General features: G+C 41.3%; 1 protein-coding gene and 1 non-coding gene across 3 annotated transcripts; both read left to right on the forward strand.

Annotated features, from left to right (window-relative positions):
• The first annotated feature begins 23,905 nt into the window (after nucleotides 1–23,905).
• On the forward strand, nucleotides 23,906–69,364 carry LOC117454963 (complement C3-like). Of its 2 annotated transcripts, XM_034094271.2 has the most exons (42): nucleotides 23,906–24,045; nucleotides 26,385–26,580; nucleotides 26,699–26,861; nucleotides 29,193–29,281; nucleotides 30,357–30,445; nucleotides 33,681–33,763; nucleotides 34,029–34,116; nucleotides 34,273–34,375; nucleotides 34,697–34,817; nucleotides 35,050–35,165; nucleotides 40,549–40,689; nucleotides 40,982–41,081; nucleotides 42,981–43,075; nucleotides 43,204–43,395; nucleotides 43,530–43,685; nucleotides 43,840–43,969; nucleotides 44,746–44,799; nucleotides 45,516–45,615; nucleotides 45,725–45,813; nucleotides 45,901–46,040; nucleotides 46,773–46,985; nucleotides 51,147–51,210; nucleotides 51,326–51,415; nucleotides 51,605–51,811; nucleotides 52,222–52,297; nucleotides 52,386–52,545; nucleotides 52,864–52,959; nucleotides 53,623–53,773; nucleotides 54,180–54,265; nucleotides 54,544–54,621; nucleotides 54,730–54,879; nucleotides 55,291–55,353; nucleotides 55,501–55,582; nucleotides 55,674–55,722; nucleotides 55,897–55,987; nucleotides 56,101–56,190; nucleotides 56,277–56,379; nucleotides 56,537–56,626; nucleotides 60,077–60,169; nucleotides 60,311–60,394; nucleotides 68,712–68,856; nucleotides 69,083–69,364. In XM_034094271.2, exons 1-42 carry the CDS (start codon nucleotides 23,924–23,926, stop codon nucleotides 69,222–69,224), a joined length of 4,770 nt encoding a protein of 1,589 aa, XP_033950162.1. In that variant the 5' UTR covers nucleotides 23,906–23,923; the 3' UTR covers nucleotides 69,225–69,364. The 2 variants fall into 2 exon arrangements, with proteins under 2 accessions (XP_033950162.1, XP_033950163.1); XM_034094272.2 differs by lacking the exons at nucleotides 23,906–24,045; nucleotides 29,193–29,281 and having other exon boundaries at nucleotides 26,489–26,580.
• Nucleotides 69,365–91,239: 21,875 nt separating this feature from the next.
• trnak-uuu (transfer RNA lysine (anticodon UUU)) lies at nucleotides 91,240–91,312 on the forward strand. The gene has a single exon. It is a non-coding gene; the product is annotated as a tRNA-Lys (tRNA).
• Nucleotides 91,313–144,179: the final 52,867 nt, after the last annotated feature.

Raw genomic sequence — 144,179 nt, forward strand, 5'->3', positions numbered from 1 at the left:
ATACCTTTATATGATCATTATAGTTATTAAAGAATAAGAGAATAAATTAAAAACGGGTATGAAATACTATAGGACAGTAACACAAGAATACAGTTTAAAAGGTGAGTGATTAGTAAAATATCCATAAAGAAAAAGTACATTTGTGTACAGTTCTGTTTCATATGGATGCTGAGAGATGGAGGCTATCCATAGATCTCTTCATTTAGCTCTCAAAGTGCACCAGATTGATGCTTTTAACTTCAATATTTAAAAAATAATCTTCCCGGGAGAGCATGCCCCAGACCCTCCTAGAGGAGGTTAGGTCCACCCCCACCTAAAACATGTTTACATGGATAGGATACTAAATACATTTGCACACTTTTTTTGTATGGTGGCCTATGTCCATATGTTTCTGTTTTGGTGGGCGTGCCACAACCGTGCATGCATGCATGCACGGTCATAGGTGTCACGATTCTCAGGTTATGTCACGTTTGTAGTTTTGTCTGTGTTGGTGTTTTTGTTGTCTTTGGGTTTCCTGTTTTATTGTGTAAAGTGTTCACCCCCGTTTCCTGCCTGTCTGCTTTCTGTCTGTTTCCCTCCCTGATTACCCGATTGTGTTCACCTGTTGTCCTTGTGTTTCTCCTCCCCTGCCCAGCTGTGTCTTGTTCGGTGATTACCCTTCTGTGTATTTAGTCTAGTGTTCCATGTCGGTTCATTGTTTCCCCTCCATGTTATTCCACGGTCTGTGTTCCTTGTGCTGCCTTGTTTTTGCCACAGCTTTATTGGATATTTTGGATTCTGCCTTGTTTTTGCCACAGCTTTATTATTTAATAAAGCTCGCTTTTCGTTATACTGCATTTGAGTCCTACCTGCTTCACCCATTCGTAACAATAGGTGCGCTATAAAATAGCACTACACCATGCAATGTGTGTGAAAGACAATAGACTTTTTTTTTGAAGTTGCGTTGGTGTTTGTGTGTTGGTTGTTGACGGCAGTGTGTGCCCCCCCTTGGTAAATGATTTTCCCCCCATTCCATTTGTTCTAGAGCCGACCCTGCCCCCCCCCCACACACACACACACACACAAGACAAAACTGCTTTGCTAAACTGCTTTTCATTTGAATAATGTCAGCGTACCTGCATAATTACCCGCATCACATCCTGGGGATAATTATTTTTGCAAACATGGTTCAAAACACAAATTCTTCTTGCATCTCTTCCTCTTTTGAATATATGAGCGAATCCAATTTGAGGGGAGGTGCGACAATCGGAGCGCAGGCAGAAACTACAGGCGGGGGTCACCGTGGTGACGAACAGAGATCCCTGCTACCAGGTAACACACAACAAGAAAAAAACATGGGAACAGCAGCAGCATTCACACGGTGGACGATGGGTACAGGATTAGTTAATGTCATGACTGATTGGCAATGAATGAATGTGATTCACGTGCACACACACACACACACACACACACACACACACACACACACACACACACACACACACACACACACACACACACACACACACACACACACACACACACACACACACACACACACACACACACACACACACACACACAGAGACAGACAGACATATACCATGTATACATCACTTCAGGGGACATTACATTGACTTACATACATTTCCTGGAGACTTATCCTAACCTTAACCATAACAACACATGCCTAACCCTAACTCAAACCCTAACCAAGTCTTCAACCTAAAATGAATGATTCCCCTCATGGGGACCTCCATTTTGTCCCCGTAAGGGAGGCGAGTCCCCACACGTGACTGTGTAAACAGATTTAGGTCCCCACAAGTATAGTAATGCTATGCCACACACACGTGCGTACGCACACGCACACAAACGTAAAGTAAAAGTCCTGCATTCAAAATGTTACTCAAGTAAAAGTACAAAAGTATGAGAATTCAAATATACTGTAAGTACCAAAAGTAAAAGTAGTCATTGTGCAGATTGGTCCATTTCAGAATAATATCTATGATGTGTTTTATAATGATTGATCATTAAAGTGTTCTCAAAGCTGGTAAAGGTGCAGCTAGTTTGAATTACTTTGTATACTGCAGGGTAAAGATGGAGTACTCGAGTGCTGATTTAATAATAATAATATTAATATTAGTAATAAGCTTTATATTTGTATAGCACCTTTTATACAAGAATTGTAGCCAAACTCGCTTCACAGCAGTTCAATGGACAGATTAGTATAAAATGACAGGATAAAAGCAATGTAGAGGAGCAGCTACATTTCAACACATATATCCACGAAGGTTAATACATGAAGACTTGTGACTCGGACTTGGACTCTTCTTGGGTGACTCGGACTTGGACTCGGACTCGAAAAGTGGGGACTCGAGAGTGACTTGGACTCGTGAATTGGTGACTTGACTACAACACTGCTGCAGGGTAGCTTATGAATTTACTCCAGGTGTAACTAAAGTCTGATTTAAGACTTGATTATATTTCACATCATTCATCCACATCTGTAACTAAATGTATTCAATAAAAGTAGTGGAGTAAAAGTAAACTGTTTACCTCGAAGTGGAAATACTGAAGTACAAGTATCTCAAAAGTGTAGGTGTCGATATCATTGAGAGAAACATCATCAGCTCCAGTCAGGATCTCAGAGTTGTAAATGTACTTGCGTACCATGCTGCGAATGGATCTGGCCCTTCCTACATCCAGGACATGGTTAAACCGTACACCCCAGCGCGTGCACTCCGCTCTGCATCAGCCAAACGACTCGCTGCACCCTCGCTGCGAAGGGGACCCAAGTTCCCATCACCTGGCTCCAAAATGGTGGAATGAGCTCCCCATTGACATCAGGACGGCAGAAAGCTTACACACCTTCCGGCACAGACTGAAAACTCATCTCTTTCGACTCCACTTCGAGCGATAGAATGACTAACAAAGAACTGCTAACAGAGCACTTATATACTAATAAAGGACTGGCTTATCTATAGCCAGTTGAGCAGCACTTGAAATGCTTGGCTCTATGAAACCTGATGTACTTATATGATTCTGTTTTCCTCAAGGTTGTGTCTTCCTGGTCGAATGTACTTATTGTAAGTCGCTTTGGATAAAAGCGTCAGCTAAATGCAATGTAATGTCTCCATTGAGCTGCTGAGATGTTGGGCTCCCTTCAGAGTGTCTTTAACACAAAGATAACTGACTGACTGAGGACGCAGTAATGAAGCTGCTGGATTTGCCTCGCCGCATTTTGGACATGCAGGCAGTTCAGTTTGTCAGCTCAAGGGTGAGCATTATCACGCAGGATTTTGGAGTTTTTTTACGTCTCGTCCTGGGAGCGATTTGTTCCAGGAAGCTGAGGGAAGAAGCGGCTGCCGCCTCTCTGTTTGTTTTTTAGCAATTGGCCTCTTTCATCTCTCAGGCAGAGCTCTGTTCACCTTGATCTCTGTCGACATGGAGATCAGTCACTGCTGTCGGATGAGGGGAATCTCTCTGAGGGGCGGGAGGAGGAGGAACAAGAGAGGCTCCTTTTACTTCACATCCATCCTTATCTCCTTCTCTATCCTCTACTGTTCCCCAAATGTTTAGTAAGTTAGAGATGCTGTTGTGGAATGCCACAGGTGTCATAAATACAAACATACAACAAAAAACTAAAAAAGCTTTGAGAAGTTGAAAGATTATGAGTCCCTCAAATGTTCCCAGGAGAATTCAAATATCTAATACTACACACGTGCTCAAGACAGGAAGTCTCCAGCAATGCTAGAGGATCTGGGACGTTGTACTTAGCTCTGGTAGCTTTTAAACAAGTAGCAACTAATGCTAGCAAGTTATTAGCATTTATCCTGAACAAAACGTCATGGCAATCTATAGATTAGTTTTCTTGATATTTGATTTATGGTGGCACTAGATCAAAAGTAGGGTGATCACCAAAACATAAGGTTTCATTCTTTAGGATCCATTCTCTGGGGGCAATGAGTATCAGTTCCACATTTTGGCCAGTCCATATAGTAGAAGTTTGTTTTGTAAAAGGTCCAAAGCGACACTACCGTGCTTCCTAGATAGAATAGAAAACAATAGAATAGAGTTCCATGACCAGAGGATTGCTGTGCACCTCTTGGAAATAGTACATCGGGGTGGTTTTGGCGCAGTGGTTAGAGCGTTGATCATCAGATCGAGGGGCGTTGGTGAACTCCAGTTTGAAACCCGCCTCGGCCGCCACTGCGTCACGCCGTTGTGTCCTCGGGCAAGACACTCTACCCGCATCTGCTCCTGTGGGTAATGTCCACAGTAATGACTCTTACATGTCTAATATGTGTAATATGTAATTGTAAAGCGCTTTGAGTACCTGTAAAAGCGCTCTAATTAAAAAATGTAATCCATTATTATTCCAAAAATTCATATCAATACAAAATAAGTTGTATATATAATAAAGTAATGAGTGGTATCTCTGGTTACATTCCCTTATGTATATATCAACTCAGCACCATGGATATCTGCACTAATTTAAATGGAAATATTTAAGTAACAGCCGAAGGAACCTGAGGGAAAGTCAGGGGTCAACCATATGTCTCCTCAATCCATCCTACAGTATATTTCTTGGGATATTTCAGGTTGAACCAAAGTTTTCTGACCAAGAGAAAAGCATTGCTGTGCCTATCCAAGCCAAGAATACATCTCAAAGCACAAGCTAAGATACCCCAGTGATGAAGCTTACAAACATCAATAGACTTCCGAAAAACAAAAACAACTGTTTTAATGAATGATAAATTCAGCTCCTTCTTGAGTGAGTTGACCTTGATGAGTACACTTAGTGACATACTCCTTTAATCCCAATGAGAATCAACAGATGAATGGCTGCAGCAGTAATCCTCAGTGACTGGCTGTTGGGCACAAATTGTTCTCCTATTTATTTACTTTCCTCAATTCCTCTGAATTCCCTGGAGGTGAAAGTGAAGAAGATAATATTTGGTTTTTCTCCTTTAATTTCAGCCTCAGTCTTCTCCCCACCTCTCCTCCAGTGAAGTGTCACTCATGACGCTGCAGAACTCGCTCTCACTTGAATTGCAAATCCGCCTGGAGTTTGGGCGTTAGATATGTTAAATACATCCTCCCTGCAAAGCTTCTCCTCTCGTATCAGTAAAGTGACGCTGCCGGGGGAAGGTGCTTTCGTAAAGTGGTTTTAGAAACAGTTGCACAACATACAGGTCCTTCTTTAATTTTAATATATTTACAGTTACCGCCTACAGTGAGGCAGCTTCAAAGAGACTTTACCTAAATGTCCCCCTCAGAAGCATCTCTGAAAATATAAAAGTCTAAAAATACATTGAAAAACTTCAAATGTTGCTGTAAGTGTGCTTTATGAATATAGAAAGATAATATCTTCTTTAATCTTGTTCTTTGCTGCCTCCTTATGCATTTCCCTCAATACATCCTATGTCATCTGCACACTTTGATCAGCATCAGGTGTTTGAATATGGCTGTCAGCTGGAGTCTAATTTGGTGTTTTTTTTTTTAGATTGCATTACAGTCCCACACATGCTGCTCAGCGTCCGACATCACGGAGAACGGCTTTCTGGGTATTTCAATCAGAGGATGCCAAGACCTATTAAGATAAGACGCAGATGAAAGATAATATGAAACTTAAATGATCCACGTCGGGGAAATTAGGTCAGATACCAGAACGCATCGTGAGGAGATAAAAGATTGCAAAGCATGTGTCAATGGCAGCGTAATGAAAGTGTGTGAAATTAGGTTTATATGCAGTTAAGACAAAGTAAAAGAGTGCAAACAAACTCCAATAAAAGTAAAGAATAAGTCATATAAGGATAACTCATGTGGATCCTATACTGAAGCCTGTCCCTGCTTTCAATGTGATTGTGATTGAAACACTTTCTTATTATTTATTTAAATATTTTCAAGACATTCTTTTTGTTTGACATCAGCCATTATAAATAATATGGCCATCTGAGTGTGTGTGTGTGTGTGTGTGTGTGTGTGTGTGTGTGTGTGTGTGTGTGTGTGTGTGTGTGTGTGTGTGTGTGTGTGTGTGTGTGTGTGTGTGTGTGTGTGTGTGTGTGTGTGTGACTTCTGTGAACCGTTACACCCCTAATGTCCACTACTCTAAAGAGGCCATATTCTCCTTTTGGGGTTCTCCCCTTTCCTGTAGCGTGTTCTTTAGGTTTGTGTGCATGTAAATGCTCTGAGGTTAAAATACCCTTGTGGTACTAGTACTTTTACACAAGTAAGGGATCTCATAACTTTCTCCACCAATGATTTAAAGGTCCCCTATTATACTGTTTTTCATCAATATATTATAGGTCTCAGATATATACAGAACATGTCTCTGAAGTGTTTGGCTCCAAATACCAAACAGATCATTGCAGCATTACCCATAATCCCCTCTGTTTCCAAAGTGCTGATTCTCTGTCTGTAACGGCCCGTCCACACTACAGCGTCGACAGCGTCGACAACTCCAATCTGCCCATTCACTTAGAATGGGGTGACGTCACGTTGCCTCGCTTTTTCGCCGAACTGAATTGTGGGTAGCAGAGCGGTCCGTCTCCGCCGTCAGAAGTTGAACAGACGCCGGAGACGCCAGAGTAACCAGCGCCAGCCAATCAAATCCCGTTTCGGAAAATCTGACAGCTCAAGCCGTAGCCAATCAAACCGCGTCTAAACTGGGAGAGATATCCCGCCGTTCATTTCTATATTTCAAAAAAAGTCGGAGGAGAAACTAACTATCGCCGTAGCAAATCACCCGGTTTTGTATGACCAGACCCTCTTCACCTACCGGCATACAAACCGGAGGAACCAGGCATGGAGGGAGGTGGCAGAGACAGTGGGGGAAACTGGTAGGTTTTCGCCTGTTTGGGGAGTTTATATATATATATATATTGCTCGCATTAAAAGCCCCGGGGGTTTTTGCTTTGTATGTCGGGGGCGGGAGATTCATGTGATTGGTTGTTGGTCGCTTGCTTGAATAAAATCCCCAAGCTCCAGACACGCCCAGCTCCAAGCTTTTTTTTAAGCTGTAGTGTGGACGCTCCGTTACTTTTAGTGATGGGAATTCCGATTCCCTTCGGGGACACAAATCTTTTGATTCAGTTCACTTGAAAGATTCGTTCACTGATTCGTTCACCGGTTCGCGAACGACTTCTGGTGATTTGCACGTTCGCGAACGATTCGTCTTTGTACTTAATTCGTTCAGTGAGTCTTCACTACTGCCGAAGTCCGTACAAGAAGTTTGCTGGCGTAACATTTATGATATTAAAACACATTTTACACCTCACCTTGTTGCCCCATGAATTATGCTCTGGGAATAGGCTACATATTATTTAAGAAATATAATTGGCCATTGTTAAATCTCTCATACATTTGTGCCTGACTATACGATGTATTACAGCAGGCTAGCACGTTATACTTTCAAACCCATGCATGGACTATGTGCTTAAATCCCAAAGCATTAAACTCCATTTGGCCGAGTTCAAAGTGAATACAAAAATATATCCTCTACATCGGTGACGATTTATTCATATTCTATAGTATGTACCCATCTATGTTTACCTTTAGCTAGCGGCTAAGCTAGTGGGACGCTACGGAGCCCAGCTATCCGCCCTCTGAAGCTTTTAGTGCCGACAGGGGGAGGAGAATGTCCCGCTAACGCTGTGTGTGTGTGTTTCACATTAGCGGGACGCTATGGAGCTCAGGTATCCACCATCTGAAGCTTTTAGGGCTAGAGAATACAACGATGTGTGTATTTATCGCTAAGCTAGCTGGACGCTACGGTTCAGGTATCCGTCCTCTTTATTGCGGACAGGTTGAGGAGGATGTCCCGCTCCTGTGTGTGTGTGTGTGTGTGTGTGTGTGTGTGTGTGTGTGTGTGTGTGTGTGTGTGTGTGTGTGTGTGTGTGTGTGTGTGTGTGGTGTGTGTGTGTGTGTGTGTGTGTGTGTGTGCGTGCGTGCGTGCGTGCGTGCGTGTGTGTGTGTGTGTGTCGGAGCTCAGGCTCTGATTACAGTAGCTACACTGTAGGAAACAGTTCTGAACTGTTTCCGCCAGTTCTTTAAGTTCGTCGTTCGCGAACAGCTTCTCTTTAGCGGCGACTTAAACAAACGAATCGTTTTGTGGGAGGAATCAGTTCATCTCGTTCACTTCAAAGATTCGTTCTAAAAGAACGAATCGTTCGCGAACGACCCATCACTAGTTACTTTAGATCAGGGCTCCTCCAACACGTCGAACACGTCGAAAAGCTGCCCGCGAGCTACCGGTAGCTCGCGGGCAGCTTTTCAGTAGCTCGCCGCTCGATTATCGATTATAGCGTAGTAAGGTTGCTTCTTGATTTTTCGGCCAAGGCTGGACAATAACGTTTTTTGATTTTAGAATTGTTTCTGTCACACGAATATAAAATTGGTCAGTGACGCAGTGAGGAACAGACGTGACAGCGGCACAGCGACACCTCACACGGATCACTCTGCTTTCTCCACCAACACCAGTCCAGAACTAACATCAGAATGACCCGCTCTGAATCAGGCCGCGTCGCTGCTCAGAGACACACAGGGAGGGATTTGTGTTTTTTGAAAAACACTCGTTATCATCATGTCCGGTTTTTGGATTGCAGAGTATGAATGTCCTCTTGCTATTTTCAGTTGATAAATATTGTGTAAAGTTTGTGAAGGCAGGAGGAAAGCTTCCGCGATCACCGTCTCCTCTCTGTTCCACCAAGCCCCGCCCCCTCCCTGAAAATAATGAGTGACAGGCTGATAGTGACCCGAAAGAAACGTTATTATTCACTTAATCACTGATTGCGATGATGAAGATAACTTAATCTCATACATTCATTGGATTTATGTAACAGTAAGACAGAGAATACGTGTGTTTTTTATAATGCTGTTGTAAATACTCCCTTTTTTAACAGAAGACCGTTGCTCGAAGCTGCAGCTAGACTGCAGGAGTATTAGTTTTTTGTTTTTGAGGATGGAGAAATGTCACACACAGATATAGGGAGGCTAGACCTATACAATTGATTTATTATGGTTTATAAATTAGAAGAAGAAGAAGAAGAAGAAGAAGAAGAAGAAGAAGAAGAAGAAGAAGAAGAAGAAGAAGAAGAAGAAGAAGAAGAAGAAGAAGAAGAAGAAGAAGAAGAAGAAGAAGAAGAAGAAGAAGATGGCTGAACTGTCCAGTGTCAATCCTGTGGAGATGTAGGTTATAAATCTCCAAAATCATGTTCAGCTGAAGTCTCAGCAAAACTCACGATATTTCTGGAGCCTTGTAGACCCAGAAAACTATAAGAACATTCACCAAGCAGCACTGAACACCTCTGCTTTATTTGGTTCTGTTCTACAGACCTTTTTGAAGCAGCTTTTTCTGACATGAATGTCATGAAATCTAAATACAGAACAAGACTGACTGATGAACATTTAAATGACTATTAGAGTGAACCTAGGTAGGTACACTTCAGCATACACCTATGGTGGACTCCATGCAGCGCCATTCATCTCACTGACTGTAAAAAAGAGTGAATGCACTTATTTTATACATGTGCCATAAGATGCTTGTCAGGTGGTGATTAAGGACATTTATGTGAATTCTCAGTGAAGTACTCACTATGTGGGCCATAATAATATGTGAGAAATTTTCGTTTTCTTGGACCTTGATGTGAAGTTAAGATTTGTGATAAGCTTTAGGTATTGCAATTTCACACGTGTACAAAAGTATAGCTTAATTCAACTGATGAGGGCTCTGTGAATAAATGTAAGCGATGTGATGCAAGTAGCTCTTGGCCACTTTCATTTTTTCAAAGTAGCCAAAATCTGTTAATAACGCGTTAACGCAAAAAAAATTAACGCCACTAATTATTTCAACACGATTAACGCATGTGTATTTTTTTTCCTCGGCCGCCTCGTAGTTTCAGAGCGCATCGAGTTTAAAATACCATCTACAAGCTGATGTTGACAGCCCCGCTCCTGCCGCCCGCTTGTGGCAGACCACACTTCCACGCTCACCGGCAGGCACCGACTGGCTATTGGGAGGATATGTGTGTGTATGTGTGGCCCGAGCGAGCGAGAGAGAGACCTTACATGTATTGTTGTTGTTAGCATCTGGTGCTAGCGAGCTGCGCTAACGGATAGAAGGAGCTGTTTAAATGAAAACAGAGGAGCGACATTTCGCCACAACTGCGCCGAGCACTTGACTTTATGCAGGAAGCCAGACAGTGGGACATTGTACGAGAAGTCAGCACACTCAGCACGGATAGTGCGCAACATGATTGCAGCGTCCAGGCAGCTCCCGTTCGAGCATATGCCTTGAGTTGCACATAGCTCCAACGATCCATCACACACACACACACACACACACACACACACACACACACACACACACACACACACACACACACACACACACACACACACACACACACACACACACACACACACACACACACACACACATACACACACACACACACACACACACACACACACACACACACACACACACACACACACACACACACACACACACCATTTGTATTGTATGAGAGGTTCCAGGTTGAATTGAGGCGAATATTTGTAATGTCCAGAGGTTGTTGTGTTTAATATTCATGAGAATATTTGTCATTGTTCAAATGATAATAAACATTAGCATAAAGCATATTTGTCCACTCATATGTTGATAAGAGTATTACAAACTTGAAAAATATTCCTCTAAGGTACATTTAGAACAGATCAAAAATGTGCGATTAATTTGCGATTAATCGCGATTAACTATTTTAATCGACTGACAGCCCTAGTTTTTATATAAATGGATCAGGACAAAAAGAGAGAGAATCTTTCTTCCTGAAACTTTCAGAGTCTCTTTCCACAGAGGGGACACATGTTGATGTAGAAGAGACATGGAAAAGTGGATTTTGCATAATAGGTGACCTTTACTGAGCAGTTGATCAAAGAAAACAAAGTCTGCAGTAAGTTTCTCTCGTGGTGTTGGTCAAATTACTTTTAAGTCCAAAAAAGGCTACATTTGGCAAACCTGGTCGCCTGACTGGTGCCAGGATCCTGATAAATGACCTGCCAAAATTCTACAGCCCAAATCCGGCCCAGGTGCTCCTAACTGGAGCTGAAACTTGGGCCAACTCAGAACCTGTCAGCAGCTGGCTCACATTCAAAAAGAAAGAAACCTGACACCTAAAAACACCTGTCTTTCACACCTGGGTTTATTTATAGATTGACAGTATTTGTTTAATTTGAAAACAGGAGGAAAACTAATTTTTGTACAGGAATATTTTGTTTTGTTGTTGTAATACTCATTTTGGCCACAAGAGGCTGTCAGATAAATCAGAAACGGGTTTATTACACGGTAGGTTGACACGTACGAGGAATTTTACTAGGTGAATACATAAAAGTTAGATAAAAAAACACAGATAGAGAACTATTATAAGAAAACTATAATAACATTAAAAAATAGTAAAAGATATAGTAAAATAAAATATGGCAGTATTTACAATGTCATAGAATGGAGTAAAATATGTGCAGTAATAATACAAAAAAACTGATATTTGTGTACATTGTGTGCATTAATGTAATGCGGCTGAGGTAAAGTTTCAATGGGGGGGGCCGGGTCTTGTTGATAACCAGAATATTGTGTATCTCTTCTCTCAAGGCTTCCATATGAGGATGATCTTTTTTAGCTTGATTTTCTTCTATAAGGAGATATTTATGTTATCTCGGAAAACTGGCTATTAATTAAAGAAAACAGCTAAGTATTACAACTGCAAACAAGCAAATTATCAGAAAATTGTCCTCTTTGGAAAATAACAAACAAAAGCCACACTTTTTTGTTCCACATAACAATACAGGAAGTTATTAGTTGATACCGGGCAAAGTTTTATTGGTATTTAAGTCGTAAAAAAAGGTGTGAAAAATATTTAAATCTTAACACTTCCTTCTGTGGTTATTGTATACATTAAGGAATATATCTTTAAATTACTGTAAGTGTTGATATAGAAAAAGCTAAATTAAAAAAATTAAGTATTTCTTTCTTTCTGGCGTCTCAGGGCTTCCATACTATAAGATCCTTGTTTTGCTTCTTAAAGGAAGTTATTTTGAACTGCAAACTGGTAAAATATTTATAACAGCTTTTCTTTAATATATCACGATTTTATGCATCCTTGGATATGATTTTTCTAAACAAATTACATGAAATACATCCTCTAATCCTGTTTCTTGTCTTCAAGGTTACTCTGCTCGCTCTTCATGATCATAAAACATTTCTTATTGACCGTGTCGCTCACAACGTGGAAATGAGAGCGCCTCAAACTTCAGACTGGAGTTGTGAATTGAGGGCGCGCTCTATACTCGCTCTTCGTCTCCATCTCCTCTCTTGCTGGTAATTTAGTCAGGAAATTGTTTTTGTGTTTGTTTATGAAGCATGCAGTCCCAGGTGAGATTAAAAGGAGACGCTCGGCTGAAGGTCATACACTACGCTGATGACTGTTGTCTCTCCGTTTCCACTTTAGGAAACTCAGACATGGCATACTAATCACCTGACCTGCTGAGGATAACACTGATCCCTCTCTCACCTTTAAAAACCTCAGTTTGAATACAATCGGTTTTATAATGTGACAAAGCTACAGTTGAGAGATACGTATGGTATGAGAGATATAGTCCGATAAAGTCAGTTTCGTAAACTTTCATGTTTATGAAATGCATCTTATTGATATATAAATATCTTATTTAAATTCGGACTATACTTGACTTACAAAGACTACTCAAAAAGTTATGCAAATGATTGTGATTTCTAATGTTTGTCCTAACTGTTGTTTTTCCAGCCTGAAGGTGTACTAGTAAAATATCCTAAGATTGCAATTCTAGACCACACTAATAAAGGTGTAGGTGAGTTACCTTGAAGAATGACATGGCTGCATTATACAGTATAGTGGTTTATCAACATTATGTTTCTCCCTTTAGATGGTGAACAAGAAGACATTCTCAACAGTGGAATTGCCAAGAAAGATTTGGCTCCAAACACAACAACAAGCAGGTCTCTGTGACAAGTGGGACTTAATGCCATGTCAGTGCATTTACAATAGCCGCTTTCCGGTGGCGAGCCGTGACTTTTAGGCCCCCACTGTGAAGCACTTGATGGCGGGTCATGCAGCTGATCCTTTGCCACTCCAGTTTATCATTGCAACTCAATCTTGAAAATGACTCGGTTAATAATTTCGCAACGATGTCATCACTATCACTGAAGTGAGCCATCATGAACGAACTTATGCTAATCATAAATCTATCGATCATAAATCTATCGATTCGATTTATGATTCGATAAAAGTAGGGTAGACATGTGGATATTATCCGGCTGAACAAAACGTGCATTTATCCAACAGGTTAGTTTTCTAGTGATGGCAGTTTGACACTGAAGCTTCGAACGGAGCTTCAACCCTGGACTTCCTATTCCAACCTGATCTCACCAGAATGCGTGACTCCACCACGAACTGAACAAATGTTTGTTTCTCCGAATCGAAGGTGAACATTTCAAAAGCATTGTGCACAATTTAAACCAATCAATGTTGTGTAATCAACAAGGATAATCTGGTGTTTTTGAGTTGATGAGTAATGCAGATATCACTATAAAATCAATCGACAGTAAAGAGAATACTTACTTCCGGGTGTAAAATCCTGCGTTATCCAATGGGAATGGACGCTCACATTGCTCTCCGTAATACAATAAAGGGGACATGATCAAATCGGAATATAATGTTCTTTTAAAAAACGTTAACTAAAGGGAACAATCTATTTGACACAGCTGAAGCTCTGGCCTTCCTTAAAAACAAACTAATGTAATAAAAATCACAGTTGTATTACACACAATGCACTGTTTTTTGAGAACAAAAATTCGTAACTAATGCACCATAACACATTCTGACGAAAAATAAAAATTATTATGAATACAAATAAAATAAAAGAAGCCTCCCGTGAGTTACTACAAGCTATAAAGTAGATTTTAAAAACGTTTTAAAGAATAAAAGCTCACTGCAGGACGTTGTAGAAATGCGTGTGTGCACCACGACAAAGGAGCCTCATTCACTTTACATTGGGGTTGTTTGCGTGGTGCAGACACGTAAATGTAACAAAGTTTGTGAGTCCACCACGCAATGCGGTGTTAAGGAGTCGTGGTGGAGTCACGCATTCTGGTGAGATCAGGTTGTCCTATTCCATGGCAGTGCTTCGAAGCTTGCTTCAAATCACGTGACATGTGACGTCCGAACCAGGCAGCAACAGCTTCATTTCCTGAATGAATCAACTAACTAGAGGTTTCTCATTACTCAAATGTCCCCTCCTCGACTCCTCGGTCCTCCGGTAGAGACCCGGAAATGAATTTCAGCGTGCCATGTTGAAGGACATCTAATTTCTCTAAATGCACTTCGAGGACCGAGCATCGAGCGTCGAGGAGGCTCTCTGGAGGAGCTCTAACCGAGGAGACACTGAAGCCTCATCCCAATACCCCTCCTCGACTCCTCCTTTCCCTCACTCGCGTCTCTTCCTTGCATCTTAGCTCCGCCTCCGTAAGATGCGAGGGAGAGACACAAGGAGGTGACGCGAGGACAGAGGAGTCCTCAGATATTAATTGGGATGTCTTCGTTCACTCAAACGTCAGCTCTTAAACAACGTCTGTTAATGATGACATGTGCACAGCTGTATCCCCTCTTATCGGGCTTAACTGAATAACCCTTTAGAACCGGCCCATTTGTTGTTAAATATTTATTTAAATGAATGAATTTTTCTCTTGATAGTCAAGGAATTCAATGTATGATGGTTGGTCCTGCTTTTGTGTTCCGTTTTGGTGTAAAAGCTAGCCTACATTTAAATACAAATATAATTATAGTAATGTGAAAGCCTTTTAGAAATGAATTGCACATAATAATTCCCACGGAGCTGTGAGCACTTATACATTTATGTGACGCTTTTCCACTCATCTTCCAGTTGTCGGTTTTCCTCTGTTGAAATCGACCAGCTGTGAAGGTGGGGGCGGGGCTTTTATACGCGAGTAGTGAAAACACTTCCGGGTAGTCTGCTCGCGTGTATCCTCCCTTTCGTCTCCTCCTGCACCCCTCCTCCCTCACCCCTCCTCGACTCCTCCGTGTGCATTTCAGCTATTGGGATGTCCTTCAAAATGGCGTGTCTTGATCGATTTCCGGTTCAAGTCCCGGAGGAGGAGAAGAGAGGAGTCGAGGAGGGGTATTGGGATGAGGCTTGATAGTTCCTCCACAGCTCCTCCGCGGATGCATTTCCGGGAACGGTGGAGGCGTTACGCACGGCCGGAGTTATCTCAGCCAATGACAGCTCTGCCTGCATCCCTTGGATATTATTTTAGCAACTCCTTGAAGGCAAGGCGATGTTTACAGTGAGAACAGCTGTGAGGTCCGTGCAGAAAGCAGAGCAGTGTGTAAAATATATTCAGTCAGTCATTAAGTGACTTACTGACAAAATGTCATCTGTGGAAGCCATAGTACTGTAAAAAGCACGACCAATTCTTTCACACACAGTGACGTCACGAGCTACCCACGATGCAACGCGCGCCATATATATATATATCAGTGGCGAGCCGTGACTTTTATACCTAGGAAATATTATTTAAATACAATTAAATCAAGTTATTTTGGTAAAACTAATGAAAAATGTAACAAAAAAAAATATATATTTTTTTAATGTTTTCAAATATTATTTTTTAGAATATTTTAGGTCCTCACAGAGGGCCTAGAGGGCCCTGACGGCTCGCCACTGATATATATAAATACACCATTTTCCTGGAGGTGCAAATATCCTGGAGGTGCAAATATAAACAGCTAGCTAACGTAGCCAGACAGAGCGCACTTGTCACGGTCGAGTGAAGGAAGCAGGACCCAAATGCAGATAACTTTAGAGAAACCCTTTATTATAAGGATAATGCCAAGATACGGAACACTCACCGGTGAACTCCGTCACCAACAAACAATGACCCAACACTGAACACAGAAAGAGACAAGACTAAATACAAGAAGGGGTAATCATGACAACGAGAAACAGCCGGGCAGGGGAGGAGAAACACAAGGACAACAGGTGAACACAATCGGGTAATCAGGGAGGGAAACAGACAGGCAGGAAACGGGGGTGAACACTTAACACAATAAGACAGGAAACCCAAAGACAAGAAAAACACCAACACAGACAAAACTACAAACGTGACATAACATGTGAATTGTGACAGAACCCCCCCCCTCAAGGGACGGATTCCAGACGTCCCTAAAAAAAAAAAAACACAAAAGTCCAAAACCCCAAGCAGGGTGGGCGGAGGGGCTCCGGAGGACGGGTCTTGGGCTGACAGCCCAGGAACACAGCGGAGGACCAGGAAGGGGTCTCGGGCGGACGGCCCGGGGGGCAAGGTACAGTCCAAAAAGGGGGATTCGGGCGGACTGCCCGGGGACAAGGCAGAGAACCAGGAAGGGGTCTCGGGCGGACGGCCCGGGGTCAAAACAGAGTCCAAGGTGGGGACCATGGAGGACCGAAGGCAGCGGCAGGAAGAGTCAGGGGGCCGGGTCCGAGGGCGAAGGCAACGGCAGGAAGAGTCAGGGGGCCGGGCCCGAGGGCGAAGACCGCAGCTCTCCGGGGGCCGGGCTCGAGGGCGAAGACCGCGGCTCTCAGGGGGCCGGGCTCGAGGGTGAAGACCGCGGCTCTCAGGGGGTCGGGCTCGAGCCGGTGTCGACCGGACAGGATCAGGAGGCCGGGCAGGAAAGCGCTGATGGGACAGCTCCGGAGATCGGGCAGGACCCGGTGTCGGCCGGACAGAAACCGGCGCCGGTCGGACAGGCTTCGGCAGGATCCCCCACGGAAAAGGACCAGGAGTTGGCAGGAACCCCGGCGAGACCGGTGATGGACATGGGGCTGGCAGGGCCCCCAGTAGAACCTCCAACGGCACGGGATATAGGGTTGGCAGGACCCCCGGCAGGAGAGTATTCTGCGGGACCTCCAACGGCACAGGACACAGGGCTGGCAGGACCCCCGGCAGAAGAGTATTCTGCGGGACCTCCAACGGGACAGGACATAGGGTTGGCAGGACCCCCGGCAGGGGAGTAGACGGCGGGACCTCCAACGGCACAGGACACAGGGTTGGCAGGACCCCCGGCAGGAGAGTATTCTGCGGGACCTCCAACGGCACAGGACACAGGGTTGGCAGGACCCCCGGCAGGGGAGTAGACGGCGGGACCTCCAACGGCACAGGACACAGAGCTGGCAGGACCCCCGGCAGGGGAGCAGACGGCGGCACCTCCAACGGCACAGGACACAGGGTTGGCAGGACCCCCGGCAGGGGAGTAGACGGCGGCACCTCCAACGGCACAGGACACAGGGTTGGCAGGACCCCCGGCAGGAGAGTATTCTGCGGGACCTCCAACGGCACAGGACACAGGATTGGCAGGACCCCCAGCGGAACCTCCAACAACACTTGCGTAGGGGCTTGAATAGGGAATGGAGAGGGAACTCGAGCGGAGACTTGAGAGGGGACTCGAGAGGAGACTGGAGAGGGGACTCCAGAGGGGACTAGAGAAGGGAACACGAGAGGGGACTTGAGAGGGGAACTAGAGAGGGGACTCGAGGAGGGACCAGAGGAGGGACCAGAGGAGGGAACTCGAGAGGGAACTCGAGAGGGGACTCGAGGGGGAACTGGAGAGAGGACTCGAGATGGAAACAGAGAGGGAACTCGAGAAGGGACTACAGAGGGGACTAGAGGAGAGACTAGAGGAGGGACTAGAGGAGTAACTAGAGAAGGGAACTCGAGAGGGGAACTAGAGAGGGGACTCGAGGAGGGACTAGAGGAGGGCCTAAAGGAGGGACTAAAGGAGGGAACTCGAGAGGGGACTCGAGGGGGAACTGGAGAGGGAACTTGAGATGGAAACAGAGAGGGGACTCGAACAGAGACTAAAGAGGGGACTAGAGGAGAGACTAGAGGAGGGACTAGATGAGTAACTAGAGAAGGGAACTCGAGAGGTAAACTAGAGAGGGGACTCGAGGAGGGACTAGAGGAGAGACTAGAGGAGGGACTAGAGGAGTAACTTGAGAAGGGAACTCGAGAGGGGAACTAGAGAGGGGACTCGAGGAGGGACTAGAGGAGGGCCTAAAGGAGGGACTAAAGGAGGGAACTCGAGAGGGGACTCGAGGGGGAACTGGAGAGGGAACTTGAGATGGAAACAGAGAGGGGACTCGAACAGAGACTAAAGAGGGGACTAGATGAGAGAGGAGGGACTAGATGAGTAACTAGAGAAGGGAACTCGAGAGGGAACTCGAGAGGGAAACCAAAGAGGGGACTCGAGGAGGAACCAGAGGAGGGAACCCGAGATGGGACTGTGGCAGCTGGGACCAGCTCTGGGTCTGGAACCAAGGCCACTGGGGTCGGGACCATGGCTGCTGGGGCCAGAACTGGGGCTGAAACCATGGCTGCAGGAACTGGAATTGAAGCCAGAATCATGGCTGTTGAAGCCAGAATCCTGTCTATAAGATCCAGCTCTGAAGTCGGAAACATGACTGTATAGGGCGCTCTTGGAGCCGGGACCATGGCCGCTGGGGCCGGCCCTGGAGCTGGAAACATGGCTGTATGATACAGTTCTGGAGCCTGGATCATGACTGTGTGGGGCGGTCTTGGAGCCGGAAACATGGCTGCGGGAGCCCGTACTGGGACTGGAACCATGGCTGCTGGGGCCCGTACTGGGGCTGGAACCATGGCTGCTGGGGCCTGTACTGGGACTGGAACCATGGCTGCTGGGGCCCGTACTGGGACTGGAACCATGGCTGCTGGGGCCCGTGCTCCTTGTCTGGCCTTGCGACGACTCCTCTTAGCAGCCGCCTGAATACTCCGTGGGCCTCCATAAGCCTGACGAGTTCCAGCACATGACTCCAGAACAGGAGCCGGAACTGGGACAGAAGCATGGGTTGACCCCAGACGGACCACTCCGAGACGTCTGCAATCAGCAGGCCGGAAATCACACCTCCAGAGGAAGTCCAACATCCAGTCAGGCAAGTATTTCACCAAGTCGGGCTTCTCCATCGCCAACCGGTGCGCCTCTACCAGAGCGGCCTCCTTCAGCCGAACACTGGACGCTTCCTTCCACCAATCGTGGCAACATCTCAAAGGAAAAGAAAAATGTTGCAGCTCCACCTCAAAAGGATCGTCTGCTGGGTCCATTTCTGGTTGGGTCATTCTGTCACGGTCGAGTGAAGGAAGCAGGACCCAAATGCAGATAACTTTAGAGAAACCCTTTATTATAAGGATAATGCCAAGATACGGAACACTCACCGGTGAACTCCGTCACCAACAAACAATGACCCAACACTGAACACAGAAAGAGACAAGACTAAATACAAGAAGGGGTAATCATGACAACGAGAAACAGCCGGGCAGGGGAGGAGAAACACAAGGACAACAGGTGAACACAATCGGGTAATCAGGGAGGGAAACAGACAGAAAGCAGACAGGCAGGAAACGGGGGTGAACACTTAACACAATAAGACAGGAAACCCAAAGACAAGAAAAACACCAACACAGACAAAACTACAAACGTGACATAACATGTGAATTGTGACAGCACGAGGTTTTTTTTCTGAATTAACGACCGAAGAAATCGCTGCATGTCTTCGGATCACATCTCTGGACTTGAGGGGTGTGCTCTAGGTTGTTACCAGCGTAAACTAGAGCTGTGTGGGTTGTCCGATTGCCCTTACAGACTGCCTGCAGATGTATGGAAAAACGACCCTCGAAAGTGGCCTTCGTCGATTGTGGCAGTCTAATTTCTGGAAACACCAGGTGAATACCCCACTTGTCTCAATAATATTATCATGCCATTGCATATATGTGGTATTTTAGAGTTGACTAGATATTGATTAAGGCAATAGACTATGATATTCAGTACAGGAAGCTTAGCAACACCTAGAAGGTGTACGGCTAAACCCTTGGCCTGCTTGCACCTCGCGTAAAATGGCAGATACCGGAAGTACGGTGTCGCCCTCGGCCCAATACCCGTATGTGTGTGTGAAAGAATCATCTGACCCGGCCGCGTCTATCGTTTTTCCCAGCGCCATATAGACTGAGAGTTACGTCATCTCCGTTCACTCCAATGGACCACTTTTTTACAGCAATGGCGGATGGTGGAGCCTCTCAATCGTTCCCCGGAAGTTAGCGCCAAGGCTAGCAGAGCTGTAGAGTTGCAGCATAATAGACCGTTCGTGACGGACTTTTAAAGGTAAGAAGAAGTTTAACATGTGCATTAAAGGATGTCAGTGGATTATCCCTAAATTAGTAGATTTAGGGAACGTTTACAGATAACAGATTAAGCTAGCATACCGAAGCAAGTTAGCAACACACGTTGAACAGCCTTTTAATTGTAAATTCCGTTCTCTTAATGTCATTTCGTCCAACATGTTGAATTAGAGAAGAGGGGCTTCTAAACGGGATTGTATGCGGGGGGGTGGAGGGAGTTAAATATTAGATAAATATAACTTTGGTGCGTGTAAGAGTGAGTGTTTTTATCAGAGCCATATTGTGTCCTTGTGATTCTGTTGATTATTACCCGTCTGTATAATGTTGCAGCTCAGCTGATTTGGGATTGATGGCAAAGGGAGAGGCACTTAAGTGAGAGTGAAAACACAAGGTAAGTTTAATACTACTGTTTTATATAAGTAAACACCTTATCTCCCCAAGGCAATTTCCCATCCAATAGGTGCTATATAGGTGTGTATAACCCTTTCTCCTGTCTGTTACTCCCTCTTTCAGCACAAGAACCAGAGGGGGATTCAATGGAGCCTGAATACCTGCACTGAGACCCTCACCCTGCACCCTGAGTCTCAACTCTCAGTGTTTTTCAAGCCTTTCCCTGTTTTTTTTATTAAACAAAACATTAAGCTTTCCCAATGGTGTGGTTTTCGTTTTGTGAAAAAGTGCAAATGCAGTGTTTGTATATAATTACATCACATATTTTTTTGCTGTTGGTCGTGAAATTGCTCCTGCTGACTTGAGCCAGCCATTTTTTCCTCCGCTCTGTGTCAGTGGGGAAGCCGTACATTCGTACTCCTTTCTCTGAGCGATTTGAGCATCCCCAGGCAGCACAGCAAACCATGGTGGCGACTAGGAGGCAGCACAGCAAACCAGGACAACACGGAGGAAAAGGCACCGACAAATTGCATGATATGCTATTCAATGTTTATTGAATTCCATATATTTGCAATGGATGTTCCTAAAGCAACACATTTAACATAATCATCATCATCATCATCATCATCATCATCATCATCATCATCATCATCCTGCTGCTGCTGCTAGTCCTTTGATAGCCACCTGTCGGTCTCCTGTCCTTTCTGAAAGCCATAAAGATGACATTAGTCATTGAGATAGCTTGTGTCCTCAATTACCAGGGGATTACTGAAACTACCATGAATTTAAGAAAATGGTAGAAATTAATCCAATCTGAATTTTAAAGCATTACTTTAGATCCCCTCCCTCTAAATGTATCAATAAACATTAGAAAGTGATGCTCCTGACTACCATACAAGTTTAAGATGATAATATTGGTTTTAAAGAATTCAAAGCTATAAATAAACAGCAACAGGCTCTTTAACCAAGGCACTGTTAGTAACATGTAAACTAGTTGTTCACACTAATCCTAATATTATCACTTAATATTAGCAAATTCTATTTTATTTTTTAAAACATATTGATGTAAATACATACACATATCGATTTGTTTGTTGTATAAATATTGCAAATCAAAACCTTTATTCACTAATAATTACCAAACATCGTAGTTCTATCTCCTGTTATCAATGCATTCACATTGCCCGCCATGAACTTCCGGGGAACGATCCTCGTCTACATGAGCCACGTGACGATAACCGTTTTTGGACTTCCGTTGTCGTAACTCTTCTATCTATATGGCGCTGGTTTTTCCAACCCAGTTTAGATTTAACCACGCCCACTTCCGCATTATGCAAGGATCGACGTAGCTCTACGCGATAGCGTCATAGACGCGGCACACCCGCGAAATCTGAATCTGACAAGCGAAATACCGTCCTTTTAAACGCCGCATAATATACAATATAATAGTGCTTCTTTGTCAATATGACTGACGACCACACTTATGCAGTGCTGAGGTAATGTTAATTCATCATTTAATATTAATTCCTGATGGATATAAGAGGGATACATTAGCAAACATCTGTATATAGCCTATATATAATGTTTCGTTTTTTTGTTTGTCATGTAACATATTAACGTTTTGACCTTCTGTTTAGGATGTAAAGGTATCTATTTAATATTTTATTTAAAGATAGACATTTATAATATGTTATAAATGTCTATTTTGTTATATAATACAACATATAACATTTTACATTAATAACAGGCATGATTATTACCCTTATTCAGAGTGCCTAATAAATGTATATATTTTTATATTTTTATAGTTCCTGTGAGCCCATCGTGTCAGATAGTTCTACAATGTTACATTTATAGACTGAATACTTTAAAATATATAGCCTTTTAAATCTAAATCTTGGATTATTTATAGTGCCGGGTAATTGATAAAATAAAAGGTGTTTAGCTTCAGAATCAGAATACCTTTATTCGTACAAAGTCTTTTAAATGTAATAGGGTAATGAGTAAGATTTGAATCTACTACATCGATAATACACATTTATAATATTGCTAATTGATAAATACATGATAAAGTTTGCTTGGATTAAATGATTTGTGTTATTGTATTCCTGTCTTATTTCATGTATGTTAATTGTTATACTTTTACTCCAAACACTATGGAATATATTTTTGTAGGATTGTGATTGACTGTTTCAATCTGAAATGTTTTATTAATATGTTTGTTTTCAAATGAGTGGAATGCCAACACCCTTTCTGAAGAATCTAATGTATTAGTGATTTGAAAAATGTCATTATTGTGGTATGTTTTGTTTATCAAAATTGATAAAAAGGTTTAGAACTGTTGGGGAAATATTTTTCCTAGGCCCATAACGTTGAGCCAGTTTATCAGTTTGTACAATGATCTCCTGCAACCTTGGGCTGCTGTGCTCTCAGCGTTGTGTCTCCCTATTCTGCCTGTTGGCGTCAGCTGATAGAGGTGTTATATTGCTTTATCTTGTTCTCCAAATAAACCGTCAGTGTTTGGCATCAAAGTCCTGTCTCCATTGCTTCAGAAGTTTTGATCACAGTGTGAGGCTTATCAAGAATGAATGGAAACATGAAGACTTAATGTCAAATTGTAGAGAGATAAGCTTACTCTACTATAGCAGTTGTAGACAGAATCATTTTCTTTTCTTACTTTCCTGTTAGGTGTAAACTCATAAGAGATGTGAGACCAAACAATGGTGTCTAACAATTGAAACCAACTTTGAACTTTTGATAGACTGTAAATCTGGCCAACTGATACATGTCAAATGAAAAATGTGCCATTTTAAACGTGATTTAAAATGTGTATAAGTCCTTTTGGATTGAATCCAATAAGCATCAATATCAACATGTGCACAAACCCTCTCCCTCCAACATGATGGACAAACCCTCTGGCCGCTTTCTTTCTTTTTCCTCTAACATTGACTGTAGGAAGACTGAATGCTACAGTACTGTATCATAATTAAACATTAGTAACATTTCCCAAACAAGAAAAGAAGAACAAATTTAAAAAGAAAACATAAATGCAGAAGTTATTTGATAGCAATTTTGAACTGGTCATTCAACTTTATGCTCCAAAGTTAGTCAAACATGTTAACCCCGTATTGATTTTCTACTGTTTATCTTTTTCCTCAAAGTGGACCTCATGTTTATCAGTTTCTCAACTGCTGCTGGGAAATGGTGTGTATGTGGTTGTGTTCGTACACATGTACAGAAAGACTACATGAGGTGAGGTGGCAGTGAGAGGATAAAAGGAGGATGCTGCACCACTTCACTGACAGCGGATCAGGATCAGGTAGGAGGATGAGGAAGACTCTGCTATGGCTGCTGGCCTCTCTGGCCTTCGTCTTCCTGACTTCTCGTGCTGATGGAGCTCCATTGTAAGTCGACATGTCGTACCTTTACTAACTTCAGCTCTGCTGGAATAATTTCTCAGAAAACAACGATATATTTTGTTTTGTTTTTGCTCATCTTCCTGGTATACACATTGTTATTGGTTAAACTGTAATGGGAGCAACTATTGGTGGTCGCTACATTCATATTATTCAAAAAGCTTTTGGATTTACCTTAACTTGTATCTTTCATAATGAGGAGCTACAGTCCACTCTGTGTTACAAAATGCAAGGTCATGTGGTGTTTCAAATGATGCCAATAAGTTGGCCTCATTTTTTGTTTAGAGTTTGCAAAACGATGCAAAATGCCACAGAGCAAGGGTCTAGAGCAGGGGTCGGCAAACTTTTTGATATGAAGTGACATTCAAAAATGTTTATGTTTTGATCAGCGTGCCGACAATCGTGAATTGACAACGCTCGTGAACTGTAAACACGAGGGCGGGAAGCAGTGTGTGGACCTCTTTCTTTCAGCGCAACTTACATGATGCCGTTTAAACAAATTAAAATAATTGGTTCAAACGGCATAATAATAAGGCCAGATGCCACAGATGGCCAGTCCGCCCCTTTGTAGCATATTATTTTGTTGAGAGATGAGCAAATCGCAGCCACGCAAAAAATTGCGGCATTTGTACAGCTCCTTATGGGTACTGCAATTTGTTAAATGCCGGCGCAGCAGCTTTCCTCCATGGTGGAACGATCAGCACTGCACCACGGAGGAAAGCGGCAGAAAGTCGCCTGGAGTTAGAGAGCGGGGCTGCGTTGCGTGCATGGCTTCCTTCTGCAACGGGGAGACGCGCTCTGGCGGCGGTCTCGTTCAGGATCCGAAAATACAATTTAGATATTTTGCACACTTATTTCACTTATTAATAATACCTTACATTTATTATAGCGCCTTTCCAGATGCTCAAAGCGCTTTACAAATACACATTACACATATTTTTTTATACATGCATTGCATCACTGTGGACAATACCCACAGGAGCAAGTTCATGTGAAGTGTCTTGCCCAAGGACACACCGGCTTTACAGACGCAGCAGCGGCAGGTTTCACCCCTTGATCTGATGATCATTGCACAGCGCACTGCGCCACACCGTCCATCTTCACGCCTCGAAGTCATCGAGGCGCTTTTACAAGTACACATTGATATTATACATGTACTGTGGACATTACCCACAAGAGCAAATCTGGGTGAAGTATCTCGCCCAAGGACACAACGGCCTGACGCAGTGGCGGCAGGAGCGGGTTTCGAACTGGAGTTCCCCAGCACCCCCCCTTGATCTGATGATGAGATGCACAGACCACTGCGCCACCCATCCCAGAATTCCTAGTGTGCTACTGGTTACGGTGCCGCGTGCCAATTGTGGCATACGTGCCAGGAGGTGCCGACCCCTGGTCTAGAGATATGATGAAATATTGTGTTGATCCAGTGCTGGATCTTTGTCAATGTAATCAATAGATTACTCATTGTGTGTGCAATCTATGCTGGACATTCACTTTAAGCACATACACAAAACTCATGAACCTCTGGACCGTAGAGGAGCAGAATTACAAAGAAGCAAAAGTGGAAATACTTAAGTACCTCAAAATAAGTACAGTACTTGAGTAAATCTACGTTGTTACTATCACCACTGCAGGTATATGTTATGTGTGCTAGCAGCCCATAATCCACACTATACAGCAAATGAATAAATGTGAATTCTGTTTCTAATTTGTTTAGTTTGTCCACTAAAAAAGAACAAAAATAACCTATAAAAATACTGTTAAAGAACCGGATCGATAAGCAGTATTTGTAATTGTTTCAATTAGGCCTCATTATTTCACAGTGGCACAGGATCATCTGCCAATACAAGCACTTTCGTTCATGTTCAATCCATAATAAAATATAAAATTATAGTTGGATCTTTTTGTCTCGTTATTAATAGCAGAGAAAATGTAATGTTTTTACAACTATATACAATTAATTCTGGGAACCGGATAAGGGGGGGCTCGAAAATATTTCCAATTACACAAGGGGGGCCTGACTGAAAAAGGTCGGGAACCACTGCAGTATCCCATATATTTATTTGTATGCTCACTATTTCCAAAACACATGAATATTCTTTTAAACGTTACTATTTGAAACACTTCAAACCCGTCCTGTGAATGGAAATAAATGGAGGCATTATTAATTCAAGGTGAGTAATTCATTTAAAAAAGGTTGTTTTGTGTGTGAACTGAAGTAATATTGTTGAACTCTTTTTTTTCAGTACATCCAAAACAGCATGTGGTTCTTTCTGCTCAGTGACATCACATTAATATATATCTTCTTTTCCGCCCCCGCTTTGCAGGGAGGTGATGTCTGCCCCCAACTTGTTGAGAGTAAACACAGCAGAAAATATTTTTGTGGAGTGTCAGGACTGCACAGGTGCAGACAAAAGGGTGGACATCTGTGTGTGGAACCATCCAACCAAAAACAAGAGGCTGGCAACTGCATCTGTGACGCTTACCAGTACAGATAACTTCCAGGCGCTGGTACAGATAATGGTAAATGATGCGCTATAACTCGGTTGCATTTTCTAAGATGATCTATTAATTAAAAAATGCACATCATGTACACACCCTGCTCCTAATGCACTGTTTGTATTTCTTCATAATGATTCAGATCCCTACTGGAGAATTCAGTCAGGATCCCAGCATTAAGCAGTATGTGTATCTGCACGCTCAGTTCCCTGACCGATTGCTTGAGAAGGTTGTCCTGGTCTCCTTTCAGTCTGGGTATATCTTCATCCAAACTGACAAGACCCTCTACACCCCCAATAGCAGAGGTGAGTTTATTCATTAATCAACAAATCAAGTAATATTTATCCATAAAGCCCTATATCACAAATTACAAATGTTCCAACAGGGACTGATTAGGATAATAACTCACAATTAATCAGTGAAAAAATAAAACGATATGACTTTAAGGTCACCTATTGTGCAAAATCCACTTTTATATGTATTTTATATATACATATGTGTCCCCTTCGGAGAGTTTCAGTAATAAATATTTGCTCTCTTTTTGTCCTGATCCAGCATAAAAAACATTTTTTTAAGGGCACTTTTTGACGTCATAATGTATTTGTATGCTTGTGTAACCATTAGCCAATCACCAACCAAGGTAACCCCCCCCCCCCCCCCCCCTTATCACCTGAATCTCCTCCTAGAGCACCATTGTGTTCTTTTTAACCAAATATCTCTCAGAGGGGCGTGGGGAGGGGCTCCTTATTTTCATCTAAAGTAACAGACAGAGAATCAGCACTTTTGAAACAGGGCTGAAACAGAGGGGATTATGGGATGCTGCAATGATCTGTTTGGTGTTTTGAGCCAAACACTTCAGAGACATATTTTATATACCCAGTGGCGAGTCGTCAGGGCCTAAGATGTTCTACAAAATAATATTTAAAAATATATATATTTTTAGTTATATTTGTCATTAGTTTTACCAAAATAACTTGATTTAATTGTATTTAAAATAACATTTCCAAATAAATAAATCCTTTGAATCTGCCTATTCAGTTTCTGTTTGAATGTGAAGGGTTAAATGAAAGAAGCTCCTCTAGGTGGTCCTGCTGTAAATGGGCCCGCTACAGTAACTGAACGAGAGAGTAATGTCAAATGACAGTAGGCTACAATTGACCAATCATATCTTCCCTCTAAATGGGCTGTGAAGCTTTTCTTGTTTCCATAGCAACAGCAAATTCCTGTCAACAGCGTAAATTCGCCTTCAAAATAAAAGCATGCCAAATTACACTTAAGACATACAACTGCAACGAAAGTAACACACACAATGCAATATCCTTTTCAATTTCAAAGAACACAAATTGGGTTATTTACAGGTGTCGTTTTGTGTGGTAGAGGGTCGCTTTCATTGATGCGTTTTGCACCCCGTGCCGTTGTTTTGATATTCCGCTGAAGTATACGCTGTGACTTAATAACTTTTCAAGCGAAGGGTTGGGGGTCAGAGGGCCTAGGTATAAAAGTCACGGCTCGCCACAGCTGAGACCTATAATGTATTGTTGGAAAAGAGTATAATAGGGGACCTTTAAAACATAGTAGCAGCGGACTTCAATTAGGACAACTGCAACAGGTTCAACCACAATAGTGTAGATACAATGATTGAATGTGGCTTTTTGCAAGACGAAAGAGTGCGAAAAATGTGGACTAGCCAAGTTATTATGTATTGGAGATCAGTGCATAAAGATAGAGAGGCAGTGGAAAAGAGAGGCAGTCTAATGGCGCGTTTCCACTACATGGCCTCGCTCGGCCTCCCTCGGTATGGCTAGGCCTCGTTAGGCCTTGTTAGGACCGGCTCACTTTATGGCGCGTTTCTATTACAGTTTAGGAACTGGGGTAGTAACTATAGTAACGCAGTGTAGGCGGAGCCGTGACGTCATCTTCAATGAGAACCCCAGAAAAACAACACGTTAGCTCTTAGCACTCAGAGCCCACAGCTCTTCATATCTGTTCAGAAAACTAGATAAAAGTTAAACAAGTACAAACCACAGACTGCCTGTGTCATAGCGAATACAGTCGCTGGTTTATTTATGTCTGGATAGGCCGTTGTTGTTAGTGTGGACGGTCGGAGCATAAACTGCGTTAGCTTAGCCAATCTCCATTAGACAACACGCATTTTAAAAGGTTCTGCGCCTGCCGTCTGTCTGCAGACTTGTCAAAGCATTAATTGGTATTACTAACCGGTATCAGTATGTTGTTACTTCGGCATCATTTTGAAACGTGTATTACAATTAAATCACGGTCAAATATGTTCATCTTGTTGTAGTTGTAGCCCCCTTGCCAGCGATTCTCTCTCTAGTTTAGCATACTCAGCCCGACTCAGCCTGGTTGTTCCTGGCCCTAGAACCACGATTTTATGGGGCCAGAAAAACTGTGAATTAAGACCCGCTAGCCGGTACTAGGCCAAGTGGAAACGCAACCAAAAACGGGCCGCTGACGTCACAGCTCTCCACGCTGCAGTGGAAACGCGCCATAAGCCTATAGCACTATGACTAGGGGCTGGTCCAAAGTACGTCTAACCATAACCATAACCCTAGCCAGCCCCAACTATAAGCTTTATCAAAAAGTAAAGTCTTAAGTCCACTCTTTTTCTATGTCAGTTCTTTACAGGATATTTTCTGTTACTCCCCGTATGGAGCCCGTGGAGAGTGGTGACTACAACCAAGAGGATATTGACACTGAGATTGTGGTATTGTTTTCCGATTTTTGATAAGCACATATACCAAGGCTCTTTGTATTACAAATTCTTAATTCCCCGGAAATGATCAAAATAAAAATAAAAACACAGCCAACCTTGTGAGTTGTTGGGATGTGTTACTTTAGGAACACCTTTCCTATCACTTTCTACCCTCTAGTGCAGGGGTCTCCAACTTTTTTAGGATGAGAGCTACTTTCAAAAAATAAAACAAGTCGTGAGCTACTTTTATTCCTCTTTTTTTTGTTTTGTTTTTTGCTTTTGCAGTGTATATATTTAGCACATTTTAACATTATGCTTACCTTTAACCCTTCTTCTGAGCTGTTTTGGGTCTTGTTCTGCCTTTCTACAAATATTTGTTCAGGACAATGGTGTTAACAAATCCAAGAAAATGTGTAGTCTGCTCAAAGTGCACCAGCTTGATGTATTTAACTTCAACATTTAAAAACAAAATTGTCCCGGGAGAGCATGCCCCCGGACCACCCTAGAGTATGTGAGGTCCACCCCCAAATAAAGCAGGTTCACATGGATAGGATACTAGATAAGTTTGCCAGGCATTATGCCTAGAATTCGCTATGATTGAGGTTTCGTTCATGCGTAGATTATTTTTATTTTATTTCCTTTTTTTGTGTATATTTTTTACATTTTGGATTTGCTTGGCGAGCTATTGAGGGCTCGCGAGCTACCGGTAGCTTGCGATCGACGTGTTGGAGACCCCTGCTCTAGTGGTTGATTTGCTTATTAAACAGCCACTTCCTTAAATTGTAGATAGATATATTTAAGGAGTAGCTGAAATTGAAAAAGTCTCAATGGAGACAATGACCAAGCACATGGAGACATGCATTAAAAAGGGCGAAGCCTGCGAGCTAGTTCAGACAGTCAACTCGAGCACCATGATACATTAACACGTGACGCACCTCGTCCCTCTTACAACCAACCAAACACATTCTCCTAAACATGCCGCTCTATTTAAGCTGCCAGATCTGCCTGCCTCTGCCTCGCTAATGCTGCTGCTGATGTGTTCACGTGCTGCTGCTCACCTGTTTTTTTATATATTGTTATTTTTTAGACCCCTGAAGGCATCATTTTACCACTTTATGGAGTCTCTTGGATATCAGGGATCCACTCTGGAAAATACCAACTCGGTGAACTTGTCAGGTTAGTAGTCGATCTTGTTTATGTTGGGTTCTCTACAATGCATTTCCATGTTGCAAATGTAGTGTTTGAAAAATAACTAACCAAAATATCTTGTAAGAAAGACTTCCAAGATGATGAATGTAAGGGAAAAACACTGGATCAGAACGACATAAACTGAAGATATAGGGTTGTGAGTATGACTATTTGTTATGTCAACAGAAGAAGTGGATGTTGAGTTTTACTTTCTGACCAATTTGCTGCCCTAGGCAAGATTTTAGTAAATAAATGAACAAACTTTTCAGAAGGTCAAAATATCTGTATTATAAATCCTGTTTTGATTGGTCTTATCTAATATTGTGCTATTTTTAAATACAGGATTAGTGATTTTCATGATCTGTAAGCTGTAATAATCACAATTAAAACTTAACTTTGTTAGTTTGACATGGTGATGGCTAATTATCGTCAGGTAGTGCTTTTTTGTCACGGCAGGTCAAGTGTCAGTTCAGAAAATCCCCCTGTCCCCCGGGGCACTTCAACTATGAATGGGCGCTGTACGCAATGTAGAGGCGTAGTTCTGTTAAGATAAGATAATAAGATGTACTTCATTGATCCCAAATTAGGAGATTTTAATATTCAAAGAGGCTAACTTAATATCCATAGTCCCTATCCAGGTGTGAATTAGAATCAGCCGAATATAGTGTTTTTTTTTTTTTTCAGTCTCTGTTATATATAAATACTGATAAACCAACAAGTTTGGATTTCAAATTATACATAATGTGCCTACATGATGAGACAGACTAACAGGATAAACTAGATTGCAAAAAGGGCCATCTTTGCTTTGAAGGCTAAATCTACTATAGAGATCATGCAATTTAAACTTTTACATTTCACATCTGAATGTACTAAAGTAGCATATTCACTTTCTGGCTGAAATGATTAAGGATTGATAGCACAGTCTTCTTGTAGTCATTATATTTTCATCTCACAATATTTAATTTATTCATTTCTTTATCTATTACAATCCAAACGTTACTGTAATTGTAAATGGACAGATTCAACAGAAATAGGCCACATTTTTTTCCTATGAACTGTACAGTAAAACTAATTAGTGGAAAAATACACAATACTAATACTTGTACTTCCTACTACGGTACTAACCTGAACACGTTTCATTTTAGACCTTTAAAGGTGGGGTAGGTAAGTTTCAGAAACTGGCTCGAGATATACTTTTTGTTATATTCCATGGAATTCTCTTAACATACCGATAGCAATGAATATCTTAAGTGCTTTGACAACAAATCCATAAAAAAATGTCATCTGTAGAAGCCGTAATACTGTAAAAAGTACAACCAATCCGTTTACCTGCCTGTCAGCCTTCCATCGGGGCACAAACTTATCTCGTGCCCTCATTGGTCGTGTGTGTTGGAGGAGGGGCTCTATAAGGAAGTGGCAGATTTTCTCCGGCTGTGTATTTTCAAATTCTAGCGATCTCGAGCCGGTTTCTCAAACTTACCTACCCCACCTTTAAAGTGTTTCTGTGGTGACTGCTCTCTGTAGGGCACTAATAATTATTTTCAGCAGCACATTTTTTTCATTTTCATTCTAATAATGTTCTAAAGAAACGTTTTAATCTGATGTTCAAATAACCTTTTTAGGATGTTTATTATTTCAAATAATGTTCTTATAAGGTTTAAGGTTAACTTAAAAAGACATGTTACATGATAATGTAACTAATGAAAAACATTCTCCAAGCAACATTCTGAAAATGTTTTCAGGATGTTATTCTTTTTTTATAAAACGTTCCTGTGATGGCAAATATTAACACGATCATGGTCAACGTCAGATTTATTTCTAGAGCGCTTTAAAAAACAAACTTGTTGCTTTTGTTTGAAAAGGATGTTTTAAAAAAAATATGATGTCACCATATTTTCCGTGTGGTTCCCAGAATGTTCTTCTGAAACGTAGGATAACGGTCTTTAAAAACATTCTTAAAATGGTTGGTGATAACCTTAAGATGTTTTTTGATAACATTGTTAGAACATTATGCCCTACTATTCTTAAAACGTTTTCAGCGGGACGTTTTATTTTGGTTCCCAGAATGTTCTTCTGAAAGGTAGGAGAACGTTCTCTAAAAACATTCTTAACATTTATGGATTAAAAATTAATTAAAACGTCATCTGATTCGTCTGTACATTGCTGTTTTAGTCTGTGTTCTTCTAATTAGTGTCTAGAGTTTGTGCCTGTTGAGCTGTTTAGAGCCATCTGGGACAAAACCCGATCCTGCCCCTCCCTCTTACTGTCTAAGTGAACGGTGACTGTAAAAACTACACTGCGCATGCTCAGAGTATTTTCCTAGTTAATGTGTGTGGCAACAAAATAATGACCATAGGGGCAAAGTGCTGCCATCCCCACCATACGTCATCTCACATAATTCAGAGCTGATTGGCTGTAAGTACGTGTGCCGCGAAAAGTGTGGTGTGTGAAGAGGAGACGAGAGAGCATGCGAGAGAGCTGCAGTGACGCGTCTTAAAACCCGGAAGTAAGCTGCGCATGGCTTCCCTCGACAAAAAAGCAATGAGATTTCTCCATAGGATGTTAGAAAATAGCTCCAAATAAGATCTGTGGGAAACAAACCTGTTAGATAAATGCACGTTTTGTTCAGCCGGATAATATCAACATGTCTACCCTACTTTTATAATTTTCGAATCATAAATCTATTGATTAGATTAGATTTATGACTTTTGAAACTACAAGATGATAAGGACGACTTTTACAAAAAAGTAATAGAGATTTTTGTCCAGAAGGATAGGCAAATGGACTTAATCTTCAAGTCAAGGTACGACTGCAATTGTATTGAAAATGGGATCTTACTAAGAGAGAACAATTCAATATTTAAATGATAAAATTACATGTTTTGGGTATCCTTCTGTTGAACTGTCTGTTTAAAATTAATTGAAGCATCAGACAAAAAAAGCTTTTGAAAATAATATTATATTTTGATTTAGGTCAAAATATAATATTTGTAAACCTGAAGAGTCAGTGCCAGAGCCTCACCAGCCATGCACCTCACTGCAGAAGCTTATAGACATCTAAGTTGTTTGTGCCCCACTACTTTTGTACATATAAAAACGCCAATGCCTAGAACAGTGAATGGTAACATTCTCAGAATGTTTTTAGAACCAAAAATGTCTAGCTGGGTTGTCACTTCTCTACATTTGTATTTAAACATTGTGTGTTTGTGTGTTTCTATGTTTAGTCTCGGACTGTGGAAGATCGTCACGAGGTTCCGGAGGAACCCACAGCAGAGCTTTCAAGCAGAGTTTGAGGTCAAAGAATATGGTGAGTCTCCCATTACAGTTACATCTAACACTGCACTGTAACTCTTATTCATGTATTTTATACCTGTGTTATTATCTTTTTTTGATCCTCTTGGTATTTTAATAACTGTTTTTAAATGCCATTTTATAATTGTTTTCCGCTACACTATTTCTTAATGCTCTTAATGCTTTTCATTTTTGTAATGAACTTGACTTGCCTTTTGTTGAAAGGTGCTATATATCTTGCCTTGGATTTAATCGGTAAAACCATAAATATCATTTTTCAGTGCTTCCCAGTATTGAGGTTAAACTGAATCCTACGAGAGCTTTCTTCTTCGTGGACGACCAAGAACTCACAGTCAACATTAAAGCCACGTAAGAGAAAGTTCTTGTGTTGTGGCTTTGGAGACTGTTTGATTGGTGGATTGATTGTAGCAATGAATGCAGGTTGCTGTTTAGAGGAACCATTTGTTTTTACTTTGTTTAAAATTACTCTGTTTTGATGTATACTATTCCGTCTCTTTGATTTAGGTATTTGTTTGGTGAAGAGGTGAATGGGATGGCCTACGTTGTGTTTGGGGTCATACATGATGGTCAAAAGAGGAGCTTTCCCAGTTCTCTTCAGAGAGTGCAGGTGAGCACATTCTACACTTACTGCATTTTACAGTAAGAGTCAAATACTCACAAAATGTGTAGTATTTTTCCTCCAACTCCAAGATCTGCAGTTAATTCACTTAATATGTTGCATTCACAGATATTATGTATTCAGCGTGTTGAAAGTGTACCACAATGGCAAAAATGGTGGTGACAAAACACATTATTTTGATGATGTTTTAATTGAGAGACCAGCATTTTCTACGTTAAAACCCAGAATTTACAAGTTCAGTAAAGTACTATCAACTGTTCACTGTAACACTATACTACATTTTAAGACACATGAACTATGTTACATTAGATTGAGAGAGGTGTTGGAGCTGTCACGCTGAGGAGAGAGCACATCACAACGACCATCGGAAACATTGAAGAACTGGTGACGAAATCCATATTTGTAGCTGTCAGTGTGCTAACGGAGAACGGTAAGAAAGAGACTAAGACTATTCCCAAATAAGACGGACAGAGTTGGAAAACATAAATATATAAAGATAGGATACGTTTTTTTTATTTATATTTGAGTGTTGTACGTCTTTTAGAAAATGTACCTTGAGTCTCTATAATAAACCTGATGATGTATCCACTTGAAAGATATAATTACATTATAAACAAAATAATCTTTAATCTGTTTTGATTTGTTTATGCATCTATTAACAGGTGATGAAATGGTGGAGGCAGAGTTGAGAAATATTCAGATTGTCAAATCACCTTATACCATCCACTTCAAGAAAACTCCCAAATATTTTAAACCAGGAATGACCTTCGAAGTTGTGGTAAAGTACTTTGCATTAACTTTATAAAGTACTATAAAAAAGTACATTATAATAACACAAGCACAAGTATGGCTATATCTCTAATGTATTAAGAACTGCCATCACAGAAAATGTTTCATTGCTGAAAAAAGTGACTCTTTTTTTTAGTTATTGTTGTAACGTGGTCGTTGTTCTCGAGTCCAGGAGGAAGTTAAATAAGAGACAATGTAGTCTCGAAAAGGTTCAAATGGGTACTTTGATTAAGTAACGTGGTTTTGAAACAAACAGAGCAATTCAGGAATACAGCGCCATGTTCATGGGGGGAAGCAGAGAGGGCGAGAAAACTGAGGTTACCTACTGTAACCCCAGCTTCTATGAGTAAATGGCGCAGCCCTCCAAAGCTATCGCTATTGGGTAATCCCCCTGCGCAGCACTGACAACTTGTAGTCCACGCCCACCCGCATGGTGAGCCCCACCCTCGGGCCTCCTTCTGGTATAAATAGGAAGGTGGCCCGGCAATCTGCTCCCATACAAAATAACTTTTCTTCAGCTATTCGTATAGCCAGTGGGGCCCAGCGCTTAGAGGGCTGCGCCATTACTCATAGAAGCTGGGGTTACAGTAGGTAACCTCAGTTCTATTTCGTATATGGCTTCGCCCTCTAAGGCTATCGCTATTGGGTTAAGGGCGAAGCATGATGTAGTCTGCGCCCCACTGGGTCCGCCCGGCACTAGAAGCACAGACACACCTGCTCAATAACACCCCATGCCTGCTGTGCCATGCGTAATGGCGCATCACCGTCCCTGGAACATAGCAAAACATGCCTATCTTCCCGACGGGGTGAAGGCTGGGAACAATACATACCGGCCGCTGTGAGAAAGTAGAGATGAAGTTCCCACCTTGTCCAGCGATCATAGAGGCTCTGCCTGTCAGACAGGTAGGAGAGCGCTCAGCTGGATCCCTGACGTCACTCACTCTGACCAGGCACTCCATACAAAGTGTGTCAGAGGAAAAAGGAACATCCCTCCTATAACAGGGAAAAAGGGCCGCTCTCCGCGTGCCGAGAGGCCGGAGAGGGGCGCACAGCTGGCTCCCTGACGTCACTCACTCCGACAGGACACCCAGTACAGGGTGTGTCAGAGAGGAATGGGAGACATCTCTCAAATAAAAATGAATAAATGAACAGGGGGAAGACCAAGATGCAGCAGTGTAAATGTCTTCCACTGACATTCCTCCGTGCAAAGCCGTGCAGGAGGAAATTCCTCTGGTGGAGTGCGCTTTGATGTTCTCCGGGGGCTCCACCCCAGAGGAGACATATGCCTGCGACAAAGCCTCACACAGCCAGTGTGACAGCCGTTGTGCAGATAGAGGTTGCCCGATCGAGCGCTCTCTATAGTGCACAACCAGGCGCTGAGAATGGCGCCAGGCCGCCGTGCGCACCACATAGCAGGACAGCGCGCACACAGGACAGAGGAGATGAGACGTGACTTCTTCCTCCGACCTGTAAGGAGGGGGGAATAAGCCAGCCAGGGTGATCACTCTTGACCTAAAATAGTTCTGATGACCTTAGGCATGAAGCCGGGTTAGGGCGTAAAACAGCTGAACTGCCATCTCCTTGGATCCGGAGACATCACGGAGCCACAGAGAGAGCAGACAAATCACTCACCCTTTTCGCTGATCGAGCCAAAAGCAGTACTACTTTGGCTGATAACAGTTTAAGGGGAACCTGATCAGGTTCAAATGGGGCTTTGCTTTAGTGCGCGCAACACCAAAGCCAAATCCCACTGAGGCGCCAGTGTGCGTGACACAGGTCTGAGTCTCCATACTCCATACGGCTGCTGCGTTCTGCGAGCCCCTCTGTTAATTTCGCCGGGAATATATATTGCTCTGATGGAGAGCAACGTGTGTGCGCGCCCAGAACAGCAGCCGCCTGGCTGCGTTCAGAAGCTACGCAGATCGTACTCCTCCCTGGCGATTGAGGTATCTGCTTCCATAGCCGTGGCCTGTTGTCTGTGCAAATCAACACATGTTTGATTGTACAGCAACGGGGCGACTCCCCCGTTCTTTTCCGAGATTTAGAAAAATAGCGGTGGTAAAAACCGCGCAAGACACTGTTCCTGGGATGACAGGAGTGTTTCTTGTATCCCATGGAACTACAGGGGGGAGAGACGTAATGGTCATCATGGTGGCGAGCCACGCCATCGCCGCCGCTGCCCGTGAGGCAAAAGGGCTGCGAGGGAGTTTCCACACGCTGCATTTCACGCCGTCTCTCATCATGAGGCCCGTACACGCCCAGGGGATGAGAGGTGTGTGTATGCTGTCCACACGAGGCGTTATTACAGTGCTCGTGGATTTATTATGACCGTGTGTAGGAGGCATATCTGGGACAGAGGAATGCCGCGAGCTCTGCAGTTTATAAACCAATAGGTTAAAAACAGCAGGCTTCTGCAATCAATCAATCAATCAATGTTTATTTATATAGCCCAATATCACAAATGTTACATTTGTCTCAGTGGTCTTCACAGTGTGTACAGAATATCAGTATGACAATACGACACCCTCTGTCCTTAGACCCTCTGTCCTTAGACCCTCTGTCCTTAGACCCTCACATCGTACAAGGAAAACGTTCCGGAGAAAAGCCACACTTTAAAGGGAAAAATGGGAGAAACCTCAGGGAGAGCAACAGAGGAGGGATCCCTCTCTCAGGACGGACAGACGTGCAATAGATGCCGTGTGTAAATTGAAAAGATAAGCGAATTTCTGCAGCGAATGAACCACCTCTGGAGTGTCCCCCTGTTGGAAGAGACCCAAGGGGATCATCCCGTGACCAGCTGACGCCAACGCCGAGCAGCTACGTCACGGAGAGGGCTGTGTGGGTTGTGACACGCCGGAGGAGAGCTGTCAGTTCTTCCACTCGCTGCCGCGAGAGCCGCGCTCTGCTGGCTGAGTTTAATTCCACTCCCAGATAAACGTTAGTCTGAGAGGGAAGAGGACAGCTCTTCTTCCAATTTATTATGAAACCCAGGCTTTGACAGATGCGATACGAGATGTACCGTCTGTAAAGCGACTTCCTCCCTGGAGTGAGCCAGCAAATAGCAGGTCGTCCAGAGACAACCACACTCTCATCCCTCCTTTGTGTAGTGGCTCCAGCCTTCTCTACACAAAAATGGGAGGAGCCAGGAAATATCTCTGAGAGCGGGCGCACGTGCTCGAGATGTGTTTTTTTGGTCGTCATGGTGACGAGCCACGCCAGAGCCCCTTCCGCCGCTGCCCGTGAGGCAACCCAAGGTGTGCTTGGACCGAAAGAGCTGCGCGGGGGCCTCCACACGCTGCGTCTCACTCCGACTCTCATCATGAGGCGCGTACACGCTCAGGGGATGGATGGAGGTGTGTGCAGTGCTGCCCACATGAGGCGTTATAACGGCGCTCATGGGTTTATTAAGGCCGTGTGTACGAGGCGTATCTCGGACAGAGGAATGCCGCGAGCTCTGTAGTTTATTAACCAACAGGTTAAAACCAGGCTTTAGCAACGAGCCCTGCTGTCTACTTAATCAACAGATTAGTGGCAGCTGGCTTAATTACCGGCTCTGCTTCCTCGGAGGCTCTCGCGGAGCAGACCAGGAGCGGGGGAGCCTCACTCCCCTTTGACTCGCCGCCGGGAGACCCTGTCTCTGGGGTGGTGGGGGAGCGGAGACATGGGACGGAGCCCCTGCAGCCGCCGAAGGGCGAGTCTGATGCCGAGGCGGTTGCTGTGGGCGTCTCTCCGCTTGCGGCCTCCTGTGGCCGGCGTGGACGCCGCAGCTGCTGCGGGCGTTGGTGCCGCTGTGGGCGCTCAGCAGGCTGGAGCCAGCTGTACATGCTGGCGAATGCCGTCCGCCTGTTCCGTGGCCGTCTTCATGGAGTCCACCATGGCGTGGAACTGGGGTCCAAACAGCCCATCCGGGCTGATTGGAGCGTCCAGTAGCACTTTTCTGGCCGACTCCGTAACAGACGCCTGCTTCCGCCAGAGGTGGCGCTGGATCTGTGTCACCCACACGGAAATCCTCGCCTGGGAGACAGCAACAGACGCGCACAGAATGAGCGCCGTGCTGGCCGCCATGCTGATTTCCTCTGCCTCGGTGGTGGACCGCTCTACCAGTGTCACCACCGAGTTGGAGAGCAGCGCGATGTTATTCGCTGCCGTGGTGACGGAGAGGGGGAAAGCATGTCCGGCCGCCAAGCTGGCACCCTGCTCCAACTCTGTCTCCCCCGTCCGGAGGAGAGGAGGGAGGGGAGAACCGAACGGCGAACCGTGGAGGGAGGCGGGGCAGCAGTTGCTTTTCTTCGGACTCCTGCCCGGCACTCGGCCCCAGGGATACGAGTCCCCGTCCGCGGCTCGTAAGCCTGGACGGGCCAATCGTCCTCCTCGGCCGCAAGAGCGTCCGCTCTCCGCTTCCTGTCGCCCGAGGGGAGACGGCGCAGTGTGTGCATGCTACCTGCTGGTTTAGAGCCGCGTACGCGTGCTCTGACCCCAGGCAGGATTCGCATACTGCTTTTATCTCTGCTGGTCATAACTCATTATGAACCCAGAGCCACATGAGGGACAATCGCGGACGCAGTTGTTGCTCATGATGATTCTCAATTGCTGTGCTTCAGTAACTGTGCTGGTTTGCTGAAGAAAAGAGGGAGCAGATTGCCGGGCCTCCTTCCTATTTATACCGGAAGGAGGCCTGAGGGTGGGCGTGGACTACAAGTTTTCAGTGCTGCGCGGGGGCGCAGGGGGATTACCCAATAGTGATAGCCTTAGAGGGCGAAGCCATATACGAAATATAACTCCGTCTTCTCTGTGTGTATCTGTTCCCTGGCTCCTCCTCTCAATGGCGGGTGGCTCTGACGATGGGGGTCCTCCCGCCACATGTTCTTCAGACTTTTTATTTAATGCATTTTAACGGCTGTAATCATTGTTAACGTAAAACCGGAAGTGACGTCATTGTTGACAACGGAGACGCCTTTCAATAAAGCTGTTCAAAATAAACTGTACATTAATTTAGCAACAACGTTAGCCACGAGCCAATGCTAACCGGAAATTAAATTGGTTTTAAGCTTAGAGTATGTTTAAACTAAGTCACGTCATTCAACATTGATTTTAATTTCTTACATTGTGAAACCTATACTTTACTTCTATCTTGCTATATTATATGACAATAACAGACCATAGCAATTTTTCTGTCATGGATTTTAATTATGATTCCAGAGAAATTGATAAATGTACCCGTTAAGCTTTGTTTCACCATAAACGATCTAAGTCATAATATTTAGTGAACAGAGCAAGTTATTAAGACTGAGTTTTGACCTTTATAAGATGTGGTCTAATAAGACAGTAAAACATATTTCTGATTGTTGAACTGTTTGTGTCGGTGTTGGCAGGTCGAAGTTGTGAATCCTGACAACACTCCGGCACAAGGTGTTGCTGTTGTGGTTGAACCAGGCACCGTGAATGGCTTCACCGCAAACAATGGCATGGCAAGGCTAACAATCAATACAAGGGACCCACAACTAACGATCACTGTAAGTCTCTTAACAATTCATACAGGCAGCACAGGCCGCTTTTCAAATGTAAGCTTTTAACATTTTTGAAATTATTTTTTTAAGGTGAAATCAAGCAGAGCTATCAGCAGATGTTTTTGTTTCTTTATAGCTCATTGCTTTACTTCCGCTTCTTGCACATTTAATTGGCAGTATGTAAATGGTGAAGCTTATCTTCATCCTACTGTAACCAGGATAAAGATGGAATAGGAAAAACTCATGACTTTTTAAGTAATATTTATTTAACCATGTGTATGTGTTTCTTTAATTTCAGGCAAAGACGAATGATCCTCGTATTTCCTCGAGCAGACAAGCATCAGCCACCATGAGAGCTCTCCCATATATTACGGAAAGCAAAAACTATATCCACATAGGTAAGAGACCAGGGTTGGGAAACTATTTTATTTTTTGAATCACGATTTGATTCTAAATTGATCCTCAATTAACTGCATGGAGGTGCTAAGTTAGAAATAGACTCCTATCAGCCTTTCGCTTAGTATGGCTGTTTGGCTAATTATGGTGTGAAAGTAGAGTGAAGCGTGTATGAAATTATTGGGTTTTACTATTAATGAAATTATTTAAAGTTTAGGTTGGGGATGCTTTGGACGGTATTGAGCCAAATAGCTATAACATAATTTGTCTGGAAAAAACATGCTCTTCCTACATTTTTCACTTTTATATAATAAATTAATCTTCGACTCTCTTGCTCTAGAACAGGGGTTGGGAACCTTTTTCCTCTCAAGGGCCATTTCAATTTTTTCAACATCCTCCGAGGGCCGTACAAATTATTGACCTCTGCTTAAAAATACTAAAATCACAACCCATTCATTTCTTCTTTCTTTCATGCTGTGCAAAGAAAAAGCAACCTCTTAATCCAGATATTTTACCATGACTCGCGCATGCATGCATGTGCACGGTTGTGGCGTGACCACCAAACAGAAGTATATGGACACAAGATGTGTGCAAAAGTATTTAAAAGTTGAAGTTAAAAGCATCAATCTGGTGCACTTTGAGACCAACATTAAGAGATCTATGGATACATCTCTCAACACCCAGATGAAACAGAACTGTAAGCAGATTTACTTTTTCTTTATGGATATTTTACAAATCACTCTGTATTCTTGTTTATTAATAACAACTTTTTTTTACTGTCATATAATATTTTATACCTGTTTACTTTATTCTCTTATTTTTTTATAACTATAATGATCATATAAAGATGTGCCTTTACCTCACTGGTTGTCAGTGGCGGTTCTAGACCAATTTGACTGGGGGGGCCACTGGGGGGCCAGTTATTTTCTGAGGGGGGCACAATACATGCAGGACGAAAAAGAGAACTAGACAGTATGAAGTAATTGCGCATAAGAAAACAATGCAATACAGTTATTGGTATTTGTTTCAGTACACTTATTTATTTCAGATAGATCTTATAGTTATTACTGTTAGCTTCAGCTTAAGTTATAGTGCAATGTTTGCACTAACACCATATTTATATAAAAATAAAGGCAATGAACAGTTACATCTCTACTTTACATCAGGGTGTCTGCACAATCTCACATCACAGCAACTAAATCCTGCGGTTTTTGGCAAACCGAGTACCAGAAAATATACATTTAAAAAAAAAAAAAAAAAAAATTGTTTTCATTGTTAGGGGGGCCACAGCGGTCAGAGGTCAGTGTTAGGGGGACACTGCCCCCCCCAGAACCGCCCCTGCTGGTTGTAGAAAAAGCTTCTTATATTCGTTAGCATAGCTACCTAACCAGATGCTAATAACAACAAAGCTATTGACTATGATCAGCTTGACAGATGAACAGATCGCCACTGGGCTTTCAACTAAAGACACAGACACGCAAAATTGCGGCATGTGTACGGCTCCTTATCTGAAGTGCCGAGCCAGGTTCTGGTGCTCTCCGTCAGAACTGCACCCCTGTCAGACGAGACATATATACCACGTGATGACACGTTAGGCTCGTGTTGTGTTCATGGACTCTGACCAGGAAAAACAGGCACTCGCTTGTTTAATTTTTTTGTGGTCTAGATTTCTTAATTTTTTTTCTTTTTTGCGTGTGTTTATAAATTACCTCGAGGGCCGTACCAAATTGTCTCACGGGTCGTATACGGCCCGGGGGCTGGAGGTTCCCCACCCCTGCTCTAGAATAACTGTCCATCAGAAGCAATGTAAAATATCATCGTTTTATGGGGAGAACATGTACTACAATGCTTTACTTTAGAAATACTGTAGACACTACAATCAAAACATGTCATATTTGCAGGTGTGGATTCAGCTGATGTAGAATTAGGACATAACCTGAAAATCACCTTCAACCTCATCATGCGGGAAAGTCATGACTGTGACATCACATACCTGGTGAGAGATGTTTGAAATCTGTGCATGTGAGCTTATACTACCCTTATTGTTGCGTCCATCACGTTGTGTAGTGCAGTATACACGCTCATGTGCAATAAGTGCTGATATATAAGTCTGTATCCCTATAGTTCATGAGCAGAGGTCAGCTGGTGCTAAAAGGTCGATACAAGACAAGAGGTCAAGTGCTGATCTCCCTGATGGTTTTCATTACCAAAGACATGCTGCCATCGTTCCGCATCATAGCCTATTACCACACAAATGGGAATGAAGTGGTATCAGACTCTGTTTGGGTGGATGTAAAAGACTCCTGCATGGGCTCGGTGAGACACGCAATACAAAACATACACATCTGATTTATTTATTCCTGTATTCATCTGACATTTTTTAATGTAAGCGACTGGTTCAACAAATCCACACCGTATGTGTAATTCATTGACCTCACCTTCACATTTAGCTGAAGCTGGAACCATCGAGACCCTTTCCATCCTATGGGCCTCGCAAGATGTTTGGTCTGAAGGTTACAGGAGACCCAGGGGCCATAGTGGGACTGGTGGCAGTGGACAAAGGCGTCTATGTCCTTAACAACAAGCACCGCCTCACACAGAAAAGGGCAATTTATTTATATCATATTTTTCTTGCATTCATTGCATGAATACATTTCTAATGACATATCAGAATTGTAATGTGAGTTTACAGATCTGTCTACCTCTTGCCTTTGAGTCTTATTTATTTATTTGTGTGTGAATGACTTTCACTATGCTCAGGTGTGGGATGTTGTCGAGAAGCACGACACAGGTTGCACACCAGGTGGAGGGAAGAACGGTATGAGTGTGTTCTACGACGCGGGGCTGCTGTTTGAGTCCAACACGGCTTCTGGGACTCCCCACAGACAAGGTGACACTACTTTACTCTCCCCTTCCCTGAACATAGTTTTAGGCTACAATAGTATACAAATGAATCTCTAAGAAAAAAGGTGAGCACATAGACCTTTATTTATCACCATCAGTCAAAGGCTGAGCATATTCGGTTCAGGGTCTTTTTACGGCTCCCTTTTATGGTCATGCAGATTGTTTTGGTCTCTCGAAATGGTTTGTTGCTGTTTATATATTTTGTAAATATTTTAGCGCTAGAAAAATATTGTATGCTAGAAAAACGACAGATACTTTAAATATGGAATAAAACAAATAGAAATGTCAGATACTTCCTGGGGGTATTTAGCTGAACTGTCCTTCTTATTAGTCAGTTTTAAAAACCACCTTTAGCACTTGTAATCTAAAAAAGCATATAATAACAATTACACGAATGAAACGTTTAATGATATGTCGTTTTTTATAGTTTTTTATATTAATAATTTGACCATCTATGTTTCTTGTAGTTATTTAATTAGCTGGTTTTACTGCGCTGTTAGGGTACAGTTTTATTATTATGCTACTGTGTTTGTTGTATCGTTTTATCTCTGGCACAACAATTTCCTTCGGGATGAATATAATCCTATCCTATCTTATCTTATCTTATACCAAATTTGCTGACCCCCACACCCTGTTCACGTTTCCTACCAGAGAAATCACCTCCCTCTGTTTTTAAAAGTTCCATAACAATTATACAATGCTTAAAGTAGGTAAAATATGGTTGAGTTCTGTAAAAGATTTTGTCTCTGTTGCTTATTTCAGAATTGAAATGTCCGGCACCGAGCAGAAGGAAACGACAGACTACAATCATGGATGGTAAGAACCATAACTCTATACCAGGGGTCGGCAACCTTTTTGATATGAAGTGCCATTCAAACATTTTGTTTTGATCAGCGTGCCGGTGAATTGTCAACGTGGAGGGTGAAGAGCTCAGCCCTCGTGAACTGTCAACAGGAGGGCGGGGAAGCGGTGTGTGGACCTCTATCTTTCAGCGCAACTTACATGATGCCGTTTAAACACATTTAAATAATTGGTTTAATCGGCATAATAATAAGGACGACCATCCGTTCTGTGATTCTCCAGAACACGCCGATGGCCAGTCCGCCCCTGTGTAGCATATTATTTTGTTGAGAGATGAGCAGATCGCCACTGGGCTTTCAACTAAAGACACAGCCACGCCAAAACTGCGGCATTTGTACAGCTCCTTATGGGTACTGCAATTTGTGAAGTGCCGGCTCAGCAACAGTGCTTTCCTTCGCGGTGAAACGATCAGCACTGCACCACGGAGGAAAGCGTCAGAAAGTCGCCTGGATTTAAAGAGAGCGGGGCTGCGTTGCATGCATGGCTTCCTTCCTTAAATATTTTTGCACACTTATTCCACTTATTCCTAGTGTGCCACTGGTTACGGTGCCTGGGGTTGCCGACCCCTGGCCTATACAAAGCAATAACCTAATTTCCTGTTATCTTCTGTCTGAGGGGAAACCTTCAGGTCTTAAAAGGAAAACCAATGCATAATTGCCTTAAACCTCTAGGTGAGGAGGATGACAGTTACATTATTACTCGCACCAAGTTCCCTGAAAGTTGGCTGTGGTCAGTGATGATACTTCCTACTTGCCCTGGACGAAACCCATGGTAAGTCAACCGACATATACACACAAAAAACACTAACTTCAATAATGACACCACCAAGATTTAAGCCTACACATATCTCTCAAAGATTTAACACCATTCTTTGTTTCAGTGATACCACATCAGTGACTACACGTATTCCACTGCAAGAGTCAATCACCACCTGGCAGTTTACTGGCATTAGTCTTTCAACTACTCACGGTGAGAATTCAGTGACTGAAAGCTGTTTCATTGAGTCATCTAACTTTCTCTATGTAATCCTTTTTTATTGTCCCCCTCATCTTAAAGGAATCTGTGTTGGTGATCCGTTAGAGGTAATTGTCCGGAAGGAATTCTTCATTGATCTCATGCTGCCAAACTCTGCTGTCCGGGGAGAGCAGCTGGAAGTTAAGGCAATCCTGCACAACTACAGCCCCGATCTTGTAACTGTAAGTCTGTGTTACATACAGTAAAAGAGGCAAGAGAACATTTTAGACTAAAGGGCAAAATCAACAGTAAATATTCAACTGACATACTGTCTCAAAACAGAGAGAGAATGACCTTCCTACTCTAGACTTTGATAAGTGTAATACCTGCTCACATGGTGGTTGGCCTGCACCTATTGTTTTCCAACCCAGCTTAGATTGAATTATTACCCCTACTTGCATGAGGAAAGCTTGACATAGCACCCTACAATTGCGTCATGGATGTAAAAAGATAATGACACCCTCTCTATCTAAACAATACTCTTGTAATACAATTATGTAGCTTGGGAAAACAACGATAGGGGCCGTCAAATTCATTTTTCGTGGGATGAAAATCCCACGAAATGTCATGTGGAGGTGGACATGGTAAAATCTAATTCATGGATGAATAAAGAGAACTGGATACAGTGTCGGAGGCAGGGCATCGTTGTCTGAACTGGGATGGAAAAACAATAGATGCGGGTCACCTCAGCAGCGGGAAACCTTACTGCAATATTTACAGTGTGCCTTTTATTATCCAGATCAGATTATCCTGTAAAAAACGGTGTAAATCATCAAATGTTAATTAAAATCAAGTATGCATTATCGTTAGCTGACCCAAAAATAAAACTGATGTAATCCTATTATATCCTCAATAATAGTCTTTATCTTTGAGCAACTTCACAATCTCCAGTCCATCTTTGTCCTGTTCTCAAGGTGCGGGTTGATCTGATTGAGGTGGATAATGTGTGCAGTTCGGCTTCAAAGCGTGGACAGTATAGCCAGGAGGTCCGAATTGGGGCTCAAACTACACAATCTGTGCCCTTCATCATCATTCCCATGAGAGAAGGAGAATTCTACATTGAGGTCAAAGCTGCTGTTAAAGCTTCACCGATGAATGATGGAATTAGGAAGATGCTGCGGGTGGTGGTAAGAAAAAGACAACCCACTCTCTTCAGTCTGCGTACAAATGATACGACTTTACACATTGGAAATGCCCGCAATAGATATGCAGAAGTCCGATTTTGCGTGCATATGATATGCTAACCATTCCCATTGAGATCTGAGGCCGAGTTTTGCGTGCATATGATACGCTAACCATTCCCATTGAGATCTGAGGCCGAGTTTTGCGTGCATATGATATGCCACGTTTCGTGCCTGCACCACTTATTTTTGTCCGGTCGGGTCTTGGTAGACCTGAAGCTGTGTGGTTCATAAAAACATGTTCTTACTCAATACCAAGCCACGATTATTGTTTTTATTTTAAATCGTATAATGTCTGACTTTTAGTTACCCCTGGCCTGAACTATGTTGAAGTTATGCAATGAATTAAAAACTTGGGTCACAGCTTCCTCAACAGTGCATTACAAGACATCTATCAATATGTGTGTATACCTCCACCATTAAACTGCCATATTCTGCAAATGACTATCTACATACATCTTATAAGAGTATAATACATATGTATAATACCAGTTAAAATAAGTGCTTCAACATAGTTAACATTGCTGGAGGTATACACACAATTGATAGATGTCTTGTAATGCACTGTTGAGGAACCTGCGACCCAAGTTCTTCATTCAGTGCAGAACTACACTGTAGTTGTGTATAATATGATATGTCAATAAACCTTAGAAAATCTTGAAATCTTGAAAGGGATGTGCAAAATAGTCATTATATACAGTCTTTAATGAACTATTAGTAGAGAATAATGAGTAATGAATATACTTTATAAGGATCCTATTAATAATAAAAATAATACAATTCAATAACATGCTTTAACCACTAGGTGTGCTTTTATATCAGCTGTGCATCGTTATGGTGTAAATACAGCCTATCTACCAATTGGATCAAATATAAAAGTCAGCCGAATTAGTGTTGATACTGCAAGGAGACGTATTGTGTGAAAAGAAATGTAAGATGTTGTTTAATGGCTGATATATTTATGATCCACGTCACGTTTTCAGTTTTGGCGGCAGTTCTCCTGTTTGTCTAGAAGTCTTCTCATCAGGGCTCTATAAATAGAGAACTACGGCAGATATGTAATATTTAATGCAGCCGAACCGTGTATTACAATGCCGTTATGTGATGACTTCCAAAGATCAAAGCAAGCACACTCGGAATAAAGTATTATTTTTTAAAAAAAATTAAATCGGATTTCACATCGCATAAACACCATCTCCCAACGTGCATTGTGGCTAAACCATCCAATCACTGAGCTGAGGATCTTGTCTACATCTGTTTCCGGTATTGCTTATGACGATGTGATGTGAGATGTGAGACTGGGTTGGAGAATTGCACAGGGGAAAATAACGTATCTATGCCACAATTTTAGATGCAGATTTTGTTAAACTAATACGTTTGCGCTGTGGACCAACACTATAAATGACGGGGAAGGGGGTAGCAATAAAGATAACACCATTAAACAGTTACACAATATAACAGAAATAATATCGATGGCAGCGTCCCTAGCAACCACCTTGGTAATAATGAACACGTTGTATGTACACAATTTCCTGAAGTAATCTTCGTAATAACTAATAATAATAAAGATCATGTACATCCACTGCACAGATAATCTGAAATAACAACTCATATTTCTCGCATCAAATGACATCAAAACGCATTTTAATGGCCAAACTAACTTTAAAATAGGCATTTTACACCGAGAATAAAACGAAGGTCGGCCATGTTTTTTTTTATGCGAAGAGAAATTTGAAGATCACGTGACACAGACGCCAGCCATTGGAAATTAATGGTGAAAAAAAACATAGGGATCCTACAATTTCAGAGACATTTTTGTAGAAATACTACATCCCAAGTTGTGGACCAACGTAGTTACTGTATTACACGTTTAGATGTGAGACTGGGTTGACATTTCTTATACTATCTACAAACATAAGAGTATAATTAATGTGTATAATATCAGTTAAAATAAGTGCTTCAACATAGGCAGGAAAGCAATATATTAGACGTTAAGTACTTTGTCAGGCTTAATATTTATGTGTAGATACCCCAAAAGCTTTTTTCTTATTTAAAAGAAGACCTTAACCTAAAGTATTCTTTAATGTGTTAATAAAGGTTAATTAGTTTGTCTGTTTTGCACCTCCTCATATTAATATCTTTGTACATCCGGCACTAAACTGTTTTATTGTAGAGATCACTTACAGTATCTTCTTAATTTTATATATTATATATATATCTATCATTGACCTTCTACTTTCCCCCTCTCTGTTTTGTATGTACTCTTAATATTTGTTTAATCAAATAACATTATTCAACAAAAATAATATTATTCAAAACAAAAATTCAATAACGTGCTTTAACCACTAGGCGGTGCACACAAGGTACACACAGCATACTAATAATAACAACGGTGTATTATTAGTGTAGGACACTTATGTATGTATGACATCTGAAGATGTGTAGTTTTATTCATGTTTTCACATAATTTTACAGGATATTGCTATACTATTTCTCATGTTTTACTTCTACACATTAATATCTGATTTGTAAAACATCACAGACAGAAAGGCATAGGCTATCCGTCATTTAATGGTAAGCTATTGAAATTGTGATTCCATAGATGTGTCTCCCATCACCCAAAAACCCCTGACTATTCTCTCAACTCAGTATTTACATTCTTATATTCAAAGAAAATCAGTAATATCTTTAAAAACTACAAGTCATTTTCTATCAGCTGTGCACCGTTATGGTGTAAATATAACCAATTGGATCAAATATAAAAGTCAGCCGAATTAATGTTGATACTGCAAGGAGACGTATTGTGTGAAGAGAAATTGAAGATGTTGTTTAATTGCTGATATATTGATGATCCACGTCTTATATTCAGTTTCGGTGGCAGTTCTTCCTGTTTGTCTAGAAGTCTTCTCATCAGGGCTCTATAAATAAAGAACTAAGGCTGTGTATTACAATGCCGTTATGTGATGACTTCCAAAGAGAAAAGCAAGCACACTCGGAATAAAGTATTTTATTTTTTTAAATGTTTTTCGGATTTCATATCGCATTAACACCATATCCCAACATGCATTGCGGCTAAACAATCCAATCACCGAGCTTCTAGCTTAGGTATAATCAGTTCAGTGGGTTTGTGGTGTGTATCACAATTATGCTCGAAATGTCCCTTATAGGCCTACGTCTGTTTCCGGTGACTTTATTTTGAAATTCAGTTCCTGAGGAACGGCTAAAAAGCCAGAGATTATAGAATTAAACAAATAAATAAAAACAAGGATAATTGTGTGTTATTGTTGAGTAAATAACAATGTGTTATTCAGAAAAGAATAACAAATTAGAACGACATTTTTTTTTTTTAAATACAGATTTCATTATTCTGAGGCTCCGAGCCCCATTTCCATGCAAAAAAAGTCAGACATTATACGATTTAAAATAAAAACAATAACCGTAGCTTGATATTGAGTAAGAACCGGTAAGAACATATTTTTATGAACCACACAGCTTCCGGTCTACCAAGACCCGACCGGACAAAACGTGGCGTATCATATGCACACAAAACTCGGCCTCAGAACTCAATGGCATTGGTTAGCGTATCATATGCACGCAAAATCGGACTTCTGCGTATCTAGTGCACGCATTTCCAATGTGTAAAGTCGTGTCATTTGTACGCAGACTGAAGAGAGTGGGTTGGAAAAAGACTACATGCCCTGTTGTTTTTTCCTACACCATGTGGAATTGTTCTCTTATTGCAGTACAATGTTCAAGCTGCCATAAAATATAACTTATCCGAGGTCTGTTACATTATGGATGCAATATTCTTGTAACTACTTTTAGTTTCAAGCAACAAGCCGTTTACAAATCCTTTAAAAACCTCAGTTTGAAAACAATCGGTTTAATAACGTGACAGCGCTACGGTTACGGGTATGAGAGAAATAGTCTGGTAAAGTCAGTTTTGGTAAACTGTTTTGTTTATGAAATGCATCTTCTTGAATATTAATATCTTATTTAAATTCGGACCATATTTGACTTTGTTAAACAACAGCAAAGACCGATTACTCAAAAAGTTATGCAAATGATTGTGATTTCTAATGTTTGTCCTAACTGTTGTTTTTCCAGCCTGAAGGTGTACTAGTAAAATATTCTATGATGTTATTTCTAGACCCCACTAATAAAGGTGTAGGTGAGTTACCTTGAAGAATGACATGGCTGCATTATACAGTATAGTGGTTTATCAACATTATGTGTTTATCTTTTGCTAATTGATGCTGCAACTTGCCCACTGTTTCTCCCTTTAGATGGTGAACAAGAACACATTCTCAACAGTAGAATTTCCATGACAGATCGGGTTCCAAACACACCAACACACACACTGATCTTTGTGACAGGTGGGACATAATGCTAGGGGATTGATATGTGATATGTACAATGGAAACGATATAAATACATTTGTATTGTTCTTATTGGGAAATATCTACCTCACTGGCCGTCGGGGCACTTTGTTGTTTGCTGAGTGGTTTCTTCTTGTTGATTTATAACGTTTTGTGTTTCTTTTCTGTCTGTCTGTGTTCATTCAGGGAGAGAACAAGTTTCTGCCCTCGCGGAGAAAGCTGTTAGCGGGAACTCTATGGGTACTCTCATCAAACAGCCCTCTGGCAATGGAGAGCAGAACATGATGAGCATGACCCTACCTGTCATTACAGCCACATATTTAGACAAAACCAACCAGTGGGAAACTGTGGGCTTTGAGAAACGTAATGAAGCCCTCCAACACATCACGACTGGTAGGGTCACTGATGCATTGATTGTGTGACCATCTATGTTTCATGGTGTCTGTAGATGTTTAATTGCTCTTTTTGCTGCACTTTTAGTGTACAGTTTTGCTGTTGTGCTGCTGTGTTTATTGTGTTTACTGTATTTTGTTACTCTGGCACAACAATTTCCTTCGGGATAAATAAAGTCTTATCTTATCTTATGTATTTTTAGTACAGATAGCAGAATCTTATTAATGCCACTGTGAGTGTGATTTTAAATTGTCATTGACATTGTAGAAGAAAATCAATCCACACCACCCCTCATTTGGGTTTCCCTTTTGAAAAGCCTCAAAACTTTAAACTGGCTTCTAAACAATAAGATTCAGTAGAGCAATGAATGGCACTTTTAAAAATGGTTGTGTGTATTTGTTTGTGTACAGGCTACAACCAAGAGCTTGTCTACCGGAAAAATGATGGGTCTTTTACTGCGTTTCCACAACGCCCAAGTAGCACCTGGTGAGGCATTCAAACATCCCTAAACTCACACAATGATATGTCACGTATGAATAAAACTAAACTATTACACCTTCTTCTCTCCTCTAAGGTTGACGGCCTATGTTGCCAAGGTGTTTGCCATGGCAAACAATCTGGTGGCAATGCAAAGCCCACACATCTGTGAGGCCATCAAGTTTCTGATCATCAACGCACAGCAACCTGATGGCTTATTTAGAGAAGTTGGAACAGTGATCCAAGGAGAGATGATGGTGCGTTCACTGGTTTCATCTGTTTTTCATCTATGTGCTACAAAAATAGCTAATAAGTTTGAAAACAATAGCATGTTATCGACCCTTATTTGAAAAGTAAATAAGTGTGTGTGTGTGTGTGTGTGTGTGTGTGTGTGTGTGTGTGTGTGTGTGTGTGTGTGTGTGTGTGTGTGTGTGTGTGTGTGTGTGTGTGTGTGTGTGTGTGTGTGTGTGTGTGTGTGTGTGTGTGTGTGTGTGTGTGTGTGTGTGTGTGTGTGTGTGTGTGTGTGTGTGTGTGTGTGTGTGTGTGTGTGTGTGTGTGTGTGTGTGTGTGTTTAGGGTGATGTGCATGGCGCAGATTCAGAGGGCTCCATGACGGCCTTCTGCCTCATTGCTATGCAGGAGTCACGAATGCTATGTGCTGCCAGTGTTCATGTGAGTAATTTACCTCCATACAATGTTTTCTCTTTTTCCCTCATCTGTTTCATTTCGTTATTTACCGTCTCCTCGCAGAGGATGTGAGTAATAAAGCTTTCTGAACCACTGGGAAGCATCTCGCATCTGCAAAGCTGTAAAGCTCTGTTTTACAGCCAGCCCTGTTGCTGCTCCTGTCCAAGCAGCATGCTCCGGGTCTAAAAAGTGAAGCCAATCCGGATGAGCCTTAAAGCTGCATCTAATATCCAGCAGGGGGTGACTCCACTTGTGGCAGAATCAAGTCAGATTGTATAGAAGCCGAAGAGAAAATAAACCAATTTCTCACTTGATTTTTTATTCAGTAAAGATTTTCCAAATTAGGTTATGGTCGCAATCGCTAGATTTTAGTCTTCTTTATTGAAGCATGTTGTTCATTTTGTAAATGATGGTCCTATTTAGAGTAAAATAGATGATTAATCAGCGTATGCTTTATGGCGAGGCTACCATGAGATTGAATAGTAGCTAAAATAGTGCTATGCGGTTAGGATGTTGTCTATGTTTTCATTTTAGACTCACTTATAGTTTGTTTTCATTTCATGAAAAGTATTTGTTTTCTTCTTTTGGTTGCCTAAAAATGTCTATCTGACTGTTCTCACCTTATTCTCTTTCCTCCCTTTTGTACAGAATCTACCCCGCAGTATAGAAAAAGCGGTGGCCTATCTGGAAAGGCGTCTGCCCAGCTTCACCAACCCATATGCTGTTGCCATGACATCATATGCCATGGCCAATGAAGACAAAATGAACCGCGAGATCCTCTACAAGTTTGCTTCCCCAGGTGCTGTTAATATTCTTAAACTATTATTTGGAAACATAGTCTATGTTTTGGTGATTAGATTCAAACGATTTCTCATCCACAACTACTAAGAGCCTGACCAACACATTGATATTATGGGATGATTTTTGCTCAGTAGAGAAATGTCAAATGTTTGAACTCATTTAGAAACGAAAAGTCTGTAATTGACATAAATAGTCTTCCAGCCATACGATGTCCTGCTCACAACAAATATTGGTAAAACGTTTTGAATAACAGATATATGTATGGGGATTAGTTAGTACATTTTAATATTTCCTTACGTATTTTAATTATACATTATTTTCTAAAATGAGATATCCTGGTTTTATAAGTAAATAGATGCATGTATAGCAAAGTAATAAGGAAGATATTTGTGTGTCGTCCTTAGAGTTGAGCCACTGGCCGATGTCTAAGGGACGTGTCTACACACTGGAGGCTACGGCTTACGCTCTTCTCGCTCTGGTCAGGGCCCAGGTGAGCATGTCGCATTTATGTGTGTTCCTTTCATGCTACAGACAACATACAATATAGTCCATGTTATTTTAATATAAAGGTTTGCAAACAATTTTCAATGAAATGTGTCTCTCAGTAATGTCACAGCCTCAAAATATAATCGACATCTTAAGTAAACAATATTTTACAATTGTTCAGTAACTGATTTGTCTTTTTTATATTTGTATATTTTTTGATCATTCCAATGTGCAGTAAATGACAGAAAAGTTCAACCATTTACCTTCCTTCTATGAATAAAGGCTTTTGGAGATGCCAGACCTGTTGTGAGATGGTTCAACGAACAGCAGAGAGTTGGCGGAGGGTATGGATCGACTCAGGTAAGAAGAGACTCCTCTCTCCATCTTGATCCCTCCATCTTGTTTTAGATTATCATTTATTTTGTTCTGATCATTTTTTCCCCCCACCTCCCTCTTGTTTTACTAAAGGCCACCATTATGGTGTACCAGGCTATATCCGAGTACTGGTCCAGTGCTATAGAACCAGAATATGATCTGAATGTGTCCATTGTTTCCATTTTAAGGACTGAAAGGTACAACTTCAACAGGAAAAACCACTATGCCACAAGGATGTCTAGGGTAAGCACAGACACACACACACACATTCACAAACAGTGGCTCATTAAAGTGGTAATGTGTGAACAGATTGAAATTCCACAAATACAAAATAAATCTATAAACTCTCAAAAATATATTGAACTATAAAAGGGATCTGAAAATACAGAAAATAAATAAAAAGTAACTATATCACTAAGATGTTTTACTTTTGAACTAAATTGTGTTTTTATTTACGAAATCTAAAGTCACCTGTGGATCTCAATTCTTCCCTGGAGATTTGCCAGATTTATCCAATTTCGGTCCGAAGTAGTTTTAATTTGTATATTGCACATTTACACACAGATCTTGTCACACAAATAATATTGGTATAATACTTTAATGTCTGCTTATCCTTGACAGTGTGTGTTTGTGCTCATATTTAAACTCTGACAGATCAATGGTATCAACAAAAACGTGACAGTGATTGCCAAGGGTTCAGGAGAAGCAACATTGAGAGTGAGTAATATATTTTGGTATTTTATACTCTGAGTTTTAGTAACAGTTAATAACTGATCTGTCCTATTAAAAAATCAAGATGTGACCATATACCCTTTTAACCTTGTGAGGACTTATATCAAATATTGCACCTTTCCTGTGTGACAGATGGTGTCTCTGTACTACACTCTCCCTAAAGACAAGGACAGTGATTGTCAGAAGTTTAACCTGTCAGTGCAGCTCATCCCAGGTGATTTAGTGCCTTCTGTCTCTTCTTCATGTGTTGTACATTACTCTTGAGAAACAAATTAACTAAATACAAATACAATATTTTACTCCAGAAAAAGTGGATGAGGACGAGAAGATATACAAGCTGAGGATAGACGTTTTGTAAGTACAACCAAGGCAACACACTGACACATGGCTTCATTCATAACATTTTCTAACCAGCTATTTACAATATTATTATATTTCACAATTTGTATTACATATTCTGCTTCTGTTCCTTACCCTTTCCCCTATCTCCTTAACACTTTAATGTCCTTCAATCTATTCTGTGTACAGGTATAAGGACAAGGAAAGAGATGCCGCTATGTCAATTTTGGATATTGGCTTGCTAACCGGCTTCACCGTTGACACAAAGGACTTGGACTTAGTAAGAACTTTTACAGATACACATTAACCCACAACAAATGCACCAGCTGGTTTTTGTTAGGAGAAAAAATATGTGTATTATGGTTAATGGTCTGATTATGTGTGTGTGTGTAGTTGTCCAAAGGACTTGGGCGCACCATTGCAAAATATGAGCTGGACAAAGTCCTGTCAGAAAGAGGCTCACTCATCATCTACCTGGACAAGGTAAGGCGTCGCTGTTTCCTTCCTCCATACTTTTCCTCTCTGCCTTGCTCTTTGTGTATGTATCTCTATCTCACCTTTATCTTCAGGTTTCTCACACACAACCAGAAGAAATCACTTTTAGGGTTCATCAGAAGATGAAAGTGGGCGTCTTACAACCAGCGGCTGTGTCTGTCTATGAATACTATGAGCGTGAGTCTTAGAGAAACCTCCATGTGTCTTGTCCCCAATATATGTCAGAGAATATAACACTGTCAATAAGCAGGCATTATTACATGTTCAAGTATTTCATGTATATTTTATAAAGTACCAAAAAAACATGTTCAAATATATTTTTCTTCCAATTCAGAAACACATTGTGTGCAGTTCTACCATCCAGAGAGGAAAGGTGGACAGCTACTGCGGCTCTGCAGAGGTGATGAATGCATATGTGCTGAAGGTAAACCTTATCCATCCACTGTAAACTTGTATTTGTTCAATTTAAAATTCTAAATAACACAATACTTAAATGATGCTTTGTAGAGGTAGACTGCAGGTCTGAGGTCTGTAAACTGCAGCAATCTATTATTGTACTATAAAAAAGTAAGGGGTAGAAGGTCAAACAAAGATTCAGAAGCGTGTCCCAGCATGCTAAAATGCTTGGAATCACAATGCAAACATGTTGACTCTTTGCTGATATAAGGATTATTGTGGTCCTCATCTTAGTTTGGCATGGTAACAGGCTAATGGTTAAAGGCATTACAATCAGGAGAGACACTTTTTTGATGCAACAATATATATTTATTGCCAAAGATACACAGATGAATTAAATGGTGTTTGGCGATTAGACCCCGCTGTGCGGGAATATCATCCAGGAGGGGAATACCGAGCCGATAAAACACCAACAAGAATAACTGTATTAGGCAGTTTGATGTACGGAGTTTCTTACCTTACTTGATGGCAACAGGGATCTATGGATATAATGAGTGAGTTACATGGGGAACACATATTACAGAGTAGCATTGAACTTTATATTGTGTAGAACTGCACTTGAAGTGTGGAGCGTCAGGCCCTTTGAAGCCGAACAGAGACGCATGGGCATGGCCCATATCCAAGCCTGGTGACGCAGACCCATAACCTAGATCGATTGCGTGCGTGAAGCTCGTGAGGTGATGACGCATGGCCCATATGCAAGCCTGGTGACTCACTAGGGGGCGCTCACGGACCACACCTTGAGAATCACTGATCTAATTTGAACGGCTCTTATCCATGGATGTATAATAAGAACTGGATACAGCGTGGGAGGCCGGGACTCGTTCTTTCCTATGAGAGCTGCTCATTGGCGCATGATGACGAAATGGCCCAACTTTTGAGAGAGCGAAACATCACAAATTACCCATCATGCCTGGCTGTCAGAGCAGAAGAATCTGTATAGAGAGGCAAAGTCACGCCCATCTACTTCCGGTCCATGGGACCTTATTTCGGAAAAATAATGTATTGAAGTCAATGGAGAGAGAAAACGTATCTTTCGATCCCGTTTGAATTGTGCCATGAATTACACATATGATGTTTGTCAATCTGAAAAAATCATTTCCAAGTCAAAAAAGTCACAGTTTGTCGTAAAACTGTTGAAATATAAGACTATGAAAAAATACGCAACTAGAAAGACTACAAATCCCAGAGTCGCGTAAGTGATGTCACAATTGTTTTCCTCCACTAAGAGATAGCTAAGATCAGCGCCATATAGATAGAATCTATCTATATGGTGCTGGCTAAGATAAGATAACTTTAACAAGATGCCTGTGTGCTTAGTACCAGGTTGTTATCATACCAGCAATGGGTCTTGCTCGTTCTTTCGCTTCCCGTCTGATGAAAGGACCAGGGGTGGCTGGATCAAGTTAGCTACCTAGCTAGTAGCTAGCACGTTAGTTAGCATTAAAGCCCTGTCATTTGTATTAGCCTTAATATGAAGTAACATTAAGTAACCCAAAATGTTAAACAGTAAGAGTAGTAGAAATGCTAACGCTAGCATCGGTGATTGCTGATCTTTTCTACTTCATGCTATCTGCACAAATGGTTGACATTAAACATTAAAAAGACCAGGCAGTTCAGAGAGAATCAAAGGAAGGCAGGCAGGCAGCTTTGCTTGACATTCTTCAGGACGTTTCATTTTGATGATAGTGAGGGTAGTCAATCGTTTTGTTGACAAGACAGTAGTGACGGCCATCTTGGTGACGTGTGTTGTTCTGCGAGACCAGAGATGTAGTTCATTGAGCGTTTCACACAAACAAATGTGTTACTTCACAGTTTTACGACACTTTTTTTTCTTTTGACTTGCAAAATTATCTTTTAAATTGACAAACATCATGTGTGTAATTCGTGGCACAATTTAAACGGGATCGAAAGATAATCTTTCTCTCTCCATTGACTTCAATACATAATTTTTCCGAAATAAGGTCCCATGGAGGTCCACCGGATGGGGAGGGACTTCGCCACTCTATGTGCGCTCACTCCGCTCCTCCGCTCCATTCACTGGCTTCCGGTAACTGCTAGAATTCACTTCAAGACACTGGTACTTGCGTACAATGCTGCGAATGGATCTGGCCCCTCCTACATCCAGGACATGGTTAAACCGTACACCCCAGCGCGTGCACTACGCTCTGCATCAACCAAACGACTCGCTGCACCCTCGCTGCGAGGGGGACCCAAGTTCCCATCAGCAAAAACACGTGGGTTTGCTATCCTGGCTCCAAAATGGTGGAATGAGCTCCCCATTGACATCAGGACAGCAAAAAGCTTACACACCGTCCGGCGCAGACTGAAAACTCATCTCTTTCGACTCCACTTCGAGCGATAGAACTACTAACAAAGAACTGCTAACAGAGCACTTATATACTAACAAAGGACTGGCTTATCTAAAGCCAGTTGAGTAGCACTTGAAACGATTGGCTCTATGAAACCTGATGTACTTATATGATTCTGTTTTCTTCAAGGTTGTGTCTTCCTGGTCGAATGTACATATTGTAAGTCGCTTTGGATAAAAGCGTCAGCCAAATGCAATGTAATGTAATGTCACAGAGCATGCGCCCCTTAAGCACCGCCCGAGCTCCCACTCTCGGCTCACTAGAATGAATGGAGAGAGAAAATAAATCTAGATTCGGCTTGTAGTGCATTTTACAACTTTAAGGACCAAATAAATCTAATAAGGGCTCTTTCCCCATGTTAGTCAATGGGGGAAAAAATGTCTCTCGCCCTCTCTCTCCCCCCTCTCCCTCTCTCTCTCTCTCTCTCTCTCTCTCTCTCTCTCTCTCTCTCTCTCTCTCTCTCTCTCCTATGGCCAGCAGCGGGGTAAAAAGCCTTGATCCCATCTGGTGCATTTACAGCTGCGGACTATTTTATTGTGACTCTTTTAATATTCAATTGAAAGAAATGATAGTGTATTTCCAGCTCTCCCTGTGACTCTCTGAGTTTCGTCTCCAGGGGCGCCGCCAGGGATTTTGGGCCCCATGAAAAGATATCACATTTTTTACTTAAAAATGTTTTTCTTAATGTTCTAAAATGGTTTGGGCCCGTCAGTCACGGGCCCTTAGAATCGTCCTAACCTTTCACCCCCTTACGGCGCCCCTTTACTTCAGAAGTTTCCATCACAACCAGGTATTGTCCCTCAGATTTACAACATAAAGTCTGTTTTCTCAGACTGAGTTGTACTCCTTGTGAGAAAAGCACTTATGATAAAGGAGAATGCTGTACAATTGAGTTTGCAGTAAATCACAAGCACCTGCAGTCTAAAAAAAACCTCACTAATAATCTAAATTGTGACGTAAATACAGCTGCCATCATCCATTCTCATGTACTGATGTAAACATTTGATCAGATGTGTTATTACTTTATGCTAATGTTGTCTTTCCAGAGAATTGCAGTATGCAGAAGAAGGCGAGCATCAGCAATGATCAGCGCATAGCTAAGGCTTGTGAGAGTATACCAACCAGCAAAATTGATTTTGGTAAGAGAGCGTAAATGGATTGAATTAGAATAGTACTTTTATACCCCAAAAATGTATATGTTTGATTACGTCTAAGAGATTTGGAGAACAAGTGAACAAAGAAACAGATGAGCTTACAATCTACAATGTGTCTGTCCTCAGTGTACAAAGTGAAACTGGAAGTGTTTGAAGACGGTTTGACCACAGACATTTACACAATGCGTGTACTGGAAGTCATCAAAGAAGGTGGGTGTCTATAGCTTAAATGCCTAAAATGGACTAGCCCCTGATGTTTCTAGGTTGCCTTAAAACTGGAGGTGACTTAAAACCTCTTAAGCCCCACGGACCCGGTTCCGGGGCCAAAATCGCGTCATTTGCAGGAAACAACGTCTAAGGAACCTTAATATTTAATAAACTATGAATATTTTATATCCATATAACGGGAAAAAACTCATTTAACTGATCTTTTTTTAAAAAGAAATTAAAAAAACAGTGCTAACAGTGAGCCTCTGAATTAGCCCCGAGCAACAAATGCTAACCTATTACTGCACCGAAAATCACTCCTAGCTCCCTTATTACTTATCCTAGCTGCACATCCAACACATCGTTTACGATCGTAAAGACACAGAATCGTTTGGGGGGGGGGGGGGTGCAAGGATGACTTCCTAAGACAGCTGATTGTGACATACACAGGACATTACATACACAATACATTATACATTACACAGGAGATGCCATATTGACAGGGTCAGATAGGAGAGCTGCGGACAGTGAACCGCAATCCTCCTGTCTCCCCTCAAAATCCCCCAGCAGAGAAGCTGCACGCTCCATATTCAGTAGGTCCAGATACTCCCTCAGCCATGAGTCCCTAGTAAAGCAGGCTGGTTTGCGTTCCTTCCAGTTTAGTAGGATGAGTCTTTTTGTGGCTAAACAGCCCAATGTCCAGAGCCGATCGGCAGTCCTTGCAACATTGCCATCTGGCTTGAGACGCAGCAGACATGCAATGGGACATGTAGGGAAATTAATTTTTAAAGATTCAGACATTAAGGATATTACTTCTGACCAACGTTTTTTTTACCGCTGGGCATTCCCAGAGTAGGTGCAACAATGTACCTCGCTTGCCACATTCATGCCAGCATAAGTCTCTGTGTTTATTGTCCATCTTGGACAGAACAGAAGCTCTATTGAGAATGTTGAACTGTATGATCCTGAATCTTACACATTTAGAAGAGAACATTGCTGACCTCCAAATGGAGTTCCATTGCAAAACAGACAGAGAGATATTCAAGGCATGCTCCCAGGACAGTTGGACAGGAGAATATGTATTCTGGGCAGCCCTAGATAATAATTTATAAATATTAGAGACCACTCCTGATGATATGATTGCTTTCTTGAGGCGCTGGTCCTCTTCCATACATGAAGCAGGCATGGCTCCCTCCTTACATGTTGTACTAATAATAGATGCTCTTTGTGCATATGATAGAAAAGATGAGTCACGGATGATTTCCCTTCGATTCTATTGGCTCTAAAGGTCAGAAAGAGATGTCACATGTCAAAATCGAAGAAGGGGGGCCAGAGATAAGGAAAATCCACCCAAATGGCCCCAGAAGAGGTTTTTTTTGCTAAATCTGTCTAAAAAGGTCAAATATCACTTGTTTTACATCAATCTTGATACAGGGTACTTATTATATGTTGTACTTTGGATTCCTAAAGCTTTTAGTCTACTAACCCATCATCCAAGGTTAGTTTTCACTATAAGTACAACATCTTTTTTGGACGGACACTATAATTTACAGTTTTTTACCATGTTCAATCTGAATTTTCTTTCAAATAAATATATATATATATATATCAATATATTGATTCTGACTTTTCTACATCCAACTCACAGGTTTATCATTACTTTGGGAAAAAAGATTATTAATTTAACCCTTTTAGAAGGGAAGATATGGTCATTTGTTCTGGGAATGTCATTTTCGAGCCTGAAACCTGAAAAACAGGCTTGGGGCTTAAGAGGTTGGTTTACCTCCTTTTTACATTTTGTGTGCACATTTAATCTCCTGTAAGACAATAAAATAAAACGTTTGACATTTAGGTAAATGTATTTATGTCAGGCAGTTGGATGACAACACCAGTAATTTTCATGTTTGTAGGTAAAATAAGATGTTCGACTCGTTTTTGCACTTGATCATTTTTACAGATTGCAACAAGAAAATTACAGGCTCAAGTAAGAAGACTGTGTAACCTTTACACAGAGCCAGGCTAATTGTATCCATGCTAAGCAGAATTCAATGCAAGCACTGGCTCAGTAGGGACTTGGACTGGGAGCCGTAGGGTTGCTGGTTCAAGTCCCTGATCAGACTTAAAATATGGATTGTGGACTGCTACTTGAAGAGATCCCAGTTCACCTCATGGGCCCTGCCGTGGTGCCTTTGAACACGGCACAGGACAGACCCCGCCCCTAAGCCTATTATGTACAATGTGTCGGGAGGTTTACAATAGAAATGCAAGTGTTATGTAATGTAGTATAACAATGAGCCTCGCACGTGGGCAAGATATGTAGTATATATTGTTCGTGCAGATTTAATCATTAAGTATTTATCTAAAGTGCCAGCACTGTACTTAGCTATCAACTTGAAAGTGTACCTTTTAATAAAGTTGGGGCACCACTCTCTAATAAGCGAGAAAATATGATAGCATAATCAATTATTGTAGTCTCATATTCTGAAAGTCGGAGTCCAGGCTCGGTGAACAGAGGCTGAATTACTTCAAACACAAAAACACATGACCTGGTTCTTTATAAATGAAACATTTATTAACTACTAAAAATATAGACACTCAAGAAAAACATCACACAAATAATATGAATGGCCAAGGGAAGGTTACAAAATATATATGGACAGTAAATCAGATGGTTGGTAAGTACTGAAAAGTATAGTTGGAACACTCTTTGACAGCTGGAGTTAAGCCCTAATCTACCCTGAATTCAATAACTATAAATGAGCATAACCCAAGTATACGAATAGCATTTTGCCTTACTGATGACCGATGAGCAGGTCATGGCGGGAATGAAAAACGAGGCGCGCAGCAGGGCGGAAGCCGGACCTGGCGGAGTGGTTCAGATGCAGTCCGGTTCTGTAGGTAGCGTTAGACCCATAAATGTATAATAAGAACTGGATACAATGTGGGAGGCGGGGTCTCAGTCTTTCCTATGAGAGCTGCTCATTTGGCGCGTGAGGAAAAAATGGCCTGAGATTTTTTAGATCAATACGTCACAGATTACCCGTCATGCCTGGCTGTCAGAGCAGAAGAACCCGTATATGCGCTCATAGAGCATGCACAGTTGAAGCCCCGCCCCCGATCTCCCGCTCTCGGCTCACTAGAATGAATGGAGAGAGAAAATAAATCTAGAGTCGGCTTTTAGTGCATTTTACAACTTTATTTATTGCAAGTAAGGAAGTTGTTGTACATGAGTTTTGGTCTTAATATGCTCTGCTCAATACGGGCCTAATAAGGCAGTAGTACCACAAGAATAGTAATTCTCCCATAATAACACTTAACAAATATGATCTATTCTTATGTAACAAGACATGAAACTATAAGTGTTAACTGTGTCTAAATAACTCAAAATTAGGTATTTCTATCTAAGAATATGTTCCCTATTCTAAAGTGAAGTCTTGTTCATAACCAATAAGCTAGTATTTTGACTCTAATTGACCTGAACAGGTTTCCTATTCTAAAGTTGCCTCCTCTTCACACTTTGTATACATTATAGAACACAACTACTGAAATTAACCTCAACAGTACATGAACAAAGTAGGCACATGTTGAAATGTCTGTTTTATTAATTAACCACTAAAGAGAGGTTCAGACACATGTCCCAAAACATGTCAAGTTTCTCCAAGGCTGAGAACACATATGCAGCCTGTACTTTTTAATAAAAACAGATTTTTAACAGAGTTGATGTATTTGTGATCGTACTGTGTGACCTGCTTGTATGTCCTTACACAATAGGTGAAAGGTGGTTATTGTGTTTTCGACAAGACTAACAGTGTGTGTATTCATGCCATACGTTTGAAAAGTGTCAATACATGTTCAGTACAACTTTTATAAAAATGTAAATGTAAAAATATTAATACATAGCAAATATTAAGCATACTATTCTGGTCACCAGCACCCACCTATCCCCAGCTTATGTTTAATAATAGTATTAAATATACCATGCTGGAAGCTTACCAGGATTCCAGGTGACCAGCATACATTGTATAAATACATACTGGTATGATTATTTAAACCAGAGAACATAAATATATTACAAAGATTCATTGTGTATTCTGGTAACTACCACTTTCTGGTAACTACCAGTACCACAATAAATACATTGTATAGTGTTCATAACAGTATTTGAATGTAATAAATAGCAATACATAGCTAGTTATTATAATAAAATATACAGTAACAATACAGCTTTCATTTCCACTCCCGTAGCGCTCCCTTCCAGTGTTGTGTACTTCTTTTTGAGTTGTTTAACTTCCTCGTCTAGTTCTTTGGTTCTTAGCTTACACTCTTTAATTTCAGCAGAATTAAACTTGACCGCTTTCGCAATGTTGGTTATGGTCAGCGTGTTTATTTGTTTGGAAGTCCGTCATCATCTCTTTGAGAGTGCCAATGGCAGCTAAGATTGCTAGGTTAGAAGCATCTTGAGCTTGAGCTTCAACAGTAGTGACATCACCTTTGGGCTTTTTGTGGTACTGGTGGTTTGGTGGGCGATGTTAAGGCATTTTTTGCTCCTTTAGAGTTTTGTTTCCATGTCTTCCGACTCGCAGTAGTCATGCATTAAAAGAGCATTAGCCTTAGCTCTAGCATTAGCCATGTTGTTAACCAAAGTCACGTTGTCAGAGCAAAATCGATAATGTCCCACTTACTGGGTTTTAGACGCCTCTGATACGTTGAGATATTCTTTATCTTGAGTAGTGAACAGTTTTGTTAAAAGAGTTCAAAATTAATTTATTTCGCTGTTCAGGGCTTTGCTACTCGGAGCTGATTATGGCATGACCGTGTCGTCCACCATCTTAGTCAGCTCTCTTCTTTCCCCATGTTAGTCAACAGTGTTGGGTGCAATGAGTTACAGTAATGTATTACTTTTTGCTGCAACAAAGTAATGTAAGGCATTACTAATGAAATGTGGGTAATATACTACCCGTTACAATTCTCAGTAATGCAGCTACAACTCATTTTAACCCGAAATGAAATGGTGTTTTGTTTTTAAAGAATTCACTAACATCGCGAGACATTCCGACACCAGAGAAACATTGTGCCCGTAGATTAGTAAACCTGGTGTTTACGTAATCAGTCAGGCTGATCTTGATGAGCCTGAAGGGTGTTCTTTTCCCCATAATGACCAATTCGCTGCACATTATCCCGCTTATTACATGGCCACATACTAAACAAACACAGGAATCCACTCCCAATATTAATTGAAATGATTTTATCCACTTAAAATGATCGTATTTCTTCCACTAAGAAAAAAAAACTCTGTTCCACGGAGCACCAACGGCTGGAACTGCGACAACAACAACTTTACGGCAGCACTGTCCAACTCTGTTCACAGTTTCTGATCCACTAACAAGTCCTTAAACACTGCAGAGCCCATACCGTGTTCCTGTTAGTGTTTACTTCTTGTCTGTTTTCTTCTGTTCATTTATCTGACGTCCAGCGCTCCGTCTTTTACCCTCTTTTACTTTCTCTTTCTTGATCCTCCTTAGCAACGGAATTGACCAATCAGAATTGAGTATTCAACTAAGGCTTGTAATACAAGTTGTTAGTAGCCTTAAGGGCCTAAACTACATTTTAGCATTTAAAATACCTAGCCATTATTCTTGCGGTTATTTTGGTGAAAGTAACTAAAAATTAATATAAACGTAGTGTAACTCATTACATTTCAGAGACAATAATATTGTAATGCTACTTATTACTTAAAAAAGACAGTAATAAGTAATATGTATGTATTACATTTTGGAAGTAACGGGTGACGTCACGGACTGATACGGAAATTGTAGTACTGCCGTTTGGACACAACGAATATTTTCCTTAGAGTCCGGAGCAATTCCTAGGGGCTTGGTTAGACCTGGCGTCCTGTGACCACAGTCCGGCCGTTCATTAACTGTGAGTCGGCACATCAGAGCCCGGAAACTGGCAATGTGGTTATTTTAAAGTCTTTAAACACGGTTCGTGTAGCACTATGAGTCCGTTGAAGGGAAGTCTTTCAAGATTTAAGAATGTTACTTATGTGCTGTTTACACGGGAACTAAACGGGTTGTATCCGCTACTTTTCTCTTTCATATAGCCCGTTCGTTCACGAGGCCGTAACGGAACCGCGGAAACGGAACCGCGGAAACGGACCCCTAAAACGAAAACGGGTCCCAAGGTGGATAGATCTGCGGACGGAACGCTCTGGGGGGTCAAACGGCTCCGTGTGTACGTCCTATACGATATTTTTTCTGATAACGATGAAGCCATAGCCCAGCCTCGTCCACCTCTGCTGCTCACTGCTGTAGCATGGTCAGTAGCTGCTACTGACAGTAGCTACTGACCATGTCGGGAACCCCTTGAAAACGAGATGGTGCATCTCAAGGGGTTTATCCCAATCAATAAAAATGTCTATATATATATGCAACAGCTGTTAGTGCAAAATCTACAGCTCCTCAACCACAACCATCAGCAACAAGTGGACATGGAGAATTACATGAACTTCATGTTGCTAAATCCACCGCGGAGAATAAACAGAAGGTTAACCAGGCCACCATGGCAACCATGCTCTGGGGTCTTCTTCGCTGCTTTTGGTGTATTTTGTGGCGGAAGTATAGCGCCACTTACAGGCCCGGCATATGTACTACAGCGTCTCCAGCGGTCTCGTGTGAAGGGACACGTTTATTGAGCCGTATCCGTGTGAACAGAAGACTTTTTTGATATCGAATTCGGTTCGTTTGCATTCCCGTGTAAATGGGGTCTTAAACTCAGAACTAAACTGAGACAAAGAACCTCAGTGGGGGTCATCTTGGAGGAAGGGGGAGGAAAGGAGTCAGCGACCCCTCTGTGTTTATGTCAGGAATCAGGAGGATGAAAAGTGGATAAGAGGATGTTTTAAGTTTTCATCTGTCTTTTGTATGTCTCAAGAAGGAGGCGGGCTTACCCTATCCCTCCCAGGTCTTAAAGCTCTGGTGGGATTTCTTAAAATGAAACTTACAAAATATATAGTAATTGTTTTAAATGTCTAACCATATCAGAAATATCCATTTTTTTAGCTGTTGAGAAAGACACAAATAATACATATCAAATTCAAATTACCTTATTGACACATTTACTTCATTTAAACAAATAACACAATCACAATTGAGGCAGCATGACATCATATAATTCTCACACATCAGGATGTATAAGTAGATACCTGCAAACCAAGGTATTATGGAATCAAAGATTTCATGTTAAAGTTAATCGACGTCTGTGGACAGAGATGGCATTCCCTTCGTTCAACGAGCCTTGTCGGAGGAGGGGGGACCCTTTGTTAAGAGTCATTGGGGCATCAAGTGACATGGGTTTTTGTGTACTGTGTCTCTGGGGAATCTTCTCCTTGATCTTCCCCTAGAGTGTCACTGTGATATCAGCCATGGCTCTGAGGGGTCAGAGCCGTCTCCATGTGTGATTCACGCTACAGTAGTGATGTTACTAATACTTGTTAGGGAAATTATTGACCTAGACTCCTAGATATGACGTACAGGACCAACCCTGACGTATGTGTATCTCCTTTAAGGACATAGGCTGCTTCAGCCATAATGTTATTGTTCCCATTCTGTGACCGGTCAACACTAGGTCACAGATGGTCTGTTGTTGTGGGTGCACTGGGACACTTCCTTCTTTGTTGTTTGTGGACTCCAAGGTATGACATCCTCGAGGCCATAAGTGACGAACGCAAGTAACTCAGTGTGCCCAACTGTTTAAACTATCTTATCAAAATATGTTGATTGCTCTGTGAAACCAGTTAAATGGGCTAACAAGAGAGAGGCGCTCCAGAATTGCCGTGGCAACCACCCGTGCAGTCAGACCGTGACTGTGTGACTTGTGATGTGAATCCTCCGGCCGTAACTCCAAATAAACCTCCAGTGTTTGACATCGAAGCTCCTGCTCTACCGTGTCTCCTTCCTGAGTCGGTGACTCCCACTGCATTGCTACACAGAAGTTTGCCTTACAATACTATATTGCGGAAATTAAACAAAGCCATCAAGCAGAGGGGGGATTGTGGGTGAGAAACTCTCTCTTTTGGGATTTGAGCCTTTGCAGACCATTTACATGCAAACAAAACCTATATAACACACTACAGGAAAGGGAAAACCCCGAAAAACCTTATTGGGCTCCTTATAACTTTTGGCAAGAAGGCAAAAAAGTGTGTTTCCAGAAACGTGATTCAGCAGGATATGTGAGAATAAAGTACTTTTGTTCTGTGATTAATCATTAGCTATCAATTTGATCATTACTTTTTCTTTGTTCTCCTAATTTTAAATTACAGGAACGTTTGATTTGGGTCTTCTGAATAAACTTCGCACATTCCTCAGTCATCTGCACTGCAGGGCGTCTTTAGATTTGGTTGTTGGCAAAACGTACCTTATCATGGGAACATCAGATGATATTCACAGAGATGATGCACATCAAACGTAAGTATGTTTGAATCTGATGTGTGGTGTGGGAATTTAAGATATTTCTGTTTCACTGCTTTTTATACGAAATAAAGTCAAGATGTGTTGCACTCACTTACTGTTGCCATTCATAGAGTAATAAAGTATCCAGAAGGAGGAAGGAGGCTTTCTTATGTTATGTTTGAATGTTACAGATAGCTGTTCACATGAAGACCTAACGTGTTTTTCACTCTGCTCTCCTTAGGTTTCAGTATGTACTTGGAAAAAGAACCTGGATCGAGTACTGGCCCATAGAAGCTGAGTGTGAAGCTGATGAACACAGACCTACCTGTTTGGGCATGGAGGAGATGGTTCTGACTTTGCAACTCTTTGGCTGTCAGCTGTAGTGAAACATAAGAAAATACATTGTTTTTGGAACTGTTTATGTTTTTACATTATTCCCATCTTGTACAACTTTCACTGCTATAAGATGTATTGACTTGCAATGTTGTAGTGCATTGATTCAAATACAAGTATCTTAATCTCATGCTATGTGTCTTATATTCTTATTAACTTTTAGTTCATGTAGAAAATTAGAGAAATATTTGACTGTTTCGTTGGTTAAAGAACATCCCGTGTTCCAGGTCTCTTGGACCTTCGTGGCCTCTTCATCACATACATGATAATCCCTCATCTGCTCCTGGATCTGCACAGTGGCGTATTCTCCTGTAATGCAGACGTATGAAAAGGTGATCAGGGCACTTCATCTTCCCGGGGATTTCCTCGTGCTCTTCGTGTCTGTCGGATCTGCTCTGATTCATCGGGTTGACCTTTCTGTTTCCCATCAGAGAACTTATGAGGGGATTCATCCTGACCTGTACATCCAGCGAACAAATATCTTTTTATATTTCAGTAGCTTGCGGTGTTGATTAGAGAAAATTGGCAGTGCTATTTGAAAAATAATATGTAGGGGATTTCAGACTTTGCATTTATATGCACACAAACCTATAGAACACAGTACAGGAAAGGGTTTATCCTAAATCTAAATAGTATAACAGGGCGCCTTTATTTGTTCTGCAAGAGCAAGTTGGCGTCATGTTGTCATGTTGTTTTGAACACCTTACCTCAGAGCTGCCTCTCAGACTGCAGCATCAGTGCAGATGCTTTTAAAGATGATACAAACATCCACACGTCAGAGATAAGTTCACAAAGTTTGTTTTAACATGCAGGATCAAATTCAGCATCAATTTGTTTTGCCGCCAGTGCCTCCCTGCGTAGGACGACGACTGTGAGAGCTTCCTGTCATCTCCATCGGTGCAGAACACCCACAGAGTGAGAGCGCTCTATTACATACAATTCTCCATACTCATCTTAAATTCAATACATGTGTTCTCCCCTGGCTTTACCTTTGAGTGCTTTGCAAACCTCCTCATTCACCAACAATTGTGCAGGATTGCAGAGGGCGAACAAATAACTTTCTGTGTTGAAATACAAAACATACCTGCTCTAAAAACTGGGACAACACATCCATGGTTATCTCACTAAAACCCCTACATATGATCATACCTTCGACATGAGGTGTGTGTGTGGATAAAAAAGGTGCCCGTGGTGTTTGGTTTGAATTAAAAACCTGCAGACTTTTTCTGGCACATCGCTGCCTATATGTTCCCAATTAGCCTCTGGTTTCTTACACCAGCTTTGAAGTGTTTGCTCGACCTTCCTGGCCAGAAGTGCAGCCATGTTTAAATGTATGATTCCATTAGCGAGAGCCTATACTTTCTTGTGCATCGGAGCAAAGCATACACACACAAACTATCCGGTGCTTTCTGCCACAGTGAAATGTGTCTGTATCTGAAGGAAAGGCCAACGAGTTTCTGGCAAACCTTGGCAGAGACTGAGCCGAAAAACCCTGGTTTATTATTAAATGTGCCCTCCATTATTGATGCACCGGAGTCTGCAGCTTGTCTTGATTTCCCACCATAATGTGATGGAGCAGAGGAATCCTTCTGCACCACAACCAAGGAGGATTTTTCTGTCTTTTCAAGTTGTCTTCATTTGTTAAAAGATGCCAGCTAATAGAATCTGCATAAGGCTTCGCAATGTGAATACAATCACCTACCTGCCTGTCAGCCTTCCATCTGTGCACAAACTTATCTCGTGCCCTCATTGGTCATGTGAGCGTTCGTGTGTGTTGGAGGAGGGGCTCTGTAAGGAAGTCTGAAGGAAGGGGCAGATTTTTTTCGGCTGCGTACTTTCAAAGTCTAGCGCACTCGAGCTGGTTTCTCCGTTCTTACCTACCCTACCTTTAATTTTTCATTCTGGTTGTGAAGTTGTAATCTCAAAAAGTAGAAAAATAAGAGACGGTGACAAGAAGTATAATAACACAAGATATAGCTCATAAAATATGAGTGAATGAACAGATGGATAAATAAATAAAATCTCAGTATCGTACTTTCTGAATTGATGAGGTGATCAAATCTAAAATCTTACATTTAGGAGCTGCTTCACGGAGCTTTGCTCTTCCTGGCCAACTTTCAGTAAACAATGCAGAAGCATAATTCATATCTGATACGAGTGTCTGTGCAGAGATAAATCGCCCACTGGATGACTGGTCACACAACACACCATCTATTCCAGCTCATCCATCTAATTGTGTCCTGAAAGTATAATTATACTTTCCTTTTGCAGTAAATGGACAAACATGAGAAGGCACAATCATGAGCAATCTGAAACTAAACAGGATTCAGCACACAAATAAAAAATACAGCCGCTGAATACAAAACTATCTTTTTCTCTCAATTATTCAACAGATAGGAGTCTAGACATCATTTATTTCAGGAGGATTTGACCGGTGTTTTATATGCACAGACTACTCCTGGATTTAATCTATTTAATATTAAATAAAATGAACTTTTTGAACTTTCATTATTCAGGATAAAGGTTGTGTAGTTGTGGATGATATCGCGTAAACCTTGCATCACAGTTAATATATTTTATTTCAAAGTAATGGTATATATGTATATTTATTTAACCTTTCTGACAAATTAAAAAGGTAAACAAATATTGGGATTCCAAAAGTAAAAATTCTCATTCTGCGTATTTCAAAATCATATATGAAAAGTGTTACGGCTGGATGTATTCCCTGTTTCTTTTTCCCTTTGGTTCCTCTACCCGGGTGTGCTGCATTGCTGTAACGAGGTTCAGACGAGGTGCACCTGGAGAAGGAAGTGCTTAAAAGCTCCAGTGCAGCAGCAGAAGAGGGAGGCCTCTGGTGTGGGGACTGCTGTGCTTCTGCCGTGGTTCTGCCGTGGTTCTGCCTCTCATCCTAGGAGGGATAATTAAACCTTTGATGTGTTGTTATAATAAATCCTATGGATTTGATGATTTTAAAGGTGTCTTTCGTGTTCTATTTGGGTCAGTGGTGGAATTCTGTTAGCCCCATAGGGCCATTTTAAAGGTGGGGGTAAAACTGGATTATAATCCTTGATGTGTTCATGTGTTAATCATATAGGTGTTCCCATTTTAAATGACTTTAATACTGCTGCTTGACAACTTAACCTGTAATTATATGTCGTAGTTAATATATGTTGTGTATAAGCTACTGCTCTGTAAAGTAACTAAAGCTTACAGATAAATGTAGTGAAGTAATATGTTCAATATTAGCTTCCAAAATGTAGCGGAGTAGACAAATACAAAATTATCAAACGGAAATATTCAGGTATTTTTTGGTACTCAAAAATGTAGTTAAGCACAGCATGTGGATAATGTATTTTTGTCCTCGCTCTACTTTCTCCCTTTTCTCTTGGAGGTCACATTTAGGGACACATCTCCTGACACAACAATACTGTCTTGATTAATTGACTCGTGTTGAATCAATATCGCCCACGGGGGGGGGGGGACAAATATGAGGGAAGAGAGAGACATGCAGGATTCTGTCTGAAATCCTGTGACCTTCAAAATCACCGGATAACACACACCATGTGACGGGAATCGATTTAAACAGATGAGTCGACCAGGATGTGCCTCAAAGGGGAAAAAGAAGAAGAAAGTGTTACCTGGAAGCTGTGTCTGTAGCTTGGAACTTTAAAATGGATTGTTTTTCCATCGAATAATAAAGTTTCTTCTGATACAATCACACCATAATGTATTTTCTAACACTAATTATGACACCGGATGATTGGCATAGGGCTGTTTCTGTCATGAACATAAGAAACGCTGACGCCACTAGCCTGCATGCTAATGATACAGCTAACCATGTGCAGGCTGTGGGATTCGACTTAAAACGACTTCATCCAACACAACAGGCATTTTCTCAGGTGCCATGACAGACCATCTGCTGTTGGGCTACTCATCTGTGTCTCGATGGCACCGCTGACACAGAACAACACGAGACAATTCACTGTAACAGGAACCAGATGCTTCAAATCTAAACTATAATTCCTGGTATTACAAAAGTATTTATTTTAGCCTTTTGTAATGTGTTTATAGTTTTTTTTGTAAATAAAGAAGGTGGTTACGAGACATTTTTGCCATTTTGCAAATAAAACAGCTTATATTAGATATAGAAATCCTGACATTGAGACGCAGCATTGTTATAGTTTAAAGGTATTCAAACAGATACTTTAGATCAAAAGGAAGAAGGTCAGCAATTTGGTGTCAAACATTTATTTTCTGTTGTCGTATTGACTTTTTACATTTAGACAGGCTTTAGTTGCATCAGGTTCTGACGGAGCGGATCACATGAGTGACTGACTCCGCCGCTGACAGCCGACACACACACACCCACACACACACACACACACACACACACACACACACACACACACACACACACACACACACACACACACACACACACACACACAAGGCAAGGCAAGGCAAGTTTATTTATATAGCACTTTTCAACACAAGGCAATTCAAAGTGCTTTACAAAAAATGAAAGACATTAAGCATTAAAAAAGAAAAGCTAATAAAATAAACATTAAAAGGAAAAATACATGGATAAAAGTTACAGTGCAGTTTAAGATATGAATAGTTCAATTAAAAGCAGCGACAAAAAGAAAAGTCTTCAGCCTGGATTTAAAAGTAGTAAGAGTTGCAGCGGACCTGCAGGTTTCTGGGAGTTTGTTCCAGATGTTTGGAGCATAATAACTGAACGCTGCTTTACCATGTTTAGTTCTGACTCTGGGGACAGAAAGCTGACCAGTCCCTGAAGACCTGAGAGATCTGGATGGTTCATCATTTAGCAGGAGGTCAGAAATGTATTTTGGGCCTAAACCATTCAGTGCTTTATAAACCAGTAGCAGTATTTTGAAATCTATTCTTTGACACACAGGAAGCCAGTGTAAAGACTTCAGAACTGGAGTGATGTGGTCCACTTTCTTAGTGTTAGTGAGGACTCGAGCAGCAGCGTTCTGAATCAGCTGCAGCTTTCTAATAGATTTTTTAGTGAGACCTGTGAAGACACCATTGCAGTAGTCGAGTCAACTGAAGATAAAGGCATGGACAAGTTTTTCCAAATCCTGCTGTGACATTAGTCTTTTAATCCTAGATATGTTCTTTAGGTGATAGTAGGCTGATTTAGTAACTGTTTTAATGTGACTGTTGAAACTCAGGTCAGAGTCCATGACTACACCTAGATTTCTGGCTTTATCTGTTGTTTTGAACATTGCACACTGAAGCTCAGCGCTAACTTTTATACGTTCTGACTTGGCTCCAAAAACCATTACCTCAGTTTTATCTTTGTTTAATTGGAGAAAGTTCTGACACATCCAGTCATTGATTTGTTCAATGCACTTACTCAGTGTTTTAACTGGAGCATAGTCTCCTGGTGAAATTGTTACGTACATTTGTGTGTCATCTGCATAGCTATGGTAACTTATTTTGTTGTTCTTCATTATCTGAGCCAGTGGTAGCATGTAGATGTTAAAGAGAAGAGGCCCCAAGATGGAGCCTTGAGGAACCCCACATGTCATATTTGTCAACTCAGATGTGTATTTACCTATAGAAAAAAGTTGTTTCTGTCCTTTAAGTAGGATTCAAACCAATTTAGACCTGTTTCCGAAAGTCCCACCCAGTTTTCCAGTCGGTCGAGTAATATGCTGTGGTCAACAGTGTCAAATGCAGCACTGAGATCTATGATTTTACCTAGAAATGGGAGGTTTGATATGGGCCTGTAATTGTTCATTACTGAAGCATCTAGATTATTCTTTTTTAACAGCGGTTTAATGACTGCAGTTTTCAGGGCCTGTGGAAAAATACCTGAGTGAAGAGATGTGTTTACTATATGAAGTAGTTCTGAGGCCATGCAAGGCAAACATCTTTGAAAAATCCTGTTGGAATAATATCAAGGCAGCAGGAGGAGGATTTCAGAAGTTGTATAATGTCCTCTAGGTTTTTATCATTAATCTGAAGGAATTGTGTCATGATGTCTGAATTGATGTTAAGTGGACATAGGGACAACACATTTGCTGTTCCTGATGCAGAGGCACTGACTGCTTGTCTGATTTTCTGAATTTTGTCAGTGAAAAAGGAGGCAAAATCATTGCACGCCCTGGTGGATAGAAATGCTACTGACACTGGGGGGTTAGTTAGTCTGTCGACGGTAGCAAACAAGGCACGTGCGTTGTTTTTGTTTTTGGTAATGATGTCAGAGAAGAACGATTGTTGTGCGTTTTTCAATTCCAAATTATAAAGGCCAAGTCTCTCTTTATAAATGTCAAAGTGAACCTGGAGATTTGTTTTTCGCCACCTGCGTTCAGCTTTTCGACATTCTCTTTTTTCTGCTCTCATGGTCATGGCCTTTCTCCACGGAGATATTTTCTTCCCAGTCACTTCCTTTACCTTAGTTGGAGCAATGGCATCTATAACATTTTTTATTTTTTTATTAAAATGATCTACTAGCTCATTTACTGAGGTGTTAGCAGGGGCAAGTGTGGTAGAACAATTCTGAGTAAACATTTCCCTAGTATTTTCAGTTAAATATCGCTTTGTGGTTATCTCTTTTTGAACATTTTTGTGAACAGAAATAGAGCTCTCAAAGAAAACACAGGAATGGTCAGAGAGTGCAACATCAGTCACCACAACCTTAGAGATATTCAGACCCTTTGAGATAATTAAGTCCAGAGTGTGCCCCTTATTGTGCGTGGGCTCCGTCACATGCTGAGTCAGTCCATAGCTATCAAGAACACAAAACAGTTCTTTAGCCCCTCTGTCCTGGGGGTTGTCAACATGGATGTTAAAATCACCAACAATGACTAGACGGTCAAAGTCAATACACACTATAGACAGCAGTTCAGTAAAGTCATCAAAAAAGCTTGCACAGTATTTGGGTGGTCTCTAGATATTCAGGAACAGAGCTCGAGAGGAGCATTTCAGCTGAAGGGCCACATATTCAAAAGAAGCAAAGTTCCCATACGATGTCTTCCTGCATTGAAGGGAATCATTGAACAGAATAGCAACTCCACCCCCTTTCTTATGCATTCTTTCCTGACTCATAAAACTAAAGTTGGGAGGGGTTGATTCGTTAAGAACAGCTGCACTGTTATTTTGTTCAATCCAAGTTTCTGTTAAAAACATAAAATCGAGATTGTGCTCAGTGATAAAATCATTGATTAAAAATGTTTTACCTGCCAAAGACCTGACACTTAATAAAGCTAGTTTAAATTTGTTAAACACACTGTCAGTCATGTTTTTTGTAACAAGCTGTGGCTGACATGGAATCACTGCTAAATTAGATAAACTCACACAAACGTTTGAGCGCTGACTGTGTCTAAGATGATTCACCGCCCTTAATCTATTACCTATCAACACAGATGTCGGCAAAGCTACTGGCAGGCAGGGCCCCGGCATGTCCTGGAAAGAGTTGAGAGTGCCATACGCCCTTGAGCCTGGACCCCACACATATCAGTGAGAGTTTGTTGTGTTTTCTACACACACATTCTTATCAGGCTTCGGAGACTGCAGATGCTTTCTTGAAGGGAGGGGAGGTGGTTGACGTAGGCACGGTGATGGAGACGGGGGAGATGGTGCGGGGGTAGAGGACATGCTGCCAGGGTGGGGAGGTGGTTGACGTAGGCGCAGTGATGAAGACGGAGGAGATGGTGCGCGTCTCCGCGGTGATTTTGGTGGGCGTCGTTGAGGAGCGGGGGTAAAGGACATGCTGCCAGCCCTGCGTATCACCTTAGTTTGGTCTTTGAACTCCAGGAAGGAATCGGTGCCAACCGTCTGTATCTCCTTTGTGGGTTCAGCGATCTCCAGGAGGGTGGGCGAGGGTGAAAGGGTGAACGGAGTATCCTCAAAGGCGTTGACAGGGGGGGGTGACGGGCGGTGGAGACTCCTCCATTTGTCTCATAGGTCTCCCATAATCAGAACATTTCTCAGGCGGGTGCAGTGATACTTCTTCAGGGTTTTCTGCGCGATGTGTTGTGTCTTTCTCCTGTTTTGATTCCTCTTGCCGCTTGTCCCTGGCAGAGGGAACAGATTGATGACGCAGGCAGTTGAATACGTTAGAGATAAACAATTTCCAAACTCCATTTGCCTTGAAAAAATGTCTGCGATCCCAGAAAAAGTTAAAATTGTCAATAAAATGTACAGAATGGTCAGTACAGACAGTTGAAAGCCAGGTGTTCAGTGCAAACAATCTGCTGAATCTCTCCACTCCTCTTCTGGTAGAGGGCCACTGATGAACACATCTGCATTTAGAGAGCTGACAGTTTCCAATAAACATTTAAAGTCTTCTTTCAGCACTTCTGACTCTTGTTTCACAACATCATTTGTTCCAATGTGCAGTACCACATTCTTCACAGTCAGATGTTCAGCCCCAATATGCAGGATCTTCTCAGCCAAGTCAGAGACCACATCCTTGGGAAAACAGAGTACTTTGGTGTTGTTCTTATTACACAGACCTTTTACATCTCTTACAGCAGAGTCACCCACAATCAGAGTTTCAGGCCCAGTCGTTAGCTTTCCCTCTAGCCTTTTGCTTTTGGAGTAGCTATTGGTCCGTACCCTGCTGTGTGAAGAGGACGGGTTATCCAGGTCATCAGAAAGAGATCTCCGGCTCTCGGTCAGCGGAGCGTATCTGTTCTGGATTGGCACACTTGGTGGTTTAGGAGGATTTTTTGTTGTTCTCCCTTTAGCAGCTGTCCACGGCTGTATAGGGGTTGAAGAGGCACTCTTCCTGGGTGATAACAATGCATGCCAGCCGGTCGCATCACAGATTTCTGAGCACTGGGCTCTGCCTGTTATCCGTCCTCCCAAATCCCATGAAAATGATTTACTCTTAGGCTTTGCACCCAGAGAGTTCCAGAGAGGACTACCATATTACCCGGCACACAGCCCTCCTGTTCCTTGGAATCCTTGTAGCTGCTAACTAGCTGTGAGTTAGCATACCCTTTTTCATTATTTTGCAACACTGGTAAAGTGGTGTCATTCCCACGACATAGTCCATTCACTTCCACGTTAACTTCCAACCGTTGCATTTTCATTTCCAACACAGCCATCTTCTGTAGAAGTTTGTGGAAGTCATCTGTAGAGAACGGAGGCATTTTGCTACCAACTAGCTTAAGCTAAATAGCATGCAGTACCCTACCAGGCTTTAGCTGTTGCTAGGCCACGCTACTGTAAGACTGAGGTCGTCGTAAAAATGTTGAAATATGGCTGAAATCCTCCGTCTATTTAGGAAGATGAACTGTCCCAGTGATAAGTTAATGTCCAGGAGCCGCTGCTCGAAGTTTTCAGAGAATAAGAGTAGGAAAATCAGCATAAAAATTAAGCAGAGGCAAGAGCAAGCAGAAAAGTGTCTGCACTGTAAGAAAGATAAGATACACACACACCAAACATTTCCTGCTCTCTTCCTAAAAAGGAACCATGCAATTTATTATTTATTGTCCATCCATCCATCTTCTCCCGCTTATCCGTGGTCGGGTCTCGGGGGTAGCAGTTCCAGCAGAGAGCCCCAAACTTCCTTTTCCCTGGCGACATCAACCAGCTCTGACTGGGGGGTCCCAAGGCGCTCCCAGGCCAGAGAAGAGATATAATCCCTCCACCTGGTCCTAGGTCTACCCCTTGGTCTCTTCCCAGCTGGACGTGCCTGGAACACCTCCCTAGGGAGGCGCCCAGGTGGCATCCTAACTAGGTGCCCGAACCACCTCAACTGGCTCCTTTCGACGCGATGGAGGAGCGGCTCAACTCCGAGTCCCTCCCTGATGACTGAACTTCTCACCTTATCCCTAAGGGAGACACCAGCCACCCTGCGGAGAAAACCTATCTCTGCCGCTTGTATCCGCGATCTCGTTCTTTCGGTCATGACCCATCCTTCATGACCATAGGTGAGGGTAGGGATGAAAATGGCCCGGTAGACAGAGAGCCTTGCCTTCTGGCTCAGCTCCCTTTTCGTCACAACGGTGCGGTAAAGCGACTGCAGTACCGCTCCCGCTGCTCCGATTCTCCGGCCCATCTCACGCTCCATTGTTCCCTCACTCGAGAACAAGACTCCGAGATACTTGAACTCCTTCACTTGGGGTAAGGACTCATTCCCTACTTGGAGTAGCACCCAACCGGGGACTTGTGAGTATCTCCACACCCACCCGGCGCCTCACACCTTGAGCAACTCCGGAGAAGAATAGAGTCCAACCCCTATCCAGAAGTAAGGTTCCAGAGCCGACGCTGTGTGTAGAGGTGAGCCCAATCAGATCCAACTGGTAACGCTCCACCTCCCGCACAAGCTCCGGCTCCTTCCAATTATTTATTGTGCGTTTGTTAAATTGTTAAATTTTTACGTTAAGAGGTGGTTAACCTGTTTATGTTTGGGTCGGATTTTTTATGTTGACAATGTGGTTTTGAGGTAATTGCGCCACCTGTTGACGGTAAGCCTGTGGGAGAGGCTATGGGTTCAAAATGGACGGTTTTGGCCCTGGAGGATATCACTCGGAAGAATGTTGCAGTAAAGGCAACAGCTGGGACGTGTTCGGGAGTTTGTTGCAGAGAAGGCAACAGTAGAACACGTTTACTCTGAATGAGTGATGGACGGCCTGTTTTGGTCTTTTATTTTTGTTTTGTTTAAGGTGTGCTGTTTCGTTATATTTTTGTTGTTGCTGTAAATAACGTTTTTATTTAGCTTAAAACAACCGGCTAAGCCATGTTTCGAACGGACAATTAGAACCCCCGTCACACAGGTGCTCTGCTTTCTGCTTTCGGCTTTCATGCCTATTGGCTTCTTAAAAACAGCGGGGATCAGCTGTTGAACTGCTGTTGTCTTTTGCCGGGCTCCGGTGAGTGGCAAATCTGGGTGATGCCTTCTGATATGATTTAGCATGTTTGGCGAGTCACCATTAGCATACCGCACCGCTGTAGAACAACGCCGACACACCGTCCTCTTCCGATCCACCACTCGCACACTTCATCGTTATTGTAGTCCACACAGCTGATTTAAAAGAAGCAGGTGGGTTCTAGCTCCTGTGTGTTATCTGAAATCGCCATACTAACTTTTCTTCTTCTTGTATTTAGTTCGTTTTGTTGTTGTTTCTTCTTGTTCTTCATTTGTTGTTTAAGGGCGGCTGGCAAACAGCTTTTAGGCGCAATACCGCCCCCTGGATTATATATAGTGTAGTGGATACTGCCCTGAATGACAGACTTTTTTCCCCCTCGTAAAAAAAAAGGCGTATTCGCCGTGTGACTGCATGTGCCGAACCGTGACGTCCTAACCGTGACGGTACGGGACGAATACGGATACCGTTACACCCCTAGTGTATGGGTATCCAAGAAAAAATAAATGATGTAGAGTAAAGAGTTCAGAGGCCAAAAACAACAGCAAAAGTTTAAATAAATGTTTAAACAGTGTGTTTGCAAGTTCACGACCTACAGAACTATATGGCACATCATTAGCTAACTGCTATATTTTGAGGGGTTAGAGGTTATGTTAGAAATCAGTTCAAACAGTGTGTGGGAGATACGATGCTGCATATACAAGAGCTTCATACAAAGTTATTGTTTAAAAATTCCAAATGCTACTATTTAGACATACAGGGAGTAAAATATAGGATGGAGTCAACTTACAAAAGTTATGTTAGATATGTTGAGATATATATAATATAAAAACAACCCAAAGACCTTGGAAAAACGAATTAATTTATTTGTAATTAAATGTCCCAAAAATTAAGAGCAAGAATAGAAAGAAAATTAAAAAATAAATAGCCGAAATAAATATTAAACTTATTTGAAAATAAATAAAAATTCATATAAATAATTATAATTATATAAATAAAGATAAATATAAATAAAATATTACAATAAAAAATACAAACAGATTTAGAGTTACATTAAAGCAAATTGCAAGTCAGTGATTTATTAAGATAAATGGTTGCTATGAGAGTGACGGAGAATCTGAGTGAAGTGGAGGAGGTGAGTCTGCTCTTTCAGGATGCTTCAGTTAATCGGTTTTAGTAGATTTTTTACAACAACAGCAGCATCTGGCTTCCCTCCGCAATTGATTGTGAGAAGCGGTTTGACTCGTCTGTGAATCACTTTGTGGCTCATCACCCACGTTTTACCCCCGCTGAATACCAGTGTACAGACTCAATTTATTTCACCAAGATTGCAATTTCTCTTGTTTATGGTATGAAAATGAGTTTGTATCCAGATGAGAAGGAATCACATTGTAATTTGTTTGCAGCTGCATGTGATAATGAGATCCGGTTGTACGCAAGCAATTTCAATATATCTCTGCTGATGATGAAGGAAAAGAAAGTCAGAAGGATAAATACCAGAGCTGGAATCATGTCCTCACAGAGACCCAGACGTCTTTGTTTCTCCTGGTAATAACCAGGAGGCTTGCTTTCCCTGCCAACATTATGCATAAGGTGAGTTATTACAATGTGTTCATATATTTTATCTGTACACAACTACTAGACTGGTGCAGTAAGGAGTCCAAAAACCCAATATTTTAACGTTTGTTCTTCAACATAAAATACGTCAGAAAATACCCCCCCAAAAAAAAAAAAAAACTGCGTCTAAAGTGTCTAATGGCGCGTTTCCACTGCAGGCCTCGCTCGGTTTGGTTAGGCCTTATTATGCCCGGCTTACTTTAATGCTGCGCTTCCATTACAGTTTAGGAACTGGGGTAGTTACTATAGTAACGCAGTGTAGGCGGAGCCGTGACGTCATCTTCAATGAGAGCCCCAGAAAAACAACACAGCCGTTAGCTGTTAGCACTCAGAGCTCACAGCTCCTCATATCTGTTCAGAAACTAGACAAAAGTTAAACAAGTACAAACCACAGACTGCCTGTGTCATGGAGAATACAGTCGCTGGTTTATTTATGTCTGTATAGGCCGTTGTTGTGAGTGTGGACGGTCGGAGCATATATAACGTTAGCTTAGCCGATCTCCATTTAGAAAACAAGCATTTTAAAAGGGTTTTTCGCCTGCCGTCTGTCTACAGACTCAAAGCATTAATTCATGGTTATTACTAACCGGTATCAGTATGTTGTTAATTCGGCATCATTTAGAAACGTGTATTACAATTAAATCACGGTCAAATCTGTTAATTTTGTTGTAGTTGTAGACCCCTTGCCAGCGATTCTCTCTCTAGTTTAGCATACTCAGCTCGACTCAGCCTGGTTGTTCCTGGCCCTAGAACCACGATTTAGTCAGGCCAGAAAAAAGGTGAATTAGGACCCGCTAGCCGGTACTAGGCCAAGTGGAAACGCAACCAAAAACGGGCCCCGCACGGCTCGGCACGCTTAAAGCGAGCTACCCGCTGCAGTGGAAACGCACCATAAATGCCTCACATTAGCCGCCTTTAGCTTAGCGGTGGTGATGTGAAGTCATTTGACCGTGCTATAGTTCCTTTATAGCCCAACATTAGCCACCTTTTGCTTAGCGGTGGTGACGTGAAGTCATGTGCAGGGATGCAAAATTGTCACCTTTCGGCGAAATTCGCAGTTTTGAATCCAAAATAGGTCGTTTGTGTGATTCATGTAGATCTGCAATAAAATCTGCGGCCGCGAGCTGTTATGTGCCATCATGACACGCAAGGTGTTCTTTTTTTAGATATTATAATGAAGCACGAGCTGTGTGCTGGAGTCTTCCTGCCTGTCGGCTCTGCTCATGGATGTATAATGGCTCTGCTGCTCCGCGATGATGGTCTAGCTTCAGCAGCCACATTACCTACGGGTGCGTTCGTTAATATTAACTGTGCGGTCCGGAGTCACTGTGGCACAGACTGGACCGCTGGTGAACAGCTGTTAGAACGGGCCGTTCAGGTGTTCAGAGCAGAGCTCACTGTCGGAGCGGCAGAGCGTGATGTGCTGAAAAGTCTTTCTGTCGCAATATTATCGTTGAGCTAGATAACTAGCATACATTGTCACTATCTGCTAACGTTAGCTTTAGCCTTCGTTTTCTAATAGTTTTTTTTATAGGCTATAAACAGAGGTGGTATATCTTGTACTAGAGTCAAAGTAGAAGCACTCAGATCTTGTACTTGAGTAAAAGTAGAAGTACTTAGATCTTGTACTTGAGTAAAAGTAGAAGTACTCATATCTTGTACTTGATTAAAAGTAGAAGTACTCAGATCTTGTACTTGAGTAAACGTAGAAGTACCAGAATGTAGGAACAGGGTCGGCGTCATGGGGGGTCATTCACGGGCCATGCCCCCCCAAATGAGTCACTGTGTGGCAGGCAGGGTGGGCAAGCCTTGCCACTTTGCCGTTTTTTTTTTTAAATAATATAAGTGAAAACGTTTCCACTAAAGGTTTTTTGTGTGAAATACATCAGAAATAAAGAATACAAATATAAAACACAGCCTGAGGTGTGCTCACTGCTGCTCTCTGATTGGTGTGTTGCTTGACCAATGACCCCCGACTTTTGTTTTGTTATCATTACGTGGCTGTGTGTTTAGATGAAAGCCCAGTGGCGATCTGTTCATCTGTTACACTGATTATACAGTAAAGCCATAGAAAATAATATGATATACAGTACAGTACAAGTAGCCTACTTCTGGGTCTCTGTGTTTCATTCAAGCTTGGCTCTGTGTGTGTGGCACGAGCGCATTTTGTGAGTGCGCGAGCGGTAACGTGGAATGTTGTTAGCATCTGGTTAGCTAGCTATGCTAACGGATATAAAGATCCTCTCCTGTCAGACTGAGAGGATCGTATAACCTCAGCTCAGTGGGGTAAGGACTCTCTCAGTGTTAGTTCACTTTAGTGTAAGTTATCTCAGTGGGTCTCAAACAGTTTGGTCACCATTTATGTAAACAAGTATTTGCGAGGAACACCTTTATATGATCATTATATAGTTATTAAAGAATAATAGAATAAATTAAAAACGGGTATGAAATACTATAGGACAGTAACACAAGAATACAGTTTAAAAGGGGAGTGATTAGTAAAATATCCATAAAGAAAAAGTAAATCTGTGTACAGTTCTGTTTCAAATGGATGCTGAGAGATGTAGGCTATCCATAGATCTCTTCATTTAGCTCTCAAAGTGCACCAGATTGATGCTTTTAATTTCAATATTTTAAAAATAATCTTCCCGGGGGAGCATGCCCCCAGACCCTCCTAGAGGAGGTTAGGTCCACCCCCGACCTAAAACATGTTCACATGGATAAACTTTACAGCATGTTTTTTTAAATGTAAGTTGCGTTGATGTTTGTCTGTTGGTTGTTGACGGCAGTGTGTGCCGCCCCTTGGTTAATGATTGCCCCCCCCATTCGATTTGTTCTAGAGCCGACCCTGTGTAGGAACAATCCTGCGATCAAAATGTTCCTCAAAAGTATTATCATCAAAATATAGTTAAAGTAGCGACAGTAAAAGTAGAAGTACTCAGATCTTGTAGCCTACTTGAGTAAAAGTAGAAGTACACAGGTCTTGTACTAGAAGTACCAGAGTGTAGTAATACTCTGTTACAGTAAAAGTCCTGCATTCAAAATGTTCCTCAAGTGAAAGTAGAAAAGTATTATCATCAAAATATAGTGAAAGTAGCGACAGTAAAAGTAGTCGTTGTGCAGATAGGTCCATTTCAGAATAATATATATGATTATGTTTTTTAATGATTGATCTTGAAAGTGTTCTCAAAGCTGGTGAAGGTGCAGCTAGTTTGAATGACTTTGTAGACTGCAGGGTAGCTGGTGGATTTACTCCAGGTGGAACTAAAGTCTGATTCAACACTTGATTATATTTCACATCATTCATCCAGATCTGTGAAGTAACTAAAGGTATTAAATACATGTAGTGGAGGCTATACAGATAGAAAGACTAACCTTTGCACAGAAGCATGAAAATAATTTTTCAAAATGCTCAACAGCCAAAAGTATAAACTGACTGCTACACAATTCAAATAAATGCTTTTATATATTTCTATTAGATGTGACTCTTTGGCGTTTCTGTTCTTAGTAACACTGCTGCTTTAGTTGTTCTGACTGCTCAAATCCTCTGTTATTCCTCATTTTAAAGCCGATATTCCGTGGGGTCGGGGGCTCGGGTCCTTGTCACCTTTTTCATACCTGATGAGTTTGCATCCCTGCATGTGTGTGGGAGAAACTTCTGTGTAGCAATGCAGTGGGATTCACCGACTCAGGAAGGAGACACGGGGAGAGCTGGAGCTGTGATGTCAAACAGTGATGGTGTATTACGAGCTTCAGCCGGAGAATTCACAAAACAAGTCCAAGAGCCAGAGGTTCTGACTTAACGGTAGAGTTGCCACGTCAATTCTGAACAACTCTACCCCAGACCTGTGTATTTAGCTAGTTCAGAGAGAATAATCAACATGCTGCATAACAAGATAGAATCATAACACCTCTATCAGCTGACGCCAACAGGGAGACACAACACCAAGGTTGCAGGTGTGTGTGCTCAGTTAGGACAGAACTGATAAACTGGGTCAAAATTATGGGCTTTGGAAAATATTTCCCCAACAATGTGAACGTGCTGTAGTTCCTTTATAGCCCGACATTAGCCGCCTTTAGCTTAGCGGTGGTGACGTGAAGTCATGAAACCGTGCTGTTGTTCCTTTTATAGCCCAACAACAATATGTCATCACTGTACCACTCGTTGAGATAAATATGTAACCAGCACCTTTGCCACAGATGAATAATAATAATGAGTTCCATTTATAAAGCACTTCATATTTGAATGCAAATCCCGAAGTGCTACAAGTAGTGAGCATGAACAGTATAAATAAACATTACACAACACGGTAGAATTAATTAAAAAGCAATACAAAAAAAAAAAAAAATAAATAAAAATAAATAAAAATAAATATGTAAAGCTTTGACAAATATCCCAAGGGTGAAACCGAGGGTTTATAATTGGGAAGACGTGTTTTTTGTTTTGCTTTTCAAATCACAGGTGGGGGACAATCAGTGAGAGCAGTATATACTTCGTTAATACTTAAGTGTTAATCAGGAAAAGGCCTGTACATCTATGATGCACATTAGTGATAGACTAAGGGACTGCCGCTTTTTCAACGTATTATTCCCCAGCGTATTGAGAGGTGTTGGTTCATTGTACCACTGCTTCAGAAATGCACAACATTAATTTGACTTAAGCTTCTGCAGCGCTGCACCAGTCAAAGGCTACTGAGCAGGCCAGAACAACACATGAGAGTAAAAGTGTTATTATTATTATAATGTGTGTAGTTTTTTTAAGTGTTGCAGTGAAGGTCTCTCTGACTGCAGTGTGAAAACATTTTCATCTGGAGCCACGGCCAGCCTACAGAAACCAGCGCTTTGAACATTTTGAGGGAATATTTAGTTTCTGCAGGGTCAGGTAAGAGTCTTATCCTTCACTCTTCAAGGTATCCGCGCTCTCTCCATTGTTGAATTCATCTTTCTTATTGTGCCATTTTGGTGATTTCGATTAACTAACGTCACATAACACATTATAAAAATTATTTCATATTGCCAAACAAGCAAAACATTTAAATTCAAACAAGTATTCATATTATTCTATATTCTCTCCAGGGAAACACTCAGTCTCCGGGGATACATGGTGTTTAATGTGTGTTTTCAAAGACAATGTAAAATATAGCCGGAGTCAATGTGTCAGAGCTGATTAGGCGACAGACTTATTACCCACATCAGGAAACACTGGATTACTGCAGGGGACCGGAGAGCTTTTGTAAATGTAATTTACTTCAGGAGTCATGCTGAGTAAGCTTTAAATTCAGTCTGCAACCGAGAGTTTTCCAAATGGCTTTCTGATTGTTTGTAGTTATTAATACGTTCATAGATTGCACCACCGTGAGTTTAAGACATCAATTAAAGTAATCCGCTTTGACTGATAGGGAGAACATAAGACATGAACACAATAGCAGGCAGTGTGTGTTCAAAATCCCTCCTTTCATGTTCTAAATTTTAAAAAAGGACAACGTTGGAACAGGTGCAACTTTGTCCCACCAAGTTATTTTAGTGTGTGGGATAGAAACTCCCTCTGAGGGAACACAGGGATTGTAGCCTTTGCAGACCATTTACATGCACCAAAACCTATACCACACTGCATTCAATGGAAAACCCCCATAAGCAGAACACACTTGAAAACACTTTAAAACTTTGAAACACTTTAAACACTTGAAAGTTCAGCATTTCATTAACTAAAACCGGTCCTACACGCTGTGAGGTAAAGGGTTGAACTTGAAACCGTTCTGTGGAGTTGTCCTTTGAATTACCTTTGTTTGTGAAAATGTGCTGCATGAATAAACTCGCCCAAAGAGCTGTGCTAATATTAACATCAAACTGGGTGTGTGGGACCAGTGTGTTGGACAAACAAAGCTCTGTCCCCTTGAGCTGTCACTACGGCAGGATGCCTGCACTCGAAAAACAGTAGAAATACTCATTTAGTATAAGTATTAAAGTCTCATTTCACCAACTTGACAACACATGTACAGAATTTAGAAAAGATGTTCTTCATTTGCATGTGTTTTGGCACATTTGTGTTTTTATATTTGCATTGTTTTAGAAAGTGCAGCGCGTTTCTCCTTATGGAAATGTTTTGTAGCGTGTTTGTCCCTTTCGGCTATCGTTTTTTTTTAACATTCCACAAAAATGCTATATTAAACAATATTGCAGCTTTGCATGTTAGAATATATGCTATGATTTAGTGCCATCATTAAAATGAGAAGTGGTGGGAAAATGTTTGAGCCCAAAGTCTCCACACTTATCCAGTGCCACTTAACCTTGAGCGCTTTTGTTCAATCAAGTATTACAGATTTCTAAATAAGAAAAACAAGAACAGCATGACATATTAAATGTGTTGTTGGACTGTGAAAGGAGGTTTGCTGAAGGAAGGGACTGAGTGGAGAGTTCTTCAGGCTGTTTTCCTGGTCGAAGTGAAGGATGTTTTGGGACTGGAAGTAAAGCTTGCTGTCCGAGTAATTGGTGTCATTAAAGAAGGTGAAGACCTCAGTCTGTGGAGATAAAACAACAGTGGGAGAACGTTTTCTATTCCCTAATTTCAAAGGCCTGCCCATCTTGTCTTCCACCTTTGTTAACCTTGCAGACGCAGATTGGAAGAAATAAAGGGGCTTTCATGTGCAAATCAAGGCTCTGAACATTGTTTTAAATGTTGTTTTAAAGCCAATTCCAATGGCCTTTTATTTCATTCAAAAAGAAGCGTTTAACCAAATGTCCTCGGATTTTATGAGTTCAATTATTCTTCCTGTTATTCATGGCTCCGTTCTCTCAGGCCCAGAGCGCTATTGGCTTTCTCTACAACACATCACCCAACACAAAAGCCCTTTGAGAAAGCCTTTAAAATCCTTTTTGTTAGCAAGGTTTGCATCACTCGCTCGATAACAACAAAACATCTCATATTGATGGGAAAGTTAGGAGTTGTTTTAAAGCTGTTACATAGTGGGTGAAAAAACATTTTTGTTGTTCCAAAGTTTTGTTTTTGATTGTTTTCTTTAACAGTTAGGACATTTTCTGCTGAAGATGAAAACAAGAGCTTTAGTAAGACAGCGCTATGCTTTGAGCTAAATGCTATTATCTACATGCTAACGTGCTAAGTACAAAGCTAGCATGTTAGTACAGCACTGTTAATTTGGCAACTTCCTTGACAGATTAAATGTTTCAGACCCCTTTTTTGCTACTTTAAGCAAGTTGGAAAAAACTAATTTGTTCAGATGTATATTTTTGTTTAAATGCTTTCCACATGTTGCTTAGTGTATATGGCAGTATTTGGGTATTTGCAAACAGCACACACTCTATATGCGGTGGAGACAACATTAGGCAAATGCGAATGATGCGCATGGAGTCGCTAATACGCAAATGAGGGCAATACGTTTAGCTAGTTTTGGAGCTAGTGGTATCTACTTTGATTGGAAAAGAGTTGGACTGGTGTGGCACATGCAGTGATGTACCTGAACGCGTTCAATGAACGATCGTTCATGAACGCGTTCATATTTTGGGCGAACGTGAACTGAACGTACTGTATTTCCGCTAGATGAACGTAATTGAGAACGCGTTCATTCTCAGCGGTGTATAACGGCGTTCAAAAGTGCGTTCATTCTCAGCACTGTATTATAACGGCGTTCAAAAGTGTACCAGATTTCATATGCCTTTCAGCCGAAAACCCAGTTAAAACACACCGTAAACAGGCTTCAAAATAATGCGGAAAACCACCCAATTTGGCAACAGCAAGCTGCCTGTGACGCGTACGCGCCTGTCACCCCTGGCTGTCGCACTAAAATATAAATATACTAAATATATCAGACTCCTCACAACAAACAATGTGGAACCGCGGAACCGGCGAGCATTGAATGAATGAATGAATGAATTAGTATGGACGAAGCCGAGAGCAGCTGCAGCAGCACTCGCTCAGAGTGAGACTCTACGGCAGGTTTGGGGAACCTCCGGCCTCCGGGCCGTATACGGCCCGCGAGACAATTTGGTACGGCCCTCGAGGTAATTTATAAACACACGCAAAAAATAAAAAAATGAAAGAAATCTAGACCGCAAAATAATTAAACAAGGAAGTGCCTATTTGTCCTGGCCAAGATCAGGGTCCTTGAACACAACACGAGCCTAACGTGTCATCACGTGGTATATGTCTCGACTGACAGGGGTGCAGTTCTGACGGAGAGCACCAGAACGCCACTCCAGCACTTCAGAAATGGCAGAAAGTCCATACACATGCCGCAGTTTCTGCGTGTCTGTGTCTTTAGTTGAAAGCCCAGTGGCGATCTGCTCATCTGTCATACAGTCAATAACTGTGTTGTTATCATTAGCATCTGGTTAGCTAGCTATGCTAACGAATATAAGAAGCTTTGTCTACAACCAGTGAGGTAAAGGCACATCTTTATATGATCATTATAGTTATAAAAAAAATAAGAGAATAAAGTAAACAGGTATAAAATACTATATGATAGTTATTAATAAAGAAGAATACAGTTTGAAAGGGGAGTGATTTGTCAAATATCCATAAATTAAAAGAAAATCTGCTTACAGTTGTGTTTGGGTGTTGAGAGATGTGTCCATAGCTCTCCTAATGTTGCTCTCAAAGTGCACCAGATTGATGCTTTTAACTTCAACATTTAAAAAAAATCTTCCCAGGGGAGCATGCCCCCCGGATCCCCCTAGAGGAGGTTAGGTCCCCCCTCCCCCACTTAAATCATGTTCACATGAATAGGAAACTAAATACATTTGCACACATCTTGTGTCCATATCTTTCTGTTTTGGTGGTCACGCCACACCGTGCACGTGCATGCATGCGCGAGTCATGGTGAGATATCTGGATTAAGAGGTTGCTTTTTCTTTGCACAGAATGAAATGAATGGGCTGTGATTTTAGTTTTTTTAAGCAGAGGTCAATAACTTGTACGGCCCTCTGAGGATATTGTAAAAATTGAAATGGCCCATTAACATCGTACAGGAGACAAATAATAGCTCGCAGCAACGTATTGAAAAAAGAACTATGAACTATAAATTAGTTCATTTTTGAAACCATGAACTTTAGTTCAACATTTTGAATTATGAACTATGAACTGAACTAGTTCATTTTAAAATGTGTGAACTGTGAACTGAACTAGTTCATGTAGAAAGTGAACTTTCCCAACACTGGGCACATGGATGTATGAAGAGATCTGAATACAGTGTCGGAGGCAGGGCCCTCGTCATCCCCATGAGAGTTGGTCAGTGAAGCATTAAGCCCAAATCAGAGAAACTATAGATTCAGTAGTAGTAGCCGGATGTGAGCATGCACAGAAGAGTTTTCCCTTAAGCCCTGCCTCCGATCTCTTGCTCGCGGCCCCATGACACCACGGAATGACACTGGCGTGTAGTACCACTGTTGGCCAATAGAGGAATTAGCTGTAATTAATGGCCTGCGCTCTTCCTGGGGGCTTGGTGTGACATCTACACTGTTTACCATGTTAACTATCTTCATTTAGCAAGTTATAAGAAAGGCAATTAGGATGTTTCCTCCCAGAGCCCGGATAGCTCAGCCGGTAGAGCATCAGACTTTTAATCTGAGGGTCCAGGGTTCAAGTCCCTGTTCGGGCGAGAGTTTTCCTGTATTTCCATAGAGGGATCAATAAAGGGTTATGTTATCTTAGAACTACAATAACATAGAGCACAGCTAAAGCAAAGAACAACGCAAATGTAGGACTTTTAGAGTATGGGAGAGATTGTTCTTCTGATCTGCTGATGGCACTAGTTGGAAGTTCAGGAGGGAAACGTTATTACGACATGCTTTGAGCAAAGTTAGTCAACACAAATTCCTGTCAAACCATCCAATCTTTGTAGAGAAATTTCACAATGGACTTAAGTGAGCACTCTTTAGCTACAACACAGGCATGAATACAGCCTACTGTTGTTTGAACTCACTCCAATTATACACAGAAGGGAAATATTTCACAGTAAGTGCACGAAGAAGAAAGAAAACACAAAGGACCATCCGGTGCAAAAACAAGGATACCACTACAGACAAGATTTAAATTACAGCGTTAAAGAACACACACTCACACACACACACACCCACACACACACATACCATGTATACATCACTTCAGGGGACATTACATTGACTTACATGCATTTCCTGGAGACTTATCCTAACCTTAACCATAACCAACACATGCCTAACCCTTACCCTTACCCTAACCAAGTCTACACCCTAAAATTAATGATTCCCCTCATGGGGACCTCCATTATGTCCCCATAAGGGAGGTGAGTCCCCACACATGACTGTGTAAACAGATGTAGGTCCCCACAAGGATGGTAATGTTAGGCCACACACACACACACACACACACACACACACAGCTGTCATTATGTTTGATATTTAGTTTCTATGGTTACAGAGGGTGTTCTCACCTCACTAGGTAAAAGGGAAGAGGCACTTTTTGAGTTCTTCAAACACACACAGTAATACAACACACTCTTAACGTTGAGTATTCTGTTCTAAGTAAACTCAACTCTGACAAACGCTATTGACCCTTTGAGGAAAATTCATTCATCAAAAACTATTTTTACAGTGAACAAATGTGTTTGTTTGTTGTCAAAATATCGTCTTTATTTGGATTTATATAAATAACGTTATATATATATTCAAACTGTGCTTTGTTACAGTTTCTCCACTTCATAAGAAATAAATAGTTAAAATAGTATATCAATATTCAGAAGCTAAGAGAGCTTAAGTAAGCAAAAAGGATTATATATATATTATAATTCTTTAGATGCACGCTGATCTTTTATGGACATGTTAGTTGAACTTCTTTGTTCCTATAATTATCTTTGTTTTAATTCATGTTATCTTAAATCGCATATTCTTTGCAACTGCCATAAAACCCAATGTCCCCTGGGTAAAATAAAGTGTTCTGTTTAACTACGGTTACAAATGTTGTTAACATTGTATATTGGTACATTTGTTGCCATCATAGTTCAGATTTGAGTTGTCTTTTGTTCCTATTTATTTGTAAAAGGTACATTTTTGTTTCGTGTTATGTCTTGTTTTCATTCTAAAAAAAAAAGGTTGTTAACCAATTCAAAAACAATGTAGCCTAGTGATGAGTAAGAATGATAGAATTCTGTCTATCAGTGATCAGAAACGTATTTCCTGCGTTTCCTGCTCTGATGGCACGCAGCAGCACAGATGGCCGTCACATCTTCAGATCCTTCTGTTGGATGTGTGATCTAGAAGCATCTTAATACCCGGCTGTCCTCTGAAACAAACAGCAGACATGTTTCTCAGCGGAACAGCTTGAAGCACATATTCCCTGTGAGGATGTTCCCATCAGTTTTCCTTGGTTCTTGTTGAACCTGTGTATATACACCTTACAGAGAGGCCAGATATGTCATATGCTGTTTCTGCAGAGGGATGTAAGGGAGGATTCCTGCTGACATCTGACCTAATTGGTGGTTTATTTCTCTAGTTGTTGTGATATAATTTGTACCATTAAAGGTTTGGCTGTCTGTATTCTTTTCAAGTTTTTACAATCAATTCAACTAAAACCTACTGTTATGTACAGTGTTCCATTTTAAGTTGCTTTTTGGCACTTCTTTGGAATAAATCGAACTCTAATTAAGGTACAGACGTGGTAACAGAAGTTGAGCACTACTTCTTTTAAACTGTTTTTGGCAGTCTGTATTTTGGATCAGAAACCAATAGTTTTTAACAATGAAAAAAATGTAGGATGTGGTTTTTTGTAGCAAATGTTTTTCCAGAATGCCGTCTGTTTGAAAACTCTTTTCCAATTTCAATAGATAACAAACCAATGCTGCCAGATTTCACCTAAAGCACATTTCATCAGCAGCCTGTGCCCAGAAGCTTTTCCCCAAACATGATGTACTACTGTATGATCAGAATCAAAATCCTTCATCTATCCCGGGGAATTGTGTTTTTGGAGTGTACTGGATTTTAGAATAACATTTAAATGTGTAATCAAGAAATGAAGTAAAAGTGTTGAGTTGAAAGAGTTAGAATAAAAATGTGCAATAAAAGTTTTAAACATTTTAAAAGATTAGAATTTAAAGGTCACCTGTCATGCTATCTTTAGGCAATAGCATATCTCAGATATATACAAATATATAAAAAACATGTCTATGAAGTGTTTTGCTCAAAATACCAAACAGATCACCCGTTCTAGCCATGCCTCATATCCCTCTGTTTCACTTCCTGTTTCAAAAGTGCTGATTCTGGGTATAAAGCTTTAAAAAAATAATAAAAATGGATACAAAACAATAATGCGGGACCCCGGCAGCTACCGTCTAAACTAAATGCTGCCGTGATGAAACGCCATATCATGGATTATCAAGGATCCTCTCTGAAACAGTATGGAGCTCAAAGGCTTTCTCTCTTGCCGGTTATACCACAAGGTGAGTTCCTTTTTACTTCCTGCTTCTTCACACACATGCTCTCCAGTACAGGTTAGCTCTGAGTGTTAGCGATGCTAACGTAAACACCGACCATATTACGTCCAAAACAGTCGGGCATTGTTTCTGATAGCAACGTTTCTGATTGGGCCGTGGGTCCACATTTCAGATGTTACGTCATATCGGACGCAAATCTGGATCAGCTCCGTTGTAGCCCCGTTTTTAGAGATTTGGGTACGGAGGAAAAGAGAGAGGGTTTTATTTTCTGTCTCTGCGTGAGTTCCCCGACACACCGGGGACACATGTTGATGTATAAAAGACATAAAAAAGTGCATTTCATGATAGATCCCTTTTAAATGAATCAAATACACATATTTATATAAATATAACAAGTTCAGTCAAAGAATTGCGATAGGAAAATAAAATATGTATATAAGAAGTCAAGTAAGAAATGTGCAATAACAATGTTAAATAGAATGGAATTACAGTACTAATATAAACCAAACAAGTTAAAGTAAACTATTCAATTGAAAGATAAACTAAAGTAGAGAACAAATACAAACAGTACTTTTGCAATGGTTCTGTTCCTTGCAGAATTGTGCAGGTTTTTATAAAGGCGGCCCAGATTTTGAACAAAGTGTCTGATTGAATCGCTCTGGGAGAAACAGGACAGAACAAAGGAGGATAACAAGAGTGCGAGACGTCTGCAGGTTTCGGCCCTTCCTCCAACATTAGACTTCCCTTCCTGCTCACTGATTAGTCGTATGATGAAGGTGGAGGTGATTTGGACTGGAGGCGGCCTCCTGAGCACAATCTACTTCCTGCCATGTGCACTCATTACATATTGTGTGGACAATAGGAGCTTTAACACCAGTAAGGCAGAGAATCAGGAACAGACTGATTTTCACTCAGAATACTGTTGGCCATGATTGTACTTTATTTCCGCTGTATTGAGTTTCATGTGTTCAGGAAGTGTTTTACATATTTAACAAACACTTTATTCACAGTCTGATCCTTGAAATGTTGCTGACATGAGTGTATCTCGAAAAGGTTTGAAGAGTGCATTATAAGGTGAGAAGACAGCTTCACAGCCTTAATAGGATGCATTGCTGGAGATAGAACAGTTTTAATTTAATTAAAACAGCCGCACCTCTAACTTCAGCCACCCAGGAAAGAGTGTGCTCCTGTGAGGCAAGATCTGAGAAGAAATGCATGAACTAATTCAAATCTGCTCTTATTTAAAATAGTTGTCTCACTCTATAACTGGTCGTGAGAGAAGTACTCACAAATGGAATTGGCTGAATTGTTTTATATTGTGTATACGCAAATGATCTGAATCTGTAAAGTTATTAAAGCTAAAGCTCACATATTATGTAATGGAGTAAAGGGTACAATACTTGCTTGTACAATGTAGTGGAGTAGAGATATCAGGTATAGCAAAACAATTGAAATATTTAAGTAAAGTACAAATACCTCAAATAAACGTACTGGTGTTGTAATTGTTCTTTTTTGAACCATAAAAATGTGTGAATAAGAGTTTTGATGTGACAAGAAGGTAATTAGTGCAACAGCAGCAGGACTTCCAGCTTGAACTACGAAAGAAATAATGCTGCAGAAAATTACTTTTCCTCGTGATGATACATGTGTGACGACCCCTCCACACCACGTGGGGCGCCGTCTGGTTGTGGGTGTGCTTTGTGGGTGTTCACAGGTTCATGGCTGATGAGCCGCACCTGGAAAGGAAAAGGGTATAGGAGGAGCCCAGCCGCTACGTCGCTCTCACTCCGGGCCAGCTTCAGGGACCTGTTGCTGGTTCTCTTCACTTCATTGGTTATTGAGAATACAAAAAAATTATGTTCTTACCCTTCGTCTCGCCTCCCTGCTTTTTGTTGCAGCTCAGGAGCCGGGTTGTAACACCCCCTGATCCCAACACCAACGCACAACCCACTGCACCACACGCCTCCCCGATACCCTCCATTCACTCACATTTACCATTGACCTGCAGAATCCCAGCAATGGTTAATAACATGGACGGATTGATTTTAAGCGTGCCAAAGTACTGACAAAGTAACTCATAAAAGATAACGATACATGGCTAGAGTTGTTTATTTGTATTCCACTTGATAATAAATAATAATAATAATATATAATAATAATTCCACATGATAATAAATATGCAGCAGAAGCAGGACAGTGTTTGCATTTTGGGATTTTTCTAAAGACAGTGACTTTTAAAAAGCAACTTGTATCCAGCTTCAGTCGATACTCTGCTTTCCATCTAATGATCCGCCTCTTAGAGAAACAAGGCGGCAAACTATTCTTTATTTGCTGTTTCGTAACTATCAATTTGGGCTCTTTTTTCTGTGATCAGCGGATCAGCAACTTTAATAAAAGCAGAATGTGTGTCTTTAAAAGCCGAGCTATTGAATACCAAGAGGGAGGAAATGGACTATTATCTCTAAACGGCCTTTATCTTTACTAAACAGAATGAAACATCAAATTGTGTCGACGACTGCATTTCACTTGTTGTAATGTAGGTATAGTCCATTACAGACATTAGGTAATAACATTAAAAGGGAGAGTTTTTCATGATTTACATCTAATTTAAACTGCCTACTGAATTGCTTTGCAGTCAGCATAATCTTTTTGCAACTCTTCTCATTTGATGTGCTGAAGCTCAAAGAAACATGCAGATATCATTCAGCATGATTCTGCATAATGAAGGTAATCCAAATGTAAAGTACCTGTGGATCCTCTCGTGCCGAGCCGCTCACAGCCACACACTGATGCCATGAGGCTTTCTGTGACAATAAAAAAAGCATAGATTAGCTGAAAACAGAACTGGTGATGCACAAAATTATCCATAATGAAATGCCTCATTATGTCCGAAAGCACTTTCAAAATAAAGTCAGTGAGTACCCGACCAGGCAAGCTAACTGTAGCGGCCAAAATCACATAGTTTAAAAGTACGATTGCCACTGAGGCACCGGATAGTAGTGATGGCAGTTTGACACTGAAGCTTCGAACGGAGCTTCAACCCTGGACTTCCTATTCCATAGAAGCAGTGCTTCGAAGCTTGCTTCAAATCACGTGACATGTGACGTCCGAAGCAGCAACTCCTTCATTTCCTGAATGAATCACTTGACTGGTTCGCGGTCCATCCACGCGATTCAATGCACTGCCTCGTCTCGATTCTGACAGGTGACAGGTTGAAACAGTTTCGAATTTGAGCGCTTCAACACTTTATGACCGCTCTAAACTAATGCGAATGTGTGGGTTGTTGTCGTAGTTTGCGTTGTTGCTGTTGAGTTGTTGTTGGTATTGCATTTGATATCATTATAGAGCAAGCCAGGAAGAAAGATAGGTCGTTCTGGCTCGGGAAACACTTCGAAAAGTGGAGAAGTTGTGAACAAAAAGACAATTATCAGTAATATAAAAACAGTTAAATATTTTAAGGAATAGATAGCCCAGTGGGTAGAGCCGGCGGCCCGAATGCGGCAATGTCCTCCGCGCAGCTGGTTCAAAGCCCGGAATGGATGTATTTTAATCTTTGCTTTTCAACTTTAATACTTTAATAACTGATAAAAGGCCTTCTCCTCCCAAAAGAATGTCCAGCACTCTCTATAGAGTCTCTTCTCAATAACCCAATACACACAATTATCAATCTTTAATTGCAAATAGAACATGATATTCAGTCTTAGTGTGTGTGTGCATCGAATATTTTTCAAGGCAAAGATACGTTAAACCAGCCTTGCACTTCGCCAGGAGAGGTCGCTGGAACTGAAGCTTCGAGAAATTAACCTATTTCCGATACAATTGTCCAAGTGGTTCGACGCTTCATTCAAAGCTTCATTTTGCCATCACTACCGGATAGCGAATCTTACGGAGGGAATGATCCAAGTTCAAACAAGATCGTCAGTTCTGTGCATTTTATTCCCATCATAAAGGTACAATGAACATGTTTACTTTCCTCAAGCCTTTCCTATGGCTTGCTGGCTTGCTGGCTTACTTGCTTGAATCACCCTGATAGAAAACGAGATGCTCTACTCCCTCCACCACCTGTCTCCAATATATACAATCACACCAGGTGCTCTAATCACCCAGTGCCCAAAGAGGCCTTAAAAAAAATTAAATAAAAATACTTTAACTAACCACAATAATATCACTAAATAATAAAACATTGTACAAAAACAACAAGAAAACAAATGTTAAACTATTAAATCATATATAGCTCCAATACTAACACTAAAAAGGCTCTTTAGAACAAACCATTGAGGTCCAATTCCAAACCGACCCCTACAAATGTACACGATGTTTGTGCGTCGCACGGTTGATCTTAGAACTATTGACCATGTGCGACGTGCCCGTGATGAAACAAGCTGTGTACACTTGTACTAATAAACTGTGCGAAGATAAGATAGACATTGTATATTTTCATACAGATATATCTTTGTCCAACCTAGAATCGGTAGAAGTGTGCATTTTTTGTGAAGCTTTACAGGAACAAAAACAACTCAGAAACAACAGATTAAAAAACAAAGAAGATCCCAAAAAAATTAACCCCAGGGTTTCCAACGCAGAAACTTTACTTTAACGTCCGCCAAAGCATATTTCGCCACACATTTAGGTTTAATCTTTTTGTATCCGTCCTCGTGCACGACGCCACCTGTGATCGATTAACTACCCCTCCCTCAGCTATCGCGTGAAGGGTCTGCGTTATGCGCTCCGCCCCCCTGTTGATGTGCGTGCTCCACTAGCACCCCCCCTTCTCGCTACCACGACAACTATATTTCAGATCTGTGGGAAACACTGAACTCCACTCTAATATTGACTCTTATTGGTTCAATTAACCATTTATATGCATTTCAATAAATGTGGTAATAATCATTAATTAATTAATTGTGATTTATACATTTATTTTGTCTTTCTTTATACTCCCGGTATTGTATTATTGTTTCAGCCCCTGAAATGTGAAACTTATCATAAAGTTTGCAGTCATTTTGCTTTAAGATTTACTCAGAACTTACTGAAGGCTATTGTATTTGAATAAGCCATGCCTTCTGCCCTCCCACTTCATCGCACTTTTTCTTTTCTTTTTTCCTTTACTGTATATTATTACTGAATTACTTAAATAAACAAAACACTACATTTACTGTTGGAGATTCTTTTTCTCATATTTCACATCTCCTTCCCTCCATGCCTCCTCCTTTGAGATCAGTTTTCTTTTAGTTGTGGAATCCATCAGGATAATGGCTTCTTCTTGGATTCACCTCATCAGTTTACTTCATGAAAAGAGCAATATGCTGTGTAGTCAATGTACAACAACAGCTTCACGATTGGCTTTCAAACTCACAGAGCCGCAAATAACTCATTCCGAAACAGTGAAAGCAGATAAATTGCGAGTAGAGATAAGAACAGATACACTAAATGATGCCTTGTGACTGATGCTGCTTTATGTTAGCGGTGACATCGACTTCAAAGTGCTTTTGTTGTCCCCGAGAGGCTGTAACGAAGCTTTGATGACGAGCACAGGAGGCTGAGGAATACTAAGCACCCCGAGCAAATGCCAGCAACAGATTGAGTGATTTCACTGAAACCACACATCCAGACGGATCTCAGGTGTTCTATCAGCATCTGGATGCACTGAGATTCATGCTGTCTCATGACAAACTTTGCCTTTTCAACGAGATTTCATTAATTAATTGTGATTTATACATTCATTTTGTCTTTCTTTATACTCCCGGGATTGTATTATTGTTTCAGCCCCTGAAATGTGAAACATTTGTTTCCATCTCATGTCACACACCGAGGTCTAAGGTGGTGGCGAATGTGACGAAGAGGAAGGAAATGCTTCGCTCTCAAACAGATGAAAGATGTGCAGCGAGGGAACATCAGAGTTGTCTGTTGCACTGAAGTTTGTTCTTCTCACCTTCTGAAAGCAGCTTGGAAAAAGCTTTTTATTTCCACCCACAAAGGGCAAGAATATGAGGCACGCAATTAGTAAAACATGAGATGGGAGATAACTAAAATAGAGCTGACAAAACTGTGAACGTATGATGCTCGAGTACAAATCCAAAGGTATACATATTTATGTTACTGTTATATATAATAACCATTAACAGTAACATCAATTATATTCTTACAAAAAGGCAAAACAAATTAGATTAAAACTAGATTAACCTTGTGTCTATGTGATGGTGTACCGATTATATAGATATCGTCTAATATTTTGTATTGTTGTGTTTTCCTGCACGGAATGACACTGGAGTGTAGTACCACTGTTGGCCACTTGGCACGGGTCTGATTTTCAAGACCCGCTCCCGCCGGGCGACGTGCAATAGAGGTCTGAGGATTTTAAACATTAAACTAAATTATTATTATTTTAATATATTTATTATGCAATACCCGCGACCCGACCTGCATCATCTTTGTTTTACCCAGAACCGAACCCGTGAATGACCTTTTATGGTACCCGACCCGTATCAGATACTGACTCTAAGAAAACTCTAATTTAATTTAATGTAAACAAAACAGGGGTCCATGGAGATTGGTCCTCCATTGGGAAGCGTCATATTAGAATATTTAAAGTTCTTGAGTTTTACTCATTTAAAAAATGTTTCTAAACCTGCATAAACAGTGTTAACGTGATTATGAACTACTTTCACTCCAAACTCAATTTAAAACTTTCACAGATTGTCTAAAACTAAAGTTTGGAAAGGCTAATTCAGTTGCACTAATTATGTTTTCAGAGCTTTAGAAAATTGGATTTGTCAGTGTTGTTCATCATAGTCGATTGTTAACATGGCTGCTTGGGTCAGCTTCACAACATCACAACCAATTTGTATATTAGGGATAATGACCCGCTTGCTTCATCCTGCTTGTTCCATGGCTAACAACTAAATCAATCAATAATCTCTCACAAAATATTGATTGTCAAATGATACCCTTGTTTTGAAAATGATTGTATTGCTTCCACTGCGTACCTACGGCTGCGAGATGGTGTTTTCTGACGGAGGAAAAATAATGTGTATTTTTGGCCACAACTGTTGTAAAATGTACCGGAAGGCTTTCTGGGGGTAGATCCTTAGCAAAAGTCTGTTATCGAAAAATAACAGACTAAATGTTTAAATTGAACAATTAGAAATCGAGTATTCAACGGAGTCGTGCAACAATAAAACATCAATATACTATTGACACAATCTGCACGGTTGAACATGGCGCCCAATGTATTGACACTGGCTGGATCCTCTCATAGAAAAGTATTTGAGCAGCTGACACACTGAAGGGGAACGAAGGACTATTGATGTCTTCATGGGCCTCCAATGGACCATCGATGGTATTGATTCACGTGGAAGGATCAAATTAAACAAAAGGTCAAAGGATCCAGCATGCTGATGTCCTTCTTTACAGTCCGGATCTTCATCGATAAACGGGCCGATGTGTGTTGATGGTCATTGCTTGGAGTGTTGTATTAAAAATAGATGAGGTCACAAGGTTAAAGCTATAAAGAAAATGTCTACAGATACAAACACTCCTGCCTCATCAGCAGAAATACTAATGAGGGTTGTATTAAGAGTGTGTCTCACCCGGAGTGACACTTCAATACTACTGTATACTGAAAGCCAAGAGTGAAATATGATGCCTAGATTGCTAAACTATATAGTGAGAGTTCATCGATGTCAGAAGTAAGATGTTTCTTGACTATTGACTATTCAGCTCAGTTCTTAACCTTTTACTATTTACAATAAATATATATGAAATGAAACGTTCTATTACTGCTTTCATCAAAGGCAAACTACAGTACAGGATACTTGGGTACAGCGGTGCAAATGTAACATAACCACATTTTCCCTCCAGGGATTAATAAAGTATTTCCGATTCCGATTCTAATAGTTTGACAATCAGATTTGGTTGTTAGACTTAAAGGTCTCATGTCATGGCCATTTCTACTGATCATAATTCCATTGTTGAGGTCAACTAGAATATATTTATATTGTGCAATGTTCCAAACTCACATTGGTCTCTCATACAGCATCTCTGTATAGTATGTGTATTGACTCTCTGTCCTGTATGGCTTGTTGCAGCTCCTGCCCCCTCCCTGTGAGCCCAGTGGCCTTCTGCGAGACAGCGAAACCCAGCCCGAAACCAGCCCGAGCACACACCCGCAGCCTGGCTGGGAGTCGACTCAAAGCCGACTCAAAGCCGACTCAAAGCCGACTCAAAGCCTTGCCGCGTCCCGCCGTCTCAGGCTGAGAAATCTGTGGAGCTGCAGCTGAGAAAAGATTGAGTGTGGTGTGTGTGTGTGTGTGTGTGTGTGTGTGTGTGTGTGGTGTGTGTGTGTGTGTGTGTGTGTGTGTGTGTGTGTGTGTGTGTGTGGTGTGGTGTGTGTGTGTGTGTGTGTGTGTGTGTGTGTGTTGTGTGTGTGTGTGTGTGTGTGTGTGTGTGTGTGTGTGTGTGTGTGTGTGTGTGTGTGTGTGTGTGTGTGTGTGTGAGGAAGTCCACGGATTGGTCCAAATACGTTACGGCTCCGCGGACGTAATGGACCAATCCGCGGAGCCGTTACGTCACTGTACCCAAAGACGTCACTGTACCCAGGAAGAAAAAGAGAAATGTCCAACGAGGCGTTCTGGGGCAGCACAGACAGGTATTTTCTGTGTTAGAGTTTTTCTCGCTACAGGGTGTACTTTGAGGGTTTGGGACTCTGCAGACCGTTTTAATGCATAAAAGCTACATAACACAAGAGGACGGGTCAGAACCAGGAAAGCATGACATGGGACCTTTAAAGACAGTGAAAGAGGTTCATGACGGGGAAATGTTTGATAAACTGAAAGTACAACTTTGTGGACTGCTGTTGTCAGCCTGCTCGCCATCCTAGCTGCTGCTGGGTATCTGTACAAACACTCCCACGATAGTTCCTGTCTCCTCTTGCTTTTTGCCCCAACAAACAGGAAAACTCTAGAGGCATATTCCCCACGAGCTCCGCATCGCAGCATCTGGACGTATCTCTGAGGCAGCTCCACAGATGTCTACCCGCTAGCAAAAGCCCTTTTAGCACATCACATAGTTTATATCTCTTCACCACCTAACTTAACTGAGGGTTTGCTCCAATCAGGTTTCAAATCCATCCCACCCATTCCCCAAGTGATGATAATACTGCTGCACCAACCAGCTGCTCATCTCATAACAGCACCCATGCCTTCAGCCAGAGTGTTGATACACTGAATGTCAATGGAAATGTGGTTGACTATATCAGCAATGATCGGGGCTTTGTGTTTCATGGGAAGGGAATTCAAAAGCCTCTATTTTCAGAACTTAAGGTAATGAGGCATGTTTACTTTACAAGGTGAAGTATTACTTGAAATGCGGCCATGACAAGCTCACATTTTGGATATACATGGCTGAATTGTATAGCACAGATATATTATTACCTTGCCCCCATACTCACAAACAGCCCTCCCCTATTTCCCTCACCTCAATTTCAGAGAAGCATCATGCCAGCCGAAGAAAAGAGACTTTATCGCTTTCCACATTTCAAGTTGAGGTTACGGTAAATAGTTGAAGTGTCTCAGTGCTTAACATAAATAAAGCCTCGCCGTTGAGAGGCTATATTTTCCAGTATTTTTTTGTTGTGGCCTGGGGTTCTCTGTGGACAGTGGACCAGCAGCTGAGCCTCTCAGATAAGCTCCCAGCCAGAGAGAGGGAAGCAAAAAAAAGACGAGTGAAATAAAGAGCAGGCCAACGGCACAGTGTGATTGAGAAGAGCTCCATTTCACAGCGTAAAGCAGAGAGGAGGAGGTCGGCGCTCACAGGGTGGTGGAGGCGGGGGGGGTGGATAAAGGCACAACAAAGTACACAACATAGTACACAACATTGGGGGGGGGGGGGGATGTTAGAAGAGCATGTCGGTGACTTCACCCTTCAGTGCAGGAAGGGCAGGTTTAGTTTCCCGCTGAGGTGCTTCTGTCTGTGGCTCAGGTGGTCAGCGGGTGTTTATCAAACCAAGGGTCAACGGTTCAATCCCTGCAGCCAACTTCTCAAAGTGTCCTTGGGCCAGATACTTAAATAGCTCCTTTCGGCTTATCTATGGTGTAGAGGTGAATGGAAACTGATGATTAGGATATAAGCATCACATAAATGTAATCTGTGTGCGTTTGAAAGGATATCTTCTCTAGTAGAAGTAGGAGTACAGTTTATTTAAAGGGGTCCTATCATGCAAAATGCCCTTTTTGATGTATTTTATAGATATGTGTCCCCGGTGTGTCGGGGAACTCACGCAGCGTCAGAAAATAAAACCCTCTCTCTTTTCCTCCGTACCCAAATCTTTTAAAAACGGGGCTACAACGGAGCTGATCCAGATTTGTGGCGGACCCACAGAAAGTTGCCATCAGAATCAATGCCTGACGTGTTTTGGACGTAATCTCGTCTTTGTTTACATTAGCAAGCCTCGCTAACACTCAGAGCTAACCTGTACATGTTGAGAGCAGGAAGTAAAAAGGAACTCACCTTGTGGTAAACCCGCAAGAGAAAAAGCATTTGAGCTCCATACTGTTTCAGAAATAATCCTTGATGTGGTTTAGAACAGGATGGCGTTTTATCACAGCAGAATTTAACTGTATCTCCGGTAGGATTCTGATCAGGCATTAGCTCCGCCTCCTCTTTTTTTGTTTTCAAGCCAAGGACCCAAAATCCGTGTTTCTCTAACAGAGCTGCAAAAGAGGGGTTTGAGCATGAGGCATGGCTACAATGGGTGATCTGTTTGGTATTTTACAATATATGTTTCCAATATAGCATAATAGGTCCACTTTAAGTTAGTTACAAAAATGATTGGTTAAACTTAATAATATTGCTTTCAACTAACCTTATACAGTTGTGAGAAATATGTTGAGATAATACATTTCGTTTTTTTCAGTGAATATGCCAAAAGAAAGCACAAGGCTAATTATTGTGATGAATGCTGGCAGCAAACCTTATTTGGTCGCAGGCCATATAAGTTGGAACTTAGTTATTTCAGAAAGCAGCCAAAGTAGTGTGAAGACCTAAAGGGCTCAACATTACACACACAAAGGGATGATGTTCTGTCAAATCATGAAAAGTGACAGAATCCAAACATACAGGGTGAAAATTAGGAACATGAAGGTTAATTCTCATTTGAAAAATATGACATTATAGGCTGGTTCAATTTCATGTGCCACTCCTACCTGACAAGTGATCTGCTGCTGATGATAAATAGGGATCTGTGAAAGTACATGTGCTATTAGTTTAAAGCAGCACACCATGTCCAATTGGAGTCTTAGGTAAACCACAGAGGGATATAAATTGTATACACAGTAATCAAATGTTGTCTTTGTGCACCGTTAGATTAGAGGAACTGATCAGTGTGACTGCACCAGTCCTTTGAGAGCTGTTAATATTCTCATTAACCTTCAATTGGGTTTTATTTCTGCAGATCAATACATTATTTCTAAACTCGTATCCAGAGACGGTCTGCCTGCAGGCATTGGTGTCTGAATCACAATGCAATCCTTAGCTGGTTCATTATGCAATCCACGCAAAACTAATAAGATAGTTAATCGTTTCCAAGACCTGTATAAATTATAAAGAAATACTATTGTTTGTAAATGAACAGATGGGTTCAAATGCAGGCTCAGATGTGTTGTTAGTCAAGACAAAAGCAGCAGGCAGAGGGCGGTTATTCTGCTTTTCAGCGGGAGAAAGTGCTCTTGCTTTTTTTCCAGCTCTTTCTTGGCTTTGACGGGGAAGTTGGGGAATTGTTGGTGCACAGAAGGATTATGAATCTGCTGCAAAAGCAAACACATTTCTCATGAGTTGATTTGAATTTAAATGAGGACTGTGCTTGCAGAAAAACGCTGTCACCTGTGATATCAGCTTTGTAGCTGTTGTTCATCCGACCTCTGTCCCCAAAGTGTTTCTCAAATGAAATATAAAGTAGGAACAAATGTGAGAACAAATGGTGCAGAACTTCAAACATTCAGAGCCAAGATTTAGTGAATTTAAAGCCGCTGTTTGTGTTCTGCTTGTCTACAGGAGAAACGGGCTAATAGGCATTAACCTGTTTATCTTCAATTAGACATGCAGTTATTTCTCTGGCACTCATTATAATATTGCAAAGTAAAAACAGCAACAATTGCCAAACAACAATCGTGAGTATAGGTCGCATTGCCAATACTGAATTGTACATTGTGTGCACCAGGAAACAAAGCTGCAAACACATGTAATCTCCAAATGACAATTACTTTTGCAGCTAACAAAAGATGGAATCATTAATTGTTGGTTGCCGATGAATATAGAGACATGAATATTTCTTCCCAGCCTAGGCAAATTTGCCGCGATGTTTAACACAAATAATGGCAACTTTAATTATTCGTTATCAGCTGTTAATTGAAACGAACAATTTGTGTTGGAGCCGTGGAAATTAGAGTCGAGCAAGCAAGGAATACTGAAGCTTGCAGGGACACAAAGTAATAAACTCTGGTATCTAATCAAAAGATAATAAAATGCGAGTTGAAAATATAATAAACGTGACTTAATGGCAGCGAAGGAATGTTATTATTTGTTTGTCTTCAAGATGAAACAGAGATACACCTTTAATGATCATTGCATAAGGGGTAAAAGTCCATTCATCACTTTGCTTTAAATGTAAGACAAGAAAAAAACAAGTACTACAAACATAAAGACATGACAAATAAAGATAAACCTAAATGTGTCTATGATCTGATCAACGATGCCTTCCAAATCAGATTCTAATTACTGATGGAAGACAAATCTCTTATGTGATGCCGAAGGGTTTTGCTCAAGGTTTGGTTAGGTTTAGGCACACATGAACGGTGTTAGGTTGGTGAAGAGTGTCCCTAGCTTAGCATTAAGACACAAAACAGCTTGGCCTTGTCCAAAGGAAACAATTGTTAAATCAGTACAAAACATAATTGTTCCAAAAAAGGGTTTTAAAAGGGGTTTGAGTTCACCACACACTCACCCTGTAACTTGAATATGTCTCTGCTCAAGCTGCCAGAAAGCAAACGTGCATTCTCCTAAATGTCCTTAATGGAATATAATTACAAATCAAAAAAGCAAAGTGTGACTGTTGGATTATGAATAAAAACCCTGGTCTCAAACAGGAAGTCATTAATTCTCTTCAACCACCACCCCAATCTCCCACTCATGCTGTGCTACATTAAAAGGTTTCTTCTTTCATTCCTTTTCTGAAATTGATCATTTGGTAATGGACCTCAATCACAAGCTGCAGATTGGTCCAAACTCACAGTAACTCCACGACATCTAGACTGAACTACTTTCATTTTAATGACTTCATGTTATTCCCTCAGGTGCAGACCTTCTCAAAGAGTGCTCGTCATTCAGAGGGCGATATCAGGCATTCGCTGTCGTTCAGCAACTGAGGGGGCTTAAAGGTGACAGGTCATGCTTTCCCGGTTATTAACGTCCCCTTGTGTGTTATGAAGGTGTTTATGCATGTAAACGGTGTGCAGAGTCAAAACCCTCAAAGTACATCATGTAGCGAGTAAAACTCTAACACAGAAAATATCTCCCCAAAACGCCTCGTTGGAGATACGTCATTGTCCATTTGATTCTTCCGGGTACATCATGATGTCATGTCGTCCCCCGGAACGAAATGGACCAATGGACCAATCCGTTACGTTAAGCCCCCGCTGATTGGTCCAAATTGACCAATCCACGGACTTCCTCACACACTCAGTGCAGGCAGCTCTGCTGATCTCTCCTCCCTGGCTGCAGGCTGATAACTGACAGTTGGGATTGCGGCGAAATTCTCTCTGCAGACCCATTCTCTCTGCAGACCCATTCTCTCTGCAGACCCATTCTCTCTGCAGACCCATTCTCACAGCGTTTATCAACCTTTTTCTTACTCAATATCAAGCCACACTCATTGTTTTTACTTCGGCTGTGACTTTGTGTGTGCTCAGGGTGAGTTTCGCTGTGTATCGCTAAACAAGGAAATCACACCTCCACGGAGCTTAGCGCGATTCACAACGTCCCGACTGGTCCCGACCAATCGGAGCACACTGGGCTCACAGGGAGGGGGGGGGCAAGAGCTGCAACGAGCCGTTTAGTGGAGAGAGTGAATACACATGCTTTACAGAGATGCTGTATGCGAAACCAATGTGAGTTTGGAAAATTGCACAGTATAAATCTATTCTAGTAGACCTCAACAATGGAATTATGATCAGTGGAAATGGCCATGACATGAGACCAAATACAAATACAGAAGAATTAAATGTGTCAACTCAAGGTAATAATTCAAAGTAAAAGTTTGGCTTAAAAAAATTTCCGTTGTGCTTCCAAAACTCTGGCAGAAACAGGACAGTCCAACTCTGAATGTTGTTTTTACAAACTGGAAACATCGAGCATACTCTTCCGCCTTAAAAGAGGGCATATATAAATGAGCAATTCAGCAGATAAAATATTGATTGTCACGGGCGTTCTTTGATCAGTATGCATGGGGGTTACAGTTAATACGTTTCCTCTCTTGATACTTTCTCTGATTTAGTTTACAGCTGAATATGTATACTAAGTTTCTATTTGTGCCTTGTGCAGAAAAATGAATATTTATAAAAGGTCAAACATGTGAACTGTGATCTGAGCCAGTGAATCTCTGTCTACGCAGCCATCATCCTTCATGAAGCCTACATTCACTCTTTTGAGGAGTTATTTAAAGCAGGTTAGTCGCCCTGGCAACAGAATCCAATTTAATTAACATTCTGGGATATAAAAGTCAAGAGATCATTTGCTGCAGCTATTAGGTTTCCTGCCCGAAAATGAAGTCCAATTTGTGACCCGTGGAGCCCCGGGGGCCGACTCCCTCTCTCACTAAATCCCGACATGACAATTAACGGAGGAGACATCCATCAAACGCCTCCCGAGCTGCAGCTACTGCACTGCCAAGTATTAATGAACTCTACAATTATCAACATACAGACAGATACGAGTGTATAAACATGAAGATAGAGATCACGATCAAACAGACCCCCAGATAGATCGTATGCGGTGTCTGTTGTGCTGGTGACGCCTGCGGTAATGAAATTAATTCATGAAAATGCCAGAGAGAAAAAAAAAGCGGAACATTTATACATTTGCTACGGCTGTCAGGAAATGTGGGGGTTGTATTGTTATCATCTCTGCATCATATCCGTGCGTGCGTGCGTGTGTGCGTGCGTGCGTGCTGTGTGTGTGTGTGTGTGTGTGTGTGTGTGGTGTGTGTGTGTGTGTGTGTGTGTGGTGTGTGTGTGTGCGTGTGTGTGTGTGTGTGTGTGTGTGTGTGTGTGTGTGTGTGTGTGTGTGTGTGTGTGTGTGTGTGTCTGTGTGTGTGTGTGTGGACCATTATTTCAGAGCTCCCACCGTGATTGTGCAGTGGCCATAAGAAACTCTCACGGAAAATAGATTCTCCCTCCGTTGTCTCCACGCTTTTATCTGGCCTCTCGGTGATCTTTCCTGATATATTCTTGACATACAGGAGCTTCATTTTGAAGGAAATCTATGCGAGGTCATGGTAGTTAAAGGATGTATACACATTAAAGTTGGTATGAAATGGCAAGCATGCGCACTTGATGCTATTCCACTGAAAGCGACTGGACTTTGGTGCGAATGTCACAGAAAGACTTGCTTTGACACTTTGACAGCTCTCCGTTTCCCTGTGTCATTCACCGTTTGTTTTTGCTGTGCAAATCTCCTTTTAAAAAGGACATTTTTGTTTTCTCCTCGAAAGAGACATTTCCTTTATGTTGTTTCAGACCTAAGACAACCATAAATACACAGTGCTGAAATATGCCACTTTTCTCTTACAAGTGTATATCAGAATAGCACTTTGTTTAAGATGACAGCTTTCTGCGCTGTTCCACCCTTAAAATAACACCGTCATCCTCTCTGCCTTGCAGCTGTCACGCAGGACACCTTCAATAAAGTTAATAAACAGTAATTGTTTATTGTCGCTCTGTTTACTCAGCCGTAACATCGGGCTCGCTGTAAAGCTGACTGTAATTTCAATATGCTTCAAAGAGCTGCAGAGTAAACAGACAGAGACAGAGGCAGGGCACCCCCCCCCCCCCCCCCCCCCAAATCAAGTTGAACTGCCCGAGTAAAAACCAGAGGTTTATGTGAAATAGTTTTTATTTATTTTTATTTTTATTGTGCAATTATAGGTTTTAATGTTGTAGAAGTAATAATTTAAATTAAATCAAACTCCCAAAAAACGTATTCAGCTTCTGTGAGCTTTTATTAACATTGTAATTTACTAGGCGGGCCGCGGGGGGGGGGGGGGGGCTTTAGAGAGCTCTCTCCTGAAAGACATTGTTTTTCATGGGCCCAAATGGACCAATCCGCGGAGCACCTCACACACCAGGATCCCTTGGCTAACTAACAGGGAGTCCCCATTGACTTGCATAGAGCATAAACCTTTTTCTAACTCATATCAAGCCACACTTATTGTTTTTACTTCGGCTGTGAGTGTTTGTGTGTGCTCAGGATGAGTTTCACTTGTTCTAGCTGTATCGCCGACCCGGAAACCTGTCCGCTCCTCGCAGCAGCTCACAGCAGCAACAAGCCTCGCAACGTCCCGACCAATCAGAGCACACTGGGCTCACAGGGAGGGGGGGGGGGGGGCAAGAGCTCCAACAAGAGGACAGAGTGAATACACATACTATACAGCAAGGGTGGGGAACCTCCAGCCCCCGGGCCGTATACGGCCCGCGACACAATTTGACCTCGAGGTAACACACGCAAAAAGGAAAAAAATTAAGAAATCTAGACCGCAAAATAATTAAACAAGCGAGTGCCTGTTTTTCCTGGCCAAGGTCAGGGTCCTTGAACACAACACAAGCCAAACGTGTCATCACGTGGTATATGTCTCGTCCGACAGGGGTTTAGAGCTGCCGGAGAGCAGAACGCTGCTCCGGGCCGGGACTTCACAAATGTCAGTACCCATAAGGAGCCGTACACATGCCGCAGTTTCTGCGTCTGTGTCTTTAGTTGAAAGCCCAGTGGCGATCTGTTCATCTGTCACACTGATCATACAGTCAGTAACGTTGTTGTTATTAGCATCTGGTTAGCTAGCTATGCTAACGAATATAAGAAGCTTTTTCTACAACCAGTGAGGTAAAGGCACATCTTTATATGATCATTATAGTTATAAAAAAATAAGAGAATAAACTAAACGGTTATAAAATACTATATGACTGTAAGAGAATACATTTTGAAAGGAGAGTGATTTGTAAAATATCCATAAAGATAAAGAAAGTCTGCTTCCAGTTCTGTTTCATATGGGTGTTGTTGAGAGACGTATCCAATGTTGTACATTGTACAATCCGTACTAATGTTGCTCTCAAAGTGAACCAGATTGATGCTTTTAACTTCAATGTTTAAAAAAAAATCTTCCCATGGGAGCATGCCCCCGGACCCCCCTAGAGGAGGTTAGGTCCCCCCCCCCCCCACTTAAATCATGTTCACATGGATAGGAAACTAAATTGCACACATCTTGTGTCCATATCTTTCTGTTTTGGTGGTCATGCCACAACCGTGCACGTGATGCATGCGCGAGTTATGGTAAAATATCTGGATTAAGAGGTTGCTTTTTCTTTGCACAGCATGAAAGAAAGGCCAAATGAATGGGCTGTGATTTTTAAGCAGACGTCAATAATTTGTACGGCCCTCGCAGGATGTTGAAAACATTGAAATGGCCCTTGAGAGGAAAAAAGGTTCCCCACCCCTGCTATACAGAGATGCTGTGAGAAACCAATGTGAGTTTGGAAAATTGCACAATTTAAATCTATTCTAGTAGACCTCAACAATGGAATTATTATCAGTAGAAATGGCACCTTTAAGCTTCAACAATCAAAAAGTGGTGTTAATATGCGGAGGTTATCTGCTGAACAAAACGTGCAAGAATCTAAATGTGTGTTTGCCAAAGATCTTAGTGTTGTGCATTATCCCAAAATCAAATGGAAGAGTATCTTAGCCAATTAGCAATGGAGTGTTAGCTGAATGTACACATTTAGTTTTACCTGTTGATTGTAGCTAAGGCAATTGGGTCAGTTAACGCTGGAAGATAGTTAATAGCAGTCAGTAATATCCATATAAATGTTCATTTCACCACTGTTATCAAACACAATCTGCAAATATAGTCCTAAATGGGTTTTATGCATTTTTTTTAAATATCTTTTAGCTCTTAATGGGTGTATCTTATTTTCAGTTCATTTACTTTTCCTTTGGTTGGAACAGTAGGCACCAAGAAAAATACTAATGGGCCAATTTGACTTTTTTCCTATCCAGAAACATGGAGGCAAACTTTGAAAAGTGCCGTCCCAGTCTCTTATGTAATAGTTCAAGTTTGTTATAGTTTGTTAGTTTGAAGTGCTTGGTCTTGTTAGCTGTGGTGTTCTCTTTTAAAAAAGCTCCTCTGAGGCGCCCAAGCATCACTTCAACAAACAGCTGAAGCCTCTCTGATTTAAGGAGTGTCACTTTCCAGCATCCCCACCCTCAAATCAGCGTCTTTAACTTCCCCTTCACCCCCCGACCACCTCATCCTTCTCCGCCTAAATGACGTACTTAACACCCGTGTACGATCGCACGTCACAATAATACTCTGAGAGCAAGTACTACCGACCTGGATGACAATGTACGTTTTATTGTGAGATGATTGCAGTAGCATAAGGCGATACTTCTCAAACGTTATGGCTTGTGAAGTGTTTAAATGAAGCAGTGGCTTTCTGCAGTCCCCCATCGAGGCGTGCATAATGGTGAAGTTCAATCAAAAGAGGATTTCCCTTTATAGATTGTGACATTCAGTTAATTATCAGAGGAAGGCCGTGAGGCAGACAACTATTACGTTTTTCACACAGTGATGATAATGTATTTCTATTGAAGATGCGTGTCCATAGCTTTGCCATAAATGATCTGGCAGCACATTCTAAATCCAGCTTCCTATGAGGCCCTGATGCAAGGAGGGCTTAACATTAATTGTATTTTAAAAAATCCAAAGATGGACTAGAGAAATATATAAATCGCAAGAGGGGCAATATTTTGAAAGGCAAATGAGGTGTAAATAAAGCTAATTAAGTATTGGGTGATGCAGAGAGACGTTCCGTCAACAAATCATGAATCATACTTGCATACTTGCCTTGTATAATGTATTGCAATACAATTCATAACCCTGCTCCATTTCTGCTCCTTGTAGGTTGCATCATACTTGCATTTTTCTTAAAACTCCTATAACAGGGTCTATGCAGGAAATCAGATGTAAGACCTTTTAAGACCTTTTTAAAACACTTTCCATACACTCCATGTTAAGACCTCATCACCACTTTGAGTTCTAACCGGTTACCTTGGCGACACACACTTTACCTCACATTCACTATATACAGTATTGATGTCCTTCCTCCTTATCTTCCAACCATTTCGACGCAGACTTGCATTCCTCATAACGATGCTGTTTAACAACCGGCGTAAACGGACCTTCGTGCTATCAAGCAGTGAGCGTGCGATGTCCTGTTCAGATGACGTCAGACCCAACGGGATGCCATAAGTAAACTACACAGAATCACACGACACACCTACGCCATGACTACATTCAGGCAAACTGTAGAACACAACCTCTTTGGACAATTCATATACTTATTGAAAACAAGCTACAAAATGTAATACCTTGTAAAATGCCGTTTAATACTTTTTAATAGTCTTCATTTTCGCTAAATTGATTTATCAACTTCTAATACTTGTTAAGACCCCGCGGACACCCTGGATAACTTGAACATTGAAGTGGTTAGTTTAATTTATGGTTGCTATAGTGTTTAAATGTGTGTTTGACTGAATATGTTAGAACCACAAGAAGAATAGCCAATGCCTGATTAGGACATCATATAATGTGTTTACACACAGGCTGAATTCGCTATGGTAATCTGATATTTCCAGAACAAGTATGCTGAATTATGGAAATGCCACACAGCAGGGCAAAGCCACTTTGAAGGTCAGGAAAATACTTTCATTGTAACCCAAAAAAAAGGGCCATTCATGCATCCTGTTTAATTGTATTAAAAATATTGAAGTGTGTCCCAGGCTGAGAATTTACATTGAACGGATTGTTCAAATCTTGCTCATTGATAAACTTTGTTTAAAACTTAAAGCAAGTTCATAAAGAAGCTAAAATAACGGCATTATTTATGACTCAGTTGTCTTAGAACAACAGCGCTGTACGGGCACTGATACAAAGCACAGGAGATCAATAAGCAGAACCACAGAACTCCGTTTCTGAGCCTGCTCGCTTTTTGTGTTTTCCCCCATTGGTAATCCACAGAGACAAGAGAGACATATATAGGACAGTCAATAAAAGAGAGTTTGAGAAAACAATAGAGAGAACAGCTGTTTTCATGCACCGCCCTTCCATTATAACTTTGCTGCGATGCTTCCAAATTAGCGTTTCTATATTTCTAAATCGCCACTACACTATTTTTGAAGAGTATTCTGTGCACCAACTTGTGATATCTTCTTGAAAAGTACATTCCTTCTATCTATTGTGTCGAAATGACTGGAATTCAGTTATTTGGTCCTGCAGGGTCATCCAGTTGTCCATGGGAGATCAGCAGAGCATGAGAGCATGAAGGATTTACGGATGCCACTCACCCCACACGCACTGAAAAGACTGCCTCGAGTCACAGCATTATATACGCTGCACAACTGTCTTTGTAATCATATCTGCTGGGCATATCATAGAAAAGGAAGGCCGCATGCAAGCAATCAGTGCCACTTAATTTGTTAGCCCAGCGGACAAGATTATCTCTGCACATTGTTCATACACACTGCTGTAACGGATTTGAACACATCGCAGATTGATTGGAAAAACACACTAGATAAATGAGATTGCAAATTGTGAACGAGCTGCATGGATTCATATGGGACAAATACTGCTCACTAAGTGATTTAAAGTTGATTGGAACTGTCCCCGCGGTGATAAATGACTCTGGTAATGAATTGATCTCGGTCCTGGGATCATGCGTCGCTGGGTCGACATCAGTTGGGCGTCCTACTGTAGTCCCACGGTGCCTGTGCATCCATCTGATGGAGTGTAACGTGATTGGCTGCCCTGCGCTGTGTTGTCCCATCAATCACAGCTGGGTCAAGTGTTTGAGACTGCAGAGGGTGAGCCTGAGAGGGTCTCCAGCGGTGTTGATGCGAGCCAGACGAGGCTCCGACGGCGCGCTAAGCACAGCGAGGGCCTCCTTTACGAGCTGTCGTCATGCGAGCTCACAGCCTGAGCCAACCACTGTGTGTGTTTGTGATGTCCCTTTTCCACTTCTCACATCTGCCACGGGCCATTTCTCGAATCCCTGACCAGAATGGCAATGAATGGAAAGTCAGCGGAGTTTCTTTCCATGCTGAAAAATGAAAGCTAACAGTGACACATGGTGACAGATCTGTGACCTGAGTGTGTCCCATCGGCACGGCCCTCTCTACCTTTGTGTAACCACATTGACCCAGTCTGTTGTGGTCAGACCTTTACATCAGTCACCTGGTGGAGCATGAAGAAATCAGGTGTGGAGGACTATAGCTTTGAACCGAAGCTCTGACATGAAGATGACAGTTTAGTATTTTCGGGCTGCAATGGTAAGGGTATTCTTCTTGAACCTTTTGGTACATTTGATTCAAACATGAGAAACATGTCATTCCCCCTACGCGACCAAAGCAGCTGTGAAGACAATCTGGAAAGTCCACGAGTTCTTCCTTAGCTTCCTTAACGGCATCTTATCAATGTGGAACCAAACAAAACACTTGACACTGCAGCAAATCCAGACTGTGCTAAAGCAACAACAATTGATAAGGTGCTTAACGCTGCGCATATTTAACCGCAATCGAAAATGGATCAAATGTAATCAAAGCTATGGTCAAAGTGCTTTGTGTTCTGTAAACCTATGAAGTACTTGCTTCCATCTTGCACAAGGAAAGAGATCCCTCATCCGATGGACATAATGTCAGTATCGTCTCTTTTGAATCTTTAAAGGCCCCATGTCGTGCTTTTCCGGTTATCACCCGTCCCCTTGTTGTTATGAAGGTCTGCATGTACACAGTCTGCAGAGTCACACACCCTCAAAGTACACCCTGTAGCGAGTCAAACTCTAACACAGAGAAGACCTGTCGGTGCTGAACGGGTTCGTTGGACATTTTTCTTTTTCCATTGTTTTCTTCCTAGGTACAGTGACGTGCCCAGGCCCAAATGGACCAATCCGTGGAGCCGTTACGCTACGTCCGGAGCCGTTAAGTTAAGTCCGCGGATTGGTCCAAATGAACCAATCCGCGGACTTCCTCACACACACACTCAATCTTTTCTCAGCTGCAGCTCCGCCGATTTCTCGTCCCTGAGACGGCGGGACGCGGCGAGGCTGTGAGTCGGTGTGTGAGCGCACACAAAACTCCCAGCCAGGCTGCGGGTGTGTGTGTGTGTTCTGGCTGATTTCGGGCTGGGTTTTGCTGTGTCTCGCTGTCTCGCAGACGGCCACTGGGCTCATAGGGAAGGGGGGGGGGGCTGGAGCTCCAACAAGCCGTGTAGGACAGAGAGTGAACACACAGACTATACAGAGATGCTGTAAGAAACCAATGTGAGTTTGGAAAATTGCACAATGTACAGTAAATCTATTCTAGTAGACCTCAACAATGGAATTATGTAGAAATGGCCATGACATGGGACCTTTAACACACGAACAATAACACAATAAGTTTATGTGCTGCTGTCATGATGACTTCTGCAAACAGTAGCAGATTATCTTTTAAAGTCAGTGGTCTTTTTCCCTTTTCTAGGAATATTTAGCTCAAATCCTCCGAGCAGATGGCGGCAGAGGATTAGAAGACTATATGCTTACTCTTTCAAATGCCTGACCCCCGACTGTTGTCTTCCTACCTGGTGTGTGTAGGTACCATCATCTGAATATCTGGGGGCGCGTAGACAGACTCCGCCATCAACAATGCAAACTAAAGAAAGTCCTTTAAAGAATGCATGACAATTGTGAAGACTGAAAAATACACTTTTAAATGGGGCCGTGACGACGTTGTGTTGTCGGTCATCCCGGAAGTCAGCATCGAAAGGGCTCCTAAAACAAAATCTCTTCCGCTTGTGTTTACCACAGACCTTGTTGAGTCATCTAAACAGAAACACATCCAAAATAAAACATTGACCTTGAGACATGAACAGAAAGTGAAAACATGCTGACTCATTTCAGGATTTAAGGACACATTCCTGCATTAACCTCTTGATGCTACATGACTATTCTATATATAGAGGATATGATTATAACCTCATGTATTTATAGGTTAGACAGTGAGGGAGTGAGATCAAATCAAATCAAGTTTTATTTATAGCACATTTATAAACGATTTTTGGTGGAGTCAAAGTGCTGTACATATAATAAAAATAGCTTTACAGTCTACGGACCCTCTGTCCTTAGACCCTCTGTCCTTAGACCCTCCTGTCCTTAGACCCTCACATCGTACAAAGGAAAGACTCCAGAGAAAACCCACAGTTTTAAGGGAACATGGGAGAAACCTCAGGGAGAGCCACAGGAGGAGGGATCCCTCTCCCAGGACGGACAGACGTGCAATAGATGCCGTGTGGAAATCCAAGAGATAATACATTTTAGATCTCGAATAAGTGACTTGAAAAACTGCTCCTCAGCCGGAGAGGAAGATGAAGATGAATGCTAACTGAGTTCACACACCTTTCCATTTATCACAACGCGCTCTGGAAGCTTTTTCCTGAGCGCCCCTTCACATCCTTCTCATTACCTGCTTTAGTGCAAGTCATACTGGGAAAACCTCCGCACCTCGCAAATGCTTCTTTGAATGCAAAGCTGAATGCTAAAAATGTTCTCCACCACTCAGCGCCTGAAATAATTACCCGCTGTGCCAGATCTATTTTCCTCTGCGAGTGATTTCATCATTTTCCTTTTCATTGCTTTCCCTTTCTTATCCACATGCTCACTTAAAAATCCAATGATGCACATTTCTGCGGACGGAAAGATGTTTATAGAATTCCATCTCCCCCATAAAATTGGGTATTGTGTTTACCTTTAAAACGGCACTTGAGTCTATATTTTTAGACAAGCTTTTCACTTGAATCGCTGAGTAGCTACCATCAACTTTAATTAAAGAGACGGGGGAAACTGTGATGTATAATTTTAGAGCTAATTAGCATGCGACTCAGGGGACTGGAGTGATTAGATGAGTAAAGACTCCCCATGGATGCTGCAGACGAGCACATATGCATACACATTAGCATTCTGCGAGCGTTCGCACTTAAAGCGATGTTTCACTTTCGTGAGACATTTTCATTTCCCAGCGAGCACTGCAACCTTTCTATTCAACTTCAGCAATTCAAGTTTTCCCGGTTTCTCTTGTGCTGTAATTGGAGCGAAAGCACAATTATCTACTGAAAGAAGTAGATAGAAAACACCATATTATCAATGACAATAACACAGTATTATGGTCGCAGTGAATAAAGAAGCAAGAGAGGGATGCAATTGGCAAGGCAGAGAACATTGCAGAGGCTTCAAGGACATGAGTGCTTGCGTTGTAACAGCTATAATAGAGTTATAACACACTCCAGAGCCAGAGAACATTTTCTTAGACAGACAGAGGTACCTTTGGCAACTCGTTGACTCTCTTCAGGTAATCATGCAGCTCTCCTTGATGTCCCCCAGTCATTCTGAGTATATTATTTCAGTCGCTATGCTAACACTAAACCTCTCTGAATCTCTTTTCTCTGAACGATGATCTGCCAGCTTTTCTCCTGTTCTGATGTTAGCTGCTTACGGTACCGAGTATGCAGTCAGGGTTCTCAGCAACGCATGTCTTTAACAGCAGCTAGAAATCTGCCAAGTAGTCTTTTTTTAAATGGTTTAAAGCTTTCTAACTAAATCTTTTAATTGCAGCCGTCTTTTTTTAATCTATACTCAGTGTAGCGGCAATAAGCATTTTCTTAAAGACAGCATCCATCGACAAACACTGTTTTTAATGAGTTTATGCTTTCTCAAAAAGTGACCTGCAGTGCTACCAAGCTGACTTCCCTAAACCAGCAATTAGTGAGAAAACGTCAAGAAAAAAAACACCAGTTTATGGTTTAGTCTAAATAACCATTGATCATTATAAAACCGTCTTACATTTCCAAGACGTAACCCTTGAATGCAAAACCATCTAATGTTCTGCCTTGATCATACTGTAGTTAGCTCAACTGTTTTGTGCAAAAAAGACAATAAAATGTTTATTCTAGGATGTATTCCTTAAAGAACCTAAAAGCCCTGAAATCCCTAATTAGTCAAACACCAGTGTTGTAAAGTCTCACATATGTTATTTGTATATCTTTAGAGATCCCTGATTTGGAAGAGGTGTTGAGGCAGCTGCTATCATCTGCTCCTCTCCTGCTAACAGTGACAGCGGGACTTTAACTTCGTTCAGAGAGGTTTGCTGGAGACGGCTCGATTAGTTGTGCCTGACTTAAACTCTTCAACTCCATCAGACCTACTGCTGACTCCATCAATATCGATGCATGCTGCATGGCCAAGCATTGTCGGAGCCCATACTACTTCATTTTAAATTCCAATCACAAACTTTCTAAAGAATCTCAATAAGTTGGACTGAATCTTTGAAAACTGAGGGAAAAGCTAGGAAAGATCTGAAGTGAATGTATATTCACAGTGTAAGGCTTAAAGGTGGGGTAGGTAATTTTGGAGAAACCAGCTTGAGTGCGCTAGAATTTGAAAATACACAGCCGGAAGAAATCTGCCACTTCCTCACAGAGCCCCTCCTCCAACACACACAAACGCGCACATGACCAATGAGGGCACGAGATAAGTTTGTGCCCAGATGGAAGGCTGACAGGCAGGCAGGCCATCCAGTTACTTTAGCCGGCTCAGATGATTGGTCGTGCTTTTTACAGCGCCACGGCTTCCACAGATGATATTTATTATGTATTTGTTGTCAAAGCACTTCAGATATTCATTGCTATCGGGATGTTCAGAGCATTCCATGGAATATAACAACAAGTGTATCTCGAGCCGGTTTCTCAAACGTACCTACTGTACCCCACCTTTAACTTGTGTTTTTGGAGGGGGTACAAGTTGGTTATTTTTTGAAAAATAAAGAAATACAGATATTAAAAATAAACGTCACTTTAAAGTGCACCTATCATGCTATTTTTAGGCATAATGGGTCTCAGATATAAAAGATATAAAAACATGTCTATGATGTGTTTTGCTCAAAACACAAACAGATCATGCATTTTAGAAATCCCTCAAACCCCTCTTTTGCAGCCCTGTTAGAGAAATGCGGATTTTGGGTCCTTAGCTTGAAAAACAAAAAGAGGAGGCGGAGCTAATGCCTGATCAGAATCCTACCGGAGATGAAGTTAAATTATCCTGTGATAAAACGCCATCCTGTTCTAAACCACATCAAGGATTATTTCTGACACAGTATGGAGCTCAAATGCTTTTTCTCTTGTGGGTTTACCACAAGGTGAATTCCTTTTTTTATTTCCTGCTTTTTAACACATGTGCTCTCCAGTACAGGTTAGCTCTAAGTGTTAGCGAGGCTTGCTAATGTAAACAAATACCATATTGCGTCCAAAACACGTCGGGCATTGTTTCTGATAGCATGTTTCTGTGGGTCCGCCATCGGAAATTACGTCATATCGGCAGCAAATCTGGATCAGCTCCGTTGTTCCCCCGTTTTTAGAGATTTGTGTACGGAGGAAAAGAGAGAGGGTTTTATTTTCTGACGCTGTGTGAGTTCCCCGACACACCGGGAACACATATTTATGTAAGACATCAAAAAGTGCATTTTGCATGATAGGTCCCCTTTAAAACTTTACAAAAAAAATGGAATATAGAAAATATGTTATATTATTGGTTCTACACGGTGCATTGTAGTGCATGTTCCTTTATCTTGTTTTTCTGTGCCTTTGTTTGCTTTCATTAATCTATCGCTGCTCTTTGTGAGGAGAGATAGATTGAAGTGTTTACAAGTTGAATTCTGAGATGAGCTGCTTGATTAAACTTTCCCCTGGACTCTTTGCTTTTGCATTTCTATTTTAATGATAAACAAGGAGCCAACAATTCTCTAATCATTTACCACTTACATCGCTTCACTTTCTCCGTCTGCGTGAACGTGCGTTGTGTGTGTTTGTGTATGTGTTTGTGTATGTGTGTAATGAGAGCTGTGACGAGGTTTGAATACAATTTTAAAGCTGCTTTTCAATAATCCAAAAGGGAGAACACGTCTAATGTTTTGGCTCAAAGATCCCAAGATTAAAGCTGTACTTTCCATAGAAAATAATTTCATAGTTCCAGGTGGTGAAGCTCACTCCAACAGGGCGAGACAAAGGTTACCTGAACCCTGCAGAGTTTCCTCCACTACAGGAGCACTAATGCTTTTAAGAGATTGTGTGACAAAATCAAATCATTCAAATGGTATTGCAGCAATCAGAGGTCGAGCTTGAGGAGGGGAAGTTAGTCAGTGGGAATATTCAGCATGTTCAAATGTGTTCAAATGTGAAAGAAAAATTACAGTGTTGGCTTTTGAGGGGACGGAGAGACGTGGGGTCCAAAACAGAGGAAACTATCATATTTTTAGGACAGAATAATAAATATAAGACGGTTTGCTTCTGTCTAAGGTGCGTAATATCTTTAAGTGATGTTAAGCACTTCTTTGAAAATAACAATTTCATTGATTTTCCCACTTTAATGGAATTGTTTTTTTACAACCTACATGTAAGAATAGAAAACTGCATGAGGGTAACACTGGTTTAAAATATTACTTTGAATTCCAATAAAACAATGACAGTATATATTGATGTTTTAAATGACAGATTACATTACAAGTATTAATTGTATATGTTTCATTCCAACTTACATTACTGCGTTTGATATATGGTTGTATTTATCTTCTATCTCCTCCTTACACCCTGGGGCACAATTATTCTACAGTGCAAACATCGTTACTATATTTTGTATTATTTTTCTAGTTCTCTATCTGTGTTTTTAATTCTTGTTGTACTTGTATGTATGCACCACGACATCAAGTCAAATTCCTCGTACGTGTAAACTGGTAATAAACCTGTTTCTGATTCTGATTGGAAAGAAAATATTGTTTTTAATCAATGAATATTTTTTCAATGATGAGTTTTATCCAAACAAAACAATTAAAATCAGGTGTTGTTCCATCATAGGCATGATATGGAAACATGTACCCATGAATAAAGGGTGAGAATAAGCGATAAAGGGCTTTTCCTCAGCTGTGAATAAGAGAACAGCCTTCCTGTTTGGCATTGCACAAATGTTTGTATATGTGTGCGGCTTCAGGACAGAATTGAGCTTACTGTCACACCAACCTCCACCAACATGGCTGGAGATGGGCCCATGCAAATGAAAGCTATCGGAGACAAAGTGTGATGAATGTGCTGTCAATACAGATAGTGCGCTGCCACGTCACACTCGCCATCACAGCCAAGAGAATCTCAGCAGCCTCACAGGCAGAAAACATCTGAGCAGCGCTGCAGCTCTCCGATAAACTGCACACCTTCCCCTATCGTCCTGTTGCTTTTCACCACATGTTGCTGTGCCTCACATACTGTACGGTGGGCTTGTACTTTTGTGGTCACATGGTTTTAAAAATGCTCCTGACCTTCTTAAATAAACCGTATAGCTGGAGCGCCGCGCTTAACTCGCTTTTCTAAAGAATAAAATACAAAAGCCGATGTATTTTCTGAATAGGCTGTGATGACGGCAGACGATAACGTGCCTTCAGTTCGAATGTTGCATTGTGCTGTTAATTTTCCTACCAAATCAATCCCACTTAAGCGTGCACAATGTCCCATTTGCAGGCACAGTCTGTGGAGATCTAAAGAAAAGGAGAATGCTCGTTTGCAGGTATTGCTTGATCTTTTTGCGATTCTCCTAAGCTTCTTCATCATGCCAGGTATGGGATCTGTCAAACGAGCCATACCTGCAGCTGATGGCTCACACACACAATCAGATGTACGGCTGCACTAGAGGATTTTGCAGAGACATGTGTGTGGGTTTAAGAGCCTGACAGATTTGTGTTGTGTTTTTTGTTCATGATACCATTTAAGAAATGGGTATTAAAAGTTGTTTTGATCCCAATGTTCTCAATGCAGGCACTTTATTGACCATTTTGAAATTAGTTTTCTAACAAAAAAGAGAACTGGGAACAGAGCAACATCAATCCGACAAGGTCACTTATATTACTATTCCTATTTTCAGGTAATAATGTCGAGATCTCTTTATTAGGGATTGGGAAAACCTGAAAGGCAACACATGACCACCTTTGGTAGCCAGGTTAGCACAACAGTTAGCTTGTTAACATGTTTACTGCCACATGAACACTTGGCCGTGTGAACTTAGAATGTTATACTACACTACTTGTGCGTTTCATAAAAGCCAATATTTAGATTTATTTATTAGAAAACTATCAAAAGAAAAGGAACATTTGTACGAGGTTCCATCCATTAACAAAATAACTTTTAAGTGCAGGCCAATACATCATTGCGGAGAAAGAGGATGCAACGATATGTCATTAAAACAACGTCTAATAAATCCAATTATTCCACAGATCATGCTGCTCATTAAGATTTGACTGTATGTGCCATATATTACAGTCTGAGGATTGCATACGCCGTGTTACTGAATACTTGAGTAATGTCTGGACCACTGTGATCACAGATGGGACTAAGCCAGTGGTTTTTCCCAAGAGCCCCCCCCCCCCCCCCCAACTTTAAAGTTTAAAAGTCTCAACAACTACTGTCACAAACTGGATGAATGTGAAGTGTGTTGTTAAAGGAGGATGAAAGCGTAATTAAGGAGCACAATTAGAGTGACTTTGATGGTTATTGGACTCAGGATTAATTTATTTGGATTCCCGCTGTATGAAGAAATGAAAGGACGGCGCAAGTGGAAACAATTCACAAAGGGATTAGACTGTTTAAAACACATGCTCAAAGTGAGCCGGATTTTGCCGATGTGTTTATGTGGATTCAAAAGTCGTAAATAATCTACAAAATGGAGGAGACCGATCTGATCGGAGCAACTATGACAAATAATCCAACTGAAACCGGCATGGACAATGACTATGTTTTAAAAATGCGCTTATCCAGACAAGCCTGGTTTGGACACTTTACGGGCAGAAGGAACATTTATATTAAAGAAAGAATGATACATTTCTGTCTTTTGATGCCTTTAATACTAACTTCAATTTTTATAAAAATTAATTAGTCAATTATTTTTTATATTTTATTGTAATGTAGAGACGAGGCTTTTAGTGACAATCATGGGAACTTGGGAACCACTGGACTACGCAACTTGTAGTTCTTTGACCTAAGCACTTACATAACATATCATACAAAAACACAGTGGGAGGTGCTCGAATTATTTAGTTAATAAACATTTAGGAGAATAAAAATGCTGACCCTCTTGATATTTGTGTGTCCATTGGAATTGAGGTGATATTACCAACTGTATTAGGTGTCATTATAGTTATACCAATCACATTAGCACAAAGTCTAAAATGCACCAATATAAGGGCAATCACTCCCCAAAAAGTACGCACAGGAAACTTGAGCTCAATACATTTCAGGTTTTTTTCAGTAAAATGCGAAAAATGTGTCTAGAACTGCTGTCAGCATTCAGCAGCCTCAACGTTTAACCTGCTATTATCCTTTAAAAGCTTTCAATCTGCTCCTGCTTCCATTTGGGTCGAACACCATTGCTGTTGAGAGCAAAACATGAATATGTGCACCTTCGTCACACTTTCAGTGATGGTATTCAAGAAGAGGTGGTACGCTTGCAAGCAGCTCTACACAGCAGCTCTAACAGTTGCATCACACTGCCTAAAGTGGTGCCATTGCATGAAAACTGTATGTATGTTTCTATATGCTTTCATGCTGCGGACAATGAGATGCCGTCTGAAAAATGTCTGGCCATAATGACCCAACTCAACTCGTTTCTCTTTAGTGATCCAATAAAAAAAAGACAACTGGTCGCAGCAGATAAAACATCGGACAGCATTTGACGTTTAGCAACTTTAGAACAGAAGACATTTCTAGAATGACGACAATACCATTGAATGAGCTGCAATTGAATATTGGGTAAAGAAGCTCTATCAAGTTGAACTAGCATTCGTCTGGAGGCCTGAAACACTGTTAAGAATTGAAACTATTGTTGCTGTCCATCTATAAAAAAGGATGCCAGATAAACTTAAAAGTAAGGTGTCATTGTAGTGTTAATGCTGCCTCTAAATAGACACAGATCTGGGGTAAAATCGTATTAGAGTAGTGAGTTTTATATGACATTCTTAATGCAGCTTTGACTTCTTTGTTCATCCATTTCAGCCCAGAAGTCACCGCCTGTGAAATCAGAACACTACTTCAAGGCTAACCCTGTCAATTATTTCCCCATCACTTCCTGTATGAGTTGTTCTTTCTTACTGTAGTTGCTGAACATTATCGAGAGCCTTAATTCCTCAGCGGGGAAATGGCCCATGCAGGTCACCCGTGCCACTGCTTGACTCCTGAAGGGAATTATATGTAAATCACTTGACATATTCTCTCTCTTGCCGAGCATTTATGCAAACCAAATGCAAAAGATGTGTCGCGCAGCAGATTGGAGCATGTGCAGTTTTTTCTGTAAGCTCGTGGCTGCATTTCTGAGTGAAATGCTTAGTGGTGTGAACAATGTCGTCCCAGTGATCTGACTGATAATGCATGTCTTTGAAGGCGGGAGGGGTCAATTGAAAGAAAGACCTCGGTGTGTCAGGAAAACTGTTTATGTTAATTCGCTCCGCTGCCAACTGTGAGATGCAAGTCATTACAGGAGATTGTTGAGAGGATCCTGCTGAGAGAAGGAAGTGCTGGTTAATGATGTGGATAGAGAGGGGGGGGGGGTTATAGAAGGACAGTAGGAATGTTGCCATGATAGCCAAGTGTTGAGATGTTTCATTAAAGACACGTATTTGTTCCTTTTAGAATCGTCCGTCAGATCCTTAGCAACACAATTCCCTCAACAAGTGCTTTTCTTATGATTAGTATCCAATAGTTTTTAATCCCATTTGTCCACACTGCCGTCATCAAGTATTAAACTGGAGACATTTACCCCACCTCTATCAAAGGAGGTCACTCCTGCCCAGGGACGTGCGCACAGGTACGGGCTAATGTTGCCCGGGCAACGGCCCTTTTATCATTTGTGGCTTACCTGCCCCTCTGGAGAGAGTGAGAGGTTTATGTGTTTTCTGTTGTGACCGAATAAACATGATAAGCCCACAATTAGTATTGTAGCGTCTCGCTGCGATAAAACACACCTTGTCAGCGCTGTCATCTGCCCCCAGTCACGTGACTTTGTTTACAATCTGACAGCTGAAAGCAAAGGACAGCCCTCCGGCCTCATATGGCTATGGTGATCACGCCAAATGTCTGCCTGGCTTTGGTGGCAAATCCCCGGGTCAATCTGTCCCCGGAAATGTCCCCGTTTTTAAATATGCTTAAATTGATTTTGAGTTTTCTCATGGCAGTTAGAGTAGGGGACAAACCAGGGCACTTTACTTCCTCTTGACACCGTCGGTTATTTACACCAAAACAATCTAAATAGGTTATACTTGTTATTGTGCTTCTGTCTTTCTGTGTCTTTTCATCTGCTCCGTAAACTCCCTCAACGGGGGCGCTCTCTCTCTTTTCTTGATCGCCCTCTCATGGAGAACACTTCACTGTCCCGCTTCATTGTAGGATTTCTGCCATGTCTCTACTTTAGTTTGACCATCTCTGTTATTATGTTATGGAATCCTAAATAAATAAGTAATTAGATACCATACCGTTACTGCACTCATAAAGAATGATAAGAATAAGAATAATGCGTATTGAACTGGTTTAATTAATTAGTGAGTTTATTTAAGAAAATTACTTAGAAGCCCTATTGTATCAGTATGTCTGCACAGAAGTTACACTGGTCAAACTAGCCTACATTAAAACAGAATTGTCCCCATTTTTTCTTTAATAGTTAGTAACATTAGATATTTTAATGAGATATGGACCGCAAAACAAAAAATGTCCCTGGATTTCAGTTAGAAAAAAATTCAAAAGGTCTTGTGTTTTTTTCTGGGGGGGGCAGGGCCCTTTTTGTAGTTTAGAGCAATAGCCCCTCCACATGTCTGTGCACATCCCTGCTCCTGCCAAATGATCCCGTTTCAATAGACTCATTCTCTGTCTTGGTATACTCATCTCGTCTCAGAGAAACTCAACATAGCTCTTTCCATTTTAAGAAATCTCACTTTGGGCTGTCGCCTGTCGGGCATCGCTGCGACTTGTCTGACGGGTGGCTCGTCTGCTGTGTCTCTGAGCCGTGTCTGAGGCCATGTCACACTTCAAGAAGCTTTCATTCCAGCATCTTCTCACAACACCTCAGTAACCACCATCAATACTGCGACTATCTGTCTGCCTTTGTGGATTGTGAGGCATAGGAAACAACTGATGGGGAAATCTAGGGTTTTCACTCACATACTGAAAACCAAGATTTATATACACAAGTCCTGAAAGCAATATGACAAGGTTATAAAAGTCTAACATGGTGGTCAGTTGATCACACTCTGGTACAGAGTAAGACATCTTAAATCTCCATGATATCTGATGGGGTTCCAAGATGATGCTTCTTAATGTATTGTTAATCTCCTGACCTGTACTTTGACCACAATCTGGGTAGACGGCCTAGTTATAACACCGTTTACAACATAAAACACCAGTGTGATAAGTGAGTAAATCCCAGGGCTGACGTTTTAGAAGATGGGGTTCAGAACAGAAGAAGCTCTTGCAGCTAATTAGCTGTGTTGCAACATCCCCTTTTATCCAAGCACCTCTTTTCTGTTGCTGAAAACACCTCACACTCATCATTGGTTTGCAGACCATACGCAACTGTTAAAGTTCACTGATGAACAAGCTATAGCTTGAAGAGCTAATGTGACAGATAGCTGCTTGTGTTAGCGGTTAGATCACAGGATATAAGAAGCTATAGACACTACAACTTAAATCTCATGAACACATAAGTCGGAAGATACACTATCCAGCTCAGGAAATGGGACAATCCAATTGGCCTTAGCGGATGATTTAAAGTTCCTTATCTCCTTCAAGCAAAGTAGGAGTCTTCAATTATCAATACATGTAAAATATGTATTTTTGTCATACTAAATAAATGAAGAAAAGCCCACAGCTCACATACCTGTTTGTGTGTTGTATTGAGCAAAAAGTACAGCCTGTGGCTAGGGGTGCATACCGGTACCCGGTATTACCGAAAAAAATCGAAATCCTTAAACTCGCGCCCAAACCGTCGAAAAACTGAAACTCCGCAAACGACTCGACATCTGCCAGCCAATCAGATTGAGCGTCTTGCAACGGCTTCTGTGACTGGCTTGATTGCCAAGCAACGCCCTTCACCTTCCTCCCGAACGTCTGAGCCTTTCGGTTAGCTTTCGTTTTTTCATTAGCTCGATGTCGGCACGAAAATCTGTGGCTGCGAGTCTGAATGGTGGGGTCTGTAACCACTGCAAGAAGTTTATTTCTGGGAAAGGCGGCAACACAACCTCTCAAAACATTTGCAAACGTGTTTTTCATTGTTTGTTCAGTACAAATGGGTTGAAGTCCCACAATTCATTTATATTCATTTGACATAGTTAACTATATCATAAAGCGCTTCATGGGAGTAATTGCGGGATGATTCAATGTTTCCCTTATGCAACATGAAAGTATCACGATATGTATCGGTCGAGTACCGGTATCGTTCAGTCATATCGGAATCGTAAACAAGTCAACGATATGCATCCCGACCTGTGGCTCTACTGTTATATCGTTTTTGAGTAAAGTCCTGTGTTTTATAAATCATTTCATGTTAAAACACACAGAAAATATGCCTTTTTTTCCAATATATTTATTTCTTAGGTGTCTGTTTTGCCACCTCAAGTGGGTACAATCATAATGAATGAATCCTGTTGTGTGGATGCTTGTTTATCTTGTTTTACTTGTGCTCTGATGAGTTTGAATGTGAAGCAAATTACATCTGGAAAAGGCGCTATAATAAATGTAAGGAATTATTATTATTATTATACCACTGGATTCAGCAACTCCCACCTACATCTTTTTGCACACTTGGTTTCTAGGCAGAAATATATTTGTCATTTTTATGTGAAACACAGTCGGTTATTCAGAAGATAAATGAGAAAAAACAAAACCGAACAAATGTTGCATTCCTTTCCAATTGCCACCAGTTTCCCTATCCTTTGTTGTCTGTCTTTGCTTAACAACTGCAGCAGTACCGTAATTTGGTTTCTAGGCAGAGCTAATTAGGTACAGATTATAGGTGCCGGCAGTATCTTTTCTATTTATAACAGTTAACTAAGGAAATCATGACCAGTGCAGCAAGAGTTCTTGAAATGGCAATGGGTTGACTTGTGTTGGAGATACACAGGAAACTGAGATACACATACTGTGCATACACAGACGAAGCAGCAATGTCAAAAAACAAAACAAATGCATGGTCGGCATCTGCTGTCTCATTAAGTATTGTTGGGCCTCAGTATAACTTCATCACATTGATCCTACAAGTTAAAAAGAATGCTGATGAAGTTCATGAAATACATGTTGATGGGCCCCAGGGAGTGTTTTTTTTAACTCTTCAGAGCAACACAGACACCCTCAGCAGAATGAGATGATAAGGGACAGATGAGTGGGTAGGAGCTGGGGGTGGCATACAATGATTCACCATGGCCTAATTCACTGCTTGGTCACTCTGAGTCCTAATGTTTCAGAACAAGTGTACACCCTCCCTTGATATGCTGGCAGTGGGCAAAAAGGCACCGCTGGCTTCCCTCTGCAGAGCACGCTGTGGCCCCAGTATTTCCACAGAGATTCACCGCTGTCACTGCAGGGTCAGACAAACATGTGCCCGGCAGAAGCCGAACAACAGATGAGTGTGAAAATCGTGCCTTGAGGCGAGCTTTCATGAACTAACTCAAACCCAGTCCTGCCCGATAACTACCTGCTGCTCCTACCGAGAGCTTTGATGAAGCGATGCGCAGCTGAGGGATGTCTGCAGATATGGGCACTGCAATCTGATAAATATTAAAAAGGTAAGAGTTCAGCTCGGTTCACCGGCTAGTGGCTGGTTCATAAGCTGGTTTGTTTGGGTTGGATATCCGCTGGCGTATTCCACCTGGCCACGGATGAAAAATGCAGGAGAAGTCTCAAACAATAGCCTACTCAATATTGCACACCTCAGTGTTGGTTTCCACAGAAACAGATATGACATTTATCTACCATCTATGGCTCACAGTTTTTCTTTGCAGTGTGTATGGCTCTCCTCACACTCTACCACACCATCTCTCAACACAATGAGATGCGCCGCTGGTGTTTTTGTGAAAAAATACTAATTGAACGCCTTCATCATTTCAGTGTGACAAAATTGCCAAATTGCTGTTTGACAGAATGAGGCTGGAGAGTTGCCTTTGGCACCATTGAGAGATGTCAGAAGGCTGTGCAGAGAGAGGGCTTTATTTGACAGTCGGTAGAGCCTGCGCTTGTTGACTTCTCCTCACTCCATGCATCAAACGGCACATTAAAGGTCACCTATTATGCAAAATCCTCTTCTTCATGTCTCTTCTACATCAACATGTGTCCCCTCTGCGGAAAGAGACTCTGACAGTTTCAGGAACAAAGATTCTCTCTCTTTGTCCTGATCCATTTCTATAAAAACCTGTAAGCTGATCAGATTGTGGCCACTTACGATGTCTGTTAGAGCCACAATGAAGTCAGGGTTATTATTTGGATTCATAATTTGATAAATGATTTGGTGATGGAGGGGGTGATTTGGTGTTGCCGTGGTGAACATGTTTTGATGAAGTGATTGTTTATTTTATGTCGTAAATATGATCTGTTTCCGTGTACCTTCCGGTGTGTATTTAAGTGAGGTAATTGAGGACAGCCGCGTGCTCGGAGAGCTGATGAGACGGGGAGCGGAACAGTTTTTCGACCGCAGATTGCAGACAGAGATTGGTGTTGCAAATTGGACTGCAAACAAAGTATAGTTTAGTTTATATAGGAAAGTATATCGGCGAAATATGGTTTAAGATTTGTTATTTTGAGACTATTTAAGTCAATACTTTTTTGTTAATAAATTACATTTTTTTGACTGAAAACCTTCGGCTGCTTATTGTTTTGGATTGCGTGTCCTCAAGAGGAACCCTTGATGCCATTACATTGTCATACGATGTTTTGTCTTGTGTAACCATTAGCCAATCACCAACCAAGGTAACCCCCCCCACCTTATCACCTGAATCTCCTCCTAGAGCACCATTGTGTTCTTTTTAAATGTCTCTCAGAGGGGCGTGGGGAGGGGCTCCTTATTTTCATCTAAAGTAACAGACAGAGAATCAGCACTTTGGAAACAGGGCTGAAACAGAGGGGATTATGGGTAATGCTGCAATGATCTGTTTGGTGTTTGGAGCCAATCACTTCAGAGACATGTTTTGTATATATCTAAGACCTGTAATATATGTGATGAAAGATAGTATAACTGGGGACCTTTAAAGAAAGGGTCGGCTCACTACGGCCGGGTAGATCAGAGGAAAAGAGAACTGCTCAATATCCTCAATTAAGACAGAAATAAAACGAGTAAACTGAAAGAGCCGAGCTGCTCTGCATGGACCCTCAGCTCCTCAATCAAGAAGAGTTTATTCTGTGGTTCTGCAGAAGGCCACGAGTCCGATCAAAAGCAGTGGAAAGTAACAGAGCCTAACATTGAAAAGATGCTCCTTAGGGTAAATGGGTTCTGGACAAGAAGAGAAAACGAAATGCTTCCACCCTGGGTGATCAGATTGTAATTAGACGGAGGCAAAAGCTAATGAAACATTCACCAAAGGGGGTTTACAATTCAAACCAATGTCCAAACCAAAAAGCATTTCCAGCAAACCTTAGTCTAACAAAGTGTCTGTAGTCCGTAGTAAATTCAACTAAGGACCAGGGTACACAATCTGGGGACGTGAAGTTAGGATAGAAAGTCAAAATCTCTCTGCATATGCTGCTTCAATTTTTTACATTTTTCAATCTGTGTCACAAGTACCAGCACTTTATGGAAATGCAGAACTAATCCCTGAGGTGGACCTTTAATGAATTGAAAGTAAGTTTATGGGACATAACAATTATGATTGATTATGCTTTCAGTTTGGTTTGTAGTCACATCCACACTGATTGATTTCACACAGTCTGTTCCTATTCATGGAGGTAAGATAAAAAGTGATTTATTATTACAAAAATGAGCACGTATGCCTACTAGGATTGTGTAAAACTAATAACTAAATATATCTGTGTAAGAGGGAGACTGAGGTGCCATGCTTAAAGTCACAGAAGTAATATAAAAGCTACAGTATGAATAGTAGAAGAGTATATAGTATCCCTGTTTATTGGTGTATTTTGTGACTACACTTCAGATGTGTGCTAACCGCCTCGGGCGCTTCAGGAAGACTGGAACTAGCCAAAACAGAAACTAATTGGTCTTTCTGAGGGAATTCTGCAGTGGGTGACTCATTAGGTTTAGTTTGAATGAACTATAGTGCATGATTAGGAATGCAGAACTAAGATCCGATGCCCTTACACATTACTGAACTTTATAATCTGACAAGTTCGGTGGGTGCTTCGTATTTATTTAGTCTTTTTATTAACTTTGCTCGAAATAATTTTTTTCTTTTTTACATAGAGTATAAATATAAGAAAGCAAAAAAGCCGGGCTTCTCACATGCATCGAATCCAAAGCATATGAAACAATTGTAAAAATAACAATCTTTTGTTTGTTTTATCTGTTTTATCGTTTTGTATTGCCTTATATTGAAAGACATGTACATACAGAATCTCAAAAAGTATGCCCTATTGTATGATTGTAAAAAAAACATTTAAAGTGGACCTATCATGCTATATTGGAAACATATATTGTAGCAAAACCTATACAAAACATGTCTGTGAAGTTTTTTGCTTAAAATACCAAACAGATCACCCACTGTAGCCATGCCTCATACTGCTCATACCCCTCTATTGCAGCCCTGTTAGAGGAACGCGGATTTTGGACATCCTGTTCTAAACCACATCAAGGATTATTTCTGAAACAGTATGGAGCTCAAATGCTTTTTCTCTTGTGGGTTTACCACAAGGTGAGTTCCTTTTTTATTTCCTGCTTTTTAAACACATGTGCTCTCCAGTACAGGTTAGCTCTGAGTGTTAGCGAGGCTTGCTATGTAAAGAAAGACGAGATTACGTCCAAAACACGTCAGGCATTGTTTCTGATAGCAACTTTCTATGGGTCCGCCGCCAATTTGACGTCATATCGGCAGCAAATCTGTATCCGCTCGTTTGTTACCCGTTTTTAGAGATTTGTGTACGGAGGAAAAGAGAGAGGGTTTATTTTCTGACGCTGCGTGAGTTCCCCCGACTCACACATATTTATGTATAAAAGACGTCAAAAAGTGCATTTGCATGAAAGGTCCCCTTTTAATAATAATAATAATAATAATAATAATAATAATAATAAGCCCAAAATATTGTTAATAAACAAAAATAAATTAAAATGCATATAATGAATAATCATATTAAGGGGTATCATAATAATAATAAAAACACACACTAAGTGTTAGAATAAAGCTGATTATAAGACAATATATAAATGGGGGAGGCTACGTCCTCATCACGGCCCCTACACCACGGCGGCGTGCGTTGCCGCTTGGCAGTGGGGTGTCTTGAGCTTGGGGAGTCAACGCGAGCAGCCCGACCAACAACCAACCACATGAATGTCCCGCCCCCGGACATACAAAGCAAAGCATTCATGCTACATCCATGCTGGCTAATATACTGTCTCTGCTTGCTAGCTGGTCCATTCAAACGAAATACACTGGATATAAACTCCCCAAACAGGCGAAAACCTACCAGTTTCCCCCACTGTCTTTGCCACCTCCCCCCATGCCTGGCTCCTCCGGTTTGTATCCCTGTATGTTCCCTACCGCCACGATCATTTTTTCCTCCTTTTGTTGACATATGGGAAATAACTGCGGTCTGGCTTCTCCCAACATACACCCGGTTTGATTGGCTACTGCTTGTACTGTCAGATTTACATACGAGGGATTTGATTGGCTGACGCCTCCGTCGAGGCGGCAAAAGTAGAACATTGCTCTACTTTTGCAGCGAGCACCTCGAGAGAAGCTACGCTTTGGTCCCACAATGCAGTTCGGCGAATCGTGACGTCACCCCATTCAAAGTGAATGGGCAGAAGCGTTGAAGCGGCAACGCACGCCGCCGTGTGTAGGGGCCGTCATAGTACCCCCTTTGCTTCATTTCATAGAAAAACAAACTTCAGGAAGGGCTAAATAACTGATAAATATATATATATTTGTCATTTTTATGTGAAACACAGTCGGTTATTCAGAAGATAAATGAGAAAAAACTAAACCGAACAAATGTTGCATTCCTTTCCAATTGCCACCAGTTTGCCTATCCTTTGTTGTCTGTCTTTTCTTAACAACTGCAGCAGTACCGTAATTTTCGGACTATAAGCCGCGCCTTTTTTCCCATTTTTCGACCCTGCGGCTTATATAACGGTGCGGCTAATCTATGGATTTTTACAGCTAACGGCCACTAGGGGACCTCCTAAATCTATGGATTTTACAGGTTACAGTCCACCACCTTTAACTCTACGGGCTCTATGGCCGGTCCGCGCCCCCCACCTTTAAGCGGCGGGCTCCAGCAGGAAAAGCTGGAGGCCGGAAAAGAGTGCGACAGGTTGCGCGCCAAAGTAAAAGTGGAACCGAGAGTGGTACGAGAGAGAGAACGAGAGCAAGACAGACAGACATTACGAGAGCGAGACAGTTTGTGCAAAGGAAGTTTTCATGCACAAACCCTTCGTTCAGTGGGAGGCGTGGCTGACAAGCGGCGATAAATCATTCACCAAAACTGGTCGCATGCGAAAAGCAACTTTCGCTCAAGTTTGCGAGTGGATCCTGACAGCGTGGAGGAGTGTCAAAACATCCACGATCACCAACGGATTCCGAAAGGCTGGACTGCTTACATATGGTAATTAAACATTAAAACACCTGCGGCTTATAGTCCAGTGCGGTTTATATATGTACACATCATTCAATTTAGCTGCTGCGGCTTATATTCAGGTGCGCCTTATAGTCCGAAAATTACGGTAGTCTTCATCCAGGGAAGTGCTTTCTGATGCCATACATTCTCCCAAGGTGAGTAGAGGGGAACTTTTCCTCCAGGTTATGATAACTGCATCTCAACTAAGTGGCAAACTCAAAAGCCCACTCCACCTCAAATGCTATGCTAATAGTGGTGCATCCATGAAGGATTTAAAGCAGAAACCAGTGGAAAAAACTTCAGAGTGAGGTTAAAAAACATACTGTGGCATTATTCATCAACCAATGTGCTGCTGTCTGTAATCATGCTGTGCTGGTTGATGTCCCGGAGCTGAATGCTGGGTGTCTCTGCTATCATTAGACTGACTGACATGCACGCTTTCCCTCAACACTTTACTTAGTGGTTTCTGCAGTATGATCTCTTAAGGCGGCTTTTGATCCACTAAAACTGGCAATTAGTTTGCAGTCATTGATTTACCCTCCCAAATCTATTTTAATTACCGAATGCAATGTTAATCTTACGGAACTATAAAAAGATAAACTGAGGACTGATCCCCCCAGAACTTTTTCTCTCTGCATTTTGACTGCATTTACATTACTAGTTGCAGACTAAAACCTTAGCCAGGCAGATTAAAGCACTCAGACACAAGGGCTGGAAAAGGTTGCTGTAGTGATCTATCTGTTCCTCTGCAGGAGGAGAAACACTTTGAGCTCCTTACATCAGGTACTGCAGCCTCACTCAGAACCCATGTTGAATTTATCGTACTATCAAGTATTTAGGAGTGCCAACGTTACTCATAAACCACAATAACACAGAAAATATACATATGCACTGATAGCTGACATACTACTGCATGCTTCAATACAACTGTCCCAGTAAAATGCTTTTACTGCATACTAAAAGAAGCTAAGAAAAACGTCCAAACTTAATAAATAATAATAATAATAAATTATTCAGAATATATAAAAAACATATATATATATATTAGTGCTGTCAAAATTATCGTGTTAACGGCGGTAATTCAGTTTTTTGAATTAATTGCGTTAAAATATTTAACGCATTAACGCATGTGCAGAATGGCCCGCCCCATACGTGCCACCAGAGGCAGCGCCAGGGTATGGCTGGGGTAGGCTACACCCATACCAAGAAATGGCTTAGCTCCACCATGAAAAATGATGTTAAAGCAAAATAAAGTCTGCCAACTCGCGCGGAGTAAATTGCACAGACAGCAGTTAGTAAGATTGATTTCAGTAGCCACGGTTTTTAAAAACTTTGTCACGTAGTGATCGTCTTCTCAATAGAACATCTTTGATAACGGCGTGGTGTTGTTGCAGGAAGTCCCGACGGAGAATACTCTTGCTGTAGTACAGGGCAGAGCCATATTATTACTATTATATGGCTCTGGTACAGGGGTGCACATAACTGGTACGCAGGTTATGTGCGTAATCTGAAATGCGTACCGTCACTTGTGTCACAAAGCGCATTTGCGTACCGACGTACTTGTGAAGCTTTTCCAGAAGGCGGTTAGATCACCGGACGACAGAGTCGGTCTCCGTGTGCACAGACAGGGCTGCTGTTAACGTCGGTCTGTACAACGGAACTGTGCCAAAACTACGCCAACCGGCTGCGGAGGGAGACTCCCCCCTTCACTGGAGAACTGCGCTAAAACAGCTGATCTCCCCCCCCCCTCTGTCGACTTTCCTGAAGTACTCCCCCGTTGATAGAAATCAACACGTAATGAATTAAGACCACACGGTTTGATGAGTGATAGGTGTGTGGGCTGTCTTTCATTTTGACATGCAGAAAAATGTTATAATAAACATAGATACTGTATGTTAAATGGATATATCCGCCTTCTTTCATTTATCTTTCCATTCCCACAATATACATGAATAATGGCATATTTTGGACATAGTTCGAATGGTGATTAATCATGATTAATTAATTTTTAAACTGTGATTAATCTGATTAAAAATGTTAATCGTTTGGCAGCCCTAATATATATATAATTAATAATAATATTAATATAATCATAACAATAATAATATTAATAATAATAATAATAAATTTAAATTCTGAAGAAAAAATTAAATAAATAATATTATTCATAATAATATTAATGGAAATACAATAATAATAATAATAATAATAATAATAATAATAATAATAATACAATATTATTAAGTATTCAATTAAAATAATATTATTATTTAAAAAAAATGTAAAGCAATGTACATTAAGTAATAAACAAAGGGATCTAGAGTTTGGCACTAGAATATTTCCATTTCAGAAAAAACATCGTAACCAAGGGGAGAGATTACAGAGGACAAAGAGGAGGAATAAAAAACAAGTCAGTCTGTTAGCTTCTACAGTCAGTAAGCTAACTTGTTCAATACTTCTATTGTTGCTCTTTGTAAATTGAGAAATAAACTAAAATATAAAGGGTTAACTGGTCCTTGCTGCACACAGATGCAGGGTCAGTGCGCACCATGCTGTGAGAAGCCAACAATAGTTCCTGTGCTTTTTCTTCCTCCTTTTATCTCCATGCTAACCCAAAGTCCACAGTTTCAAAGTGAAGCCTTCAGCCATATGCCGGTTTAATCAAGCCGGCATAAAAGCAACAGAAACCATTGATCATATTCCTGTGTTCAAAGATTCCTGCTGTTTGTTCACCGCGATTCCTCCACGTCCATTACTTTGAAGGTGTGCATTACACACACACAGTATAAAGTCTTAATGTAATAAATATATAAATAACCCTCACAATGTCCCTCATTCATTTCAATTAATACTGCAACTACTTTGCACACCTGTATAATGTGTATAGTTTAATAACTGTATATGTTATTTTCTATTATATTATTGAACTCATGTGCAATGCTTTTCTAACATGCGGCTGTTTATAAAATGATTTCCTAATTTGGGATAAATTAAGTAAATGTAATCAAAACAACAAATGTTTTTTAGTTGTATGCCTTAAATCCGAAAGCAGTTTTTTTACATGAAAAAAATGAAAAATGAAACAAGTAATACAAATAATAACAACAGCCTACATGTTGTTAAACTAATATGTTGAAAAAATGCATTTAAAGTCCAATGTAATGTTTATTTATAATTGTTTTTAAATTAACTTACTTTAGCCACTTCCACACCAAGTAGCCGGTACTTGTTCCCCCCCGACTCTTTAGTCCATCGAACGGTCCTAGTAGATCGCGTTCTCACTGGAATAAATCCCTGCAGGGAGGATACGGCCCGTCCACACAGCGGTGTGCGTTGACGCTTCACCATTCACTTGAATGGGTGATGTCACTTTAGCCGAAACGCATCGTGGGAAGCGACGCGAGCGTAGCTGGCGTGGCTCGCTGCAAAAGTTGAGCAATGTTCAACTTTTGACGCCTCGGCAGACGCGTCAGCCAATCGAATCATATGCCAGTACAAGCTCTAGCCAATCAAACCGCTGCTTGTGTGTCAGGGGCGGGAGATTCATGTGATTGGTTGTTGGTCGAGTTTCAGACACGCCAGCCGGCAAGCGTCAGCGCACGCCGCTGTGTGGACGGGCCGTTAGGCAAATGAAACCGCCTTCTTTGGGTTCACAAAACTTTTCGGAGTTTTACGGGGCGTGGTTTGCAATTCTCCCAGCCAATCAGAAATTATTAGTGTGGCCGACACACCCACGAACCCATTTCCTCCCTCAGGAAAGTACTACCTCTCTAGCAGGAACTATCTGGGGGTGAAAAGCTTCGCGCGAACTAGGGACAAGTTCCAGATCCTTTTGGTTACTCCGGTGTGCAAGCGCCTAATGTCTTGTTTGAATGCTGTTGTAATAAAAAAGAAAAATGGTTTATTTTAATCCGAACAGAAGCATTTGTCCTGAGCATTGAATACAAGTACACTAATACAGGTGTTTGCTATTGTGATTGACTATTGATTTTCCATCTGTAGCGAATTGGTTCCATGGCTTTTCCCCAGCAGAGACAGAGGAGAGAACTATGGGGCTTTTACCATTTTCTTTTTTGAGGCCATTAGCACTGAGGAACGTTTCAACTGTTCAAACATGACGCTGCTTCATTGTGTAAGGTCCATGAAATAGCTCCAGTTAAATAATCAATGCAGAGGTGTAATGGTATGTATCTGGAGGTATTGACTGAAATCACTCAGAGGGAGAGGCAGAACTCAGATCCTTTACTAAAGCACAGAAATACCATGGTTTAAAAAGTACTACATGTCCCGAACAGGGCTTCAAAGTGTGGCAATAAAAGACGATATTTTGACTGATATTGAGATTGTGATAAAACTCACGATATTTAAAGGTCTGATCCTTTTTTTATCTAAATCCCTTTATCATTTAAAAAACGTATTAAATAATAATGGTGTGATTTTTAAAGAGAATCCGGGTAAAAATATGCTTTACGGTCTGACTGAGAACACTTATTTCCACAACTAAATTCCAGCCTGTCTTAAAGGTAGGGTAGGTAATTCACTTCAGAAACACTTTTTGTTATATTCCATGGAATGCTCTTAACATCCCGATAGCAATGAACAAATTAAATGCTTTGACAATAAATATATACAAATATTTCATCTGTGGAAGCCGTGGCGCTGAAATCAGGAGTATTTGGTGAGAACAACGAGATAAAGCTACCACATACACATAGGAGACACTATTGGCAAATCTCTACTGGTGGATACACTTCTACTGTTGCACAGAATCTCTTATAACCTTACATGCAAAGTGTCATAAATGCCTGTTTGCCGCACGGATCTTTAAGTGATGACAAATCAAAACAGAGCCGGACAGCTAACCAATCAGAGCAGACTGGACTCTGGTTTCAGACAGAGGGTGAAAAGAAGTGCTGCAGCTAAGGCAGTGTGAGAAAAATAAAGAGCTTTTCTAACATTAAATCATGAAACATGTCACAGACACTTATATGAACCTGAACATGAGCATAATGTCCTCTCAGCTTGAATTATCTGGTAAATTCAGAAAAATCCATCACTTTACTCTCAAAACCAGGAAAACGAACAACACTTAGGATATTACGATGAGATAAGATAAGATAGTACTTTATTCATCTCAATTTGGGAATTTGTTGTGTTGCATCAGCATAAAAAGACATGGCATTGTACAAGAAAAATTAAAAGATATAAACAAGAAAGTAGAAAATATACATGTTGAATTTACAAATGAACAATAACAAGATATAACTAATATACATAAGTATGTGATAGATGGAATATTACATATTAAACTGAATATATAAATGTAATCCCACATATAAGACAATATTTAGTCTTGTGTTAGGATAATGAAATAACTCATCACGCTGAGGCCCCTGCTGTACGCTGCTACCTTAGCTTTTCAGAAGGCATGAACACACTGACTAAAGCAAGTTAAGACTGGAGTGGGTGTACAATGAATAGTGATGGGGTATTACTATTCACTGTGTGCATACCAACTGACTCCCTTTCCTTTCCATTTGAATGACACAGAGAAATCAAACGAGCGCCAGATAGCACAGAGACCTTTCATCTGCCACCCAGCAAAGAAAGTGAAAGCACAGGGCAGTGAGAGTGAGAAGAACTGAGTCTCTCTCTGCTTCTTCTGTAGATTATCGCTCAGCACGCCATGCCACAACTCTTCTGTGACTTCTGTTTGTGTTCTGGCTTTAGCTGTCCGCCCCTCTCAGCTCACACAAACATAACTGTCTCCAGAAGTGAAGGATTTCAAGTCCAAATTTAAATATGTTATATTTGCATATGGAATAATTATCCTAATGTGACTGGAACTACGGCGCACAATTTGGAAAAAACAAGTAATCGCGATTATTTTGACTGATATTGCAATTACGATGTATCAAGGATTGGTCATCTTTTGCCTTATTATTCTCATTATCAATGAAAAAATAAATGATGGTGGTGAGACCAGCCCTTCTTTTAATCGAAATATTGATACATGGAGATTTGTCAACATATTTCAACGCAGTCTCAAGGCATTTCGTGTTATAGTCACGAAATTGATTCGTGTTCACCAACACAATTTCGCCATTTTGTTTGTGTCACACAGAACAATTTTTAAAGCAATGTATTTCTATTGGTATATGTCTCGTGCCTGCACCAAATAATAACAAATTAGAAGGAAAAAAGGATGACAGTTGTATAAAATACAGATTTCAGTATTCTGAGGCTCTGAGCTCCATTTCTTTTCCTCGCGGACGGCAAAAAAACCCCAACATTATACAATTTAAAATAAAAGGGTTAGGTTTAGGGTAAGATATTGAGGAAGAAAATGTTTTTATGAACGACACAGCTTCTGGTATTCCAAGACCCGACCGGACAAAATAGAAATACATTGCTTTTAAAATCGTTCTGTGTGACACGAAAAAAATGCAAAATCGTGTTGGTGAACACGAATCAATAGATTAAATTAATTTTGTGACTATAACACGAAATGCCGTGAGACTGGGTTGCATATTTAAATGTATTATTTGATAAATGCAACGAAAAAACCATTTCTAAAAAAGTGTTTTAAAAAAAACTATTTAAAGAAATAGTTTTAACCTTTTAAAATGTAAACAAAAAAATCAAGGTGTCACTTTACACGGTTTCCCTCTGGGTGTTTTATTCAACAGCAGTAGTTATAGTTAGCCTTTATTTTGGTTTTGATTTTAATACATGAGGAGCTTCGATATTCACGTTTTATATTAAGTGCCTAGGACCCCCAGGTGATCATTTGATCTGCTTAGTACCAAAATGTTTGTTGATAAATGTTACTAATACTCAGGGACGTGCACAGACATTTGGAGGGGCTATTACTCTAAACTAGAAAAAGGGCCTCCCCCCCCACCCCCCCGAAAACGTAAGAACTTTTTATAAAAAAATGAAAACCAGGGACATTTTTTGTTTTGCGGTCCATATCTCATATCTAATGTTGGTAACTATTAAAGACAAAATGCGGACAATTCTGTTTTAATGTAGTTTGACCATTATAACGGCTGTGCCTTAAATAAACTCACTAATTGATTAAACCAGTTCAATACGCATTATTCTTATTCTTATCCTTATCATTCTTTATGAGCGCAGTGACGGTAAGGTATCTAATTACTTATGTATTTAGTATTCCATAACTTAATAACAGAGATGGTCAAACTTAAGTTGAGACATGGCAGAAATCCTACAATGGAGCGGGACAGTGAAGTGTTCTCCCGTATGTGAGAGAGGGCGATCAAGAAAAGAGAGAGAGCGGTGAGGGAGTTTACGGAGCAGATGAAAAGACACAGAAAGACAGAAGCACAATAACAAGTATATTTAGGTGTTTTTTTTGGAAATAACCGACGGTGTCAAGAGGAAGTAAAGTCCCCTGGTTTGTCCCCTATACTATAACTGCCATGAGAAAACTCAAAATCAATAAAAGCATATTTAAAAACGGGACATTTCCGGGGACAGATTGACCCGAGGATTGGCCACCAAAGCCAGGCAGGCACATGATCACCATAGCCATATGAGGCCGGACCGGACTCGGAGGGCTTTCCTTTGCTTTTCAGCTGTCAGATTGTAAACGAAGTCACGTGACTGGGGCAGTGGCGTGGCCCCACCCACATGCACGTCTGGCCTACCCACAGCCAATCAGCACGTCATAGCGATGTTGACGTTCCTGACAAGCCTTCCTGGACTATGGTGATTTGATGTATATGAATGCACCTGCCAATTGCCTCGTCAAGTTAGATGCTGCGTATCACAGTGCACTGAGATTTGTGACAAACTGTAAAGCATTAACCCATCACTGTACCCTGTATGCAAGGGCTGGTTTGCCTTCGCTAACTGTACGGAGGCTCAGTCACTGGTAAATTGTTATATATAAAGCCATGTTAGGGAAACTTCCATCCTACATCTGCTCCCTGATCTCACGGCGAATTGTAAGTGGCTACTGCCTGAGATCGCATGCTGTAGTTTTATTAAATGTGCCAACTGCTAGGACTGTCTTAGGGAAGATAGCATTTAGATGTGCAGCTCCTCTGTCTTGGAATAGACTGCAATTGAAATGGAAACTGAGCAATCTGGTGCCACTAAATGTTTTTAAAGCTTGGTTGGATCAATCTCAATCGGAAGCTGTTGGTACCTGTTCATGTGAATAGTGAAATTGTAATCCCTGTAATGATGCTGTAAGATGTCCTTTTTATGAAGGTAGATATGGTGCAAAATGCGAGAGCGTGTAACACCTGATGTGAGCACTTGCAGAAAAGAAATCTGAGCTTGTGTGCATACATTTACACTTGTATAAAATATCCACATAACTGTGAACCAAATGTACACTTGTATATAATATCCACGTAACTGTGAACCAAATTTACACTTGTAAAAAATATCCACGTAACTGTGAACCAAATTTGAAGTCACAGAAGAAAAAAAAAGGTTTTGTAGCTTGTAGGAAAAAAATGAACTTAGTGATGAAAGGTTCACTTGCAGAAAAATACATATTTTTAAAATATATTTTCCATTACAACTGCAACTTGGTTATTACAACCTCTCAAATCAGTCATTACAACTGCTCTGTGGCAGTATAAATCGACGAACCTGCGGTCTTGACTTTTGCTACACTTCTTGCGATAAATGTGTCGCAAAAGTAATTTTCACCTGTAGATGTGGGGGGGGGAGAGGGGTTGGAGCGAAGGGGCGGAGCTATCCGAACAACAAGGCTTGGGTCAGTCACAGCCACAGTCAGGTCGAACCGGATGACTGCGGGGCTAACGGTTCGCTAACGGTTCGTGTCGCTACCAGTCCGCTGACATGGCGCGTCAATCAACGGTAAGTTTT

Source organism: Pseudochaenichthys georgianus, chromosome 11, assembly GCF_902827115.2.
Source record: "Pseudochaenichthys georgianus chromosome 11, fPseGeo1.2, whole genome shotgun sequence".
Taxonomy (NCBI): Eukaryota; Metazoa; Chordata; class Actinopteri; order Perciformes; family Channichthyidae; genus Pseudochaenichthys; species Pseudochaenichthys georgianus.

Coding starts and splice junctions, on each gene's coding strand:
- LOC117454963 (XM_034094271.2), top strand. CDS start 23,924: ATGCTGCACCACTTCACTGACAGCGGATCAGGATCAGGTAGGAGGATG. Junction 45,814..45,900: donor TAGTCTTTCAACTACTCACG/GTGAGAATTCAG, acceptor CTCATCTTAAAG/GAATCTGTGTTGGTGATCCG. Junction 56,627..60,076: donor TGAATGCATATGTGCTGAAG/GTAAACCTTATC, acceptor TTGTCTTTCCAG/AGAATTGCAGTATGCAGAAG.